This window comes from Lycium barbarum, chromosome 3 (assembly GCF_019175385.1).
Source record: "Lycium barbarum isolate Lr01 chromosome 3, ASM1917538v2, whole genome shotgun sequence".
NCBI classification, from domain to species: Eukaryota; Viridiplantae; Streptophyta; class Magnoliopsida; order Solanales; family Solanaceae; genus Lycium; species Lycium barbarum.
This window is the reverse complement of record NC_083339.1, coordinates 133,155,780-133,299,958: the sequence shown is the minus strand read 5'-3', so window position 1 is coordinate 133,299,958 and position 144,179 is coordinate 133,155,780. Positions and strand designations below refer to the sequence as shown.

Below are 144,179 nucleotides of genomic sequence, written 5' to 3'. Positions count from 1 at the left end.
CTAATTTTCTTCTTTGTCCCTACTAACATTATCTTAATGATGCAAGCCTAATTGATGATAGAATGATGATCCTTAAAAACACTTAAGCGAAGTTTATCGTTATTTCACAGAACCAAGTAAAATTGGTCGAGAAAATAAGACAGATGCACATGAATATATGAAAATGACGATTCAAGGAAGCAAACCCATACAAAGAATAAGTATTTGGTATATTGACAAAAAATTCCTTTGTGACTATTGATTTGCCCAGGGTTTTGGTTCAAGTCAAATTATCCCCAAATATTCCTCCATCATCCAAGAAACAAAGAAGAAGAGAAAACAGCTATTTCTATTCCTATGTGTGAAGAAAAACATACCCCAATCAAAGAAAAAAATACTCCGTCCCAAGCTTTTCCAATGATTTTTGACAGCACAATCGCAAATAATACATGGCTTTGAAAGTTTCTCAGCTATGATTTGTGGAATTTCATGAAAATCAGTAGTGAATTTTTGTGTTTACCGTGATATTGTTTCAGGTGTGGGTTGAGAACGGGGGTTTTTAGGGTTAACGTCAATTGTGATAAGTGTTTACCGTGGTATTGTTGTTTTTAACTGTATATAATACATATGGGCTAGAGTAAAAGGTATGCGACATCGCTTTAAAAGGGGGGAAATTACTAACTCTGTGTCGGATTACGTATTAGTCATAATACGTTACCCATGGTAGCGTATTATCTTTTAACGCTGTTAACCCCCTAGCTTTTTTGCCCGTTGGTTTTTTTAATAAAATAATACCTAATACGTTACTCAGGAATATATTTATTCTAGTTTTGTAATTTAAAAAAAAAAACGTATTATTTTGGTGAATTGGCTTAAATAATGGCTTACTTCGGTTAAAAACTCTATTTAAAGCTAAGATGTTATGTATTCCTTTTTTTCCTCTACATATTAAGTGTAGAGGTATGGAAGAATTCAGTGTTGACATCTCCTTTACTGTAATTAATCCGATATTTGATTCTTTAGAACTCCTCTTCACTTATAAGAATAGCATCATATTTATAAATATGAATATTATATTGATCATAACTAGAGGATATATGGATAATTGTTATATTCTGGTAGGAGCCTCTCTTTCTTCTTTTTAATGGAAAATACTAGAAGACTTCCTTGTTCCATGCTTGAGCCATGATTGAAAAAATTTGGTGATTATGAACAAATTATCTGGAGGACAAAAAATTGAGAAGGTAGGGTGACCACACCACATAGTGACATAGATTCAAACCTGAAGGGTTTTATCTTATGATTTATTTATTTATGACCAGGTATACTAAAATAGGGTAGTAGTTCAAGTGTGTGTGGTAGATGAGTAACAATAACATGCATGGGTAGAGGTCCATCCAAGAGTTGTTTGCAAAACATTTATCTTTGTTTGCAAAACATTTATCTAACATCTCAAGAATTAAGTCTTGTCTCCTCCTATAGTGCTTTCTAGTCCACGTAAATTTACTCCCGGCCCCTTAAATCCTAGATCAACTAGCGTGCATTGGTTTAAACAGTTCCAAAAGTGTTTTGTTCTGTTGAGGTTAATACTATTGCTGCCAAACTTATCCCTACCCTTTAGAACTTCATTAAAATCTCCCGCAACATATATATCAACTCCCTTTAAAAGCATTAGATATGCTAATAAGATTTTCCCATAGCATTTTCACAAGAGAAATCATTGGTACAAAAATGGCATAGAACAACTAAGATGAACTTTAGGGAGCTTAGCCTTACTTATAACGGGACTTGGAACTGGGCATTAGTCCAGAAACTTGGTACTAGTATATAATTATCTTACGACACCGTAGTATGGCATGTTATATCAATGATTAATTAGTCAGTAAGTATACCTTAACCATGATAAAAATTACTATATAATTAGGAAGTTGCAATTTTCATAATCCCAACTTGTTGGTTATTTTATGCTTGACTCATTGATAATTCTCCATTGAGATTGGATTTCCCTAATCTCGTATTTAAATAGAATTTTTCAATGTTTAAACAAAAACCCTCTGGACTAATTGTTTTCTGCATGCCTCATACGTGGAAACACTTTCTTCTTTTACAACCTTAACCCAGGGACGATTCCTTAATCCAACACACTCGCAATGACACAAATAAATAATATATACAGTCATGCAATTTGTTTTAGATTATTCAGAAAACCCTGATTATTATTATATTAACAAAGTAATTAGAAGCAAGTTGAGGTGTTTGTTTCGACAAATACCTGTTTTTCCAGTTGACGATTGAGGAAGTTGAAGTACTAATCGTGCCAGGATATTTGATATTTGATTTAATATGTAGATTCTCTTTGCTAACCACAGTGTGCAACTTGAATGCAAATTTAGTAGTAGTATTTATTCATTTGTTCATTTAAGAAGAAAATTAAAAATCAAACGATAGTAGTACTTGTCGAACTGTTTGAGCTTTTATTACTATTACATATTATTCCCACCACATCAACTTAGGTGTGGGCCTGATTCCCTTTGAGGCACCATATACGTGAAAATTATTTTTGATAATGAGTGATAGAGACTCCAACTTAGGACCCTCTTGACAGTATATTAAAGCGTGCGACTATCTCATCTAGCTAAAATCTTAAGATCACATTTTTATTTACTTAATTAATTATATTCTTAACGGTATATATTTGTAAAGAAACGGATCTTGCGCCTAACTCAACCCCAAAAGTTAGCTCATGAGGGGAGGATTGTCCAAGACCATATAAGGTCATAAGGAGACCACCCATTCCATTAAACATTGGTGCAGGACTCTTCAACACTCCACCTCACGCCCATGGCTGGACATCCAGAGCGTGAATAACTTCCCATGAAGGCCCAACATAGAGTGGAATGGGTCCTGCTCTGATACCATCTAAAAAAATGGATCTTTACCACCGATGTGGACTACGTATGGATCTTTACCACCACTGTGGACTACGTATACTCTTCAACAATATTACCCAATATAATTAAGCCAAACATAAAAAGTGCACTAAGTTTATGAACACAATCACAATTTCACATTTATATATATTCTCTCCTCTTCTCATTTGGTCAAGTAGGATAACTTGGATCCTAAGAAGTGAACAAGAATTTTGCCACAATATAACGTGCATTGTATTAATATTACTACTTACTAATCAATATATAATATAAAGCTAGCAATAGGCAATCTTACGTGGCACTTCTCTATGGCCTCCATTGGCATTTACCTTTTTTCCTCCTTTTTTTGGGCATTTTCTCTATTTTATTTTTTTTATTTTTTTATTATTATCTTCTTTTTTTTTTTTGCATTTTTTAGGTTAATTTTTGCTACTAATTAATGTATATTATCAACAACAGCCTAACTAAATGTAGAAATCAAATGCAATAAAACCCATTATATCAGAACCAGCCCACGTAGCATCCCAATAAAATCTGAACCAAGCCCACATAGCATCCCCCTACTGCTAAATTAAGTTTGTTTGTATTTTGTAATAAAATCCAATTAATTAATACAATAAATTCACTTAAATACTCTAATTATCAAATATACGTTAGTTTTCATTTCATAATATGCTGCTAATTCTTTTGGTACTATAAATACTAAAGCAAATGTTACGTTTGTCGATGGAAATCATTCACATGAAAGGACAAGATAATGAGATATGGCCATTGACCACTTTGGATTTCTGCTGAAGACACTGAACCACTTGGATGATTAATCTTCCTAATTTCCTTTAATTATACAGGTTCTATTCTGGTCCATGTCTATTATATATAATCCAATTTGTTTGCAATTTTTAAAAAAGATTGCGAATCATTGACTAAATTAACTCATATATTTTTTTGTATAGTTTCAAATGTGTAAATTTATTTTAAATTTTTTATTAGTTATTCCCGAATTCATGCCAAAAATTGGGTGTTTTGAATTTCCTACTCCAAATCCCTTCACATAAATTGAAATAGAGAAAGTACCATTTTTATGAAAAATGAAAAATATGTTTTACGCAATATTTTCATTCTGCTTTTGAATCTCTAGAACTAATTAAGAAGTGTTGGCATCTCATTTTAATTTACTAAATTTCTTAATTGGCGAATTTCTGTGTATGTATTTAGTTCATTTCAATAGTTCAGGTTTCTTATAACCGCGCAAAGTGCGGATAAGTTTACTAGTTAAATAGAAAAGTAGACACCACTGGCTAACTGATTACCTCTTAAAATAATCAGATGGAAAAGCAGTTTTGCCCTTAGTTAGTTTGTACTTACAAATTTTGCATATTTATTCATTTTCTGTTATAGATTATTCACTGAAAGTACTAACCATTTTTTGGAAATTGTCCTTGAACATGATTATGTTTGGAGTGAAAAGAAGGGAAGCGGCGCCCAGTCCATCACGTTAGCTTCTTATAAAGAGCCTTCTCTTTTCTTAGAACCCAAAAGTTAGGACTTTAGGGTCAATCAAAAATGTTCTTTGAGACTTTTGACCAATAACAATCTAAATTAACGGTAGGTAATTAAGAAAAATTAATACAAAATAATCTCCACAGTATCTGTAACAAAAATAACTAATCCAGCAACAGATCTCTCATGGAAAATTGCTTTTGGATGTTTTTAAATTTAATTTTCAAAAATTAAATCTAAGTACCACAAGTTACTTTAGTAAATTGGGTAAATTTTAGGAATCGTGAATACTTTCTTCTTTTTTGAGTCGAGATCACAATTCTTTAATCCTAATTTATATATAATATAAAGCTAGGCAATAAAAAGATAATGTGCACCTCTCTTTGGCTAAGAATTCTATTTATCTTTTTTCTTATTTTGCTTTTTCTCTATTACTTTCTCATTTATGTGCTATGTTAAAAAAACTCAAAAGTCTTAACTCCCTTAATTATGTAAAATATAATATGTTAACAAACTAAAATATCATTTGCTTAACTCTCTGATGAAGAGCTCAAAAGTCCCTCATTAAAGCCTCTTAATAGTTTACATCTACGTTAAGAGTGCTGAATAAAGGAATACATAAACTATTTATTTTTCTGATAAATTAAAAATTTAAATGTGGTGTAAATAAGGACAACAAAGAGTCATATTCCTTTCCCAAAAACAACTCTTATTCGGTAATGCTTTGTGATTTCAATGTAGAATTTGAATAGACTTTAGCAAAATAAATTACTCTACCGTTACTCACTAATTTATACATTATAGCTCCATTCCAATAACCAATAACAACTTTAATAGCCAGTCTGATACGTTAACCAACCATTTTTTATTTTTGTAGCGTACAAATTAAATTTGAGAAGTTGCCATTACTTAAACATATATAAACCAGAAACATTTCTGGGAATGACGAATGTAATGAATGGTCATTCCATTCGTTTGCTTAATGGTGAATGGAAAAGAGAGATATCTTGAAAGTTGAAAGACTTAAAACTTTAATATATGAGGTTATGAGGTGAACATTATGTTGTGTGACTAATTCTTTTCAACACTAGATTCTTCTTCGAGTTTTTTCCTCTTTGTACAACATAATTATTCAAAAATTAACTTTCGTTTTGAACTAATTCTTCACACAGTGCAGTTTCTGACCATTTCTTATCGTTTATCAATATCAAATTATGCGCTAAGATTAGCGATGGAAAACAGAGGTTGGTAATATTTGAAGCTTCCTGCTGCAAGGTGGATTCTTTATTTATTATTAAATTATAATGTTCTGTTTTTACTCGCTAAATTTGTTAAATTTCATTGCTATCATTTTTTTCCTAATTGTTGCCTTTGGACTTAGATTTTATGCATTTTATGTTTTTATGCATGTTTTATGTGCGTTTAATAGTTTATTAGTACGATATTTACTGCGAGTAATAGAAGAAGGTAAATGAAACGTGGAGAAATATTACTATCAAAATGGCTCAATCATTTCAAGAAATTTGGGGACGACCTAGAGACAATTAAAGATAAAGAGATAAAGTCAAACCTCTCTATAATTGTTATTCGTTATAACAACATTTCATTATAACGGCCTGATTTTCTCCGGAACCGATTTCATGTTATATTTTACTTCTCTATAACAGCATTCTACCTATAACAGTAGTGATATTTTTTTATAGCGATACACTCTTTATAAAATTACCTCTCTATGACAATCATACTTAAATAATGTCTAATAATATTCTGTAAGAAATATATTATGTATAAAAAGAAATATTAAAATATTTATGGTAATCATCATTAATGTCATGCGCATAATAAATAACAACAACTTCAACTTACGATGAGCAATTAACAATCTTGTAGAAGCATGGAATGATGTTAAGACCTCTACCATGCTCCATTGTTGGAGAAATACCGGAATTCTAACTACATATGACAACCCCAAAGTGAGTAGTGAAAATTTAGAACTTGTGGAGGATGTTGATGGTGTGTCATCACTTATAGCCCAAATCCCATATCATAACACCAATTTAGCAATGCATGGTACCACTTATATGGAGTTTGACGCAACACTTCCAGTCCTTGAAATTTACAATGCAACACTTCCAGTCCTTGAAATTTACACTGATGAAGAGATTATTGTATAAGTGATTGGAGTGGAAGAACAAGAGACAGCGGATGCAGAAAGATACAACAAAAGTGTTGATGAAGAGTCTGGGGTGAGATAGAAGAGGCAATTGTTAAGCTCTTTGATAACCTTCAAGGGAAAGCTATTGAATTCCCTGAAAGTTTGGACAAAATTCTTTGTGAATTCAAAGCGATATCTATCACTAAGACACTGAAATTTACAACACAGCCAACAATTATATAATTCTTACGTCAAACTTGAAATATTTAATTCTCAATCAATTTTAAATTCATATGTTCCTTAGATTTTAAATCTTTATCGGTATCTTACAACTAGTTATGGATTTATTAGTAATTTATTAGTTTTTTCAATTTTAATTAATGAGATATGAAAATCAATTGAGATTTTAAAATAAACAAGTATAGTTTTTTCATTTATGACATAAAAATAATTGTTTGTGTACTTTTGTTTATAACAGCTAAATGATATCTAAACATCAAATGTTAGTATACGTATATAACAGCACCTCACTATAACAGCCATAAAATTTTTGGACAAACGCTGCCATTATAGAGAAGTTTGACTGTATTATCACCGGATAATGTTGAAACAGACAAGGAGTGGTCCAAACATCTTGCAAGTCAAGAAAGTCTTCAATTTTTTACTAAGTGATTAATTATAATTTTTCCTTCAAATAGACATTATTCACTCTGAAAATGCTTGTGAAAATTATCTAATAACAATATATTCAAACCCTAGGTTAATGAAAAAAAAAAATAATGTTCTATTGAATTACTATTTAAAAGTTTGAAATTAAGTTTTTATATCACTCTATATGATGATATGAATTTACAATATTAGATATGTATTCATTGTTATAATATTTTGATTTATAGAAAATTAAGGTTGGTTAAGGGAAGGGGTATGGGGCTAACGACCATGTGCTATGTTCTTATGTCCTTTTTTCCTTTTCTTTTCAGTATATCATTTTATGCTTATTAGGATGTTAGTTCACATTTATATTGTAAAGTTTTCTTTTCTCGGTAGAAATAAATGTATTAAATTAAATGTGGACATTAATGTGTATATCTTTATTTACTAATTATCTACAGTATTCCTTTTAGTATATTTTTCATAATTAAAAAAAACATAATTATAGGAGAAATATATTTTATAACTGCGCGAAGCGCGGGCCTTTTCACTAGTTATATCTACATTATTATAAAAGCATGAATATAAATGTTGGTTGACCAAAATATTCTTTAAATAATGAACGACTTTTATACCCGTAAAAAGTAAATAATGTCTTAATTAAAATAATTTCATATTGGATATAATTCTAATATCTACTAATGTGAATTCGTGAACTTCTAATTTTTGTCAAACTTGCAACCTTTTAGCTGTTTTAGAATTAGTGTCGAAGTTTTAAAGCAGCCATACCAATTCAACGTGTTTGATATTTTTAATTCTTCGAAAATGTATTATATTTCCTCTAATATCATATTTGTATACGGTAAAAATCGGATATATGTTGAATCGGTAAGACCGGAGACCGAGGGAAGAAAAGGATAAGCATGTGCACGAAGGCTTTCTTTCTGAACCGGAGGAGTGCTTGAACCGAGGCAAAGGAAGGGCATCATTTGGCCCGGCTTCTCCATAGCCGAGTTGGTTGTGGCCGTTGGTCCGTTTGATCGTGGCCGTTGGTCCGGGAGATCCGTTACGCGATTGCCACGCGTCGATACCGTCCTGCCATGTTTAACTGCCAATCGTACGGGTGTCAGACTGTACGACCAACCTAATCTATTTCAGAGTTTTTCTTTATTTTTAGAAACACTTGTTGTGTGAAGCCCATGGGGCAATACTATAAATAGGGGTCATTGCCCCACTTTTGAGGGGTTGGCTTCCTCATATCAAGAACATTTTGTACTAGAAAATATATACAAATCTCTCTCTCAATATCGAATTTTGGTCCGGATTCATTGTGTTCATCTCTTAGATTTGTTCAATATATAAGTAATACTCATATATTAATAGATACATAGATCTATAGCGAATCTCTGATCATTATTACTCTCTTCATATCATATCCATACATATCTTTTTCCACCAAATAGATTGAGGCTTAACCACATATCCTATACCTACTCACAAATTTAATTGATTATCCAAATTTGGGGTAAATAATATTATTCAATATTTTCATTCCTTGAGCAAGACCATTGGCCACGTGTACGAATGCTTCAACAATGTATTAAGCTTTTGATATTTTTAAATCTTTGAAAATATATTATATTTCGTAAAATGTTGTAGTAATCATCATAGAACTAATTTTGGGAATTTGAAATCAATTAAAAATGTAATATCTTTTTTTTGGATGAACTAATAGTTAGGACTCGAAATTCTACTACTACGAGTTTTTCACTCGGAGTACCCTACATTTTTTTTACCTTATACAATCAACGAAAAAGAATTTTATTTCCTTTTATAAAAAAAATAGTGGAATTAATTCATCACGTCGGGGAGATATAGTAAGAAAAGAACGCTTACACAATAAATTTTTTCTTGAAGAGACAAATGAACTTACCCCCAAAATGACTAAAAATTTTGAGGCTCGAGGTCTGCGAAAGACAGAGGGGTGCAGGGATGGGACTGATAACAGTTAGAAGTCTAGGGTTCTATTGTTCATATGAAATTGCTTTTTGCCATAACTTGTTATAGCGATATGTAAAAGTAGTCACATTCCAAAGATATTGTAACAAAATATCTGATTTCCTAACAACATGATGACTTATTTTATTATGTATAATACATATTTCCTTTTAACCAAAAATAGAATAAAATTAACCAGATGGTAAAAAGATATGATCATCCTTCACTAAAGTGTAAATATATGGAAAAATACCAAGGCTTGATTATGTAAAATAGATACGTGTGTAAAAATCAGATAAACACAGGAAAAATAATAATTTAGAACTAGAAAAGATCTAGCTTTGCCATTTTATTCTACATGAAATTATCTTAAAAGAGATAATTTAATTTCCGAAGGATATAAGATCGATCGAACTTGATGTCTTTATTAAATCTAGAAATCTATGAAAATTCACAAAACTAGGCCTGACTTTATAATTTTATCTTACATGGAATAGACTTTTGAAGAAATAATTTTAACTTTTAAAGGGTTTAAAAGTCAGTAAATATTTTTGTTACCATCTTCTTTTTTGTATAACGTAACTCTCAAAATAATTTTATGCGGTACATGTGACTTTAGTTTGGTTTAATTCTTTTTGCATTCATGAGTACTTAATATATTTGTTCCTTCTCTTTCTTTCTTGATATTCTCAAATAATATTTTGTTTGTCAATTAGGTTTTCTTTTAATTTCTCAATTCTGTTATAATATTCAAGTTGCAAAATTGAAGTACACCATATGATGAACTATTTATAATTTGTATTTGGTGCATCAACTGCATTTAGGGTTGAAATCAGTAGGATTGAGACGCTATAATGCATAATAATTTTAAAGACCCAAACTTCCAATAATGGATTTGTTGGTTAATATACAAATTACTTTAGTAACCTATAATTCTGATACTTACAAATCGTCTTGTGGTTCAATGCACTTGCTAATAATTAACACGGTATTAACGTGCGAAGCACATTCGTAGATACTAGTATATATAAATAAAAAGGTAAATGCGGTGGTTGGCCAGGAGTTAAATTTGACATTTATGCAACTATATATTAGTGGTTGGCATTTATTGTATCTTTGTTATGTATTTTCTTGATTGTTTATTTGTCAGCTCACTTGGTAATTCCGTATGATTTCTTATTTGGGAAAAGAGCATAAAGGGCCATCCGGAACAAACTATTCCCACCGGATGGCCCGTGTTTCTCCAAACTCAAAGTGTAGCCAGCGCGACCTAAAGTCGCCACTAAAGATCATTTTATTTCTTTTTTCGTAAAAGCCACTAAAGATCAACTATGATAGAAAATGTATCGAAAATGTATCATACGTATAAAAAATAGAATATGTATCCCTACCGTATATCTATAGAAAATGTATCATAGGTTTGTATCATTGTTGTGTAATTTGTGTATAATAAATGTATCATCAACGTATACTCACTAATCATACATATATTATACATTAGTTATATATTGATTATTTACTCATGATTCACATAATATACATATTCCATACACAAGTATAGAATATGTATCATTGTTGTATAATTTATGTATAAACCATATCATTCTTATATATATCATACGTCTAGATAATGTATCATACATATACAATATATAAACTATATCATTCTTGTATAGAAAGTGTATATATAATTCCAGCATGTGTATATAAACTGTATCATTCTTGTATAGAAAGTGTATATAAACTGTATCATTCTTGTATAGAAAGTGTATATAAACTGTATCATTCTTGTATAGAAAGTGTATATAATTCCAGCATATGTATATAAGTTGTATAGAAAGTGTATCATACGTATAAAAAATATGTCATACATATATGTATAGAAACCTTAACATTGTTGTATAGAATATGTATCACTACTATATATGTATAGAAAATGTATCATACGTATAGAAACTGTATCATTACTGTATAATATGTGTATAATAAATGTATAATTAACGTATAATTTATGTTTAATAAATGTATAATTAACTTATAGTTTATGTTTAATAAATGTATACTTACTAATTTTATTAGTTTGTAGTTGATATATTTTAGTTTGTTAAGTTTTCGATGATGGTTACTTTAGGGGCCGGGCCATTTGTTTTCATTAATATTAAGATGTCTGAATCTGAATATTAAGATATTGCATCTAGATCTGAACACTGAATGATTAAGACTGTTTGATTTTTCCTTGTATCTGAATGTGCATAGTTTATATATATTTAAACATAATAAATATAAAATGGAAATAAAATAGTAATTAAATATCATATCAATGAAATATACAGAAAATCATAATTTGAACGATCATATAGTTATGTCATAAAAAACATAGTATAAAATTACTTGTATATCAATAAAAACAAATTGTTGTTATAGCATGTAATCACAATTTTTATTTAAGAAATTGCAACAGAAGATGGTTACAACTCATTCTATTTCTTCTCCTTCAATGAAAGGGGTCATGTCACTTTCACATCCCCCATTAGATTGTGTCGTTCTAGTGTCCCTTCTTTGCATCCTCTTACCGGTCAAACTGCTCATTCATCAATTTCATCATCTTTTAGGCCTCAATTAGGATTTCGATGTCTCACAGATTCAATAGATTTTTTTTTTTAAAATAAGGGCTTCATCTTTTGAAAAGGAAAACTCTGAACCTTTAGCTGCTATTAAAATCTCATAATATTTCTCAATGTAAAAGATTACTGGAATGAAGTTTAAAGAAAAACGACCAAACTGTATCTAAAGAAAAAGATTACTGGAGAAGTATCGCAGAAGTCAATTGTTGAAAATCAAGAGATGGGTGGAAGAAGATTTGAAGATAAGTATTGAAGAAAACGTGAAATTCTTTTCCTGAAAGAAGCGATGTGCGAGAAAAGAGAAGGCAGATTTTTAAAGTCTGAATGCTGTTCAGACTCTTCCCCCACATCTGAGCGAATCAGACACATTCACATCTATTAAGAGGTTTTAAAATTAAAAAAAAAAAAATACATTTAATGGGCTAGGTCTTAGGCCTCATTTGTTTTCATTAAGATTAAGACGTTTGAATCTGAATACATATCTGAATGATTAAGATATTGTTTTTAGATCTGAACACTGAATGATTTAGACTGTTTGTTTTCTCAGCATCTGAATGTGCATAATGTATTTATTTAAACACAATAAATATACAATTCAAATAAAATCGGAACTAAAAATTATAAAATAAATATAAATTTAATAAAATAAGAATATTATTTGATAAAAATATGAAACATTTATGTTTGCTAGTAATGATGGAGATGCTTATAATAATGGTGGTTGATTTTTTTATTTTTTTTTTGGAAAAAGGGGGGGGGGGGGGGGAGTGGAGGGGTTGGTAGGTGGGATGGGGTACGGTAGTGGTGGGTGGGTGGTGGTGAGGGGGTGGTTGGGGGTAAGGTAGGTGGGGTGGTGGTGATGGGTGGGTTTATGGAGTGGGGGTGGAGGTTGGGGTGATATTGGTGGTAAGTGGGGGGAAGGCTGGGGTGTGGGTGGTGGGTAGTGGAGGGTGGGTTGTGGGGTAGGTAGTGGTGGGCATGGGTAGGTGGGTGGTTGGGGGGTTAAGTAGGGGGTGGGTGGTGGGAGTGAGGGGATGGGGGAAGATGGAGTCAGTGATAAAAATTATCTATACAAAATACCTCTTAATAATATTAAGACTTTATTTAAGATCTTCATGATTAAGACCTATTCAGACCAAATAAGTGCTTAGATCTTAATGTAAACAAATGCACTTAATAGTCTAAAGTCTGAACCATTCAGATTCAGACCTTCATTAAGTGCAAACAAATGAGGCCTTAGTATATAAAGTGTATCATTGTTGTATAGAATATGTATCCTTACTGTATATGTATAGAAAATGTATCATAAGTATTATTATACACGTTTTGAAATATTTCTTGAAGGCTCAATCAACATATAAATATACACATATTATACATGTTTTGAAATATTTTTTGAAAGTTCAATCACTGTATAAGTATACACATATTATATATGTTTTGAAATATTTGTTGAAGGCTCAATATGAATTTTAACCTTTAGTGGAGACTTTTTAATTGCCACTAATAAAAAAAAAAGTTGAGCTTTCCTTTTTTTTTTTTTTTTTTTTTTTTTTTGCAGCTGACTTTAGTGGCGACTATAGTCTCCACTGAAAGTCTTTTTTTTTTGTTAAAGGCATTTGGGCTGTTGAGCCAGCCAGCGCTTGAGAATAGTTTAGACCGGCCGGCCAGCTCACCGTATTAGATCCAAATGTAAGATTACTTTGGCCTGTTAGCCATTGTATGTCTTTTTCCCATCTTATTTTCACATCGTGAAAAAGTTGAAAAGACTAGCTCGAGGTATACATATGAGCCATAGTATTCCAGTTTTTGGGATGGTATCTTTGATTGAATGTACGACAAATTCCAAGTACCTATTCTGCTTTCGTGGGTTTGGCCCAAGCTACAGCGGCTAAGTCTAGAGAAGGCCTGTAATTACTACTATATAGAAAGCTTGGGTTAAATTAAACCCATGCTTTCTCGTCGTCCTTCCCAAATAAAAAAAACATTATGGGTCCTATATATATTAAAATAACAATTAATATTAAAAAAAAATTGGGCTCCATATTTATAATAAATCCGTTTCAATTTAATAAAAAAATAATCGTGGGCCCCATATATATTAAATAACAACTAATATTAAAAAAATAGTGCAAATTAATAATGTAAAAAAAAAGTGCACCCCGTATTGAAAAATCAAACAATATTCATGTAATTTCTAAAGTATCTCATTAAGTCAATAATGATGGATTCATTGTCACGTGCGTATTCGTAGCAAACACTAATATAATAAAGTTTTAAATACGGAGCACAAACTACAATATTATATTAATCGTGTTTTGAACATAGTATCCCATATTGACAAAATCAAGCAATATATATAAAAAAAAAAAAAAATGAACCCCATATTAAAAAAAATGTTGGCTTTGTATTCGTAGCAAACACTAATATAATAAAGTTTTAGATACGGAACACAAACTACAATGTTATATTAATCGTGTTTTGAACATAGTATATGTATATATATTATATGCATAAAAACAGTATAAACTAATAATGTCCAAAAAAAAAAAAAGTGCACCCCATAAAGGGTGGACCTCATACTAAACAACATCAAGCAATAAAAAAAAATGGAACCCACCATCTCCAAACTCACTGTAAAAAAAGTGGACTCCATATTAATAAAATCAAGCAATATCAAAAAAATAAAACTGAACCCCATATTAAAAAAAAAAATGTCAAAAAAAAGTGGAGACTTTGTATTCGTAGTAAACACCAATATACTAAAGTTTTAGATACGGAGTACAAACTACAATGTTATATTAATCGTGTTTTGAACATAGTATATATATATATATATATATATATATATATATATATATATATATATATATATATATATATATATATATATATATATATATGCATAAAAATAGTGCAAATTAATAATGTCAAAAAAAAGTGCGCTCCATATTAAAAAATAAAACAATATTCATGTAATTTCCAAAGTATCTCATTAAGTCAATAATGATGGATTTATTACCACGTGCGTATCAATCCATTAGTGGGAGCAAATGAAATTACTTTTTTTCAAAAAGTTAAGTAGTCAAACCATACAGTTTTTTTTTTTTTTATATTAGCATGAGATCTAATCTAGATATTAAACTGTTGTATTTGTTATTCCTCCATGTCATTTATTTGTTATGTTCACTAAAATAAATATACTTAAAATATTTATATTTTAAAATAAGATAGAATTTAATTACTTTTTTATTTTTATTCTTACTCTAATAAATGTGAAAAGAGATTAATGTCGTAAAAAAATATATCAAATGGAGATCAAATAATGAATAAGGTAAATTAGTCAAATTATAATTCTAATCGACGTTCTCTTAAAAAACCATGCAAAAGACAACATGACAAGTAAAATGAGCTAAACCGAGAATATTTACCAAAAATTAAAAAATAGTATTTATTCGTTTAAATAGAAAATCAATTTCTACTTTGTTTCGTTTTAAACATGTAAAATTAATTTAATGATTTGAATTAGAATTATCCAAATCAAATTTTGATAAAAAAAATAATAAGTATTTTACACCTTTAAATTAATCGAATTAAAATTGAAAGTATCAACTGATGCTTAAATATTGCTATTGTTTTATCTCAAAGAGAGAAAAATAGTTTCCTTTTAAACAAGTCTTCTCTTTTAAAAAATATTAATGAATTTGCCGATTTTGTATTCAGAGCAAACATTAATATAATAAAATTTTAGATACGGAGCACAAACTATATATATATATATATATATATATAATCACTATTCAAAGATAACTACATACACATAGATGCACTATAATCTAAAGTGTTGGGCCCGTGCGCAGCACGGGCATAGGCCGTCTAGTCTTGATAGAAGCCCAGAACCATTATTCAATCTGTTTCAATTTGGATCATTTGCACGATTGTCCCTTATTCGGGGTGATCTTTAATTTTTGTTCTTCGCCTAAAATTTTTTGGGTTTTGATTCAAATTCCCGCTCAGTCAAAAATTTAAAAAAGATCGCAAGACAGGCAAACTCTCCTTATAAGGCAGTGTTTGCCTTAAGGTAGCAGCTCTACCCTTAAGGTTGCTACCTTAAGGCAGAAGTTGCATGAAACTCTACTTTATAAGGCTCAAGCAAACTCTGCTTTGCGAATCCAATATTTGCCTTGTGATTTTTTTTTTTTTAATTTTGATCGGGCGGGTTTTCGAACTCGGAATCTCAAGATATTTTCTGTCACTTTTTTAAGCGAAGGACAAAAATTAAAGATCAACAATTTGTGGGGCAAAAATTAAAGACCGATGCCTTTGAAGAACAATCCACACAAAAAAAATGTTTGCACTTTTGCTCCTGTTTTGTTCCGGTCTTTAATTTTGGCCCCCAAGACATACAACTTTTTCGCTGGGCATAAGTTTATATTTTCGCAATCATAATTTCCCTCAAGTTATGCCCCGCACTTTTAAATATCTTATGCCCCGTTAGACATAAGTTCAATTTTGAAGGATTAAAATTAAAGACCATCCCATTTGAAGGGAAAACCATGGAATTAAATATTTTAATTTATGTGACGTAATTTGAGTGCATACTGCACTTTAGAAAGAAAAAATGCTTTTGGAATTTTAAATATTCCATGAGATTTTTGTGTATAAACACGTCACTAATGGTAAATATAAAGTTTAAAGGTAAATTATATCCTAATATAAAAATGAATCTATTTTTTTAAAGAATAAATAAGAAAATAATGTTACATAACTTAGAACCGAAGAATACTTGTTAAGCTATTAACATAAAGCACGAGTTTCTTCCCATTTCTTCTGCCTACAATGCTTCCAAGTGAAACCCTAAGTATGTGGTATTGTAGACATTGGTACAGCAGTGCTACTTTTATTTAAACTTTAGAAAATTCAATTCCAGCTGTAGATTAAACGGATTTTAATTGGTGTAAGATGCTACACGAAAGTCATAAGTGAAATTATCAATTAAATCAAATCAATTGCACGCTATGTCTGGCCTCTCCTATCAGAAGATAGAGTTAATCCTCCTACAATGAGATCTCGTGCATTGAATTTTTTGAAGTACAAAATTGATTCCATTATTATTGGGTCCTTCAAGCAAATGGACAAAATTGATATAGTTATGGCAACTTACTTTTATATTTTCCAGCTTTATTGCTTCAACTGGTCTCTGAGAGTAATAGGTACGTATTTCTGTTTGGTCATTTCACATTTGAAGACTTCTCTCCGATTTAATGGGGCTATAAATGTGCACGTGATTAACTTGCAGTTTATTTTTGTCCCTATCTGCAAAACCATTTTGTGCTTTTAAATATCCTAAGGGCTTCGTTCTTCACATAAGAAGCGGATCGTGAATTTAACAACTAAATTTTTTTAGTATTAAACATTGTACTGTCAAAATTTATGGGTTCAAATTTACTATTTGCTAAAATTTAAGTAAATTTTTATATATATATATATATATATATATATATATATATAACATGTGTCGAAAGTTATGGGTTCAGATGAATCCGCAGTAGAAGGGCTACATCTGCCCCTGTATTGATGAAAACTTAAAATCTTATAGGCGTGGACGTACGATATTACATTTACCTCTCATATTTTGATTTATTTGTAACAATTCTCTTAACCTATTTAATTTAATATAATAAGCTTATAACTAACTAAATTACCCTTAATAATAGCATACTCTTTCAATTAATTAACTTTATGAATATTTTATTTGTAAATAAATTCCTTGAGAATAAAGAAACCTAAATCAATAGGGTTAAAAGTTCTCCTTCTATGCAAAGTGCAAACACTCCTCCTAATGATTTAGCACTTGTGGCGGTGTGTGTCCACTTAGCCGAATTTCATTTCCACTTAGCGAATAGCGGCGGTAGGGGCAAGAGGTTCATCTGAATCTCTTTCGACGAAAAATTACACTAAATATAAGACTAAAATTATTTTTTATGTATATATAGTAGATGATGAATTTCTATTACTTCCTTTATGTTTATTTTTTCATATTTTGAACCCTCTTATCGAAAATTCCAACTTACTCACCGTTGGACGATTGATTTGCCTTTTCCGGCAGCAATAATCAAGATTATAAGGTGTAAGGTTTCAGAATCCTAAAAGTAGCTAGATAAGTCACTAATAAGAGCCATTGTTCAGTTCGGTGATATTCAACCAATAAGTGAGTGGTGTGACGATGTTATATTCCTCACGTATCCGTCTTTTTAGGTGTTCACTGGACACCATTCATTAAAGAACAATAGTGAGCTAGTGACAGAAGTGTCAGAAACGGGTAATACTCCATAAAGAACTATTTTTGTATTAATTAAATTAATCAGATTTGTATCCCTCAGATTAACATATCTAAGATGAGGACAACTTTTTGGCTGAGAAAGATTTCTAGTGAATTAGCGATCTGCTTTTTTGCATAACCACAAGGATAACTTATTAAATTACCACTCTAAAGCACTTTAGAATGCACGTTTAAGTGCCGTTAAAAACTTTGAAATCTTTATTTCTCCTTTTAAGAAGAGTAAAAGAACATCGTTTATTTATTTAGCATATTATCTAGAAAGAATATATCTCCTGATTCCACTTAAAAAGATGTACTATAACTTTTTTCAAATACATTGTGTAATGATGCTCGATAAAGACAAATGCATCTTGCCACTATATAGGCTACAATAATGACTTATATCAGAGCTTTTATTCTTTTCGTAAATGGCATAAATTCATCTACCTAAATACCAGAATGGAAAAAAGGGTTTTACTACTTCCTCTATTAGGAAAAAAAAGAGAGTATATACTTAGAAAAATTCTAAATTATCAGGTCATCCAAAGGATTCAACGGATAGACCCTCTTAAAATATGAGATTTACAATTTTGAAAATAAAACAGGGTATCTTTTACAACATGTAAAAGGACATTGATGGAAAATACACAATCTACAAAAACACATAGTTCTCCAACATTCTCCAATATTTAATCCACTAGTCGTCAATGTACTCACATGTTTGTAGAACATGAACTACATGAAATATTCACAGTCTATGACGTACCTGAACCTGAGTTACAGAGAAGAAAATTGCTTCATAAACAAAGTAGGAATCTTCTACATAAATTCTTCAACTAACGAGAAGAGAGTATTTTCTTCAAGAGAGGTTTTTCTATCTATTGTCAAGGGAGAAAAACGCAGAAGTGAAGAAGAAGTTCACATTAGGACTTCTTTTCTATTTTCTGAAGTGACACAACTAGGGACTTTTTTCTCATTAGTTGTGTCATTTCTCCTTTTTCTTTTATTATTACTCCCTCTGTTTCAATTTATGTGAACCTTTTTTTTTTAGTCCGTGCCAAAATGAATGACCTCTTTCCTAATTTAGAAACAAATTCACTTTATGAAATGATTTACAGCCACATAAATATTCAACACTTATTTTGAACCACAAGTTTCAAAGGTTTTCACTTTTTCTTAAATGTCGTGCCCAGTCAAATGGGTTCACATAAACGGAGGGAGTATTATTTCAATAAATATATTGCACATAGATATTTATTTATTTGGTTATGAATATGGGTTGACCCAAATTCAATTTCCAACATTTTTCATTGTGGGTCAACTCTCATTCCTATTCTGTAACTTTCATACATAACGACTAGATCGTGTAACCAGTGCATACTTCAAGAGCTTCGTTGCTATACATCTGTTAGGAATATATAGCATCTCGATTATTGGAGCTTGGAGTAGATTAAAGTATGCAGTATCCTAGATCATTCATCACATTCACATCTCAACATCTCTTTTGTCATAACTTGAGTTCATCATTATGTTCTTGTCTCGAAGAGAAACATAAATGGTTGACCAATGAACACAATTAATGTGATAATACTCAATGATCTGTCTCATCTCATGAATTCAATCTCAATCTGATATGTTTTTCTAGAAATATTCCGCCAAACTGAATCATTCATGATCTCTTGGCAACACCCTAAGATAGCAAACATCAAATTGAATCTCAAGAAACTGTTCAAAGTCATGAGGGTACAAAGAGAAGTTACTCATAATTTTCAGGGCTTCACGTGATAACAAGTATATATTAAACTTGTTTCACCCTTATAGGTCACTAATGCATACGTGGTATGAATCACGTACCACAGTATTTACTCCTTCCTCATGGAGCGTATGTCTTTTGGCAAATTAAAATATTGTGCAGATGATATTTCAGACAAATCATGTCTAACTTTGTGTTCACAAATCTACTCATACATTTTATCTATTAGAACTCCCATCTGGCATAAAGACAGACTTTCACATTTAATTAGACACGATAAATCATTAAAAAAACGACATTCGTATCATGTTCACTACCAAGTGGTGGGTAAAAATGTACTTCATGCTCACTTCTCTATGTACAACTATGTCTCTAACAAAAAAATTACACTTAATATCAATACATTTATATTCTCAATAGCAAGAAGGGCATACTCAAATTTAGATCTTCTCTCATCTAAATCTCCTTTTCAATTCCTTGACAAGACAAGAAATGTCCTATCGTGCCTTTAAATACCCCTGTATCATCTTAACTGCTTTTCAGTATTATTGTTTGGTAGAGTCAAAGGACACATCCTCCCACTTAAAAGTTCACCTCTAAAAATAGAAGTATTTATGAATCAGGAATATATGACGGTTCAAGCCTCATGCTTGAGTTTGAGAACCCTTTGTTCCCAATAGCTTTAAGATCCAAAACCTCAATCAACTCTCACTTGGTTTGATTTCACAGACTCCATTTCAATTTCCATTGTTGTAACTATTTATCCTTAGTACGGTATGTAATAGCCTACATTACAATATGTAGCTCTTTTCATCAAGTGGAGTAACTATATATGCTTCCCCTTCAATCTCAAATCGATGAGGGAGAATGCAAGGACTACTCATACGTTGAGGTTGAGATTGACAAACTGATTATCAATTAATTAGTTACTCCTATTGAGACTAACAATATTAAATGGATTCTCTTTTGATGGTATATTGGTGTGATAGAAACATATCCATTACTCAATTTCCAGTGAACGTTGGAGGATTCCATCAACTCATTGGATGGTCTTCTCATCTATAAATCAAGACAAGTCTTCCTCTTTTGTGAGTAGAGAAATATATCAATACAAATTTCTTCTATACCATTGTGCTGGATTTTATATTAAAGTAAATCTTTGTTAGATTTTGGCTCCTAGTTTATACTAGAAGAACTTGTTGAATCCTGGGGGATACACCCTTAGCGGGTGAAAGATCTTTAAGGACAACGTTGGAGGATTTCAACAACTCATTGGATGGTCTTCTCATCTATAAATCAAGACAAGTCTTCCTCTTTTGTGAGTAGAGAAATATATCAATACAAATTTCTTCTATATCATCGTGCTAGGTTTTATATTAAAGTAAATTTTTGTTAGATTCTGACTCTTAGTTTATACTAGAAGAGCTTGTTGAATCCTGAGGGATACACTCTTACCGGGTGAAATATCTTTTAGGACAGTGTCTTCGGACATGCCTCAAGCTATGAAGAATTCCGTACAGTGTTCGTGATCAAGGATTTTCCGTAATATTTCCAACAATCTTAAGAATAGTTCACACTCTAATTTTACGGAAAATCAAGTTGATGTTGTTCAAGTTACTGGTCTAATTCCACCCAATGGTATAGAGGTACTCACTCATTTTTCGTTTTAAAGAAGGTAAAAATTATTTGATTATTTCGCATCTTATGCCATCAGCAACTACATGTGCGCATTTTTTTAATCGCTTAAACCGCACAAGTTTACCACGGAAAGTTGAGATTAAGAAACGAGAAAAGGCTGTTTGCTTGTTATGACTGCCTTGAATTTGTGCATGTACACCATTTGATTCTGAGTAACAGTAGGATTTATAACATCCAAAAGATGATTTTATTCTTACATCTAGTAAGTACTTGCTAATGTAATTTGACTCCTTCAATTTGATGAGATTATTAGCTTATTTAACTTGTATCCAGATTGATTTATATAGATTAACATGTAATGGATGCTAATGAGTTGCAAAGTGTTTTCAACTGGAATGGATGTGTTTTTTTAGATCATATGTTCACATGATAGAATATATTTTGAGTACTCTACTTGCGTTTCAATATGTCAAATCTGTCCAAGTGTAAACACTGCTACTTCAGGAGAGTTTCTCTATAATAGTAACACTAATGTGATCTAAAATTGATGCATACGGATTTTTTCAAAGAATTGTAATGAAGTCTTTTCTGCGAGTGGATTAGTAATGAGTGAGAAAATTCTTAAAGACCCTTTTGAGGATTTATTTGATTCTTGCAAAAAGGTTTTATTGGACGATCTCTTTTTTGTATGAATTTGTGTTGTTGTAGTATTATTTCAGGTAGCTCCTAATAAGTTTCAAATCGTTCTAGTATTTGTGAATAATTCACATTTGAGGTGTTAAATTGGATGTAGATGCATATGTTTTAATATATAGCTATTGTGGTGAAAATCTTGAAAAGATATTTTGAGTGTGGCAAACTAAGCCATCATACACCTCAATGTAGTAGGGGATTCAGAGAAATGATAATCCCGCTAAGCGAAAATAAATTTGAGTAAGCGGATGACATAATTATTTAAGTCATTTCTTAAGCGAATCTTGTGGCTAATGTGTGAGATTAGGTGTTAGACGTTGGTGCTGCTAAGCATATTTGTGCTGGCAAAATTATCTTTGTGTTTTACACCCTTGTTGAAGAAGAAGAATGAATTATTTGTCTTGGACTTAAGTTTTTGGAAATGAAAAATTCTTCTTAAACTCACATCTGAAAAACATCAGCGTTAATTGAAGTGGTATATGTTCCTAATATATGAACCAATTTGATTTTTATGGGATTATTAGAAAAAGTTGGGTACTGATTATATTTGAGTTTGATAAGGGGTTATGAAAGTGAGGTTGAGTTAAACTCTTAATCTAATTCATATCCATTATAGGTGGTGTATTGCTCTGCAGAATACACTTGATGATTGGAACTATATGAGTGTGGAGTGGTGCCGCTCCTATGAAATTGTGACGGATTTCTAGAGCACTCATGAATACCAGGACATGCGCATGGCCTCTTAGCGCAAAACCGCTATAACGACAAAGATTGTGCGAGTATAATGTGATAGAATAAGACTCTAAGCTTACAAAAGAATTATTGGTTCATAGAAGGTCTAAACTTCACCAATTGTTCTGTAAGTTTAAACTTATTTTATCTAGGTCAGGTTCATAGTCTATGGGATACCAGATTCGACGCATTGTACTCATATGAAAAAACCCAGCAAAACTTCTTGTTTCTTTATATTCCTTAATATTCTTTTGAGATATGTGGGGATTGTTGAGAAAATGATTCTAATATCTCAAAAGAATTCTTATTTCCTAAAGTTGGCTTTTGGTCAATTGGTAACTGACCATTGAATTCCTAGAACAGGCTTTCATTACGTGATAATGTTATCAGTTACAAAACACTAACTCTTGGTCCTCCTTATTCTAATTCTAAGCGTGCTTTACAGACCCTTTAATTGGGTCTTCATTAGTAATTAAACCTCACTCTTTATGGCTATTAATTTCCCATCAATTTCCAGTGAACGTTGGAGGATTCCATCAACTCATTGGATGGTCTTGTCATCTATAAATCAAGTCTTCCTCTTTTGTGAGTAAAGAAATATATCAATACAAATTTCTTCTATATCATTGTGCTGGGTTTTATATTAAAGTAAATCTTTGTTAGATTCTGGCTTCTAGTTTATAATAGAAGAGCTTGTTGAATCCTGGGGAATACACACTTACCGGATGAAATATCCTTAAGGATAGTGTCTTCGGACATGCCTCAAGCTCTGAAGAATTCCGTACAGTGTTCGTGATCAAGCATTTTCCGTAAGATTTCCAATAGAGAGTAACTTTAATTACTTTTCTTAATCATATCCATTAGCATCCGAATTTACTAAGCATGGCACTCTAAAATATTAGTATAACATTCTCCATGAAAAGTTAAACACATCAATTTACTCCATATGGCCATGCAAGGTGAAAACCAACAGAACCACCATTTGTTTTTTTTAAATTAAGATATGCGGCAAACAAGCCAAAAGAACAAAAGCTTTTGGTTGCTTAATAAAAAATGGCAATATTCCACAACCCTCGTTTTCTATGCAGGGCAAGGAAAAAATCATTCAAATTTTGATATGCACATGGGTACTTTTAAACTTTTCACCGTAAATAACACTTCAACATAGAAAACAAACAAAACTTCAGTTCGTTTGAGCATACAGCTTTCACTCACGACATGGCAAAAATTGTAGCAAACAACAAATAGGACTCTCCCGTACACTGTTTTCACAGTAAGATGATTGAAACTGGACAAATAAAACCCTAGGCTCTGATGCCTATGATGGAAAATACACAATAATCTACAAGAACACATAGTTCTCTCAGGGCTCTCCAATATTTGTTTCACTAATCGTTAATGTAATCACATGTTTATGAACACGAACTACATTGAAATATTCACAAGTGTATGATAGACCTTCTTAAAATATGAGATTTACAATTTTAAAAATAAGATAGGATATCTGCTACAACATGTAAAAATGACCTGGTGGTGTAGTTTTTTATTATATAACTTCAACTCAAAAGATAAAATAAGAAGTTAGTTACTTTACAATCAGCATATCACCATGTCATTCAGTCAATGTCCGTTTCAATTTACTTTTTGTGACCTCTAATTTCTCTTTTGGCAAATATTAAAGACAAAATGATCAAAGATCATATCACAAAACACAAGTTTATAGTAATCTTCTTGAGAACTCATATCTCTTAAATTGGTACCCGATAATGGAAAGACGACAAAATAATAGACATTTGATGAGTTTGTTAGAAGGTAGAATTATATGGAAGAAGGGTGGGGAACAACTGTTAATTGCAGAGAAATGAGGACATTTCCAAGTTTAGAACAATCCCAAAAATAGTAGAACTCTTTTCATGAAATTGGCAGACGTTACAGCTGCTGCCTATATCGGTAAACTGTTGTGTCAGCTAACATGTCGAATCAGGCCCCAAGCCCCCAATCATTTACTTGTCATGTGCAGTTGTGCTAATGTAATTTCGCATGCATATTTTATAATACTACAAAACTGTCTCCAACATTTTTTTCTCTTTTATTTCTAAAATGAAAATTATTATATCATATGAAATATAACGACTGGAGTAAATCATAAAAAATAGTATTTTCCAAGATCGGCACCTTTAATTTGCACATTACACCAATTGTACAAGCTAGTTTGGTTTCCCCCTTTTTCATCATAAAAAGAAACTTTATAATTTTCATTTCTAAAATATAATAAATATTTATTTGTCAATGTTTGCGAATACTGTATAGACTATTGTTAGTTCAATGATATCGATATTAAAGACTTAGGGGTAGTTTGGTTTAAGGTATAAGTTGGGTTATGCCAGCGCTAATTTTTATACCATGTTTGGTATAAGGTATAAATTAGTGCTGGGATAAATTTATACCTTATACCAAACATGGTATAAAAATTAGTGCTGGAATAACCCAACTTATACCTTCTTATCTCACTTATACTGGAATTATTTTATACCATCTTTTAGATGGTATAAAATAATCCCATCTATTGGGATAAATTAGTCCCGGAATTATAATCCCGGGACTAATGAGTCCTTAAACCAAACGACCCCTTAGTTTGTAAATTTAAGAGCTTTTACCCAAAGTCATCCCCATTGTTTCAACCCAACTTTTATTACAACTTTATAATATTTCATCAAACAGTAAACGTCCTTTAAGTTTTTCCAAATTAACCAAAACTGTCCCTCTGTTAAAATTTCATCCACTTTCAACTGATTTTTTATTTCTCATATGACTTTACCTTGTCTTTTTATTTTTCAAAAGCGAGTCTTCAACTCCATCGAGTTTGTTGTGTCTTTCGCCATCGAGTTTTTCTGATCTCTTTCCGGCGAATCAATTATAAGTTGCTTTTTCGAATTTGTTACTATTTTTATCTCCATTCAGATCGAGTATAGCCATAAGAATTATATGATTAAGTATTCAGAAAAGAATTATTTGTACACAATATACATTTACACTAAATGAATCATGATCAATATATGACAAAATCTTGTCTATATCTCATTACTATACTAGGAAAAAAAAGTTAATACAAGTGTTTTTTTCTTAAAAATTGACTCATTGCTAAGTACTCCTTAATAGAAGAGTTAGTAGAAAAACAAAAGCGCTAGATAACGGAGTAACACACGTAGAGAAACGTGAACTCCCTTTTATAGAAAAAGCCCTAAAAAGGGCAAAGTGCGTTACCACTTACACGTGTACAAACGGCCGTTATCAATTGTAAACCCCGTCACTTTCTTGGTCCGCCGTTTCTGGTCCCACCCACCGCCACTACCCTATTTTCCGTTGAATGTCGTCCAAATTTTTATTATATTCAATTTATGTGATATAATTTAATTAGACGTAAAATTATCATTTTTTTAGACAAACTAAAAAGAAAAGTATACAAAATAAATTAGAGACAGAGCGACTATTCCCTCCATCTCAAGTTATTTATATTGGTTATTAAAAATAGTTATCTCATTATTTGTTGTTTTAAAAATTGAAAGCATAATTAATTATTTTTTATCATTTTATTTTTAGTAGAAGTTTATCACTAACGGAGATGACATACAAATAGAGTGAATATTAAATGAATAAAGATTATAATTAGATATAAATAAGTGTAAAGTTAACCTTCCTAATTAATACTTCTTTTGTTTCAATTTGTTTGAACCTATTTCCTTTTTAGTTCGTGCCAAAATAAATGACTCCTTTCCTAATTTGGAAATAAATTCACTTTATGAATGATTTACAGCCACAAAAATTGTCAAGGCTTATTTTGAATCACAAATTTCAAAAATCTTCTCTCTTTTTTAAATATCGTGCCCAATTAAATGAGTTCATATAAATTGAAACAGAGGGAGAGAGTAACATTTGTCAAAGGGCGGAGTATTATTTAGGCAATAATGAATCCAAGAGGAAAAAGAAATTGTCAATCCATGTATATTTCTCTGAGAGACATGAGAATAAACACTGAAAAGAGTGACTGAGAGGAAAAGAGAACAGCTGTCTGTCAGCCTCAGAGATTCGAAGGGGGCCTCAAATGTAGATACACAGAAAAAAAAAAGTCCTCATCAACACTAGTCTATAACATTTCGCATTAATGGGTTGGTAACAAACTCATTCCACTGGATTTTTCCTTTTCCAAAAATCAGTAAGTTCTTTTATCTTCTTCTTCTTCATTTTTAATATGTTAAAGTTTTTGGGTTCTGATTTTTGCTGCTCTTAAGTTTGTTTCCAATCAATTTTTATCTGCAAGTTTTCAGTTTTACGATTGGCATTGAGTAAGAGCTTTATGTTCATTGAGATTTCATTTATGATTATTGTTATATGTCTCACTTGAAAGTAAGACTTGATTTTTCCGTTTCATGAGATTTGCTATTTTGTGAATCAAAGATGATTCTTTTTTTTTTCTGTTTTAACTTTTAACTGTGAACCTTCTATCAGGATAAGGATAATCATTCTTCTTCCACAAGTTAATAGAATTTGTCATCTTTAGATAACACAAGAGAGGATTTTTACCTTGCTGATGCCTCTTTAAAGCCTTCTTTTTCAGAGAGCTTCAAGTTAAATTTATTCAAAAATCTAGTTTTCTTTTCTAAATTGAAGAATAAAACTTCTTAGGTTATCAGCTGTTCAAGCTAAATTTATGGATGATATAGTCAAATGTTCACAATCTTCAAAGTTACGATTTTTACAAGTTTGTTAGGAATCTTTGATTCTAACAGTTATTGCTTTAGTGGTGATCTTTCTAAATTGGTGGGTGGTGGCTAATATATTGGCTTGAATAAGGTATTTGCAACAAAATAATATGAAGTTTATCGTCTATTTGGATGTTTCATAAGTTGTTTGAACTTTCAAATACTTGTACAAACTACATGAAGGGGAACTGCATTAACCAGAGCATGTCTTAATTCATAATTTTATGTTACTAATAGATACATCACCTTTTCTGTGTTATATGCTTGCATTGTGAACTGTTGAGTTAATTAGCTCTATGTCAACATGGAGGAACTATGTTGCCTGAATTGTTGAAAATCCAATGCAAGATATTTGTTACACCGAGAAAAAAGAGGCAAATGGGAAGGAGAACAAATTATGTGGTTGAGTTTGTTCGGTGAGGAATATTTTTGCAACAGTAGTGAAAAGCTTCCGATGTAAGCGTCCGGCGTCACATGTTTGGGAAGTTTAAAAACTTCCCATAGAAAACTGGTTATAGCAGTTACAAATGTTTGCGCAATAACACTACCTAATAAAAGGTGGTTACTGTTTTATGTTCTTTGTTTCCTAATGAATCCAAACATATCAATGGTGGTGATCCTTTTACCCTTTTCTCTTCCCACAGAATCCCCCTAATTAGATGTCCTAAAGGAGTAAAAACTTGCTGTTTCTCTGCCCTTCCTTTTTGTAGTGCCATTGCTTTCAGTTATACTTAGATTGTAAATTACCAGGTACTACAATACTGATTTCTTAGCTCATTAACAATCGGTTTGGTTAACAATTTTGCATCGACTTTCACCTATTTATCTTTGTTAGAAGGACCATAAATATTTTGATTCAACTCCATGCTTTTATGTTCATCCCTTATTATAGATCTGTAGGAATATTATATGCTTGCTTCATCTAGTGCTTGGAGACAACAAAGTCTTGCTGTTATGTTAATTAATGTTTGCATTTTATTGAAAGCTGTTGTGCTTGTAGATGTGGTATTCTTACTGGAATATCTATAAAATCAAAATCCTGATTTGATTATATTTGGCATGATTTTTTTAAGGCATTGGCTTTGGGTTTGGTTTTGCAGGTTAGGTGTGGTTTTCTGACCCCTCTGCATAGCAAGCGTCATGTTGGAGGGATCATATGTTGTTTCAAGTGACTTTCCTTGTGCGTGCGAGCAAGAGAGCAAGTGGATATACTATGCTTTCCATGTTATTGAACACTCAAAGGGAAAGCGTCCATTGGAGGATGTAATAGACATCGGTTTCAGAAAGTCATCCAAACTGTTTGATGCCCTAGAGAAGAAGGAAACCGTGCAGTGTCTTTATGATCTTTCTCTCTCTCAAGAGGAACAATCAGATAAACAGCATGATAGTGGCACTCATTCTGATTCAACTTCTTTAATCCCCCAAATTGGGCGAGACCTTTCAATAAATTGCCTGCTTCATTGCTCAAGGTCAGATTATGGGTCAATTGCTTCATTGAACCAGAGCTTTAGGTCTTTAATTCAGAGTGGAGAAATGTATAGGCTCAGGAGACGAATGGGTATCGTAGAACATTGGGTTTATTTCGCTTGCAGCCTCCTTGAATGGGAGGCCTTTGATCCCATTCGCTGTAGGTGGATGCATTTGCCAACAATGACATCAAATGAATGCTTCATGTGTTCCGACAAGGAATCACTGGCAGTTGGTACTGAACTTCTTGTCTTTGGAAAGGAAATAGAGTCCCATGTCATCTACAAATACAGCATCCTGACCAACTCATGGTCATCGGGTATGAAGACAAAGACACCTAGGTGCCTCTTTGGCTCGGCAAGCCTTGGGGAAATTGCAATTATAGCAGGCGGTTGTGACTCAAGGGGCAATATACTAAGCTCTGCTGAGCTTTATAATGCAGAGAAAGGAACATGGGAGACTCTCCCAAGCATGAATAAACCAAGAAAATTGTGTTCAGGAGTATTCATGGATGGGAAGTTCTATGTAATTGGTGGGGTTGGTGTTGGCAATTCAAATGTACTTACTTGTGGCGAAGTGTATGATTTCAAAGCAAAGTCTTGGATTGAGGTACCTGATATGTTCCCAACACGTAATAGGGGGGCTGGAGCTAATGATCCTCCTGCGGTAGCTAAGGCACCTCCACTCTTAGCAGTTGTGAAGAATGAGTTATATGCTGCTTATTATGCTGAAAATGAAGTCTTGAAATATGATAAGGGAAGAAACTTATGGATTACTATAGGAAGATTGCCTGAGCAGGCAACCTCTATGAACGGTTGGGGGCTAGCATTTAGGGCATGTGGAGATCAGCTCATAGTTATTGGAGGACCAAGGGTGTTGAATGGCCGATTCATTGAGATCAATTCTTGGGAACCTACGGAAGGCGCACCAAATTGGAATTTGTTGGGCAGAAAACATTCAGGAAATTTTGTCTATAATTGTGCGGTGATGGGTTGCTGAGGTGTCTTATTTTGGATATGAGTACCAAAATCTGTATGATCTACTCAAACTCACCTGTTTGCTCTTTGATCTTTTGCTGCCAATCTGTATCATTATCAATTGGTTAACGTGAAAAACTCATCATGTGTACAAGTGACATACACCAATAAGTTGAAGCAGTCTTAAGGTTCGAAGATTTGAAAATATTACTGAAAACATTGTCGAAACAGTGTTGTAAATTGATAATTCGGGTTTCATTTTTATTTCAGTTTTTGTTCTTCCATGAAACTGTTCAGTTTGAGCTTATGTATTCTATTTTCTGTCTTTCTAGCAAATATGGTTTTTGGTAGAGGTGTCTATCATGTATTCTTATTGTTTGCCTTACGACTATGCCATAGCGGTTTGTCTCTTCTGTCCCAAAAAGGTATCTCTACGAGCAGTGCCAGAGTTGTTAGTGGACTGCATTATTGTCCTAGAATGTGACCTGCACCCTTGAGTTCTTACCCTGCTTTCTTGTCCACAGAGTGTAAATACTTCTATGTTTTTGGCATGTCAAACTTGAGAAAGAATCCAAGTACCCGCATTGTCTTGCATTTGTTCTGAAAGCTCTATTTGCATTCTCATATTGGAATTAAAAACTGAATCACCATGTTTCTTATGTAGTTTTGTGTGCTTCTATAGTAGGTCGATTATTTCTGTGCTTCTCTGTTTTGTTAAGTTATAAGAGGAAGTTCACATTCAACTTCTTTATCCAGAAATCGCAGCGTCAAATAATTGCTTAAACTATTCCCTAGAGTGTCATAAATGTGGGATAATGAGTATATTAACCTGCTGCTGATGTAACACTAGCTGTCATCTCCAACTTCTTCTGTGTGTCGTGATATTTACATACATGTCAGTGGTTTGTAAAACACCCTCTGCAAATTCACGTCCTCCTCTATAACACAGAAGACAGTGAAGCATGCTGGATACAGATTTTTGTCGTTCAAAGTAGGACCATTCTGTTAACTAGCACAGATCCCATTTTGTTTCTTAGAGTAACTTTTTTTCATTTTTGGTGTCTCCTAAACAAGTGTCCCTATTCATAAACAGTCTTTTTCCAAGCAGGGAAATGTTGAAATCTTTGTCCACTAGTTTAGATTCTTGAAATCCATTGTGCAGAGTCAGTTCTAACAGTGAAGTTGAAAAAGTTTTCAGAAACAAATCTCGCAGAATCAAGACCCACAAGAATAAGTGCAAAGTTGAACACTATGCTTGGTTCATGGACGAATTCAGTTTTACTAATGGAAATTCAGCGTTCAAAATTTTAGCTTTATGCTAAACGTCCTGCTACTTTTAAGGATCATCAAATTATCAAATGTCATCAGCGTTAGTTCTCATTTAAATATATGAATCCCGAGCCATTGTAGATTTTCTGCCTTTGACCAAAATTCACTGATTAAACGGAAAAAGGGAAATTTACTATGAAGTGTTAGCTTTCGTAAAGCAAATTTTTAGAGGTTTCAATACAATTTCTCTTTATGTTAAAAGAAGTAGGCAACTCTATAAAAAGAGGATAGTAAAGAGGAAAAACATATAAGTGATATACCAGGCAAGGGTGACCTTTTGAAATAATCAATGTTACATGAAAAATAAAAGGATATCATCGTGAGAACTGAGAAGAAGTGAAAAATTACCAAAATGCAAAAGATATTACCTCCCTTATTCCATAGCTCTCCTGCCAACGTTCTTCCGCAATCCACTATGTTTTACAAAATAACTAAGGAATGTGATAGCAACAGAGACTGACCTAAGAACATTCATACAGCAAGAACACATAGTTTCACATAGTATAATGATCGGAGAAATTAAGTCATTACTGTGCATCAGATACACTTGCAAGTTGCAACTATTATCATGATATTAAAATATTATTCTACCTTTAATACCACAACATTTAAAAGATATTTTAGTACATTACACGCAGTTTCAGATTGAGTACTCTTCCTTATTTTCTTATCTAGTCAAATTAAGACACTTAAACTGAAACGTTTTAGACGAATTATTGAATAATTTTATATTGAAATCTTGGTATAATTTTACACCACATCCAAACGAGAGATATTAATTCAAGAATTAGCTATACGCGAACAACAAAATATAATGACAAAGTTGCCCTTCTGTTAAAAGCCCATTTCGGCATCCAAATTAAGATGGGCAATTTGAAGGATTGCCCTTCGCTGGGGGGGGGGGGGGGGGGGCGCCTTTAATTTTTGTCCCTCAAATCTTTTAACTTTTGCCCTTAAGGCCCAAATTCTGCCTTGCAAGAATTTAGGCCTTAAGGCAGAATTCTGCCTCTGTCCATGCAAATTCTGCATTTGCATGGGCATATTTGCAAATTCTACCTTTGCATGGACAGATTTGCAAATTCTGCCTTGTGAATTTTTTTTTTTTTTTACTGAGCTGGGGTTCGAACCCACAACCTCGGGATATTAGGCGAAGGGTAAAACTTAAAGACCACCAATTTGAAGGGCAAAATTAAAGACCACCCCAAATGAAGGCCAATCCGCGCAAAAAAAAAAATAAATAAATTAAGATTCATTCTGCAAAGGGAAAATATCAATCTTGGTTCTGAATCATCTGCGTTAACAGTTTTGATCCTTGCGCTATTCAACTAAGATCTCTTTATTTTCAACTAGTATACGTACACGCGCGATGCGCGGTGAGTATTAACTATTTGAGTTTATACTCAATATTTTTATATGTACATAAGTCTTATTTCTCTATATTTCTACATTAAAGTTTTGACGTTTGTATTCTTTGTTTATCGTTATAGGTGTTATATTCATTACTTGGTATCATTACATTACCAAGGCTTGAAATTCTTTTGTTGTTCAATATTTCTTATCTTTAACTTTGTCTGTTATGATTTGAGTTTGAATAATCTTATCCAAATATATCTACACTATAAAAAATAATTTTAGAAATATTCTCTTTTCTACGATTTTGTCTATTGTCATTGCATTATCCATTACTTAATATCGTTTCATTGACATGTGACTTCATATTAAATTTTCTTTTGTTCACTTCTGTCTATTTAATTTAAAAAAAATGATTTTTCGTAAGCTTGGGTTAACAGGCTAAATTATCAAGTCCTCAATCTTCTTTTCTATGGGTAATCCATCCATATTTCTCTCAAATTTAGATTAATAGATTAATTATCACCATCATTAAACAACAATAAAAACACATACAATCAACCAAAAGATCAAATAATGGCTTGAAATTACGATAACAATTAAGTACTGTCAAATAACTAAACATGATGGATAGCAGAAAAATACATGTAACATGAAATAAATTACATTCATTCTTCAATCAGATCACACAAAAAAATTACTATATCTTTATCATTTCCTATACATTTGTAGCACTATAAACACAGTGAAATAAAAAAAGATTGAAATAAATGGAGATTCTTTTAACCAATGTATATACATAATGATAGATCCCTCTTTTGAAACGGAAAAAAGGAAGAAAATCTAATTTAACTTATGTGTTACTGGAAAGGTATATATAAGAGGTGCCTAGAACTATCGAGTCTCATTTTAAATTTGAAAGTAAATCATGGTCACATAATTTTTTCCATACATATAATTACCTAATTATTTAATGTAGCATTTAGTGAGAAAATAATATGGTAGCCAATTTTCCTTTAATAGCCCAAAAGTAAATCTTTTTTTCCCAACACATTTTTTATTTTATTTATATATAAAGAAATAGAAATTTTATATCCATATAAAATATTAAAGTAAATCATAACTACATACTTTTTCCCTTACATCTATTGTAGCATTTAGTGAAGAAAACATATGGATCGCCAATTTTCCTTTAATAGCCCAAGACTATTATTTTTCTTACCTTATATATAATAGATATACATATTGTTTTGTTAAAAATTTGTAGAATTTTCTCTAATTTTTATTTTTTGTATTATATGCAATAAAGCAAATAAATTTTTCCCTCTGTTAAATTATCTCTATCCTCCTTTACCTATATTATTTCCACAATCATGATATTTTATTTTTCATTTAGTGTTTAATTAAAATGAAAGGAAAGAATTTATTTTACTTTGTATGTTAAATTAGAAAAATCATTACCATACTTTCGGAAGCCTTGAACAATCAAGTCTCATCTTAAATTTGAAAAGCAAATCATACCGTATTTTTTTTTCCCTTACATCTAATAACCTTATTATTAAATGTTGCATTTAGTGAGGAGATTATATGGGTTGTCAATTTTCCTTTAATAGGTCAAACCTAAAAAAAAATTGTCGAGACTAATTTTGTTTCTTACTTATATTATAATAAAGTTATTTTATTTAAGATCCTATTTTGCTGCCTGGAATGTTTTAAATTTTTAAAGTCATCAAATCGTGCAATTGATATATAATATGCAGTATTCGAATATTTTCTGTAGATTATATTTTGTATTAAGAATTTTCTGTATGGTGTTAAAGTTTTTTTTGTTTTTTTAAATTCTATCATGTAATATTATATCTTATCTTTTTTAAAGAAGTATTCTTGATTATAAATTAGATCCAAGAATATCAATTAATTATATTTCTCCAATCAAATCCAACAAGTTACGTTTGGAAGCTTTGAACAATAACGTCTCATTTTTAATTTGAAAAGTAGATCATACTACATCTTTTTTCGTCATATCTAATAACCTAATTATTAATGTAAATGTGGGAAATCGTATGGGTCCTTTAATTGCCCAAATCTAAAGCTTTCTTTCCTAGCATAATTCAAAGTCATCAAATCTTTAAAATCTTAAGTAAATTATATTAAATATTATATTGCTTTTTGTATGTAATATACTAAAGAACAAAAAAACTTAAAAAAGCAACGTGGCCAATGCATAATATTGGAGTGGCCAAAAATATCACAAGAACACTTCTACGTTTAACACTTCTATAAATGTGAAATGAGTGTCTCAAATGAAGTATTAGGGTTATTTTTCAAATATACAATTATTTTTCATAGAGGAGTTGTTGTTGTTGATGTAATATTATCTTAACATTTAAAGGAGTATTCTTGACTATAATTAGATCCAAGAATATCAATTAATTATATCTCTCCAATCAAATCCACCAAATTAGGTGAGTACATTTAATAATGTCAATTACAAATAGAATTTGTTGCAAGTGACTTGTTCATATTACGCCACTTGACTTAATATCAAGCTAGACTACCCTCCTTTTATTATAATATAGATATAGATTAAATTAATGCCTAAAATTAAACAAAGTTACTAATATTTAACAGATTCTTTATAAACAGTAGAGGGGAAAGTTATATAAGAGGAAATATTTCTTATTAACGGAACTTAAATATCCTTTTTTTTTTTTTCACAAAAGTATCTTTAAATGATAGATTATGTTACATATTTAACTTAGATCGTGTCAAACATGTTTTTCTTCCATTAGGGCCTATTTGGAAAGCCACCCTGTAATTGGATTTGAGTGTAATTGAGTGTAATTACACAATTTTGACACGTATGTCTAACAAAGTAATTACTTGGTCAGCATGTAATTGGGTGTAATTAAACTCTCCAATTCTCAGGGTGGGCGTGAGAACTGCAGGTAATTACACGGTGTAATAATAAGTTTTTTTTTTTTTGGGTTTTATTTTAATTTCTATTATTTTAGATTTATTCTTTATTTCTATTCTTTTTTTCTTTTTTAATTTTTTTATTTAAACTTTTTAAATTCTTTTTTAATATTAATTCTTTTTACATTATTCATCTTTAATTTCTCATTTCGCAACGTTTACTTCACGTGCCTCTACACAATCTCTCACTTTTGTTTCTTTCTTATCTATTTTTATTTTATTTTATTTCACTTAGCTATGTTATTATTCTAATTTTTTTTAAAAAATTGTACCTCCTAATCTTAGAAAGAATGAGTTGTCCACGAACTTGACTTATACGGAGATGTAATTATATTTGGATTTCGTTATTGAACGACTTTACAGACAAACTTAACTATGTGAAGTGATGTTAGGATTGATAAATTACCTTTTATTAAACATTTGAAATTACGCCCATAAATATTAATTTTTTGTCAAACATATTGTACGAGACGTTGTAAAATGTATGTTTAGTTAGAATTTTTGGCAATAAAGGATGGGCTGTTGCCCGTCTAGTAAGCAATGGGGTGTTGCGGAAGCCCCGGCTGGGCCCGCCCTAAGGCTGGAAAGGAAGTTGCCCTTTCTGGCCCCTGGGCGAGGGACCCGGCAAAATTGGAAGCATTAAATCGCTAAACAATGCGTCGACTCCTTCCTTTATTCCTTTTGAAGCTAACCAAATCAATTTCCAATATCCTTCGCCCCTTATCTTCTCGTCTACCTTCTATTTTCCTTAATTGATTTAATTGAAGTATTAATTATTTGAAATATATATCAATTTTTTTACAATATTAGTTGCAGTTTTATAATTATTTAATTTTATAGTTTCAATAAATAATATGTATCTCGATACAATTGATAGATTTTTTTTAATCAAATTGAATAATGTTATGCCGTTATATTTATAAATGTTAATGTTTTTGTCAAACATCCAGTCCATGATGTTCTTATAAAATGTGTGGTTTTAGTTTTTATAGTTAATAAATTAAAATATTATTAATTTGAAGAATATATATCAATTATGTTTTGCAATATTAGTTACAAATATATAATTGATTAGTATATTTTCAAGAAATAAAATGTATATTAAATACCTAATTTAATATCATTCATAAAGGCACATATTTATCAAAAAATAATTTTTAAATCTTGATAATTAAATTAATCTAATTACACTTGTGCAACCAAACAATAAGCGTGTAATTACGTAATGACAAATAAACAAGTCTCATCGTAAATTCGTAATTATACTAGGCTGTAGTACCTAGTAATTAGACCAATTTCCAATTACCAGATGGCTTTCCAAACAGACCCTTAGTTTAATGGACTAAAATTGTACATTTAGTTTCATCGAAAGGTTAAATGTGATTAGCTGAACAACACAAAGTACTAAAACTAGAGTAGCGCGATAATTCAGGGACCAAAATCATTAATTTCCCTTCTGGCAAAAGGCCAAAACTCCTTTCCAAAGAAAAGAGGGACATTCTCGCCGCTCTCCGACGACTAACGTGCCGGAAACTCCTTGATGCTCTTTCACATTTCAATTCAATGTATTCCAAGTCTCAAAAAAGCCATTAACTTCACTTCATATGCGATCCGAATGCATCAACGATGGACCCGATAACCCGAACTCTACCTCCACCATCATCTCTATCCACGTCAGTCGTTTCTTTCCTCAACGGTAAACTCAACGCAAAAGAAGACCTTGAACAGGCTCCGGCTCTACTTTCGGAGCTCCGAACTCAGTGTCATGCTCTGGATCAAAGCCTTTCGGATCTAAATACACAGCTCCGTAGCTATCTCTTCAACCACGCTTCACATGCGGATCGAACTGGTGTTCTTCTCCGAGATATAGATGCCAAATTAGCAGATCTTCACTTAGCTTCTTCCTCTTCTTCATCAGGTACAAAAAAAACTGCATTTGTTTTTTCATATACTTGCCAATCTTTTATTCATTGATTTCCTTAGTTAGTATTAGCATTATTCTCGTCATTCGATCTCTACTACTTTCTGTTGTTTGTGAATGCTATGTTATGCTTTCTCTATTACTTCCCTCTGTTACGGAGTTTAAGAAATAAATGAAGACTTTTGAAATGTGTAAGTCTTAGATATTTGTGTGGTTGTAAATAATCTCATAAAATTAAATTGTTTTTAAATATAGAAATGTGCCAATCTTTTTGGGACAAAATAAAAAGGAAAGTAAGACAATCTTTTTGGGATGGAGGGAGTATTTCGTACTTCCTTGTTAAATGTTACTCGAGCCGAGGGTCTTTTGGAAATAGCCTCTCTATCTCCACGAGGTAGGGGTAAAAGTCTGTGTACGCTCTACCCTCCCCAGACCCCACTTGTGGGACTATACTGGGTATGTTGTTGTTGTTGATTTCCTAATGTGTGATTACTTGTAAAAATCTGTACTTTGTTTGTGTAGATGGAGGATCAGGGAAGGTACTGGGAGAGGAGCTACCGGCATTGGCTAAGGAGGTTGCTAGGGTTGATACTGTGCGAACATATGCAGGTGAGTTGACATGAGATAATATGTTATCTTGCCTATTGTGTATGTTTTCTTTGGTTGCTCAATTAGAATGAGGGAAAAAGATAGATGAACATATATTCAGAAGATACATTGAATAAGTAAAGTCAGAGTACAATAAGGAAGAAATGTATTGTAAATCTATTGGGGAATGAAGCAATAATCTTTAAGTACATCTGTGTGAGAAGATATATCAGATGTCAGTTTTAGTTCTTTTATCTAGCTATGTTTACATGTTGGCAAATTTTGCCACGTTATTGGATGACTGATTGAAGACCTTGTTGCAATCTTCTATTTTTAAGCTATGAGCAGATCAAGCCAGCTTATGTTACCAACTCTCTAGGCATTATACCATGACAAGACATTGAGACACATTTATGATAGCTGAGTATACAAAAACATAGTTGGCTATCTTAAGGTTATGTGTATAGTGACCGGATGTCAATTTTTTTTAATCCTAAAGAAAAATACTAAGATAGCTTAGATTCGATTTAGGTTACTCATTTAGTTTTGCAAAATATTAGGTGTTAGGGTTACCTATATTCAAAAGGTTATTGTTAGTAGATGCACTGGTTTTGACCTCTTAAAGAACTTGATGATTTGTGTGCATGAATCAATTCAGTTGCTCATTGACATATGAAGATGAAGACTTGGATAAAGTACCAAAGTAAGAAACTGTGGTAACAATATTGGTATGGTACAATTGCTAGCAGAAGTAATATCTTTTCGCTGGAGTACCTTATCAAAAAAATAAATCTTTTTGGTGGATTAAATGCTAAATTTAATGCTCAGGTAGCAGGGAAAATTAGACGCTCCAGGCTACCTCTATTTGATATTCTTTTTCACGTTTAATCAAGTACTAGGATACTGATGAAGAGTAACTAGTTATTTTCTCCCCTTGATTGGCCTTGAATGAGCTGATGACTAGGATCATGACTTGTGAGTAAATAGTTCAAACAGACTAATCCTGAGATCTACAATCTCTTGGTATCCATGTAGACTTAGTGAATAAATAGGAAAAAATGGAAGAAAAGGAAATATTACTAGTTTAAAAAAAAGAAGGTTGAAATAGATTGTATAGGCGATACTAAATTGGGGTATATCTTAGAATCATGTTAGTACATCTACTTTAGTCCTACCCGCAAGGGTGGCTCAGTTGGCTGAGCATGGGGCTTTCATAATGGAGGTCTCAGGTTCGAAACCCCCCGCCAACGACAACAGGGGATTTGCCTTCTGGGTCGAGCTCGTCGCACGGGGCTTGCCTAGTGCGGGTTACCTCTCCTATGTGGTTTGCGAGCTATTGCACAGGAGTTGGGTTTACCCTGTGCGCACCCAAAGGGTAGCGGCTCGGGTTCCCATGTCATCAAAAAAAAAAAAACATCTACTTTAGTCCTATGCTCTTTAGGAGTCTTTTAGTCATGTTAGAGATTTATATGCCAGTAGAAATGATAGAGAAATATTTAGTACTTTTTATTTTTAATTTTTATTTAGTAAAATACTGGAGTTAGATGTGCTTAAATAAAGCAACATGGTCAATGATGATTCATATACCCTATCTCAAATTGTTTAGGATCGAGCTTAGTTGTTATGGTTGTAGACTAATAGTGAGATAAATATTGTAAGATAGTCAAAATTTTGTTCCTTAAAATCCTGAAGGACACAAAAGTTGGAAACATCTATTACGAGAATTAGTTACTGCCTTTAAGCTAAAATATTTTCATTAGAAGTTGGCTCTAGGATCTACACAAACTTCTCACGTTGTCCATTTAAACACTATCGTTCTTGTCTGTGGCTCTTTCCTGTCAAATTTCAGCAGTACAACTTCTCAGCTTTATGAACCCTACTTATTGACATGTTATATTACGGTTTGACTCCAATTGCTATAAAAATTGCATAAGGCACTCCACATTCCTAATATCTTGTTGTCAGGCACTGTCACTTATCGGTGTACCTCTTTGAAGTCCGACGTTGAGAATAGAAACCATTCAGCACCGCATTGAACACAGAAATGTAGGTCTTGGAAATTGAAATTGAGGTTATGTTAGCATGGTTCATAGAGAGAGGGACTGAGAGAGAGACTACTCTTGTGTGGTTTGGGGTGGTGTATTTATCCTAATGTTAACAGAGGAGGTTCATTTTTCTACCTTGATATTATCTGCTTGGTAGTAGTGAGATAAGCTTAATGGCAAAGAGAGTGTCATATACCATTTTAATAACTAGATTGAGTAACAAAGAAACAAATAGGTTTCATTCCGAAGATCATTATTCAAATCGAGCAAAAAGCTACCATTCTGAAGGTCTTCAGTCCTGAAGGCATTGTTTGTTTAGAAATTGTTTGTCATGGAGAGATGAGATTGATAGGTATTCAATTGTTTGAAGATGATTAGAAGGCATTACAACATGGCGTTGGAAGAAGGAAGGTAGGGAAATGGTTCTGATGAGAAGATTTCATTATAGACAAGGATGTTTGCATCTGATATGTTTGGAAGTCATGTCTTAGAAGTTGAATTCGTGGATATTTTTTGCGTTGCAGTAGGACATGCTTGAGCCTAAAGTGAATGTTAAAGTTGGTAGAGTGCCTTTGTCCTTTTCTTTTTGTTTAAAAATTTTAAGCCACATATTCTTTTGTTCTAATAGTATATTTAAAATATTGTTAACCTGAGGGTAAGTTGGTCAATTTAGGTAAAACGTTGTGGACCAAGGATACCGACTTAGCCCGTGCTTGAAGTTTATGATAAAAGGAGGTAATCGCTGCTCTAGCTGAATATAGATTATTGTTTGACACAGTTCTCATAGTGGAAAGATGCCTACATTAGAATGAAATGGATCTGCATAGAGAGGAATGAATAGAGCGGATTCATATATGCAATCTCAACTAATTTGATGTTGAGGCATAGTTGATATATATAGTTTACTCTCTCTTTTAACTCCCACCAACTTCTGGTTGGCCTTGTCATTGAGGGGATAAAAGGAGCACCTCTAACATCAATGCAAATACTTGGACATGGCTCTGTTAAAAGCTAAACGCTAATAACTTTTTGCACTGGAGAAAATCTATAAAGAAGCTACTTTCTCATGTTTGTTTCAACTTTCAACATTGTCCTCCCTAAAGGAGATATAGCAGTGCTTCTTTGGAATATTCGAGTTTTTTTTCCCTTCTACACTAGGAGAGTTTTCTGCTGACAAAAATAGAGGATTTTGTTTAAAAGGTAACATTTTCTTATCGAGTTTCTGCGAACCTAGTTGCTTATGGAAGTTTTCGCTGGGCTGCATTCGTGGTTCCATGATGAAAAACGTTACATTCAATACGAAATGGAGGGCATCTTCAACTTTTTACTTTATTATAAATTAGTAAAAGGTAATGAGGGCATCTTCACGTTTAACACATACCTTTTCAGTTAATTATGTTTTGCTCATATCTTAAATTAAACAATATATAGCAAAGCTCGCGCATTTAAACTCTAGTGCCATGGATGTACAATGTCATTGGGGGCTTGACATATGTGTAGTGGCACTTTGAACAACTAGCAGTTTCTTGAGGACTCAATAAATATTGTGACCTCCTTGTATAGACGATTGGGTGGAGTTTGTAGAGAATCATATCGTTTTGTAAATTCTCTACTTTTTGGTATATCTCTTGTATACGGCCGTTGTGGCCGTGTTTATGAATGAAAATGCATTTGATCAAAAGAGAATAATGTGCCGGACCAACAAGATATTTTCTCATTTTTATTTCACGTTTCAAGGTTGTCCCCCAAAGGAGATATAACACCGCTTCTTTGGAAAATTTGAGTTAGTATTTTCCTTCTACAGTTTCTACCGTCAAATATAGAGGATTTTGGTTAAAAGGTAACGGTCTGCAAGTGATGTAATCTCTTAATTCAGTTCTTGCAAATCTTGTTGCTTATGCAAGTTCTTGTTGGGCTGCGTTCGTGGTCCCAAGATGAAAGCTTTACATTCAATATGAGATGAAGGGCATCTTCAACCTATGTTTTAAAATCATTAAAAGGAATGAGGCCTTCAAGTTTATGACATATCCTATTGGTCTGTCAAGTTTTGCTCATATCTTAAATTGAACAATATTTAGAAAGCTCATGCATTTAAAGTCTAGTGCCATTGATGTACAATGTCAGTGAGTTTGACATATATTTAGTGGCACTTTGAACAAGTAACATTTTCTTGAGGAGGCATAAGTATTGTGACATGGTTGCTATATGCTGGATGGGCCATGGATTCCTTGTAAGCTTTTCTTGCTTTTCTAATTTGTTGAGTTTGTTTTCAGTAAACTTGACCAATCTTTTCCTTCATAAAGGTGGGAATCTGAATTATATGGATGTAAATAATTTTACTAAATGTAGCATGATGGAAGAACCTTTTGTATTAGATAACCTAAATGATTAAATGTTTGAATGAACGGGCCAAAATGTGAGATATGGATAGTGAGGATTCTTATACCGATCCCAGCTAGTTTGAGGCGTAGTTATTGTTGATCTGAGGTATACTTTCCTTGTAGAGACATGGTTACTTACAGGTCATGGTGCCAACCCATCCTTGTTGTCTTGTCTCTTAGCTGTGTTGCTTATCATAAATATCAGCTGTGTTGTGCCTTACACATGGTGATCTTTTACTCATTTTGGTTTGGAAGTATTTCATTCTAGCCACCGCTTTTATTGTAATTTCCAGAGACGGCATTGAAGCTTGATACTTTGGTTGGTGACATCGAAGATGCTGTCTCGTCCACCGTGAAGAGAACTCTGAGGAGAGAACCATCGACAAAAAGTTCAGAAGTTAGTGCCCTTTTGGATCGGAAGTAATATTTTGTAACAATTTTGCGCATATCCTTCTCTAATTTCTTGTTTTTCAGGAGATACGGGTTGTTGCCATCAGAACACTAAAGTTAACTGAAGACACACTAAGATTAGTGGCAAAAACACATCCTCAGTGGACACGGCTTGTGTCAGCAGTTGATCATAGAGTTGATCGATCTCTAGCCATTTTAAGACCTCAGGCTATTGCAGATCACAGATCCCTTCTGACTTCCCTTGGCTGGCCTCCACCTCTGTCCACTTTAAATTCCTTAGGCCCAGAGTCAAAGGGGTCAACTGATGTCCAGAATCCACTTTTCACAATGAAAGGGAACCTTAAACAACAATATTGTGAAAGTTTTCTAGCATTGTGCAGTCTGCAGGAACTGCAGCGGCAAAGAAAATCTCGTCAACTTGAGGGACAGAATAGAGAAATTGTGTTGAACCAGCCACTTTGGGCCATTGAAGAGCTTGTCAATCCTATATCAATTGCATCTCAGCGCCACTTCTCCAAGTGGGTTGATAAACCAGAGTACATATTTGCCCTTGTATACAAGGTGACTCGGGATTATGTTGATTCCATGGACGAGTTACTTCAGCCACTGGTGGATGAGGCGATGCTGTCAGGTTACAGTTGCAGAGAAGAATGGATCTCAGCTATGGGTACTTCTCTATCAACGTACTTGGCAAAAGAAATATTTCCCATGTATGCTAGTCAGCTGGTGGATGAAGAGAGCACAAGTGGAATGCACTCGCAGGCTAGGATATCCTGGCTCCATCTTATTGATCAGATGATAGCATTTGATAAGCGAGTCCAAACTCTTGCTTCACACTCGGGTATCTTGTTTTCTTTGCAGGAAGATGGAAAACTAGAGAAACTTTCATCATTTTCTGTATTTATTGACAGGCCTGATTGGCTTGACTTGTGGGCTGATATAGAGCTTACTGATGCATTTGATAAATTGAAACCTGAGATTGAGAATGAAAGAAGTTGGTCGACGCATGGAGTTTCTGTTCTATCAGCCCAAGAAGACAGCAAGTCTCCAGCGATTGCCAGTGCCTTTCATCAGCGTTTTTCGTCTGTTATTGATCGCTGTCGATCACTGCCTAGCATACAGTTGCGTTCAAGATTTTTGAAATTGAGTGGGGCACCAATAATACACAGGTTTTTGGGCTGTTTGCTTTTCAGGTGCCAAGAAGCTGAAGGGTTAACTGCCTTGACAGATAATGATGCTTTGATGAAAGTTGCTAAGTCTGTAAATGCTGCACGTTATTTTGAGTCTCTTTTAAAGGAATGGTGCGAAGATATCTTTTTTCTTGAGTTGGGGCTGGACCAGGTTACTCAGTTGGACACATCTACGGATGGAAATGGTTTTGGTTCAGAGGAATCATCTGGAAATGGAATTCTTTATGAAGAAACAAAGAAGTTGGAAGAATTTAGAACAAGGTGGGTTGAGAAGCTGTCTACGGTTGTTTTGAGGGGATTCGATGTTTGCTGCAGAGATTATCTAAAGAACAAGAAGCAGTGGCAGGAAAAAGGTGAAGAAGGGTGGATGGTATCCCAGTCTTTTGTTGGGGCATTAGATTATCTGCAAGGAAAGATGTCAGTACTTGAAGAAGGTTTGAACAGAATGGACTTTGTTGGGGTCTGGAGAAGTTTGGCCCCTGGGCTAGACAAGTTAATTTTTAATGGTATTTTGATGACCAATGCTAAGTTTTCTGACGGCGGAGTTGAGAGGCTTAGCAATGATTTGGCAGTTTTATTCGGGGTGTTTGGAGCTTGGTGTTTAAGACCTGAGGGTTTCTTCCCCAAATTGAGTGAAGGTCTGAAGCTATTGAAAATGGGAAAGAAGCAGCTCCAGAATTGTTTGGTAGGAGGTGAAATATGGTTAAAAGAGAACAAGGTAAGGCATTTGACAGCAGCCGAGACAGAAAAAGTAGCAAAGAATAGGATATAAATCTTGTCCCATGTATAAGTTTTAGTTTTGGAATATTCCGGTAGAGTTTTACCAAAGTCAGTATAGAAACATGGAGTATTCGGTTTTGATTCTCATAGTTTTAATTATGCTCACATTTTCTTCAGTGAACTGTATTTTAGAGGATGAAGTATGTTTCACCAGCAAATCGCTGGGGAATAAAACTGTATATTGCAATAGGCTTAGTATCATCCTGATTTATCTTTCTTTGGAAAATATGATTCTTTTTCGTTTCATTTAGAAGTGACTCTGAAAGGCCGTTTTTACATCGGTATAAAGATTGGAATTTAAGATAAATCAGTAACTATTTTGCGTTCTGTTGGTATGTTGAATTTGCAGGATAGCAAGAAATAAACTGGTTTTGGTCGACTGCAAGCCTTTGTTTCACTCTAGTCCTACTTATTTCTCATGAGTAGAACTCAAATCTATCGGTTGATGATAAAAGTACTTCTAAGAAAATTGTTGAGAGGTTAACTAATAATACTCAGAGCGCTCTTTTCACTCTTTCTTCCTTTTGTTCTCTCTTTTGGCCTGTTTATATTGCTGTTGGATTTGATAACAACTTCTTCATGAAAAAGACATATTTTGACTTAGAATAATATCCTTTTCTGTGTGTTGTTTAAACAAAACGAAGCCAGATGACTTTTCTCAAAGCACAGCACAACCATCTTAACCCCACGCCACCCCCCTCACCCCCTTGATATTTGGCGATTCCTTTTTAGTTTCAGTCTATTATTAACTCTTTCTTTTTAAAGAAAGACTTTTTCTGTTATTTAACTATTTTCAGACCCAATAAACAAAAGCCAACCTCAAATACAAATATATTCGTTATTTTAAAGTTTCCTTTTGTAAACGGCTAAAAAGTTCACAATATGCAAGTATTGGCTGCAGCAGAGATGAAGCACTTGCTCAAAACCAAGGTTACAATAGACTCTTTGGTATGAACACAATGAGGCAGCCCTGAAGAACTAATGATTGCGCTCCTTGAATTAAGCTGTTTGTGAATTTTAAAAATTTAAACCATTATTAGAGAAAAGAAGAAGCTGAGTGAATATCCTCACAGATTCTTCGGCTGAATTAAACTGTTTGTTAATTTTTTTAAAATTTAAACCATCATTATATTTTTTAGTTGGCATAGAAAATGATTATAATTATTTTCCAGACTTAGCTTATGCTTACAGAAAATAATATTTCACCTGTATCAATTTAACTGTCTTGCTTTCTTTTATAGAAAATGATTAATTATTTTTTAAGACAACCAAAAACATATTAGAAAAGAGTTATAATCATTTTCCAAGTCAACAAAAATATAATACTTAAATTATGCTTAGAAAAAATAATATCCCTTTTATATCAATTTAACTGTATCCCTTTTCTTTTTATAATTAATCATTTTTTTTTTAAAACAATCGAAGATATAAGATTCAGAAAATAATTATAATCATTATCTATGACAACAAAAAATATAACACTTAGCTTATGCTTAGAAAAAATAATATCCCTTCCCTATCAATTTAACTGTCTTACTTTCTTTATAGAAAATAATTCTAATTATTTTTTAAGACAATAAAAAATATAAGATTTAATTATTTTCTTTTGAGCCGAGGGTCTTTCGGAAACAGCTTCCCTACCAAGGTGGGGTAAGGTCTGCGTACATTTAACCCTCTCCAGACCCCCACTGTGGGATTCAACTGGATATGTTGTTGTTGTTGTTGTTGTTGTTGTTGTATTATAAAGATTTCTGAAACTAATTAACATGAATATTAAACGCTAACTGTTGACCAGAAAAAATATCCTCAAAATATTGATCGACTTTTATGCCCTTTGAAAATAAAAAATTACTTTGAAAAATTATTTCACTGTTGGATAAAACTATAATAATTAAACTTTAACTAATATTCAAAATATTACAGATAACTAAAATTCTATAGGATATTAGAAGTCAACTAAAAAAGTGATACAGAGTGGTTTGAATAGGAATACACATGTTTGCCTAATTATTACTATCATAACACGAGCATTTTGACAACAAAAAGGCAACACAAGCTTAACCGTATTGTTTAAGGTTTAGAAAATTTTGAGTGCTGTGCATAGCGCACTTTTTTGCTGCATTACGCAAGTGTTTTTTTTTTTTTTTTTAAAAAAAAAGCTCGGATAACAGATGTTAGAGGTTAACTCATTTTTATATAACGCACAAAAAAGTACGCTGAAGGTACTTTGATGTTACTTTTTTTTTCCTTGTAATATTTTGATTCAATGTGTCTTTTATCGGGTCATATAGGTTCCGGACTCTACCACTAGCCACTAGGTGGTCTGTCTTAGTTAGTTGGTGAGGTGGAAATTGCACATAGTGCTCAGTGCCGGCTTTAGGTGTAGGCCCCAACCATATTAAGGCCCCAAAATCACTCATATTATATGTATAATTTATTGTAACTATATACTCAGAGTATATGTATAAATTATGGTACATCTGATTGGGTTCTCTAGTTAGTCATAAAAGAAATCTTTTTAATTATTTGTTTTCACTATTTTATCATTGTTACACACATATATTTCAAAGTTATGCTACTTTTAGAAAATATAATTGCTGCAATTACAATTGAAAGGTGTAGATAATATTTTTTTTACTTCTTAATGTAATCTAATTCACCTTAAATTTAATCAATCTTGTTTATAACTTTGGCTTTATAAGATCTTTTTCAAAATTTTGAGTGTTTTTCAGACATTTTTCAAGCTCAAGCTAAGCAATTATTAAACGATTAGATAACCTTGAATGTCATTTAAAGCATAGTAAAGGGGCAGCCCGTTGCAGAAATCGTCCTGTGTTAGCAGGGTCCGGAAAAGGGTTGCAACCCAATAGCCACTGTAATATTGATAATTTTAATCTACTTTTAAAATTATCGTAATAGAAAAAAATATATAAGCAAAAGATGATACTCTTATTGGTATATTCTGTATTTAAAATGTTACTATTGCTTGTAGAATTTTTTAAATGTTTTTGTAAGAATTTCCTAAGTTTTCAAAATTAAACCAATGAGCTAGATCTTACTTAAGATCAATAATATCTCACGAATAGACTATATTGTAAATTGAGAAAAATGACATCGTCAAAATATAATTAACCATCTTTCAATTTAAAAATCTATTAAAGTAAACATCAAATAAAATATATAAAATTTATTGTAGCCTCTTTTGTATTTTGGCTTTAGGCCACCCAGTGTATTAAGCTGCCCCTCATAGTACTGATAGCAAAGTCAAAATCATAAGATTGGAATTCTGAACTAGAATCTAGAATTTGCTAGTACGTTTCGGAGTTGTAACATCAGTCATATCATCGACTCTTCGATAGTGGAAAGCAGATTTATGATTTGGAATTCTGAATTAGAATCTAGAATTTGCTAGTACGCTTGGGAGTTGTAACATCAGTCATATCACCGACTCTTCGACAGTGGAAAGCAGATGCTATGTAGTATAGGATAACTATACCAACTAGGAGTGTGATAGAATGAGTAATATTTCTCCGTTCTTAACCAGAAGTTTTAAAAAGGCAAAAGTCATAGACAGCTCCCTAAACTTTATCACATTTTCTTCGTGGCTATCTAAATCTAAGCTTATTCCAATTAGATACATAAACTAGTACACATTTGAACCACTTAGATACTTTTTGCTAAGGTCGCCAAAAACGTATTCTTCACCCTCTTGAAGCGCGTGAAACGAATTCAAATAATATTTTTCCCCCATCTTATACACCTAATAATAGCCAACATAACCTAAATAATTAAAAAAAAACAATTAATTAAAAGATAAAGAGAGGAAGACAGTCCTCCTCAATCCTTCCCCTCATCTTTCTCTCTCCATCCAATTCTTTTCCACTTCTCTCTCCAATTATACTTTTAAACTCAACCCATTTTCCTTGTTTTCTCTCCAAGTAAAAGAAACATTAAATTTGGGTAATATAATTTTCCCTGGTGAAATTTTATTTTTTCCGGCGTGACTCCATCTTCTACTGGGTTGCAAAAGGACTATTTAAGCAAAGTTCAGCTGGCAATGCTCAATGCAAATGTCATTTCTGATTCGTAATTATTACCCATCAAGTGCCCAAACTAAGTTTGGCATTCAGAATTATTTGCAATGCAATGTTAGACATCTATTGTAAGCCATCGTCAATCTGGATAACCACTTGATATTTAATCTGCTTGAGAAAGATCAAAAAAAAAAAAAAAATGGAAGGAGGAAGGTTGGTTCCTACAGTGGGATTGCTACAGTTGATGGTAAAGGGAGAGGGAGGGGTTTGGGTGGGGTGGGTTTGATGGAATAGTAGGGGAAGCGTTTGGGTGGGTGGCGGCCACTGTGGCTGGTTAGGTTAGAATAAGGTATTTTTTTATTTTTTAACTCAATTCTTTTTTTAATAATTTTTTGGACAATCTGCCACATGTCGTCATTTAATTGGTCATTTTGCCACGTCATCGCGAGTGTGGTACAAACATATTATATTTTTTGCTGATTGTAAAAAAGGTGCCTATATGGTACAAATTCGGAGTAGTTTAGGTATTAAATTGAAACAAACTTAGGTTTAGATAGCCATGAGGAAATGTGATAAAGTTTAGGGGGCTATCTAGAATCTTTTTGTAATGAACGTTTTACTAATTACCTGATGCAAATCTGAATTAATTAATGTGACAATACATCTAAGAAATTATTTCCCCACAAACATACTCCTCTGGATATAGGAATGACAATATGGATTAAATACCCTGTCCAAGTCAAATAATTTAAATAAAAAAATTCTGATAAATAAAGAGATTTGAAATTTCGAAGCCAGAAAACGTCCGATTTCTATTCCGACCAATGAATTTCGAAGACTAAATGCCAATTTTTTTTTTAAATGGGCCACATAGTCGGTACATGTTCTGAACATTTTTAAGTTCCCTGCCGTGCCCACAAAAGATAGAAAAAAGCCAAGGAAACATTGGTAAATTAAAATTGAGAGCTGATGTGGTGTCCACATCAGAACCAAAACAGTTTTAGCTACCCCACGTGGCAATCCAATCTTTTCTAATCACCAATGGTCCACTGTTGCTCCTAGTACAATTCATGCATGAAGAAACAGAAACACATTTGCCGAAAATTTGGTGGTTGAAGAAAAAAGTAGTTCTAGGAAATTGGTTGTTTGGTAAATAAGGCCAAGAGCTGAAACAACCAATCAGAAAAATTTTGCAGGGAAAAAATGAGTCACGGGTCAGCGATTGCCTTAAATGGCGCATTCATACGGAACTTATGTTGCATGCGTTGCTTAAGGTTGTCATTCATCCTCTCTTCTCATGTTTTGTCACATCAGCGTAACTCTCTTCTTTGTTTTGTTTTGTTTTGTGTACCTAGTATCAAAATAACGCCTATTATACTCTAGAAAAGTTAATTTAATCACGACAATTAAGTAGTAAAATGACCTTGTCCCTCTATATTTCAATTCTTATACGACTTAGTTTAACTAGATACGAAATTTAAGGAAATTCAAAATATTTTTGGACCTTATAATCTTAAACACACCATGAGCGCCTATTATACTCTAGAAAAGTTAATTTAATCACGACAATTAAGTAGTAAAATGACCTTGTCCCTCTATATTTCAATTCTTATACGACTTAGTTTAACTATATACGAAATTTAAGGAAATTCAAAATATTTTTGGACCTTATAATCTTAAACACGCCATGAGATTTATGTGGTTACATCACCTAATTAAGGGTGTGACCTAATAGTCAATGATGTGAATTGAGAATCATGAGGTCTCAAGTTCAAATCCAAATGAAGGCAACAACACTAAAGAGAAATCTCTGACCATAAAAGCACATGACAGGCAACATGAAAAGTTTAAAGTTAAATTGGAGTCAATTTCTTATATAGTCACTCAACTTAAGGAAATTACCTACTAAAGTCATTTATCTTTTCTTTATTCCTCATATGGTCATTGAAGTTTATGCATTTGCCTTATAAAGTAACAAGGGTCAAAAGTCACTTTAAAAACAAAAGAAAAAGGGTCAAAGTAGTCCCTTAAGTTTGGACTTTGAGTTAAAACATCCCTTATTTTTTAACACCAAACAGTAATAGTCCTCCAACTATTTTTCACTTTCTTACTTTATAAATTAGATTGCGTTCTTCATATAGGTAAGTTCATAATATAGATTAAAAAAGAAAAGAAACAAATCATAATGTTTAAAAGTAAAAAAGAAATGAAGAGTGTTAACGTAGAGGGTAAAATAGGTACTAAAATTTTTAAATGAGACAAAGGGAGGAACAACTATTGCCCGAAGTTGTGAGAGCTATTTAATTTTTTTAGCAGGGTTGTAGGGGGGAAATAATTTTCACCCAAATGATATTACAAGATTGACAAAAATAATATTTGAAAACTTCAAAAAAGTTTAGTACACAATGATGATATACAATCTCCTTATTTTATGTGATGTCGAATGATTTATATTACTATGATGATTTCTTTCTAGATGCATCTATGTTTTTTTTTTCTTTACGAAAACTCTTTATGATTAATCTTTACATATGTTTTTTTTTTTTCGATTAGGACCTAGTTTTTTTTTGTTTGAAGGAGTTCATCGTCTTCCTTATTAATATGAATGTCCTGATAATAATTTCTACTGTAGAAGAAACTAACAACTAATTTAAAATATTTTATCAAAATAAAGATTACTCATAAAATGAATAAGTAGAAAACATTATTTTATTGTTGAACTCCTAAGTTTTCAAGCAAATAGAGTACATATATGCTATTTTATATTCTTTTTTTTTTAGTCATAATTTTTTTATGTGTTTCGTTACTTAATACCACAATTAGAGTTGAACTAAAATTGTACTATTTTGTATCATTAAAATGTTCTTAGTTTTTTGGGAAAATTTCATAAATGACTACATTTTAAGGGTTAAAAATCTGGCATAGCAACATTTTGCTTATTTACAACTCTTAGCTACTTTTTTGTTTGCTGTATTCATTTTTTTCGCTGTATTCAATTTTTATTTTCGTTGTATTCATGACTAAAATAATTTTTTTCCCACTGTATTCATGAAATATTTACCTGTATTCATAAATTGGCTTATTTTATTCATGAATACAACAAGTAAAAAGTTGAATACATATACACCAATAATTACACAAATGCATCATATTTTTCGATATGTATACAACAGATACAGGCGAAAAATACTGTATACAACATAGATACACCAAAAAATTAACAAATACAAGCGAAAAAAATTGTATACATGACAAATATACAACAAATACAGCGAAAAAATTAATGAATACAATGAATTGTATGCTAAAAATTAATGAATACTCTGAAAAAGAAATGTGATTTTTCAGATTAGATACCGGAAAAGCTACCGGCGGCCAGACTCCGACAAAGCAATACTTGTTGACGGTGAAGATCTGATGTATATCCGGTCAGATCCGGCAAAGATTTGACCAAATCTGACCGTCAAAGTTTGCCGGATAAGGATGGAAGGCCCCAAAGATGAAAGAACGAACTATGGTTGAACTTTGTTTATGGGACGACGGAAGATGTTTTGTAACTCGCCCAAGAAAAGAGGACTACAGAGTAAAACAATCAGCATATGTATACGAAGTATTAGTCATACAATGTCTAAACAAGAAAAGAGATAAAAAGAAGTAATGGGGAAAAAGAAAAAGGAGCTATTGAAGAGTTAGACCATAGAACTTGAACATAACTGAAGGAACAAAAATGGCGCCCAATTGTAAGGCCATAGTGTACCAAATGGTACTTCTCTGATTGATTTCCGGTCAGATCTGCCCATAAAAGTTCGCCAGAGAAAGATCGTGGTGGCCGGCGGCAGAGCAAGGGTGGAAGAGAGGGGAGAGAGAGATGGGAGGATTGGGTTGGAGGATGGGGTATTTTACTTTTATATATATATAGCTATAAGTTGTATTTAACATATAATTATTAGCTATGAAATGTAATTATTTTAAACTATAGCTACTAAATATTAGTTAAGCTATATAGTTATCCCTAGTTTTTTATGTTAAAGAAAAGACTATTTTAGATAAAAATTCAAACTTAAGGGAGTACTTTGATCCTTTTTCTTTTTATTTGTAAAGTGACTTTTAGCCATTGTTACTTTGTAAGACGTGTATAAACTTCAATGATCATAGGTGGAACAAAGGATAGATAAATGACTTTACTAAATAATTTGCTTAAATTGAGTGACCATTTGAGGAATTGACTCGTTAAATTGTATTCACATATTAAAAAATATATCATTTTTTAAAACAAGATAAGGGTAAAGTTGCGTACACACTACCCTTCTTATACCTGACTTGAGATATTACACTCGATATGTTATTATTGTTGTTGTTGTTTTAAACAAATTATTAAGGAAATAGTTTCATGTAAAATGGAACGGAGGAAGTCATAAAACAAGAAAGCAGAGGTGATGATTAGGCATTAGGACACATCCAATCGGCCTCTTCACAGCTTTGTTCATAAATTTCCTTTTCCTCAATGTCAAGCCCTTCCGATTCTTGAGGAACTTGTCACCAGTTTATCATAGTCGTTTCTCTGAATGGCTTCCACATTTTTCATTTGGAGGAAAAAGACGTGAAAAGTAGGTAGGCAACAACTCAATAGGAAGAAACATACGTCTGCAAAGACCAGATTGCTTGAATATGTATTCATTTACCAGTGAGGAAAAAAATGAACAAATATGTCAACTCAATTGCTTGCAGATTGAGAACTTCACTACCCAAAATATTGATCAGTTTTTTCAATATGAAATTCTCACACCATCTGTCTAATTTAAATGGTTACAGAAGCTTATCTATTTTAGTTTTGTCCAAGTTAATATATCTTGTTTGTTATAAATAATTATCTATTATATCAGGTAACTTGACTAACCTAATGACATGAAAATATTATACACTGTCAGTGCAGAAAATTTAAACTTCTATAGTATTAGTTTCCAGCTTCAACTGTTATCCAAATCATCATAAGAAATAGGAATATGTGGCTTGGGTCACTGGTGTAGCCACATACAATGAAGGTGAACAGTTAAAGCCCTTCGTCGAAAAAGTATACTATATATACACAAAATCAAATTAAATATATAGATAAAAAATTACATTTGATACAGATATATTAAATTTTGAATATTCTTGGCCTAAATTCCTATCTTCGCCCAGATTCATTGTATTTCGCCCGATTTTATGAACTCTAGATTTTCAAACGTATAATGCACCTTCCCCTATAGCTATTATCTTCTTTCTGTTCCATGGTCAAAATTTAAAAATTCTAACTATGCAGAAGCAACAGTGAACAAAGACGTTCTCAACAGTTCAACTTTTGCCAGAACTTAACAGTTAACACAATCAGGAGTTTTGCAAACCTAACCTCAAATAGGTCGAACCAAATTATGTGAATCCTATTTTTCTCACTAGCCGTCTCAAACATAAACAATCCAGGAGATTTTCAATTTCCTAATTCAAGTTCCAGCTGTACTCCTAGCTAGATTAGACAGTTCAATGCCAAAATCAATGAACCACAGCAATTTCAAATCCCTTTTGGCCAAAGATCAGATTGTCTTAGACTCTTCAGTTGACAAACAATCATTCGCTTATACCTTGTTTTCCTCAAAAAAAATAAAAATCTGCTTTTGTACATTTTCCATCCATTAACTTTTGCCTAGCTAGTAGCTATAATTCGGTACTATCCCTTATCCCTGTTAAGGTAGTTTGTATATACTAATTTAATTAAAAAGAAGTAGTAAGATTGCAGGCAAAAGTTGTTGGGCAAAGCTACCAATCGAAGCCCTTTACAACCCATGATTAGGCAATCATAACGTCTTTAAAAACAGGGTAAAATATTGCGGATCTTTACATAAATAACTAGCCGGATTCACCGTTTACTTTTTCTAATCGGTATATATAAATTATACACCGATGCACCCGGTTATAATATATATATATATATATATATAACTGGCTATTTTTAATTATATGCGACTAAATGGGAGGCTAATTAGATTAACTTTTAAAAAACACATTAACCTGTCGTTGCTGGTCGAAAAATAAAGCTCTAGCTTTAATTTGTATATAGAGTGGTTATCAAAGGCTTTATATTCTAGTGATAATGGTAGAAGTCGTCTGTGAGTGTTAAGTTTTTATCGTGACCATTTTCCTTTCTAGTTCTGATCTGTAATAGAGGTTTATTTTTATTTTAAAAAAAAAAGATAGATTTAGGCTGATTACATACACGATCATTTCAACTTGTCAAAAATTTCATTTAGACACTTTAACTAGGTACTAGGCGTATGGCCTATTAACACCTGATGTGTCACGATCAAATTCGTGAATCGTATGGCACCTACACTGACCCCCCAGGTAGGCGAACCATTCCCAATTCATTTTAGTCATTTAAAATAATTATGCGGAAGTAAACAATTATTTAGCTAACATATTCCAATGATATAAATCATAAGTGCGGAAGTAATAGTTACCCCAAAATCTGGTCAGGACTAGTACAAGAGCTACTACTCAATACACAAGTCTAAATCAATTAAGTACAAAAGTTTGAATATTGCCATACAAAACTCATAACATAATAGGAAATACTGTCCGAAAATTACAGGATAGATACAATGAGGAACGAAAACTAGGGTTGCAGGTCTGGCAAGTCTCCAATGGAACTGCCTCGGAAATCACTCATGAGGGTCAGGCGTGAATCCTATCTCAAACTCTACACCCCGAAAAGGAGTGTAGCAAGGTAGAATTTGTATAAACAACAAGTACTAGTAGGTATTATAGGCCGACAACAATTAGTTCACATATATGAAGGAAATAAATCAACAAGTAGGAATATAAGCAGTCAAGCATATTCAAGAATTACATTATCATAATAACCAAGGACTTCCACCCACGCATACATCAATCAGAAACTCACTTTCCAAGTCATAAGCCTATGCGAAGCTTTAAGTCTCAATACTCTCAAGTCAATAACCACAATCCAACTCCTGAACCTAGGTAGAGTCACCACTCACGATCTTGTCCAGTCTATAATCAGAGCTATACCACAACAATAGTACAATAAACCATACCAGATCAGGAATACAGAGCCATATGGTAATGCAGGGTGAAATGTAATGATGTGCAATGCAATGCACTGGCCAAATAACTCAACCTTTACACACATGCTAAAGGCATTGTTCGCATAATAGTCATGACCCACGGGGGACCCATGGTGTACCACTCGCTCCGGAACAGACCTCGGATCACGAGTCCACAAATAGGTCACATCCTCACCCCCATCAAATGTGTATATATATATATATATATATACTGGCCACATTCTTACCCCCTGTCAGATGTGATTTTTATACATATACTATATGCAAGATGAGTATTCAAAATATGGTTCAAGTCTAGAACCCCAATATGAAGCACCAGCTCAAAAATAAGCATGATAAATCAATGAAATCAAATGCAAGTACAAGTCACAATGCCATAAGCCATATCAGGACTTAGATAAATTAGCTTAACAATGGAATGAATCATACAAACCTTCTCAATCAACATAAAAAGTTTATGACACCCTTCACTTCCAATATGACAACTATACCTCGTGATTTGGTCTCGTGTCACCAATCTATTCCATTTCCCTTATTTATCATCCTCACAAACAAGTTGCAATTCAATATCAATATACATGTGAAATGAGAATGTATGTCATGCATGATATCACCATCAACCGCAAATCATAATCAAGAATACAATTGTGCAATACTATAAGTATGCATCACGACTCAGGTCTAATCTCACTATCCTTCCTTTATCCGATGATAAATGACACAATAAGAGAGAAGTGAATGCAACACGTATCACAACACAATAAATAAGCCAACAAGCCTAATCACAATAGCAGGGCAACAAGCCACAATCAACAACAACCAACCTAATAGAATTCCATCCAAACTCTATACCCGAAGGCCTAACATGATTTTCCCGTCAAGATCTAACTCCTACTTATGCTTCACTAATTGGAGTCTAACCAAAAAGTAAGCCATAACCTATCTCGATGCCGACCTGGTGCCACGAACCGCTAACTCTGAGCCTTGCCCTTCCAAAGAGCCTTCGAATACTCAAAGTTTAACAATTACCGAATTCTAAGTTAGAATAGATTAACAATACTCAAATTGCTGCAAGTTTGTTCTAAGAGAAATTCACTCTTTAAAGTAAGGGGAAATCAGACCCACAAGGGAAAAATGGGCATTTTGAAGTGAACTAGGTAACTCAACGCTCTAGATAATCAAACTTATTATTCAATTGCTGGATTATCTTAAGATTAGGCCAATTTCATTAAACAAGTCAAAAACCCCGATTTGGGTATGAACCCTAACTTTCCCAAATCAAACTCTTAACATTAACGGAAGATTCAAGCTTGATGACTACTATTTCATCAATTCCATACTTAAAGAAGTTTAATCCATCAACAATACAAAATTTAATAGACTAAAGTTCAATTGGTGAAGAACCACCCAAAACCCCTCTTTCTCACTTAGGTTCTAATGATTTCTAGCATGGATTAAGGATTAGGAAAGGTAAATGAAAGGTAATTAATAAAGTCTAATTGTTAGGGGACTTACCACAAGAAGAACTAGCCAAGAATCACCTTGATTCGCCTCCAAAGTTCCTTAGAAAAGTGAATGAAGTAATGGAACGGAAAAGGGTTTTTACCTTAGAAATAAATAGGATTCTGCCCTGACATCCGCTGTAGTGGCCCTGTGTCCGCCATGGCGGGCCCGCTGCAGCGGTGCCTTTACCGCTATAGCACTTTCCGTTGTGGCGGCTAACTCCAAAAATTAATCAGCCCCTGCGGCGGCTGGTCTTCTGCCACAGCGGGACCACCATCGAGAGCCTGGTGCCGCTATAGCGGACACCAGACACCAGAAAATTCTGTTTTTTCACTAAGTCTTAACCCGAAATCCGACAATATTCCGAGACCTCTCAGATACAATTAGACATGCATACACACATAAAACGTGCTACGAACTCAGTCGTGGTCCCGGAATTCTCAACGGCAGTCCATTTGATCGGGTCAACACCCAATGGGCCAAAGACCAACTTTCCAACCAACAGTCCAAAACGTTCCTGAGTGCTTCGAGAACCGAACCGAACATCCCAACGAGTCATAAACGACCATCCGGACCTCTCGGATCGACGGATTTCCGAACAAGGTCCGTTTAACCAAAAGTCAACTAACAGTCGAAGATTTTTCACTTTAAAGTTCTAATTCTCATAAATCATCATAACACTCCCCGCGGGTCAAAATTGTACTAATAGGGCTCGGGAAAGGGTAAACGAAGGTAAAATGATCAAAAGTGCCATAACGACCGAATGGGTCGTTACATGATGCTAGTTGAAAAAGTGCCTATTAAACACAATATAAATCCAGCGGATCGGTGGCTTTTGATTTGTCTCGAAACCTCTAGTCAGTATCAACATTTATAAAATTGCTTTCGTTTTGTCCTTTAGAAGCAACCGTTTTGATTCCCAATCTGAAAAACAAAAACGTTAATATACGTACGTTATGTCTACAATACATATAAAGATAACATAAATGCACCCCCTTTTTGGTTCTGTGTCTATAGATAGTCCAAAATCATTACGAGAGTAGATGATAAACATGCTACTAACATATTCATCAGGCAGATAAAATATCGGTCGACAAGGTGATATCTGCAAAAGAATACTATACTTAATTTCTTAAACTAGAAATGCTGGTGGAATAAAGACGTGAATTCATATCTCAAACTTTCTAAAAGGGAAGGAAGAAGGCAATGCAGGGACAAGAGGGGGGCATAGTCCCCACAGCTTAAATAACTACTTATATGAAATAAAAAGGTATACAGAAAAGTGAGACAAAGAATCTTTCTGGTGGCATACAAATTACTGAATTAAGGTGTGTTTGGTGCCAAGGAAAAATGTTTTTCAATTTTTTCTTGTTTGTTCTTTTCTCTGGGAAAATAAATTCCTTAAAAATGAGGAAGTTAACTTTCTCGGTAAAATTTCATAATTGACATTCCACTCCTCCCATACTCCAACACACCCCAACAACCCTCAATCCGTAGCACCCACCCCCACCACAACAGTCTTTGCTTATATTATATATAAATGCTTTTGAGATAATATTTTCTGTTTACTTACCAAACATAAAAAATTAAGTAAGAAAATCGCTTATAGAAGAAAATATTTTCAGTGAAAACATTTTCTTTTGTACCAGGCACGCACACCCTTAGTGACTCTTTTTCAAGTACACTTCCCAATTAAGGGCGGGTGTGTTTGCAATTAATAACGATTATATGTGTTTAATATTAATCTAAATTAGGAAATTCCATCAAGAGTTTGAGCTTCTTTTAAAACATTCAATACTTGATAGTTTGTCCTTAGGCCGACATAACTGTGTCAAGATTAATAAAAATGGAACCAGTCAAATGTCTGTTTAGGTTTAGGTAGCTTCTACTGCTTACTTTTGTATTCATAACCTCATGTACCTTCCTCCAATACCGTTTTTTCTATATTTCTTTTTGAGGGAAAAATGTGTATGGATGGGAACCTCCTAGGCTATTTTTATTTTGTCTTACATATAGATTGTGTCCAAACCTCACCCTACATGGCTTTATAAAGCAAATCAAACCTCTTCCTTTCAACTTGTCACTTGGCTTATTCTTATCATTGCAGAAAAAAGAAGGCAGGCAAGTGAGAAGTTCTATAGCTAAAATAATTAAGTAGTGATGTCTAGTAGGAGAAGATCAAATAATTCAAGATTCACTCAAGATGAGATTAATGATCTTGTCTTGAAACTACAATCTCTCTTGCCAAATTCCTCTTCATCAAGGTGCAACTCTGGGGTAGGTCCTGTCATATATATATGATCCTCTTTTCTATATTTACTTTGTTTTTTCTTTTTTATCTTTTTCTGTAGCCTAGCTAGCTCCTTTGCCATCATAATGGTAGACACTCATGCAGCTAGAATTGACGAATGTCATTACTTTTTCTTAATTGAATCAATGCACAATCTATTTAATTATATTACCTATAGCGTCATCCGGTTTTGCAGTCGCCTAAGAGTACTCTTATTGGATGAGTGCCTTTAATGTTCTCTCTAAATCTACCCCTGCATGGGAAAACAATGCCGAGAGATAAGAAAGATTTATAGCGTCATGGGAAAAAAGCCTGACATTTTAGTGGAGAAGGGTACCGTTGGTCCTAAAGATTGAACCGGATGAATTTCTCAATTATCAAGAGATAAGTAGAATCTATTATTTTGTACATTGAAAAAACAAACTAAATAAAGATCTACTATTTTAAGGAAATGGATTGGCGTATCCTAATGTGATCTTGAGTAATGCCCAGCTCATAAGCTAGCTTTTGAGTTTGAGTTAGGCGTAAGGTCAATTCTCGTCATGATATATATATCAAAGAACTTAGATCTTTCCCTAACTTTTATATCTAATGTCGAGTCCCCATGTTATATTGTCCCCTCCAGATGCTTAGTTTAATTGGCCTTAGACGAGGCAATGGAATATTTATATCTCCTAATATGATTTTAAAAAATCTTCATCTCATGAGTTAACTTTTGAAATTGATCAGTTAGACCCAATATTGACCATTTATTCAGCAAAAAAGCGCAAAGGTGTTTTTTTTTTTAAAAAAAAATCCCTATAGAGATTAATTAGCTTTAATTAGCTACATCTTACGAGGAAAGACTGTCTCATGACTCAATCATTACGTAATACACTTCATTAAACTATTACTTCTAAGATCTTTTTCTCTTCTCCTTAATCAACTTTGATCACGTACAGGTACCAGCATCAAAGATACTGGAAGAAACGTGCAATTATATCAGAATGCTGCACAGTCAGGTGGATGATCTCAGTGAGAAACTCTCCCAAATACTGGCTTCACTGGACACCGTTACTGCTGATCTTGTAGACACTTTAATAAGTCTTCTTCAACAGTAAAAAAAAAAAAAGTCAATAAAACCCCAAGGATCTAGGCATCCCTGAGTGGTTGTTAAGTATTTTTATTAGCATATCCTAATCGATTATTCGTGCTTCACTAGTTACATTCTACCTAGAGTTTTGTATATATATATATTAATGTCGTAGACATATAAATATCGTGTCTTGTAATATTGTAGATACAGTATAAGTTATGTTTAATTGGTGTATTTGGTTCGGGTCGGTCATTCTAATATGAAAGCACCTGATAGTTGGTCCCACTAAGCTTTGAAATAATGTGCCTAACTAACCTTTGAATTTTCTGGTAAAGTGTGATGATCTAATAGTTGGGCATGTCGTATAGCTAGATAATAAGAAATCCAAGATAATACATAGATTAGGCAATGCCTAGCTAATCCCCTCCAATGGTGGTTCAAAAAAAATCCAAGATAACGATAAACATGCAAATTCAAAGGAATACATGCATCAATCATTCCTTATTATTGTGGTAAGAAGAGATCAATAAATCTCTCAACGTTCAATAAATCATTCCTTATTATTTCTCTGGATTTCTGTTCTTGTGTATGAAATGGATCTGAGGGACATGGCTTACACAAGATCTTTACGACACTCTCAATACAGAAGTTAATCACGTTGAACAAACAATCACATTCCTTGGCAAACGTGTATACGTTTGAGTAGGCTGATATAATTGATCGAGTATGTAAACAACGTCCGACATTGAACATTGACAACAATAAAAAGTTGTGGATTATCGAGCTGCAGGTGCACACTTAGCGGTCGTTTGGTAGCTGGTTAGGATTATGCAGGTATTAGTAATGTAGGTATTAATTATGCAGGTATGAGTGATGCAGGTACAGGTATTAGTTATGTACGGTTTAGTTCTGCATAAATAACATAAGATATTTGTTTAGAAAAGGAAATTATTTAAGTGGGAAGTAATGAGGGTAATATTGTCATTTCAACTTTTTATTCATGTATTAGTAATTTCATCTTCTACCTCGCAAAAAATAATACATAAATTCTCTCATAACTTATACATGTAGTACTCCTTCCGTCCCATAATAAGTATCACCTTAGCCAAAAACACGCATATTAAGGAATCAATAATGTAATGTGAAATTTACCAAATTACCCCTATATAATAAAAATAAATTATTTTTTCCTCTTAATTAGAGCATGCACAAGTAGTAAACCTTTTAACATTGCGAATCCAACAATACCAAGTTACTATATGACTTTTTCAATCATCATTAAATGTTACTATGACTTGTAAGTTCTTGTCTAAGGGTAGAATTGAAAAAAGCTAGCCTATTATGTCTTGATTTTCTAAAATAATACTTATTATGAGATAATTTTTTTTTTTTTATTAAAATGACACTTATTATGAGATGGCGGGAGTATTAGTTATGGGGGTGGCTAATTATGTTCTCTTCCCTTACAAGTAATTCTCATGTTGTGGTCCCTGAAAAACTAAAGAGCAAGCCCAATGGAGTGGTGGCGTGAAAGAGACTGATTTACTGCAGTGCCTTTATTTTCAATCAGATCAGAGCCTTTATTTTCAATCACATCAGAGTCTTTGTTTTAAAAGTAATTTTAGGCTAAATTAACCAGACATAATTTACAATTAATTAGTGATCAAATCATCAGCAGCATGCCAGTACGTTCTGGAGCTAGGAGAAGGAGGAGGAAGCGAAAGAAGTTAAAAAGTGGAATTGCCTACAAGGTGGTAACATTCACGTCACTTGTATCAAGTGTGGATCTGTGGTTACCTTGAGAAGAAGCTACATTAGCCAAGAAGTTATTTGGCCATGGAACACACATAATCCCAAAACCTAATTGCGTTTTGTACAAACACTACAAGAAAGTATAGAGATCGCAACAATTTTTTTTATATTTGACAACAACTTAGTTTTATTGTTGGCAAATGATTTTTTTGTTGTCAAAAAATTTAATTTTGTTGCCATAGTATTGATTATTATTGCAATAAAAAAAAATTGTTGCACGCTGTTGCAATAACAGCCTTTGGGAAAAGTTCATGCAACAATTTTTTTTTTTGGCCAAAGGTATTTTTGCAACAATAATCAATCTATAGCAATAAAAAAAAATTTGTTGCCAAATATAATTTTTCTTGTAGTGAAACTAAATACCAATGCTTTGCAATCACCGAGAGTCTTAAAGTATCTAACATACAAAAAAAAAAATCTACATTGTGGGGTGATCGATCGAAATACTCAAGAATATTAGAGACTATGGAGATAACTTGTGTAGTACTGTGTAAGTATTCAGTTTTGCTGCCGTAGCATGTCAATCTATCTGGAATAGATTCACCTCTAAATTCATATATCATATCTGTTATTAGCATACATTTTTGTTTGGTAACAATGATGTCCGGACTAGCCTATGTCATACATAATTCAAAATTTAAAGCGATAGGCAGAAAATCTGCTAACTACATCTTTGTCTGAATTTTAAAACGGATTTTGGATATTAGAATTTGTATAAATTACAGGCTGACCAAGGGTCCATCAACAAAGAGAAAGGAAAAAAAATTTATAAATTCTATGCTATAATTAAAGTTTCTTCAATATATATGGAACAACTTTTCTCTTTCTATACTTGCCGGTTTGAAATTCACCAAAAAAGGGAACTCAAAAATAAGATAAACCTGACGTGGTCGAAATGTTACATAGCTTCACCCCTATTATCACCCCCTCACTCCGACGGACCGACCCAAAGAAATGGACAAAATAGAAGCACAATCATATTCTTACCAGATTAGAACTATGAAAGTGTCCCACATCGGTGTTACAAGGGATGCAGGGGTGGAGCTACAACCTTCCAAGAGTGGTCAAATGAACACCTTTCGTCGAAAAATTATATCGTATATATAAGTCAAATATAACTCTATGACGATATAACTTATTTTGAACACACTTGACACAAGTAAGACCTGTAGCCCAGTGGTCTAGGGTGTACATATGGCCTTAGAGGCGCGGGTTTGACTCCAAGCAGCAACATTATGCTCTTTTTTGGATTATTTTGTCTGTAGTGGGGAAACTATCAACATTCTGTTCCTCTCTTTTTAACAATTAATAACCTAAAAGTTTCCTAATAAAGGAGTAACTCTTAAAACTTTAAAGTTGTTTAGCAAATCTTAAAGTTTAAGTTAAAGTTTTAGAAAAATTTCTTTACCAAAAAACTCTGTACTCTCTCTTCTTTGGTTCTAGGATTATAGAATTCTATTTTTCAGCCATAATAGTGATAAATTATTTAAATCGTACATTTATTAGTAGAATTTTTTTTGCTGTATTTTTTATGTTAATTTCGATTTATAAAATTGTAGTTCTATTAAAGTATTTGTATTGATTAGTTAAATATTGCATTGTTTGATTTAAATTTTTGGTGCCCATTCAACATAGAAAAGAAAAATATATCGACTTCTCTAAAGCTAAGTTTGAATACTCTTGACGAGATTTCTGGCTCTGCCATTGAAGGGATGAGTGGTTTCTCTATGTGACTTGGGTAATCCTCTCGTCATGAGCTAGCTTTTGAGGTTGAGTTAGGCCCAAGATCCATCTTTATCAGAACTTAGTGAAAATTAATCTTTTAGGAACAAAAAATCGTGTAAATTAAGAAGAAAAGTAATTGGAACGACTAAAAGTGGCTCAAATCAAGAAATTTATTAGGAGCAGCCTAGATACAACATCAAATATTGAGAAATTCCAATCTGATAAGTGACAACGAAAATTCGGAAGGATAGGTGCTTGAATTACTGATTTTGTTGGGCAGCCATTTTCACAACAGGAAAGGACCAACTAAATTAGGCCAATGAAATCATGACACTAAATAAAAGGTGAAAACAGAATAAGTCTAGTGTTGATACCAATTATCATCATCCATTAGAGATGGATGAGTTTGAGCGTACGAAGAAGAAAGAAGACAATTCATGTCACTAAGCAATGAGCTGTACAGTGAAAGAGACAGCCAGGTGGAGATAAATGAGCCATTGATCAAATGAAAATAGATTAATCTTGTGCGTACATCTGTGTACAGCTGTTGTACTAGATTTATTGCTTTTTTAATTAATTATTTTATTCATGCAATAGGAGATAGACGAGTGTAGAGAGTTTGTTAGAATTAGATGCTTTTCTTTCCTATATATGATCGTGTACAGTGAATAATGAATACACAGAAAATTCTGTAATTCTCATCATTCTCATTTCATTTCCTTTATGGTATCAGAGCAGGTCTTCTAAAAGATCCTGCTAATTCACTCTTTTCTTTCTTTCTGAAATTCATCTTCAATGGCTATTGAAGAAACAACTCACATCACAACCACACCTGTTGCTATGGATTCTAGCAACCCTCTTCATCTTCATTCGTCAGACTCTCCAGGAATGAACTTGGTTAACTCCACTTTCGATGGTAGAGGATATGGTGGTTCGCGCAGATCTGTTCTAATTACTCTTTCAGCAAAGAACAAAGTGGGGCTGATAGATGGAACCTGCAAGAAACCAAATGTAGATTCAACAGATTTCAAGCAATGGCATAGGAGCAATGACATGGTGCTATCTAGGCTACTAAATTCACTCTCAAAAGAGATCTCAGACAGTGTGATATTCTCAAAGACTACAAGGGACCTCTGGACTGATCTAGAGGATAGGTTCGGACAGTCGAATGGTGCACAACTATATCATCTACAAAAGGAGCTAAACGACTTGGTTCAAGGAGAAAATGATATAGCAGGTTATTTTACTAAACTCAAGAAACTTTGGGATGAACTTGACACTTTGAATGCTAATACAAAGTATGGATGTGACTGCTCTTGTGGTGGAAAGACCAAACTCACTAAATCTCTACAAGATGAGAGGTTAATTAAGTTCTTAATGGGTTTAAATGAGTCCTAGGCAGCAGCTAAAAGTAACATGTTAATGATTTCACCCTTACCTAGTGTCAATCATGCTTATGCACTGCTGATTTAGGACGAAAGGCAGAGAGAAGCCTTTGTGAGCAACCATTTTTCTACAGGGTCATCTTCTTTCCATGATTCAGCTTCAACTCAGTTTGTAGCAAATCAGAGGTATGAAAGGCCAAACCAGTTTGCTGCAAATCAAAGGTATTATGCTGGAATCAGTCTGTGGGAAACCAAAAATATGGGAATTATGAGTCAAGGACTGGAAAAGGAGAGATGGATGCAAGAAGGAATGACCAGTTCTGTTCATACTGTAAGAAACCTGGACACAGTATTGAAAAGTGTTACAGGATCATAGGTTCCCAGTAGATTTCAAATTCACCAAAATAAAGAAAGGTCAGTCAGTTCAGCCAAACATCAATAGTAACTCAACTATAGGAGAAGGAAGTTCTTGCTATTCAAGTAATCAGGGAAATGGAAATTTTGAACCTCAACTTTCACCAGATATGATTAACCAGCTCATTCAAATGCTCAACAACACAAAAGGAGGAAACCAGGAAACTACAAACACTGAAGCAAATGCTAACATTGTGGCTTGTGCTAGTAAAAATGATCCCATTAGACAGTGTTTAACTTGTCTTAATCATCCTTTTGTTTGTGCTAATCATGTTAAGTCTGATTCTTGGATTATAGATTCAGGGGCCTCAGAACAAATGGCCTTTGATCTAAATTCATTTTCTAATATCATCATGTTCCCAATTCCTGTAACAGTTACATTACCTAATTTACAAAAGGTAAAGGTGACACATATGGGGACTGTTTCTATCTCAGACAATCTTATGTTACAAAATGTCCTTTTCATTCCAGACTTCAATTATAATCTTCTTTCTGTTCACAAGATTTGCATTCAGTATCATTGCAATCTAGTTTTTTCTTCTCTAAACTGTGTCTTGCAGGCCCCTTCACTGAAGAGGCCACAGGTTCTTGGTAATTCAGAAAATGGGCTATATCTTTTGAAGACAAGTGATCAAACATCCAAGATAGAGTCTAGAAATGATGTTTCAGTTTCAGTCTGTAATAAGAACTCTAGTGTGTTTCCTTTTTCTACTTCAGCTTCAGTGTTGCCTAATAGTAATTTTAATGTAATGTTATGGCATACCAAACTGGGCTATCTTCTTTTTTCATCTATGAGAAATATCAATTCCTGTTTCAGAGATTCTTGTTCAAATTTAAAAGTTCCTTGTGATGTTTGTGCTATTGCTAGATAGACCAAATTAGTTTTTCCAACTAGTGCTATTTCTACTAGTTCAATTTTTGAAATGATACATATTGATACATAGGGACCTTATAAATCCTCCACCTATGATGGATATAGATACTTCCTCACAATTGTTGATGATTTTAGTAGAGGAACTTGGACGCAACTTTTAAAAACAAAAAGTAATGCATTCCCAATTCTGAAAACTTTTCTTAGCATAGTGGAAAGACAGTTTTCAACAAAGGTCAAAATCATAAGGTCTGATAATGCAATGGAACTAGGAACTAGTTTGATTTCATCTGATTATTTTCATTCTCAAGGGATTATCCACCAAACCACTTGTGTGGCTACTCCACAACAAAATGGAGTGGTGGAAAGAAAGCATAGACATCTACTTGAAACTTGTAGAGCCTTGCTACATCAATCAAATGTGCCCATTTCGTTTTGGGGAGATTGTCTACTTACAACTACTTTTCTCATCAATAGGTTTCCATCTAGGGTCCTCAACTTCAAAACACCCTATGAAATTCTTTATAATAAGAAACCTTCCAACAATTTCATCAGAAACTTTGGTGTCTCTGTTATGTGTCAACCCTTTCCATTCACAGAAGCAAAATGGATCCTAGAGCTATGAAGTGTATATTTCTAGGATACCCTCCAGGAAAGAAAGGATACAAAGTTATGGACCTAAACACTAGGAAAATTTATGTTTCTAGAGATATCATATTTCATGAATCCACCTATCCTTTCAAATCCACATCAACTGATTCTACAACAGTTGTTTCACCACAAAATCCTGAAAAACATACTTTCCCATGTAATTCCTCTGATGATGAACCAGAACTAGCTTCACCTCTTCCTTCAACATCACCATCTGATGAACCAGAAAATACTCCTACACCTCCCACATCACCTTCGGCTCCACATTCAACTCCTATCACTCAACCACAACAAATTCCTACCATTCAACCTCAAGAAATTCCCACTTCTTCCAGACCAGTCAGAGTACACAACCAACCTAGATATTTGAAAGATTACATTTGCAACAGCCTTTATCTTACTGATCTGACCACTGCCTGTTTCACCACTCCTCTCTAACCCTCCATTTATTCTTTTTTAGTACTCACACATTCAAACCAACAACTTCTAAATTCCATTTCAAACATCACAGAGCCTTTAAGCTACTCTCAAGCTGCTGCACATCGGGGTTGGCATGAGGCCATGAAAACTGAATTTCAAGCTCTACTTTCTAATCAAACTTGGGATGCTTTGCATCCAAGTGGGTGTACAAAGTCAAGCATAAATCAGATGGCAGCATTGAAAGACTAAAGGCTCGTTTGGTTGTGAGAGGAGACATTCAAAGGGAAGGGATTGATTTCACAGAAACATTTTCCCCTGTGGTCAAGATGACCACAATCAGGTGCTTATTTGCTGTGGCAGTAAAGAAACAATGGTGTATCTCTCAATTGGATGCAAAAAAATGCTTTTCTACATGGTGATCTACAAGAAGAGGTTTATATGAAATTCTCACAAGGTATGGAACCATCAGATCCTAGGCTAGTTTGCAAGTTGAAGAAATCACTATATGGGCTTAAACAAGCCTCAAGACAGTGGTATGCAAGGTTGACTGGTGCTCTAAACTTCAAAGGATACATTTCATCTCTCAATGACTATTCCCTATTTTTTAAAAGAATTGGGGATCTAATTTCAATAATTGCGGTGTATATTGATGATATCATTTTGACAGGGAATGGTACTACTGAACTGCAGTTACTCAAGGTGTTTCTAGATCAAGAGTTCAAAATAAAGGATTTAGGAGATGTGAATTATTTTTTGGGTATGGAAGTTATACGAGAACCAACTGGAATGATCCTAAGTCAGAGGAAGTTTACCTTAGACTTACTTGCTGAGTTTGATTGTCCTGATTCTCCTACAGTTTCCTCTCCACTTGATTCTTCCCATAAGCTCAGAGCTGATGAAGGTGATCTCCTACCCAATCCTATCATTTATCGCAGACTTTTGGGGAAACTCAATTTTTAACCCACACACGCCCTGATTTATCTTTCACTGTTCAACACCTCAGTCAGTACATGCAAAGTCCTCGAATGAGCTGCACTTCGAGTCATTCGATATTTACATTCTTCTCCTGGACAAGGGATTTTCTTCTATGTTAATCCCTCTTTTCAGATCCTTGCTTTTTGTGATTTCGATTGGGGAACATGCCCTGAAACCAGCCGGTCGGTTAGTGGTTATTTCATCAACATTGGGGGTTCCCCAATTTCGTGGAAATCGAAGAAACAAACTTTAATTTCCTTATCATCTGCTGAAGCCGAGTATCGGTCTATGCGTAGAGTTGTTGCAGAATTAACTTGGCTTGCTCGTCTTCTCGAAGATCTTTCCATTTCCCCCTCTCTTCCCATTCCAATTCATTCTGATAGCCAATCCGCGATCAACATAGCTAAAAATCCCGTCTTTCATGAACGAACAAAACATGTAGAAATTGATTGTCATTTTGTTCGACAACAATTTCTCTCTGGTTTAATTTCTCTCAATTTTGTTTCCTCTTCATCTCAGCTAGCTGATTTATTCACTAAACCTTTAGCCGGGCTTCCTCATCTATCTATCCTTTGCAAGTTGGGTGTCTCGCCTTTCCCCTCCAACTTGAGGGGGTGTTGATACCAATTATCATCATCCATTAGAGATGGATGAGTTTGAGCGTACGAAGAAGAAAGAAGACAATTCATATCACTAAGCAATGAGCTGTACAATGAAAGAGACAACCAGGTGGAGATAAATGAGCCATTGATCAAATGAAAATAGATTAATCTTGGGCGTACATTTGTGTACAACTATTGTACTAGAATTAGATTTATTGCTTTTGTAATTATTTTATTCATGCAATAGGAGATAGACAAGCGTAGAGAGTTTGTTAGAATTAGATGCTTTTCTTTCCTATATATGATCGTGTACAGTGAATAATGAATACACAGAAAATTCTACAATTCTCATCATTCTCATTATTTCATTTCCTTTATCTAGCTCATTGGTCCCCTACTCGGTGCTATAACTTGGACGTTACCTTTGAAATTGCGCAATTAGAAGTACAGAGGTAATAATTATATATAAAAAAAAATTACTCCATCTGTTCCATAATAAGTTTCATCTTAGATAAAAATACGCATATTAAAAAATTAATAATTCAATATAAAGTTTATCAAATTATCCCTATATAATAAATTAAATTACTTTTTCCTCTCGATAGAACATGCACAAGTAGTAAACCTTTTGACTTTGAGAATCCAATAATACCAAGTTCCTATGTGGCTTCTCCAATCATCATTTAAATGTTACTTTAACTTGTCACTTTTTGTCCAAGAGTAAAATTGAAAAAAAAAAGCCAATTTGTGTCTAGTGACACTTATGGAAAAAATAACTTTGTGTACTGCAAAGTATAAATAAATTATTTATCTCTCCTCTTCAATTCCATTGAATGGCTGATTTAAATGGTCAGGTTAATGGTCATTAAGACCTCGTTAACGGCTAGATTAATGGCTCATCAATTCCTTCTTTGTCCCTTTAAATTTTCAGCCTATGTATTCTCTCTTCTTTGTGAATTGTATATACACAGAAAATCATCTCTTTTTTTTCTTAATAGTTCTTTTCCTTATAACTTTTGGGCCATTTAATTTGTGCAAACTCCAAAATTTCAGCTACTAGTGCAAGTATTTGGAAGTGCTGTGGAACTTTGGAGTGATCGAGCTAAACAATGCACCGTAGTCGGTCCGAAATCACTTTCAAGACAATGGCTTGCCACGATACAACAGTGATCCGATAAGTTAATTCTATCCTTCTATTTATTTTATTGATTAATATTGCTAATATTTCCAACAACTTATTATGGGACAATTTTTTTTTTGGATAAGGTGACATTTATTATCCGACGGAGGGAGTAATAATTACTAACACATAAAATCTTGTTCTGTTGCAGCCTTGCAAGTTGCAGGCATGAACCTCCTCACATACAAATTCCTCTAGATGGGTTGAACAATTCATGATCTCCTAAAAAGGCGAGTGTTCGCATAGCTGCGCAGTGCAGCATTTTTCCAAATTACTCCATCTTTCTCACTTTTAAGATATTAATTTAATTTATATACTATAGTATTAGTGATACGAAAAGAAAATCTTACATGAATGATCAAAATGTGATTTTAAAGAGCACACATCAACTCAAAATTTACAATTTAACTAGTTTGATGAATTTACACCAGCAATAATGTATAAGCCACAGTAAAAAGGGTAGTTACAATAATACAGAATGGACAAAAAAAATAAGGTAATAAGTTGTGAAAATGAAATGTTAAACTCACATACAGTAACAGCTTTGAAGCGTCAATGCATAGTGACGCCAAACTTTTGAAGAAGGTTAGGCATATTACTGAGAATAGCTAAGGTGTTACTCATATACTCCTTAGCATTCTGCACCCTCGCTTTCACTTCCCCAACCAACGGCGATCCCATCTCATCCAATCCCTCAAGACACGTGTCCTGATCAGTCATCGCCGCACTTATCCACGTCTGCATGTTATTCACCTTCATCACAGTCAACGCACTCTCACCGGGACCCACATTTAATAACTCAGCCGACTCGTTGAGTTGACTCAACGCGTCATCGAAAAGGCTAATACAGTCTTTCAACGCGGATACGGTTCCCGGGTCATTGACTTTCGAGATTAAAGCTTTTGGCAACAGAGTGACGTTCGTTAATTCCTTAACGATAGCTTGAAGAGAGAGGTTGAGGAAGTATTCCGGGTCGGGTTTGGGCTGGTTGGTGTTGAGGGAGGAAATGGAGTCAAAACATGACCCGGGATGCTGAGTCACTGCGCACACGATTTTGAGGGGGTCGGGTGATGACGGTGTGGACGCGTGGATGAACGCGCCGCCTAATGCGCAGATGAGTAAAGTTAGGAAGAGAGTGAGAGAGAGGGCGATGGTGAGGCGACGTTTGTGGGCGGCTCTGCGAGTGGGGATGGAAGATGGATCTTCAGAAGCGTTGACTTTGCCATAGCCTTTGACTAAATTCATAGATTCCATTGAATGCAAATGGCGAAAAATTGGGTTTGGGAATTGAGAGGTTTTTTGGAGAGGGAATGAAAAGTTGGAGGAGTTGATAAGAATTTGGGTGTGGGGTGGGCTGTTAGCACGTTCTGCTCTTTTTCCTTTTACGAGTATTAAGTTTGCTGACAAATCAAAAAAAAACAATTTGGATAATAGTATATGTTTAGAGATAAAATTAGAATTTGATTTTGAATTATATGAGTTTTAAATTCTAAAATAATCATATGAGATGATAGTGAATGATAAAACTATTGAATTCGATCGAGGAAATGATCAAAAAAATCCTTAAATGAGCTTTGATTATATTTGGTCCTTAATATATAAACATGATACAAATAATCCTTAGTGGTCGTTTGGTTCAAGGTATAAAATGGGTTATGTCAGTACTAATTTTTATACCACGCTTGGTATAAGGTATAGATTTATCCCGGGATTATTTTATACCTTGTACCAAACGTGGTATAAAAATTAGTGCTGGGATAACTCAACTTATACCTTCTTAACCCACTTATATTAGGATTATTTTATACCATCTTTTAAATGGTATAAAATAATCCCAATAGATGAGATAAATTAGTCCCGGGACTATTTTAACTAGCAACCAAACGACCACTTAATGTATTCCAAAAGTGATCAGTTTGATCCTAAACTATATAGTAGTAACTAAAAAGACTCGCTACTTTTGTTGTCAAAATAAATTGCTGCCCTCCATATCTTCCTCCATATACAATTTACTTAGCCTGATCAAAGATATCTCAGGCTTCCTTTCATACATCATTGAATATACTCACCATAAAATTGCAATATTCAATACTCCAACATTGAATTTTCCTGTGGCTCTTTCACTGTAGGGTTAGAAATTTTGATGTGGATTCTAAAATGGGATTGAATGATACAAAAATGTACCTTTATTTTGTAATTTGATAGCTCACGTGTAGTACACATGTCGATGGACTCCCTTTATTTTAACAACAAAATTAACTATTATCTTTATTTGTATGACTTAGGACCAAACTAATTACTATTTTTTAAAATATATTACAAACAACTTTTATCATGTGTATACATTAAAGGGACCATTTTGATCATTTTCTCCGAGTTTGATAAACTTGTACATAATTTTCTAGCTTTTGTCCCTATTTATGCACATTGAACTCGTACTAAACCTTTTAACCACGCCCCCAGCATATGTTATCTTCCCTAAATAACTTGAAATTTACTTTACTTTACTTTGTGAGAATTTACAAAGGAAGCAACAACATAACAATAAGTACCCATCTAATTTTATTCATATTCATCAAAGGTCTAGAGAACTCAAAAGAGTGACGAACCACATACAACATCAAAATTGAATAATCAGCGTATTTATCACCATACACGTAATAGGCAAAAAACTAAAAGCAGCAAGAAAATATACTGCACACCAAATACATATAGCATACCCACGAAATTCAAATCCGAGAAAAGTAAAGCCATAATACTTTTCCCCGAGCTTCGAAATGCACTAAAATTGAAAACACTATTAATCGATGGATTAAACATCTCATTAATAATGTTCATATTCGCCAGAATAATTAAGCAATTATTCACGTTTTCCGTATCCAGTCCCTTTTCATATTCTAACCAATGCAAACACCTTGCAATTTTTGGCCTTTCAATAACTAGCCAGTCAATCATTTCAGATCTCATAGTCAACGTTACTGTCTTGTTTTTCTCCTCATCTATCGCTAAATAACTGTTCAATTGACTCAATGTACTGTTAAAATACAAATACTCGCATTGACTTGGCGTTGACTGATCATCGCTAGGGGAATTGTACGATTTGAGTGAATATGTGATTTTTTTGAGCTCGTTTATTGTAGTATGAAGAGAAATGGAGAATATTTGAGATGACTTTATTTTTTTGTTTTTGTAGAGGGAATCAGACATGTACCTAAAGCATGTATCATAGTACGGAGTGGGATTGCAAATGGATTGGATTGCCTTTTCTGGATTATTGGCAGGTAACTCAGAGTCATAATCATGCTTAATGATCGTTAAAACAGAGATAATTGCAACGATTATGAGAATGAAAAAGATGATTAAAGTGATGAACAACTTGGGTAGCTTTCTTTTTCTTGAGTTGGTTTGATCATTCAGGTTAAGGCTAACTGATGGCTTTGAGATTTTGTTGGTAGAATCTGACTCCATGGCAACACTTGGAATGGAATTTGAAATCTTGAGATTTTTTTTTTCTTTTTTGGTTAGATGAAAATATTGTGTGAAGGCACTTAGTGCTAAATTGTGAGTGACCGAAGACTTGGTCAATATTTCCATCATGTCAATTTTTTCCAAAAAATCAAGCAGGAAATACTTCCTCCGTTTCAATTTATATGAATTTATTTAACTGGGCACGACATTTAAGAAAGATGGAAGACTTTTAAAACTTGTGGTTTAAAATAAACCTTGAAAATTTGTGTGGTTGTAAATCATTCATAAAGTGAATTTGTTTTCAAATTAGGAAGGAAGTCATTCATTTTGACAAGAATTAAAAAGAAAATAAGTTCAAATAAATTGAAAAAGAGGGAGCGTTACTTAGTGCTTTGATTATTGAGGAGTTGTTGATTAGTTGACTCTTGACTCTTTGAGAGGCAACTATTTTTGAGGTTGATCGGCATTGTTTAACCATGAGGACCCCACGGAAATTGGCTTATCGAGAAACAGAAGATTAAGGACGACACTTTTTATTTGAGGTAAATTCAAAATTGTTGGAATTGTTTAATCATCAATTAGTGAGATTGGTAACCGATCAAAAGCGATTTGATTATAATTTAATTCGTGATGATCATAAATAAAAGTTCATATTTTTCGATCATTGATAAACAATTTGTTAGGCAGTTCATATTCTTCGGTCATTGATTAAACAATTTTTAGACAACTCAATGCAATTACCACAAAATATATAGATTACAAAATCAGTACTGTATAAGCATTAGTTTAACCTGTAGTCCTGTAATAGTGTTTTCTTCATATTACTAATATATGTTTACCATAAAGATTTATTTATAATTATCTTTTAAGAAATCTAGTCGTGTACATATATTTACACACTCAGTACAAAGAACTTTAACCTGAAAGTTTTGTGTGATTACCTAGATAACAAAACTGTATTTTATTCTTTTCAATTGGAAGAACACTGTTTCATTTGCACTAAAATTGCATCCAAACTTCTAGGGAAGTTTTTGAGAATAATGCCTAACGAGTGTCTTATCTCAGATAATTCCTTGTAAAATTTCATAACCATGATCTTATCTTGTTATACTGTGGTTGATGCAGCAAACCTTATTTCAAGAGCGCCTCCAAAAACCAACCTTAATTTCCCCAATACTCCCAGCCTTCCCAAAAATAAATGTAATCAGTTAAACTTTCGACCAATTTAAACTTCCATGGATTAGGTAGAGGTGGACCTTATTTCGAGCATCTACAATTTGCTAACCTTCTGTTTGGATGGTTGTTTCCCGTGGTTCATTAATGTACAATATGGTATGATACAATATAGTGTTGTATTACATTGTATTGTATTAATGAACACAATGTTTGGCTAGACTGTATCATTTGTTGTGGCTTAATAACATTTGTATTGTTTGGTTTGACTGTATGGTACTGTATAATAACTTGTAAATTTACTAAAATACCTTTAACTCTTAATTAGAAATTAATTTATATATATATTAATAAAACTCAAGTAAAGAATAAAATAGAAACTTTAAAAAATAAGTAGATAGTGGGTGGGGGTGGTGGAGGGGTGAGTGGTGTGAGGTGGGTGGTTGTGGGATCTGGGTGGTAGGGTGGGGGTGAGTGGTTGTGGGAGTGGAGTTGGGTGGTGGTGAGTGGTTGTAGGGGTGGAGTTGGGTGGTGGTGAGGGATAGTGGGTGGGGGTGGTGGAGAGGTAGGCGGTGTGAGGTGGGTGGTTGTGGGATGAGGGTGGGGGTGAGTTGTTGTGGGGTGGGGTTGGGCAGTGGTGAAGGGTAGTGGGGGTGGGTGGCAGATGAGTGGGGTAGTTGGAGATAGGGGTGGGTGGTTGCGCGGGGTGGGGTGGGGTGAGTGGTAGGGTGCGGGTGGGGTGGGGTGGATGGTGGAGGGTGGAGGGTGGGGTATAATGGAGAAATGAAATACGTAATCGTGGAAAAACCATCAAATTCGTGGTTCCAAAAATTTAGACTTTTCATGATTATATAACCATAGAATGAACCATGGGTTTACAACACCATACTATATAATTTTAAGAACAATGAAAACAAACTTGGTTTCATAGAAAACCATACATTAATGAATCACGGGAAACCACCATCTAAAGAGGGATTGTCCAACCAAAAAAAGCAAATATTTTTTAAGTCCGAGGGAAGAAGGGTCAAAGAAAGAGAAACTTTTTTTGATTGTTATTCTCAATTCAAACAAGGTGAAATTGGCTAATATGAATCGTACCATGCTGTTACATATTGAATCATTCAATATATACGTAGTAGCAGGGCTAAAAGAAAAATTAAGAGCAAATACTCAAAGCAAAAGAGCCAAACAGGAAGCCCATATTCAAACTCCCAAACTAAAGAGCCTAATACCGATCCAATTGTGGGATAAAACAAGTCGAAAATGTCATCCACATTTCGCAATATTCCTCTGCTATTCCTCATGTTTTCCTGTGCTGCATAACTTCTCTCTCTTATTTCAACCGTAACCGTTGATGGAATCTCCTTCAATAAATAAATGCACCTTTGTACTTGACTCATAGCTTCACCAATCCAGCGTTGCAAATCCCAAACAACTCTGTTAATTGCCAATATTTTCTCATCTGGGTCAATACCCAAACTCATTTCTGATTCATTGAGTTTTTTTCAGAGAGAATTCAATCATTCCTTGACAATTTCTCAGTACCCCAATAGTCTCGGGCTTAGTGTGTACCTAATTGGAAAACAAAGATTAAAACACAATAATAAAATTATTTATCAATAAAATAATAGCACTGAAAAATTAAATATCTATGATAATATTTAATCAGCAAAACTAAATAATACCAGCAAATTTAGAAGAATGAAATAAAAGACAAGGCCTAAGAGAAGTCTCTGCACAAGACAAGCGTCATAAACACTTGTTTTTCTAAAAAATAATGCATTTGCCACCACATTCTATGTGTGAGACACTATTGTATATACCTCTGAGATTGTTTTTTCAAGTGAAAGCTCGATTCGTGCAGCAAAAAGCGAAAGGATAAAAACCTGTGATGGGTTAATTTTATTTCTGTTTGACCAAGATAAGATTGGGCTTTCGCCATCATAGGAATAATAAAGTGTGGCAATAGAGCCATAGCATGAGTTAACTAATGGATCTTCGCTGATGAGATCACAGACTGATGTATAGCGTTTGTTGGGTTAAAGGAAAGTGATTTGGACTCCGTATTTTGTTTAAGTATTATTGAAGCAGAGATGATAGCTGCAATTATGAGACTGAAGAGAGTCAACAGACAGATTATCAAACGTAATTTCCTTTTGGTTCTTGAAGAGGATTTATCTTGCAAAAGGCTTTCCTTATTACTGATTGATTCATCCATCTTTTTTTTTTTTATAACAGTTTTGGAAAATGTTCAAAGCTAAAATGGAAGTAATAGAAATGAATACCGATGTTATTTTTATTGCTGAGGTCAACGCCACGAAGCTGCTAAGAAAGAGGAAACAGATACTCATCGGTCCTATATTACTTAATCACTTTTTCTTTTGTACTATTTAATCACTTTTTCTTTTGCACGCTTCTTAAAAATTTATAAATAAAATATTTATTTTACTATTTTATTCATATCTCTCTCCAATGAATATATTCTAATCATTATTGACTATTTTCAAAAACATTTAATAAATGATAAAGATATAATTAATTTTATCTTGATTTTGTAAATAAACATGTAATTTAGAACATATATTCTTAGTAATATGACCAAATAATATGAAACTGAGGAAGTATATTTTTTGTTCTTTTGTTAATTATTTTCTTGATACTCCGAATCGTTTTAGAATCCTCACGTAGTTTAGTGGCGTCCTGCGAGATATATTTGGCTAAACTTAAACTATGACTACATTTCCATTTATTTATGTGTTTTAGTAAATAACTAAAGTGGTTATAATTCAATTTTTTTTGCGTGAGTGCCCTTCTTTTGGGGTGATCTTTATATTTTGCCCCTCATTTATGTCTTCTTTAAATTTTGCCCTTATCGCCTGTTTAATGAAAATTTTTTGACAAAATTATCCTTACCCCATTAAAATCCTTTTTATTTCGTCATTTGTCTTTTTCTTTTCTTTTTTGCTTCTTCTTTCCTCCTCTGTTTTGTGTTTGTCTCATCTGTTCTAAAACTTAGGTACGAATTTGAATCTTTTGCTCGTTTCAATATTTATTTTTATGTTAAATTGTTATTTGTTGAATTGACATCCTTGTCTTCATCGTTTTTTTATATTTAATTGATCCTTTTTTATTTAAAATTATAGTGTTTTGTTATAGTGTCTGTATGATTTTTTGAACTTTAGTTTCATTCCCCAGGTATATATTTTGGTTTTTTGAATGTCGTAATATGTTTTAGTTGATTTTGATATGCATTTTGGTTTTCTCTTTGTTGAATCATTGAAGTTTTGCCTGTGAACAACTGTTTTATGTTGTTGCTGCTGTTTTTATTTAATAATCTAATTTTTATGAAGAATGTTTTTGTCTGAGGCAACATATGTCGGGTCCAGTAGAGTTCTTGATTTTTGAAACTGAAGTTATGCCGGTTCCGGCATAAAGTTATGCTTGTTCCGGCATAACTTCATGAATTAAGTTAATTTATGTGTGCTTAGTTTTTTGGTGTTGCCTTGTTAATAATTTTGGTTTTTATGCAATCTTATGTGTTTTTGGTGTTTTGTTAATAATGTATTGTTTTGGTTATGAAAAATGAAAGTTTGCCTCTCACGGCATACTTTGTAATTTTGTAAACTGAAGTTATGCCGGTTCCGGCATAAAGTTATGCTTGTTCCGGCATAACTTCATGAATTAAGTTAATTTATGTGTGCTTGGTTTTTTGGTGTTGTCTTGTTAATAATTTTGGTTTTTATGCAATCTTATGTGTTTTTGGTGTTGTTTTGTTAATAATGTTTTTGTTTTGCTTATGAAAATGAAAGTTGCCTCAAACAGCATACTTTATTCTTTTGTAAAGTGAACTTCTGCCTCCTCCGGCATACTTTTCTAGTTCTTAACACTTGCGTAAATTTTTGTTTTGCTCATCAAAATAAAAGTTTGTCACTAACAGCATACTTTGTTCTTTTGTAACGTGAACTTCTGCCCCCTCCGGCAGACTTGTTTAATTCTTAACACTTATGTACGTTTTTATTTTGCTTATTAAATGAAAGTTGTCTCTAACAGCATACTTTGTTCTTTTGTAAAGTAAACTTCTGCCTCATCCGACATACTTTTCTATTCTTAACACTTGTATACTTGATGTTTTGCTTATGAAAATGAAAGTTTGCCTCTAACAGCATAATTTGTTCTTTTGTAAAGTGAACTTCTGCCTCCTCCGGCAGACTTGTCTAATTCTTAACACTTGTGTACTTTTTTATTTTGCTTATAAAAATGAAAGTTGCCTCTAACAGCATACTTTGTTCTTTTGTAAAGTAAACTTCTGCCTCCTCCGGCATACTTTTCTAGTTCTTAACACTTGCGTAAATTTTTGTTTTGCTCATGAAATAAAAATTGCCTCTAACAGCATACTTTGTTCTTTTGTAAAATAAACTTCTGCCTCCTCCGACATACTTTTCTAGTTCTTAACACTTGTATACTTGATGTTTTGCTTATGAAAATGAAAGTTTGACTCTAGCGGCATACTTTGTTCTTTTGCAAGGTGAACTTCTGCCTCTTCCGACATACTTGTTCAGAACTTTGCCTGATTATTTTTTGTCAATTGAAGTTACTATAATTTCAAGTAAAGTCATTGAGCATTGTATACTAATCAAATGGAACGTATAAACTAATCAAAATCAGAACAAAGCAATAAATTTGCAATTCTATGTTGTTGAGTAAAATTATGATTCGGAATGTTGAATCTTAACTGAATATCAGTTGTTTAGTTCATAGAAGATGATTTGTTGTTATTTTCAAATATTAACAAATCTAAACTTAATAAAGCATCACATTGAGTTGAATTACGTTCAATTGAAACGCTATATATTATGTATTTATCTTTTCCGATGTTGTAGCAGCAAAATCAATGGAGATTTCTCCGGTAAAATGTTAGAACGATGGAACGATTGAAAGGTTTGTTGTTGAAATGATGGATAGGTTTAATTGGATGTTTGGGGTTCGTTACAGACTTTTAGGTTTTTATATGTGATGAATAGGGGTAGTAACGTCTTTTCTTATTACTTTTTAGCTTAGAAGGGCAAATATTAAAGACCACATTACGGGGGCAAAAATTAAAGACCAACGCATTTGAAGGGCATTCGTGCGAATTGCCCCAAATTCAAAATCAATTAAAGCTAAATCGTTACTTGACCAAATTTCTTTTAGGAGGATTCCTAGGCTATTATATCTATCGCGCACAAATTTTACACAATAATCCTGTTGTAGATAGGTGTAAACATGTAAATACATATATAATCACGAGAAATTCTCTTATGATCAATCAATAAAAAAGGGATGATCATACAAAATCTCAGGTGAGCATGTATATGTACACGAAGAAAAAGGAAATAAATATATTCTAGTGTTTTTATGCTGAGAGTCGAATTTGTGGGAGGGCAAATAGAGGGAAAAGTATTTTTTTTTTTCAAAAAAGAGAAATAAACAACCTAGGTTATTGACAGGCATAAATTTGTTTTGATGCAAACGTGTGAAAAGAGTTTAATTCCTTCTTTATCATTTGAATGTGATAAATTGTAGATATACGGAGAAACGAACATGAAGCTGAAACTCATACAGATTAGAAGATATGACTGTTGTTGACATATTTACAGGACTCCTCTACACGAGGTCAGTCCATTACAGTGACACTAATTACACCCCATAACCTATGATCAACACAAGATTTACACTCACCAAGCTAAAAGGAAAAGGTGTCAAAAAAAAAAAAAAAGGAAAAGAACCCAAATTTTTTTAATCAGAGCTCTTACCGTTCGAACGCTCTCATAGCCAAGCTCCCCATCCAGGAAACATATGACACAAACGATCAGGATCAATGGCGTCATGTATGAGTTGTTGAACCTGCGAAAAAGGGGGCACTTATTACCTCTTTACTTTCTTTCATGCAAACATGAACCAACGGGAAACAAGTTTGAGTAAAAGGAAACTATGATTCTTTGAAGCACAGTACCCTGTCAGCCAATTCTACTGTTGTATATGCAAGTCAAAGAACTCTACTTCCATTTGCCTGGACTTGTACTCCAATATTATTTCAAGACACTGCCAGTTTTGTCAACTTTTCTTCTCTAACTTGCATTCAGGATAAGTTTAGTTTCATTACTCAAACCTCCCTTCTTCCAGAAAATAATGGAAGTAAAGGAGACCAATTTAAACCCGTATAGCTATTGGAAAGAATTTGCAGATCAAGTTCCTGCTTTCTGACTTGAATATTTGCTTTAGAACTGCAAAAATCTTTTTAACTGCAGTAATTTTAATAAGTTGTACTCACTTAACACGTTAGTCCCAGTATGTAGAGTTGGATGCTATTTGTTAGTTATACCCTTGACACTAGCTGATAATTAGGACCACAGTTAAATACTTTTCAGTTAGGATATTAGCCTTTAAATACATGTCTTTGATCAGTCAATCGAACACGGAAAAAAGTTTGCTGTTGCAGTCTCCTACACTTTTCCTTCTTACAATTTCGTTTCTTCTGTTTCTTCATTTCCGGAAACCAATACTGACAGACGCAAAAGCAACTGAAGATAACTAGAGTTGCCTGACCCCGAAAGCACAATTTCTGAGATGAATATCCATAAAGTCTAGTGTAGTTACTTGTGTTGTAGACTAGTAGGTAGAGTTTGATTCTCTCAAGTTCAATTAAACAAAAACCAATTAGACATCACTTGCTAGCAGGGATGGAATCAATAATCAGATCAATAATTTAAGCAGTTAGGATAGAAACACAAGGAAAGCTAGGACTGTTTACTAGTGTGTAGTGTGTGAATTGATGAATTTATTCCGATTTAACAGTTACCTGCCCATGAACGCTTCTCATTTCACCTTCTTCATATCCATCTAACTTTTGTTTAACACGCATCAAGGCTCTAGCAGCATCCTTGTTCCCCTCATAGTCATCTTGTTGAGAGCCTTCCAAACTGGTTTCCAGATCATCATCACTTTCCTATCAAGAAGAAGAAAAGTTCAATAAGCGTCCATGAATGCGAAGATGAACTTTATTATACCTTCTACAGATATCAATCCGTTCATAGATACACGTATAATAAGTTTAGCTTGTAAACTGAAACATGGCTAAAGACTCTTCTAATGGGGCTTGTGTAGTTAGTCAAATGCTTTACGATAGTAAGACGAGGATTTGCTTCTAGCTTAAACAAATTTCACCACCTATAGATCACCAAACTGAGTGTTTCACCACCTATAGACCACAAAACTGAGTGTACTTTGGGACAGAGCAGTATTAGATCATGACTTGTTCATACTCTTAAAATGTTCAATTAGTTTTATACGTCTGCGGCACCACATACTTCCTGACTTGTCTGTTCCAAACTAAAATTTTCAAATTGGGAGTGCTGTCAAGGACTAACGTTAAATTTGGGCATTAGGAAAGTTGATTTTGTCTACTTATTCGAGAAAAAAAAAGAGAGGGATTTTGTCACATCTCATTGAACTTCACAAGCAGAAAAATTTCTAGGATAAAAGCCAAAATCAGTGATATACCTTCTGACGTTGCAAAGCCTTTAGAGGGGATAAAGCCCACTTGTATAAGGGATCATGGATAAAGACCTGCAGTAAAGGTCCATAAGTATGACTGACAGACACACTTTAAAACTCCTAATGTGGTAGGAATAGGTATCTGAAATGCTGCACCTCGATAATGGTTAACAGTGCTTCTTTGTTTGTCCGCATAACAGACAGGGTTTCCTCACAGCATCTTCTAAAAACCCCTTCCACCCCAGTTATGCCCATGCCATCTATTATGTCCCTACTCAGCCTGAAGGGTACCTGCAACCGATCATTATGGATGACAATTGAGACATAGGTTGAAGAAATTTAAACAACGATATGATCTTAGAAAAACAAAAAAGTGGCATAGGATATGTGAGAACATGAGAAAAAATTAGCAATGCGCGAACAAGTGACTATGAGAAAAAATTAGGAATGCGCAAACAAGTGACTTGCACCTTAGTTCTTTTGTAGGTATTCTAAATCCCGTATATAAAAAATCCATCCAACATGGTACACTAATACATATTTACACATCTGATTAACTTTTCTTTATGAATATTTATATGAACAACTTAATATAACTAATCTAACAGAACAGAAGTACTCCAGATGGAAATAAACAAACCCTTTCAGGAGTTTTCAGCATAAGGCCCTGCTCAAATGCAACCCCAAGATCTATGTGAACAACTTCTGCAGTGGCTTGATCTACAAGGATATTCATGGAATGCCGATCTCCTAGCCCAACAATGTATCCAACCTGAGTGTAAAATAAGTATGAACATTCAGAATTACTAGATAAATCAAGATCTTGACATTTAAGTATCTCGAAAGAACTTAAGCCGAAACACAGTTCTCTAATTTATGTTTATGGAAAAAGGGCAGCCCGGTGTACAAAGCATTCCAGTTAGCAGGGTCCAAGGAAGGGCCGCACCCTGAAAGATGTGATGTAGACAGAATAACCTAATGCAAGCATTAGTAACTACTTCCGCAGCTCGAACCCGAGACCTATAGGTCACATGGAGACAACTTTACCGTTGCTCCAAGGCTCAAATTTATGTTATGATACACATTTTTTTTTTTTGGGGTGTACTAGGAAATATTTAAAGAGAGGGTACTGTTTCTGAAAGTTGCTAAATCACTGGAAGAATCACCATTGAACTCGCGGCCACACTTCTGGTATAAGCAAGTCTCTTTTGAAACCAGTCAGCTGGATGAAAAAATCTCTCCAAGAAAAAGTGATGCATGACAGGCCTGCAGCAAAAAAATAAATAAATTAGATAGTTCAAACAACGTGAGCTCAAGATCTAGGAGGGTTAGCAATACCTGAAGTTATCACAGACTTCCTGGAAGGCCTTCCGCTTGTCACTTTCCTACACAAGAAAGTGAACATTCTTGAAAGCAAGTCATATACAAAACTCCAGACTGCATACTGAATATTTGGCAAGGAGACCTTGTCTATGGGGAGCTTCCCATCAGAGGATCCAAATTTTTCTCACAAGCATATTTTATCAAGAGGAATATGCATAACTACATCGTTGGTTGAGTTGGCAAGACGACCATGCTGCATAGGCTAGTTTACCAGTGAATTCAATTGAGTTCATACAGACAGAAATTTCTTTAACAAACCTAGCTTCTTTTATTATTCAGTTTTACTATTGCAATCGATACAGTAACAAAGACAGCATCCTAACAAAGACAGCATCCCAACTAGATATGGCGTTTTGAGCTTCAAAGTGCTAAATTGATGCACTTTGAGCTTCAATTTTGAATTTTAGTAAAAGATGTCACACACTTTTATGCATGTCACATCCTTTTAGTGTCCAACTCACACAACCAACTTTAGATATGGTGGTTTATGTCGAACTCACTCTCATATAATACTGTTGGTCTTGCAATTGTTTTATAAGAATTCGCCTTTCACTCGGGTAAGTATCCTCCCATTGCACAACACTTCCATAGAACATCATGTTCGTCCATCGTTATTTTCTTAAAGACTGAGCCTAAATATTTGAATCGTTTAATCTCACCTCAATTCATTTTTCTTATGCTGGCTGAACAACAACAACAACATACCCAGTGAAATCCCACAGTGTGCGGTCTGGGGGGTAAAATGTACGCAGACCTTAACCCCCATCACGGAAGATAGAGAGACTGTTTCCGGAAGACCCTCGGCTCAAGAGAAAACATGATGAGAAAAGGTCAGATAAGCACAAGCAGTTCAAAGCAGTACGAAAATGAAACTAACGAAAGTGAAAAAGCCATGATAAAGCAGTATGAGAAAAAAGAAACAGTAGCTACCACAGATAAATACGATAATTGTGGTACAAGGACCAACTTATAGTTTCACGAATCAAAGGACAAGAAAATAAAGATCAAAACTGCAACTACTAGTACGACGGGATACGTGGGACTACCTAATAGCTTACTACCCTAATCTGAGTCCTCCATAGCCTCTTATCTAAGGTCATGTCCTCGATAAGCTGAAACTGCGCCATGTCCTGTCTAAGCACCTCTCCCCAATACTTCTTTGGCCTACCTCTACCTCTTCTAAAACCGTCCATAGCCAACGTCTCACACCTCTGCACTGGGGCATCTGTGTCTCTCCTCTTCACATGCCCAAACCATCTCAGCTGCGCTTCCCGCATCTTGTCCTCCACTGATGCCACTCCCACCTTATCTCAGATATATTCATTCCTACTCCTATCTCGCCTGGTGTGCCCACACATCCATCGCAACATTCTCATTTCCGAAACTTTCATCTTCTGGACGTGCGAGTTCTTGACTGCCCAGCACTCTGCCCCGTACAACAAAGTTGGTCTCACTACCACTTTGTAGAACTTGCCTTTAAGCTTTAGTGGCACCTTCTTATCCACCCTGCACCAATACGATGCGTGACATCATCGTCAATATCCCCATCTCCTTGTACAATACACCCAAGATACTTGAAACTTCCATTCTTTTGGATGGCCTGGGTACCCAGCCTCATGTGTCTCGTCACTAAACTTGCACTCCATGTACTCTGTCTTGGTCCTATTCAACTTGAACCCTTTAGACTCCAGAGTTTGCCTCCAAACCTCCAGCTTAGCATTCACTCCGTTGCGGGTCTCGTCAATCAGGACTATGTCATCCGCGAATAACATGCACCATGGCACCTCACTTAAATTTGCCGCGTCAAACCATCCATCACCAAGGCAAATAAAAAAAGGGCTAAGAGCTGATCCCCGATGCAACCTCATCTCCACTAGAAAGTGTTCTAAGTCTCCTACCACTGTTCTAACCCTGGTCTTGTCTCCCTCATACATGTCCTTGATCATCCTAATGTATGCCAAAAGGTACACCTCTAACCTCCAAGCATCTCCATAAAACCTCTATTGACACTTTATTGTAAGCCTTTTCTAGGTCGATAAAAACCATGAGTAAGTCTCTCTTCCTCTCCCTATACTGCTCTACCAGTGTCCTCACAAGATGAATGGCTTTTGTAGTCGAGCGCCCCGGCATGAATCCGAACTGGTTCTCTGAAATGGACACGCCTCTCCTCACCCTCATCTCCATCACCCTTTCCCACACTTTCATAGAGTGACTTAGCAACTTGATACCTCTATAATTGTTGCAACTTTGAATGTCGCCCTTGTTCTTGTACAAAGGAACCATCGTACTCCACCTCCATTCCTCGAGCATCTTCATCGTCTTAAAAATGACATTAAACAACCCAGTCAGCCACTCCAAACCTGCCCTACCTGCACTCTTCCAAAACTCCCCAAGAATCTCGTCAGGCCCGGTCGCTCTTCCTCTACGCATCCTACGAACAACTCCCTTAACCTCCTCTACTTTTATACTCCTACAATACCCAAAATCGCGACGCCTCTCAGAGTACTCCAAATCTCTCAACACAATGTCTCTGTCACCTTCTTAGTTCAAGAGTTTATGGAAGTATATCTGTCATCTCCGTCTAATGAGAGCATCCTCCACCAATACTTTGCCATCCTCGTCCTTGACGCACTTTACTCGATGCAGATCCCGTGCCTTCCTCTCCTTTACCTTGGCTAGCCTGTACCTCTTATCCCCGCCTTTGTCCTCTAGTTCTACATATAGGCGTTCAAAAGCTGCCATTTTTTCCGTCGAACCTGCCAACTTCGCTTCGTTTCTCGCAATTATACCTTTCGTTATTCGTCCACTTCTCCTCCTCGTTTTTGCTATCTACCAATTTCGCATACGCCACTTTCTTTGCTTCCACCTTCCCTTGGACTTCTCCATTCCACCACCAGTCACCTCGGTGCCCACCACGATGACCTCTCGAGACCCCCAGTTCATATCTAGCTGCTTCCCTTATACAGTTGGCCATCCTATCCCACATACTGCTCGCGCCCCCCATACTCTCCCAAGCCCCCATACCCATTAACTTCTCCTCCATCTCCTGGGCACTAGACGAAGTCAGACTCCCCCACCTGATCCTCTGTCGGTCATCCCCAACCCTCTTTTTCTTCTTCCTCTTAATCTCCAAATCCAACACTAAGAGCTTATGCTGGGTCAAAAGGTTCTCACTCGGAATGACCTTGCAGTCTTTACAAAGACCTTTATCATCTTTCCTAAGGAGCAAAAAGTCTACTTGCGTCGCAGCTATCGAACTACGTTTGGTTATGCAGGCTGAACCTGCAGTGCATATATTCCATCTTACTTTTTTACTTGTTCTAAGTCCCTTATTCTCTAGAATACTTCTCTTCGATTTATTTTCTCGCCAGTTCCATCAAGTAACAAAATATCATCTGTGAATAACATACCATAGAAACCCACCTTGAATGATATTTTACCAACCCCATACATTAGTAAACTAGTGCATGCTTGAAGCAGATCTCTAATGTTAAACCCACAGTTAACATATGTTTTCTATCCTGCTCAGATGTAAGGAGATATGTAAGTTGTCCTCTTGATTTAAAAGGGGCAATCGATCGAATAGCCTCTCTACACCTATTGATCTCTATCTCCTACCAAAACTTGTTGGAAAATCGTCCTTAGGATTCTAAATTTGATTTAAGTTTTTCTCCTTGTCTCTCAATCATGCAAGTTTACACATTTGTCCTCCTCTCTCACATTCCTACCTCTTGATAAAAGCTTATGAGTCTACTAAAGGAGTCCAGCTACCAAAATCCTTACCCATGCCTATTGTTACAAGAGAAGAGAAAATTGTCAAAATGTTTAGTAATCAATTTAGCAGGGCATTAAGGCTTCAAAACCTAAAAAGACTATTGGGGCACCAGCTGAATGTGCTAGCAAAAGAGTGCATGTACTTGTAAAAGGTTGGGAGATTTAGAACAGACTTGCAAAGTGGAAACAAACTAAGCAGATAACGTAGCACTTACCACATTCATGTGTTGCCGGCATTTCATAAATGTCCAGTCTCCTGCTCCATAGCGTCCATGGGCACCTCCATCTCTATTGCTGATTTTTTTTTTTTTTTTAAATAAAAGGTTCAATAAGCAAATCAATCCATGAAATATACAAGAACAATACAGAAGCTAGTTTTACTGACCTGCCTATAAGATATTCACCGAGTGGAAGAGTCCCATTCACCCATTCCAAAACACCCGCACTCGGAGTAAAAGGTACAACCTGTCTCACAAACACAATGGATACATCTAAAATGAGTGGCCAGAGGATTTTATGAGTTCAAATGTTGGTGCAAAGAAACATGGCTTAATGAACTAATTTGATTGTTAGAGCTGGGGAATTTATACGAGGTCATGTAACAACTCATTCCTGCCGAACCATGTGGAGTGCTAGCAAGCATATGATCGACAAAGTATCATAAGATCTTGAATCAATATTTATACAACTCCTAGGCAACACAGGCTTAAACAGTCTACTCAATAACATTAAGGTGACAAAGTTAATAGTCATATTTAGCAATAGAGAATAATAAATATACTTAGAGAGATTATCCTTAAGTAAAACAAATGTAATTAGAGCATGGAGATTTTAAAAAGTTCGACGAAAAGAGTTAAATACTTTGGCCAGCGCCCCTTCAAAAAGGAACTTAAGTCGAAGTTTGTTTGCTTCCCATTATAATTTGCATTTTAACAGAGGGTGCTTTATCCTTTTAAGATGTTACCTTGTAAGTGCGAATTCCCAGCCTTCTTTTCCAACTGTCCCGATGGTTCTGTAAGAAAGTATTAACTAAACCAAAGAACTGTTCCATCACCTGTGTATTAATTTCAAAACGTATATCAACTCACGGAAAATGAAAAACCATAGCAGGGAGTTCACAGTCCATGACATAACATTTCTTGAGCTCAATGCCTACAACACAAATTACAAGCAGAAAAGGGAAGACGTCTATAGAAATGAATAAACAAGAGGTCAACCACGTGACATTATAAAACAGCAACAACAACAAACCCAGTGTAATCCCATTAAAAAAATCAGTGTTATCAAAAGCGAAAAGCCCAAAAAAGCTCTAAGGTCAGCTGGGGCTTTAAGCGCGAAGCGCAAATAAAGCGTGGGCTTTAATGCAAAAAAGCGCAATGGTGCAAAAATACAAATATATATATGTTTAGTAACTATATGGTATCTGACACTCCCCCCACTCTTCCATAATTCTCAAAGAGATGTAAAGAAAAGAAATAAACAGAAGTCGTGTATTTTTGTACTAAATTTTGGTTTGTCCAAATATAGCAAGTGTAAGAAAAAATAGTTCAAACACGTACAGCATCTTGTCTCAGGTCATCATTGCCGGATTTAGCAAGTTGTCGGTATTTATTGCCGTCAGAGCCAAAACACTCAACAACTTTTGGAGCATTTATACCATTCATCACACTGCAAAGCACAATAGTTAAAACACCGAAAACCTATGAGGCTGTGACAACTGTATCTGAACAGTCTGTTGTATTGAACTACATCTGGAGCGCTTATACCAATCATTGCACTCCAAATCACAACAGTTAAGTCAGAGGAAAATTATAAGAAACTGCTACTGAGTGGAATGTATTCTTTGTTACTTACGTGACAGAATCTGCTAATCCTTTAAAGTGTGGAAAGGAGCCTTCAGTGTATTGACAACTCGGGTCAATTGGTATATTGGCTGTTACCACAGGAACCTGAAGACACATTATACCAAGAGGTGTTAGCTGTATCAGTAGACCTCCGCAACAAGAGAAAACTAAATTCAGAAGATTCAATAGCAAACACGACCAGTGTTGTCAAAGGTGAAAAGCGCTAGATTCTGTCGAAGCTTTAAGCACAATTAAAGTGTGGGCTTTAGTTTAGGAAGGCGCAATGAAGAAATAAATAAATATATATATATATGTATATGTAATGCAAGAAAACAGTAAAAACTTCATTTACAATGATTTCCTTAACAATTAAGTGCATTCCTCAGTGCCTTACCTGCAGTGAAGCGCAACCTAAGTGAGGCAAAGCGCCTACACTGAGCATCAGGGCTTAAGCGCGCCTAAAATGAGCTTTTTGACTATCTGTTCTTAATTCACTTTTTAGCTGATCGAAGCATTAAGCTAGCCTACATGAAGAAGTCAGTTGCAACAGTAAAGCCTGATACCAATATGCATGTTGAAATTCCCTAGCTTTACCATGAGCTTCACTAATTTAAATGAAGCAACAAATCTCGAAAGTCTTGATTCAATGGATTCATATTAAAAGAGAGAAAAACTGGACAAATGCAAAAAGTTAAAATCTATTCTTTCGAATGAAAGAGAATCAAGCAGGAAGGTAGAAGGTCCATTTGATTCAATCTGAAAATGAATTACTTCTTGGATCAACTTTCTACAGATGATGTGTGTGCACTGACAAATAAGGTACAGAGTTCAACTTACTAAATACGATGCTAAGTTACTAGATGATCTAGTTACAACGATTCCCAGGCCAATAACCAGGATTACCAACTGGGTAGGCTGATGCACCTTAAAAAGGCCTAGGATAATTATCAACCAGGACATCACTTGTCACTCATGGTGCAGTCCCAAAGAGTGGACGCCGAGAACCATAATATGGATTTGAATTACAGTTTGAAAGAAATTAATATTGAACTTACAAGTTCAAGCGCTCGGATGCTGCGAATTTCTCTCGGAAGATTAACCTTTTTGTTAGTATCCTGCTCAAAAATTCTAGTTGTTAGTTGTGAAATAACAAAAGATGCTGCAGTTCTACTAACAGTAAAACAACATGCAGAAGAAAAGTCTATACCGACATGATTGTCAATTACAAGAAAAGTTACTATCATATAAATCCTTACAGCCACCCCGATCCAACGAGAAAAATAAAGAAAAGAAGAATGGAACACAAAGCAGATAAATATCAAAATAAAAAGAACATGAAAACAGCTTCTTACCTCCCTCTTCATTTCTAGTTCAGCTAGTTTAATGTAGATCTCAACCATTTGTTTCATCTGATCACCAAAGAGATAACCACTTTATGGAGCACACAATATAAACATACACGAAGAGAACTTGCTGAATATAATCGACTATCTAACCAGAATGCTGATGAGTGAGTACCTGTCTGATGACAGCTCCATGATATGAAGATAACTCCTTCAGCAGATTTTCTGCAGCAATTTTTTTATCCATGTCAACCACAAAAGAACTTCTGCTACGTTGTTTGTCTTTGATCCTATCACCATTTGCCAAAGCTAGAAGCTGACACACACAACCACCACGAAAATAAAATCCAGATGTAGTATTTTGACAAACAAATTTATGAACTACTGGAAAGGAGAATCCTTCAAGTTAGGATATCTAATAATTTAGAGATCTTTCATATTAGAGATCTTTCTAATACGACCTGCCAGTAAACTTAGAAGAAAGTGAAGTTTGAAACAATATGGAACCTTCAACTTCACCTATAAGAATCTCTATCCGGCCTATTTACCTGAAATATCGTGTGATATGGATGGTCAATGGCCAGTCTTTTAATGAGAGAAACCAAAGCAACCTGCACAACATACAAAATCCATATCAGTCACCTAGAGACTCTTCTTTAAGAGAGAAAAAGGAAAGTATTACCTTAACCAACAGACAAAAATAAATCAAAGTGGAAGCGCAAAAAGCACAAGCACTGAAAGTCTCAAGTTATACCTGGAACTTTTGACCTCCCTGACCATCTTTTGTGCTTCCCATCCTTGAAGCAATTTGATATACTAGTGGTATAAACTTGTAAGACTGAACCTGAAAGTAAATGACAAATTGTATTCTGAATAATCTTCAGGCTAGAGCTAATATAAAATGCACAATACAAAACATATTATTTTGGGATATACAGCTTCATAAAGTTTCTGGTGTCAACTTATAACAATGATTGGAGTATACCTCACTTATCGTGCTGAGCAAGCTATCAACAACAATTGGTCTAATTGAGAGACCAAACCACAGCGAAATAAGTCGAAACACCTGAAAACAGATGGTAGCTCTAAAGAACTAGATAAAACAAGAGACAGCTTAATGAAATTTCTAATTACCACATAAAACGTTGATTTGCCAAAAGAAACTTTAAACATTTCTATTTCTCTACATTGAAGAACAGTAAAGCAGAAGCATTTCACCCATTAAATAAATCATGACTAACTAAATACTTAAAAAGTTAGTCATTCTAATAATCTATAATCATTCTTCCAGCTGATTTAGAAACAAAATGACTTCATCTCTTCTCCTCCCCCTGCCCTCCAAAAAGGAAAGATCCAGGGAACTTGGTCTCCGCAGAAAAAAAAAAAAAACATAAAATCAGAAAGCAACAAGCAGTACATACCACCCTGACATCATATTTAGCTCCAATGACTAAACAACGTTTATATTCATCAAGCGCAGTGCTTAGAAAGTTGTCCCTGTCTTCCTGAACAGTCAAGAGAAGAAAAGAGAGCGCATTATGACGATTAACAAAACACATAATCAGCTTCAGCTAATGCGCAACAGTTTTCACAAGAAAATAATTGCAACTGTTAAAAGTTATTCCAGCCGAACCTTAAAAGAGCGTTGGAATGTGTAAAAGCTTAAGCTGTTAAAGAGAGCACACTTTTATTTATTTAATTATGTCTTTGAAGTTTGAACAAGCCCTCTTACGTGCAGCCTGATTCTTTTTCATGGGCCAAGCATGTGGAAATTCTTTTTGATAATGCGTGGCGGTGAGACTCGAACTCAGGACCTCAGCCTGCTCCGATACCATATTGGAATGTATGATCGTCTCATCTAAAAGCTTGAGTTGTTAAAGAGAGCACAATTTTATTTATTTATTAAATTATATCTTTCAACAAAGAGGATAAGGAACAGTTCAATAACTTTCAACTGTAGTGAAGACTGGGGAAAAGGTTAAACAATATAACAATTTCTTTTCCTTTGAAAACTTCTAAGTTGTATTCCTCAGCATTAAGGGCATGCTGGAGACTAAATAGTAATTATAAAAGCTACTTTAACTTGAATTGTCTTTCCAAAGTGCTTCATTTGAAAGAAAATAAAAAGATATTATTTCAATAGTAATTTCCCACCGGTATAACCTACAAGATCATTATACAGCTCTTACGTACCTTGACACTACTAGTAAATTCAAAATGTTAACAGTTAGAAATGGAAACTAAGACTAAAGACATTGAAAGCTGCAATGTTACACGTGAACCAATGGGAAAAACCATTTGGAATACATTAGAGACACCCTAAAAATTAATACATTTTATTAAACAAAGATAAAGGGTTCTCCATGAAGCAGTGAAATCATGCTAAAGAGAGTAAGTATCATGTCACCTGCAACTTTTCAGCCTCTTTTTTGTCCATTGCCAGCTGCTTATGCAACTCTTGTATTTTTGCGGAACAGTCAGTCTTTTCAGTCTTTTCCCCCTAGTATTAGAGAAATGTCACATTTAAGTAGGGGCAAAATCAAAATCATCCCATCTCTATCACACCAAAAAGAAAGTATGAGCATCATTAAGCATACCTTTGTTGAACTTCTTAATCGTTTAATTAATGCTTCCAGCTCCTTTGTCTGAAAAATAAAAATTTACATGAGTAACCATGGGATTACTAATTTGCCACCATTGTTTCATGACTTCCAATTACTCATTGGTTTATTTCAGTTCTATTGAAAGGAATAAGGGTAGAAAATGAAAACCTTGTGCTTTCTTAAACGCATTGCTGCCTGCCATTCACTGGAATTAAGTCTCTCTTCGTAACTACGAAATAGAGCATCAGCATAGTGTGCAAGATGGAAATGCATTTGACTTCGTTTTGTGGTGGAAACATTTCCTCTTGCCATGGAATCCTCAGCAAGAGTGACTGCATGCTTCAAGTATTTCTCTAGTATAGTTCTTGAGCTGCAAAACCATACTATACAGTGAAAAAGAGATAATCCTTCTTTTTTTTTTGTACGGAAGGTGAAATGCAGTATCATCCTTTAAATCTATTATTGTCTGTAACTATTTCTGAAGATACTTTCATTAGGTCAGGTGAGGACGTGGATCACCTTCTACATTGCGGGCTTACCATGAGATTATGGTGGGATATGTTTAGGTGGTTTCACACACTTTGGGTAATGCCAAGAACTGTGAGTTGGAAGAGCCAGAGGAGGAGAAGACGAAGGGGCTAGGAATGTGGTACCGCTTGCGTTAATGTGGGCAATATCTAATGAGAGAAATAGGAGAGCTTTTGAAGGAGTAGAGTCGAGTTTTTCTCAGTTGAGGAGTAGTCTCCGCTCTCTTATTTACTTTTGGTGTAAACAGAAAGTTTCTAGTTGTATAGAGGATTGGGTGGAGTTTGTAGAAAATCATACTTTGTAGATTCTTGATCTTCTGGTATACCCTTTGTATACGGCCGTTGTGGCAATGTTTATGAATGAAAATACTTTTACTTAGATTAAAAAAAGAGGTCCGGTGTTCATCAAGAGCCCTAGTGACTACCGATTTGTATGTGAAGTTCCTTTTTCGCACTCCACCTCCCCCCCCCCCCCCCCCCCGCGCTCTCTCTCTCTCTCTTTCTTGTGGGTTTTGTGTTGGCCCTGTTGAGAGCCATTCTGATTATGGATGTTTCTATTGGGGATGGAGTGTTGTACTAGGCGATGAAATGGGTAACAGTAAAGCAAGAATAAATTGGATACGTCTGGACAGGAATCAATCCCTAAATTCACTAGTCAATTGGTGGGACATTCAAAGAACTTGTGAGAAAGAATACAGATGGAACATATTGGTCTTAAGGGGTTACATAAGATCAAGAAGCTGCAGAGACAGAGAGGCAAATAAGAAGTCAAAATATATCACACTTAAGCAGATTGAAAGCATCAAACTTGTATGGAAACTTAGTCCCATTGTTGGATTATTACTGACTTGCTTGTTCCTGTTTCAGCCAGCCACTTCCCAATTAACCGGAACACATCAGATGCATTTTCGTTCATCTGGTAGTTTTGTGAAATATACTTTGCAAGATTGATTGCCATCTGATGTTGGCCTTCAGCACGCAGAAGCTTAGCTTCTTCAAGCTGCACCACATGAAAAGAACCGTAGTAGTGTTAGCATAAAGTCTACCAATTCTTAGAAAGTGGATTTTCTTTTAGCTTATGGTTTCGTCAGAAAAATCAATAGAATATGAGAACTAAATTGCACAGCTGCCCACTTAAATGTTCAAGAAATAAAAAAAAACATGTTCATACCTAATAAGAAAATGGACTTCGGGCCTATCAACCCAAAAGGAACCTCATGTAGTTAGGATTTCCCAAGACCATTTTTTTAACCAAGAAACTGTAACTAAGAGAATTTCCCAATACCATATAAAGAGACCACATTACACCTATAACACAGATGTGATACTCAAAACCCCCCTCACGCCCAGGACTAGCGTGGACAATATAATATAGGGGCCCAACATCGGGTAAACAAAGAATTGGGATGGGTTTGGCTCTAATAGCTATAAGAAAATGGACCTTCGGTCTAACTCAACCCAAAAGCTAGCTCATTTGGCGAAATTTCCCCAGACAATATAAAGAGACCATATTACACTGCACACCCACCGATGTGGAATTTAACAATACCTTCCAAGCTACATAGATACTAAAGCACACAGAATAATCAAATTGGACAACTGTCCTGTTGCATCATTAATTAAGTAAATGAATGTGTTCATACCCGTCCAAGCCAGTAAAGGTTGGTATGTTCTCTAATTTCTGCACAGAGAAACTTGAATTCATGCAAAGCTGAAGCAGCCTGTGAAAACCTAGACACCTATACATAACAAAGAGTATATTTAGGAAAGAATATAGTGATCATTTCTACAGGAAGTACCAATTACAGCAGAATTACCTTGCGGAGAGTAGCTGCAGATTCTAGCAGATGTTGTACAGTATAATTCTGGCAATTTAAAATCTGAAGCAAAACTCTTCTAAATGCCACAAATGGTTCCAGTAAATTCATATGTAACTGTGCTTGCTTTAAAGTGCGCTTCCAGTCCATGTCTAGGCATGATAACTTCCTTGGCCAATTCCAATCAAAAGTACAATATTCAGTACATTAAAGATCAGGTCCATAATAAGCATCACAAATATTATACATGCAAAATGCTTCTTATACTGATGTTATCAGAGGCAAAGCGGGTACCAGAAAAATTCAATCTTATATGGAAAAAATAATTAAGACTATCTGCACGCTTTATGTCTAGAATGATTCAGTGTTATATTTTTAATATTGCACTAGTGATGAAACCAGCAAGAGTGTCAAATGTCAACCAAAACCTTGAACTGTAGAGATGCTCTCAAGAAAGAAGAGTTTTAAGGTAAGTAGAAGACTGAATATATGACTACAAGTTTAGCCAATATAAGAAGAATGAGGTTGAGGTGATATTACACGTGATTGTGGTGCCCAAATGCAATCAATTTACATATGTACGCTCGAGGTTCCGGGAGAATGGTATGATGAACATTCATGTTACACAGAAGATCAAAATAGGATGGTTAAGGATGCTGAATCACTAGTAGATTTTTTGGATGGTTACCCAGAAGATTTCTCTTTGGCTTTATTTCAGCATTGGTGGAATAAGGTTAAAACTGGTGTGATGGATTCCAAGGCCCATTTCTTTATCATTATTATTATTATTTTGTATATTATGGGTCTAAGAATAGCTTAAATAGAGTAGCATATTCGGCGAGAATTCATTCGGCCAACCCAAACTGCTTGGGATTAGGGTGTAATTATTGCTTTTTTGTTGTTTATCACAAAGAAACAGAAATTGTAGAATACCTGAGCACTTGATGGGAGTACAGGTTTAGATAAGACCTTTGGCATCTTCACAGAATCCAGCATTCTGAAAGATGGAGTCCAACGTGAATCCCATGCCATCCCGAGGTGATAAAGTATCTGCATAATAGTAATAAGTTACAAAGGATCTGAAATAATATATTTAGCTGTTCTTTTCATGGATAAGTTGGTTCATGAGAGGGAACTTAAGCATAATGTAATACATGCAAATGAAAAAACCAAAAATTGCCAGCCCGAAGATCAGGATACCTGAAGCTTCACTATAGATTGATAAATGTATTTGGTGCTCTCCTCACTTGCATGACAGATAGATAGCAAAAGCTCCTAAAGAGATCAAAATCAGCTACAAGGTATAAATTCCCGACACACAATTATGAGACGGATAAGTTGTTACCATCTCAAAGAAAAAAAAAAAAAAAAGACAACTATGAAAATATAAAGGCAACATTGGACTTTATTTACCTGCTTGGAATCTTTTAATTTTATCTGGAATTCATTGAAACCTCCCTCTTTTAATGCTCTCAAACAGCTGAATTACAGCAGGCACAATGCAGTGAGGAAAATGCCAACAGGTAGAGAGCAATATTTACATGTAACATGAGTATTAACTAGTGTGAAAGGATGCAGCAGAAATCTAATAAGTACATGTCATAAAAAAATAATGTTTACAAAATATGTACCATCTAACACTCGGAAGATATATCAGTCAGTAGTCTCTGTGGTTTATGGATCGCCCCTGTTTTAAGTTTTATTTCTTTCCTTTTTCGAAGAGATGGGAGTGATGCTGGAATTACAAGTTTCTATCTATGTGATGGGAGTGATGATGGAATTACAAGTTTCTATCTATGTGGAGGCACAAATTGAAATTAAAAAAGCTCTAAGGAGAACTGGCAAAGTACAAATCCCCGGAGATCTCCTCCAATTTTGGACATCTTCCATTAGGCCTTAAGATTATAGAAACCTCCATTAGTTTAAGATTTGAGTAACGTGATTAGTTTTGTGATGTAAAGTGAAAGTTACTTTCCTTTTATAAGTGATGTTTTCGAAAAGAACATTTAACCGGCGAGATATTCAAAGAGAACCATCCAAAACATTTGCTCTGAATAGGTTGTACAAAGAACTTAATGGGTTAAGAGTAACAGAAAATTTGATGACAACATTACTTTTTTGGTAGGAATTTACTATAACTTCTTGAGCGAGTAACTAAGCATACACAAGCATGTTATTGACTTTCCCAACCCATCCGTGATAAATCCTTTCAGAAAGTTCTCTTTAATTTCCAGAATTTTCACAGAGACATTTTGATTTTTAAGCTTGACTTTTAAAAAAAAAAAAACTGCCAACTCCTTTTCAGGGACATAAAAATAACTAGAAAATATGACAGAAGGATTAACATTACGTCATTATATTTAGGTAAGTTTCTTACATACAAAAAGATAGAAGGAAAAAACGAGAAAGAACTTTAAGAAATTTAATTAGAAAAAAGATACAGCAAGCTAAGTACGATCATAGAAGTCATAAATCATAGAGTATGGGAGGTTCTGTAATTCTGGATATACAAAGCGGGTATCTGTAGAAAGGGTAAACTTCAAGAAATGTTGAACAGAGGACATTCAATTTGAGAAAATGACTGGTATGAAAACCTGGAGGCCGAATTGCTTTTTGCACGAGGGAGCTAGCACGGGAAAAATCTTAACAGAGTCAACCTGAAGGAAGGCAGGAGGCTGAAATATGCAGACTGTTGTTTAATGTTCTTGAGTGCCAACAGAGCACAAGTCACCTATTCCTATACTTTAGATAGATTTTGAAAGGGATAAGGATCATTATATGAGAGAAGGAAGAGGGTAAGAACTTAGCAATTCATAGTAACTGCACTTTCAGGTGAACTTGGAGAGAGATAAAGAAGAGTTAGGAGCTGAATCCACTTCAGCAATTCAGTTAGGTCCTGCATTTGTGCACCATTTTGGCAGGGATTGAACCAGAATCTTTTTTTTCTTGGGGAATAAGTTGAACCAGACACATTTTTCTTTGCTGTTTTTTCATTTGAGCAGTACATAGTTAATTTCGACATTGCCCTTTGTATATCTCTGTATAGGGTGTAATCAAGATGTAAGCTCCCTAGCTTCAGGAGTACCCAGAAAATGATCCAAATATCTCTAAAAGAGATCCTATAAACTTAGTACTACTACTTTTTTCCATTATGTATTGTCTTGCTATGTTAAAGTAGATGACATGGCAAATACAAATTTAGAACTTCATTGAATGAAAGACCTGATCATACCTGTGGAGATTTTCATTGAAATGCTCACCTCCATGTTGAATTGAGAGGACATTAGATTCACCATAAAGTAGTGAGAAATCCCAGTTTCCAGAACGCCAGGCAGCTTCATACTAAATATAGCACAAGCAACACTTGATTAGGAACCAATCTATAACATGAAGCATGTAAAGAAAGTCGGTAGAAGCAGTGGGGTAGACAAGTTTCTGTCCACAGAGTACAGCATGCAGCTGCAGACAGGGAAGCAAGACTAGTTTATATACGAAAAATGCTATCGGCTTGATCATGGAAAACTCTTTTTCAGCTTAGTGCTTGAGTCATCTCATGTATGGCACTGAATAACCCAGACCGTAAACAAGAAGCAAGCTGATATTTTAAAGACAATTTTTTAAAATTTGATCACCAGCATCACGGTTTTACGGTTTTGCACACCAATGCGGCATTATTACCTAAGCATATAAGCCAGACACATGTTAGACAGAAAACTTATATTTATATTATTAAAACAATAAAATTGGTTACTGTTACCACACTACTGTACAGTGTACACCAATGGGACTCTATTACCTAGTTTTTTACATCCTTCTTGCTGGTATAAATAGAGTTTTTAAAAGATATAAATTAGGTCCTTGTCCAATAAAGAAACTTAAGAGCTAGTAAATCTTCAATCCATATTATTCGACCAAATCTTTATTAGGAACATTGATTAAAGGCAATAAGGCATCACAAAAGATTATAGGTAATATTGTCGCTGTTACACCTTTGTGTCGTACACGTGTAACGGCCCCCTATTCCAAAAATTGTGTCTACGTTCATCCTCCGTATTGATTAACAGAAAAGAAAAGACCTGAGGCAAACCTGTAGCTCCGTGAACTCTGAATCATGTTGAAACTTTCCTTTTTGAGAGGTCAATCCTTGGCAGTACACATCCAAAAGATGAGTAGAACCAATTTGCTGCAAGGATCTAATAAGGCCCTTATATGGTTTCTTTTCGATCATCTGATCTACTACGGAACCAGATGAATGAAGAAAATTTTCAGGAGAATAACTGCTTCCGTGAGCCACTGGATCAGATCTAATTTGTAAATCATAGTACTCAAGAGCTTTACTCCAATTTCCCTCATGTTCAAATGTGATAATTTGAGAGGCCAACTGCAAAGACCAGAATTAAAAGCAGAGCTGGTCACAATTGGTAATTTTCAAAATTCAATAATTCTTTGGGCAATGGCATAAGAAAAAGAGTAGAGAAATATGACAGACTTCCTAAAGTATGGCCTAAAGGCGACTAAAATAGTGTTTAGGTTTTGAACGTTTTGCAAAAAGAAGAATATCATATGCTTATTACTCTTCATCTTACATTAAATGTCCTACTGTTAACTGAGTATCGACTTGATGGGCATGGGTGTTGCACATGGTAGTAAAGAAAAATGAAAAAATATTATTACTCCTACCAAAATGTTAAATAAATGAAGACATTATATTAGGACAAGTTAGAAATATCCAAAAGGAAAGGAAAGCCTGTTTCTTTTTTCTTTTTCTGATAAGGTAATTCTATTGAGTCAAAACAGCATCGAGAGAGTGCTGGTAGTTACATCCAAAAGTATCAACCTAACTGTGGTTCTTCACAGATTGTGCAATGGGTTGAACAAGTAAAACATGGCTTCAGGATCATATACAACGGCCTTATCGCTCCAAAAGAAAAGTAAAAGAATACTTTTTAACTTAAGACTAAGTGTAAAATCCTTTTTGGCTTCAAGATCTCTGGAGTTTCTTTTTCTTCATATGACCCATCAGACTGCTGCATGTATGGAGTTCCATATTTCGCGGGGGAAGCTTTGTGGATTCCAGCCCATCTCCAGCTATTTTGAGAGAAAGCACATTTCAAAGTTTTTTTATCATAGAGTTTACTTTATTCACCTTCTATTAATATTCGTTTAATGAAAAGAATAAGAACATAAACTTTTAGGCTTTTTAAAATTTCTGGGCTAATAACCACAATATAATTGTTCATAGGATACATTAAAAGAGTTACACATGATATTCCAGGAAAGAAAGTACATCTTCTATTTTTTAGAACAATCAACATTGTCTCAAACTAAAATTAGTTGAGACCAGCTATAGGAATCACTTGTATCCATCTGCCCTTTTATAAGAAGAAAGAATATAATTCTATTGGTACTCTTCTTACGATTTACTTAGTACTTTCTAGGTCTCATTATATATGATAATAATGTTCGACCGAACTGCTCGTTTTTTGACAATTTTTTTTTTTTAAATTGTGACATAATAGTACCTTTATAAAGTTTAAAAGGTATGTAAATTTCATCTTAAAAACTTAAGGGGTTGACATCTGAAATGAGACCGAGGATTACATAAGTTGAATGCTATATAGTCTACTTTTATAAAATCAATAATCATCTAAATATAATTTCATGAGTTCGATAAGTTTTCTTATCAAAATTATATTTCATAACTTTTAGAAATATAAGTCAATAAAAATTTAAACAGTGAACTTAAATGAAACATATTACTAAATTAATTTTGTTGTCTTCTTTGAATGAGGAAAATCAACTTCTTTTTAGATTTCCAGGAAATTACATTAAAACAATGTAAATCTCATACATAAAACTAAAATCATGTTAGATCATTCAGATTTGTTAAGATCTGCAATGAAACACTACTATGCTTCTCATGTAAAAATTTGCTAGGTATCAGCATAAATAATTCCACTATTATTATCAAACAGACTAGTTTTCTAAACTTTGATCTCATCGTCCGGTTCTGGTGAAAGGCAAGTACAAACTTGATTTTAAGGTTAGGAACATTTTTAATATTCAAGAAATGTTACCAATCACTCTGAAGTCCTGATGTTATCAACTTTTTATTCCTAGGTATCGCTAATCAAAACAACAACACAAAGGACACTAGAACACTATATTATTGCAACTTTAATCAGAAGTGTGCTTAGAAACTACTATTAAAAAGCTCTGGTGAAAACTATTTTGATTTCAACTATTGAGAGAAAATTTCTAATATACTTCAATCCTGTACAAGATAGAAAAATATCACGATTCAGTCCAAGGACACTTGAACGTGCAAAGCTAGGATCCCTAGTAATAATTTGGTAGCTTCGCAGATTGCTGAAGGAAGTTCAAAGGGTTTATGAAAGGGAATAATGTACTCTTGATGTAAAAGAAAGCCAAGTTCTCCCGCCAAAAGTGCAGAAACAATAAAGCTCAGGGGGTCTGACACAAAAAGAGAGAAGTGAAGCACACACTTCGCTGAAATGAAGTGCACAATTTACGAAATTTTAATACAAAGGAATTTAGAGCTACAATAAACATATTGCAATTAACAACCTAATTTCAGCATCCAATATACAAAAATGTCAATATTAATCCAACTTCTCAAAGTTGAGATTCAAGAACCGTCCGTTTCACTTTGTGTGTCATTGTTTGAAGAAAACACTTCCCTGAAGCGCATGGATTCACTCATGAAGTTATAACCCTTCCTTTCGCATGGCTTCATCGCTTTAAGTGATGGCTTTTAAGACCACTGATTTCCATGATGTGGTTTAGGAAGCAACAATCTTCGACTCATCGCACATTAGTATTCTTTCTAATGTCTCCCAAGTCTACCACATACTCCTCTGTTTCAATTTGTTTGTCGTACTTTCCTTTTTAGTCAGTTTCAAAAAGAATGCTTCTTTCCTTTTTTTTTTTTTTTTTGGCAACTCTTTAATTCCAACGTTCCACATGGCATGTTAAGACCACAAGACTAAAAGTCATTTTGGTATATTCTACATATCTTTAATTTAAGATCACAAGATTCAAAAGTGTTCTTTACTGTGTTCTTTACTTTCTTAAACTTCGTGCCAAGTCAAAACCAGAGAAACAAATTGAAACAGAAGGAGTACTTTTTATCTCCTTCTTTTCCTTTTTGGATTACCATTTACCACAACAGGCTACCAAAGAAGCAATAAATTCAGGAACCATTGGTAAGATTAACCATAGCAGGCAAGAGATGATTGCAAAATGATTGCAAAATGAGAGGCCAGAGTGGATAATAAAAATGTATAAGCAGCAGCGATTGGTGTTTATGTGAACTGACCTTGTGGGATTGGATGATTCCATAGAGGCTGTCTGGTTCGTTTATTTGTGTTACTGCAGATAAAAGTATTTCAATGTGTTGTGGTAGCTGCAACATCAGAGAAAGTATGAGTCGTGCCTTCAAAATCTAGAATAACTTCATTGGATAAATCATAACTTTCTATATGCTAAGTGACGCAAGGGGAGTGTTAACAAATAAGAGACTCTAACAAATGATAACTTCAGATAAACAATTAAATGCATATATTAACTCACAATCTCAACATGAGAAAAGATAAATCATAACTTTCTACATGCTAAGTGACGCAAGGGGAGTGTTAACAAATAAGAAACTCTAACAAATGATAACTTCAGATAAACAATTAAATGCATATATTAACTCACAATCTCAACATGAGAAAAATCTGGAGTGCCCAATGTCAGGGAATTGAAATTCTCTTCACACCAGTGTTCCACATAAAGAACAGCAGTAAAGTAAGCACCAGAAGTCTGGCATTGAAGAGAGACAGAGAGATTAAAGTTAAGAAAGAAGAGACATCAAAGAGAATAAGGAAAGGAAAGGAAAGAGCATTGACAAAAAATGTTTGGCACTCACAATTGCAGACCTTGCAACAGCAAGATAATCCATAGGAATCCAATAAACCTAGCAAAACAACAGGAAACGGAAAGGGCATGAGTCAGTAATCCTAAGTAGAGAACTTCGGTCATAAACTTATTCTCTCAGTAATTCAATCTAACTTCCAGAAAACTAGAGGCCACGAGTAAGACATCAAGTTTAGAATTCTCACAGAATCTAGCTTACAACACTTTGAAATGTGAATGTGTTTAACATATCCTCAGACCGAAATTATACACATGGGCTACTGAATCCCTCAGCAAAGCCAATTAGATTTGGATCCTTCAGGATGAGACCAAATACATTTCACTATAAATAACTTTATGTAAATAACTTGACATGTGCACTCTTTACGAGGATAATAACTTGGCAAAGATGTTTCAACAAACATACAACAACAACAACAACAACAACATACCCAGTGTAATCCAACAAATGGGGTTTGGGGAGGATAGGGTGTATGCAGACCTTACCCCTACCTTTGTGGGGTAAAGAGGATGTTTCCAATAGACCCTCGTCTCAAAAGAAATGTATCCATGCACGATTGTAAGAAACATAAAACAGAAAAATATAAGACTACGCGCAGCAACAAATAATAATACACCTCGAAGATTAAGAAACTATGTGATACCAAAATAAAATTACAAAAAGAAGAAGAGGAGAGGAGGAGGCTAGCCCCTATATCTCGCACACAAAGTGTGACAACACTCAGCTAATCTTCCACCCTAATCCCTACCCTCAATACCTTCTTATTTCAGGTCATGTCCTCAGTCAGTTGAAGTTGTGCCATGTATTGTCTAATCACCTCCCCCAATTCTTCTTCGAACTACCTCCCTCTCCTAGCTCATGCCACAACCAACCTCTCACACCTCTTCCCTGGTGCATCTTTACACCTCCTCTTCACATGCCCGAACCATCTCAGCCTCACTTCTCTCATTTTGTCCGCCACGGAGGCCACTCGCACCTTGCCCCGTATAACTTCGTTCCTAATCCTATCTGTCCTAGTATGCCCACACATTCATCTAAGCATCCTCATCCACGCTACCTCCATCTTCTGAACGTGGGCATTCTTGACATGCCACTCAGCCCCATACAACAATGTATGTCTAACCACCACTCTGTGGAACTTACCTTTAAGCCTTGATCGCACATTCTGATCACACAGTACTCCGAAGGCGAGCCTCCATTCACTCACCTCGCTCCAATACGGTGTGCGACATCATCGTCAATTTCCCCATCTCAATTAGACTGTGGACCCAAGATACTTAAAGCTTCCTCTCTTGGGTATGATTTGTTCCTCGATCTTCACTTCCACCTCCTCTCATGCGCGTCACTGAACTTGAACTTCAGGTACTCTATTTCGTCTAGCTTAACCTGAAACCTTTAGACTTTAAGGCCTTTCTCCAAACTTCCAGCCTATCATTAACTCCACCGCGCCTCATCAACCAATATTGCCATCTGCAAATAACATACATCGCGGCACCTCCCCTTGAATATGCCATGCCAATTCGTCCCAACTTGCATCAAGCCCATCTAAGCCTTTAATCTGGTTAAATTAGTCAGGCCAGGTGATCCTTCATTCCTAAATTGGAACATGTGAATGTTCACCAAGTATAATGACCGGAAAGCAGGAGCAATATAAGGCCAAAAGACAAACTACAAAACTTAAGATTAACAAGTCACATAATCATAAAACAGCAACATGTATAGAATTCCATCCCAAAAGAAGATGCAGTCCAACGCATACAGAGGGTACAAGGTGAAGAAGTGCATCGGGGTTTGAGATTTAGGAAGAATTTGAAAGACTGGAGATCGTAGAGTTCCACAAGTTGATGGAGTTGCTCCACACACAAAATATTTCACAGTTTAGCCATGACGTTTGGTGGTGGGTGTTTTTTTTTTGGGGGGGGGGGGGGGGGGGGATGCTTTTCTGTTAGATCTTATCATGAGAAGCTACTAGGTAGGGACAACCTTTCTTTATCTTTCAACCATGCATTTCTAGGGTACCGAGAAAGGTGCGTTTCTTAACCTGGCTAGTTATGAGGGGGGTGATTCTAAATGCCGAGAATTTGAGGAAGAGGAGACAACAACAACAACCCAGTGAAATCCCACAACGTGGGGTCTGGGGAGGGTAGAGTGTACGCAGACCTTACTCCTACCAAGGTAGGATGGCTGTTTCCGAGAGACCCTCGACTCAATAAAAACATAAAAGGAGAATTATATGATTTTCGCTAAATGTTGAACGACAAAAATATCCTCTAAATGTTGATCGACCTTTATACCCTTAACTATTTCACATAAACTCAAAATAGAAGGACACGATTGGAAAAAGACACCTTGCCTCTTGGGATGAAGAGTTCTAGTTGAATAAGGGACTTTAACCATAAAAGAAGTAGGATGTGCAAAAGCTTGGGAGAAGATGTAGGTCACCTCTTTTTACATTGTATGATTGCATCTTAATTGTGGTGTGAAGTACTGGGATGATTTGGCCTTTAATGGGTGATGTCAAGCACAGTTACAGAAGCGACGTTTAGTTGAACTTTTAGAAGATGGGAAAGAAGACGCAGGGAATGGAATGTTGCTCCACTTTCACTTATGTGGATCATTTAGAGAGAGAAATAGGAGAGATTTTGATGGAATAGCGACAGAATTTGTACATTTAAGGAGTAGCCTCTTCCTCCTTATTGTTTTGTTGCACCCATGAAATTCCTTTCTAGAGAAACATTTATTTTTTTGAGGTTTCTCTATTTTTGGTATACTCCTTGTATACGGATATTTATGCCCTTCTTTAATAAAATCTTTGTTAAAAAAAATAGTTGAACAACCAACAAAAGCCGCATGGTCACACCACTAAGGTTTACTAGACGAGAACATTTAAAACAAGAAAACAAATAATATTGCATCCCGTTTGGACATGAGTTTTTCCTATTTAAAAAAAAAACGTTTGGCCATACATTGGACCGATTTTTGAAAAAATTCTGTAGATAGAGTTTCAAGTTTGAAAAAATGGTTTTGACCAGTTTTTCACGTGAACTATTTTTCCAACTCACAGAACTTCTACTTTCTTTTAAGTTAAATGCATGTCCAAACACAACTTCAACTTCCCAATACCCTTACTTTTTCAAATATCACATTTTTTATGTCCAAACGCTTACTTCAACTGCGAGCAGCCAAACAATAAAGAGTAGGGAATACTAGTTTATGACGTTATTCAACTGCATTACAACTTAATAGATATCAGAAACACTATCAAATGATAATCAAATACTGCAGAGTCGAAAACTATGTTTTATGTACAGGATGAAGAAGTTGTTGCCACAGAATAAAACATGCTAGGATTCATTTACCTTTTCCCATGACAATGTGGACATTGATACTACAGATGAAGTGGTTGTCTGATGCTTTGCCTTCAGAGGTGTGGTGCGTAACTTTGATCCATAGCTAGAAGGTCTTCCATATTGCTGAAAATATTAGCAGATATTACTGATATCATCTCAATTGAGTGAGCTTAATATCTTTCTAAATGCAAATTAGTAACTTAGGTATCATTCTACGAAAAAGATTAGCTAATTTGCATATCATGTAAACCTTTGAATTTTCTCGCTTAGAGGAATTAGAGGATGTGCCTCTTTCCATCACGTGACACAATCGAAGCTCATTAAGAGCATCTAAGATAACTTGAATTGATTTGGTCACCTTATTGTCCTCGGTAAGAATGTTCTCTTGCACCTACATACAAAAGCAAATAGTATTGATATTTTGTTCTCACTAAAACGATGAAATAGTATCTATTGGCACTGATATCCACACGCATGTTTTAAACGTTTCGTCCATATACTCCAGATTGGTTCACTAGAAAAGGGTACTTATTACAATGTTTAACAATAGCTTAAAGTAAACGGGCATTCAATAACACATGCAAAAAAGGAAAACTTGAAATAATATTAACTGCGATAAAGAAAGAGAAATATATAGTCTGTAAGCACAGGTTATCAAAAGGGAGCTACATACTTTCCCACATATTGTTACATCTATTTGGAATTAAGATCCTTTAATGGTAAATACTTTAGATCATAAGGCATTGACTATTTTGATGTTCTTGACCTATTGTGAGCTACAATTACTGACCTTCATCTATCCATTTAGTAAAGTCATGTGCAATAAACAGCCTAATGAAGTACAACAACAACAACAAAGCGTAATCCCACGAGTGGGGTCTAGGGAGGGTAGTATGTATGCAGACCTTACCCCTACCTTGGGAAGTAGAGAGGTTGTTTCCTATAGACCCTCGGCTCAAGAAAAAGCATATTAAAGCAGTATGGAAAAGGAAGTGAAGAAGCCACGACAAAATACTACAGCTAGCATGATAAAGCATTCTTACAAAAGGAACAGTAACAACAACAAATAACACTATAGTCAAGGTACAAGACACAATAGATAGTAACAGAAATCGAAGAACAAGAAACTACAAGACTAATACTACAACTACTGGTATGGAGCCTAATGATGTATGCAATTGAATCTTCTAATTTTGAACAATTTAAATAAAGAAAGAAAAGGCATAATTGACTCATTTAATCAAAGAGATCCGGATAATATCAAAAGAAGTGGAAAACAAGGTTATATACAGATATTCTTGATGCTTTAACCAATAAAGGATGATGTAGATGTAGGTAAATAATGGAAATGGAGACTTTGCAACAACAAAATAAGAGGAGGATCGTCGCAAGAATCCAGTGCATACGTATTGAATATGCAGCTACGCATACTCCAGTGAGTTTCATGACTAATTAAAACCAGTTTGAACTGCTAATTACTTGATAAGAGAGACTGTACACGATAACCACATAGGACCTAATCATGTTAGTCACCCAAACAGTTAAATGGCTTAGGGTGTTTAACTGAAAAGAAGTACTTAATTCATTTGCTTTTGTTTATATGCTCATGCCACATCACAAGATGGTGAAAGTTGTGAGGAGGTAACCAAGCTGGAACAAATAACAAAATGTTACAATAACCTGTGAGGAGATAAGTTGACAAAGATCAACATCCACGTCTCTTCTACACGATAAATTGACCATCACATGAGGGAACAAGAGTTCTGCAACTTCAGATTTCACCAACACAATATCTTGACACAATCTGAAAGGACCGTGGGCCTTTACTAAAACAAAAGCAAAAAAGTTGATAGTCCTAAATAAAGGGATAGATGATCTGGGAAGAAATTACCTCAGGATCATATCATCACAATATTTAATCAGCGCACAAACAAGAGGACAAATCCATGTCTCGAACGTTTTTCCATCGGTCTTCCATAAAGAAGAATTCTTTAGGGAAAGTGCCTCAGCTGCAAGGATATTAAGCAAGGAGATACATGAATAGATGGCAACTGATGAAGCCTTTTGTTAATATAAGTAACAAGTACCATCATGTTTATGGTCTAATTGAGCACAAAATCAATGGTACACCTATCAGTATGCTGAAGATATAGAACATCTATGTCTCTAGACGTTTAGATTAATCCGGGTACAAAAACACTTTCAGTTTTCCAATGCAAGTTTCACTAGCAGACACTCATTGTTAGCACCATTTTCCGTAGGCATCTAGATTTCTCTTTACTGCCAAAGGTACCCCATATTTCCTATTGGAGCGCCTATACTTCAAAATGCACTAGATTGAAACTCTAAGCGTGTTGATTCAGTTTTCACTCCTTTGTTCATGAAGGAAGGAAAGGCAAGGCCCTGATGTTCCTCAGAATAACCGCAGGCCAGAAACAAAGCAATATAGGGGCAAAATCAACATTTCCGATCCCTCATAATTTTGCCTTAGCAATGGCGCATAAGTATAGCCTATAGCTTTAAGCAGACTGAATAAATCATTTCTCTTTTCTAGGCTTGGCCTCCAAGCATAAATATTTTTAAAGCAATTAATCCTTGCTGTAAGCTATTAAAATCACTTGAACTAGTGTTTAGAGTACACCTGCGCTCTTTAGAACGAGAGCAAGTACTCCTGTGATTCAGAATCCCATGACTAAAGATCTTCGGGGTAGATGAATCATGAATCAAGAACATAGAGTAAAAATGATAGACAGGAACCAATCCTCGTCATATCGTTAATTATTGTACATTGAATTGGATCAAAGCGTGATGTTTATGTAAAGAATGGATCTTGGGCCTAACTCAACCCCAAAAGCTAGCTTTTAGGGTGAGGATTGTTCAAGTCCGTCTATGGAGACCAATTACCCATCCCATATCCGATGTGAGACTCTTAACACTCCCCTGCACGCCCAGACCTAGTTAACTGGAGTGTGGACAATATAATATGGGGGTCAACAGTTTAGAAAGCTAGGTTTTAAGATTTGAAAATTCCTGCACGTTTAATTTAATGACCACAACATTCACATCCCTATTGTGTGATAAGAATGTGCCACCAAGATTTAAAAGGTAAGTGTTATAAAATGGTTGTTAGACCAGCTATGTTCTATGGGTGAAGTGTTGGCCGGTCAAAAACTCGAACATCCAGAAGATGAAAGTAGCGGAAATGAGGATGTTGAGATAGATGTTTAGGCATAATGGGAGAGATAGGATTAGGAATGAAGATATTCAGGACAAGGTGGGAGTGGCCTTCATGGTGGACAAGATGAGGTAAGCGAGGCTGAGATGGTTCCGGCAAGTGAAGAGGAGATGCACCAGTGAGGAGGTGTGAGAGGTTGGCTATGGTGGGTCTGAGGAGAGGTAGAGGTAAGCCGAAGAAGTATTGGGAGAGGTGATTAGAGGACATGATCTTAGATAGGAGATTACGAAGGTCGAGGATTAGGGTAGAAGGTTAGTTAGTAGTCGAGGGTTGTCTAGTTTCCCTTATCAATATCATTATTATTACTCTCCTATTATCTTATTCTTCGATTTTATTATTACTTGTTGTTTCCTTTGCTTCGGTTATCGTATTATTTTTTGTTGCTGCTGTTGTTTTCTCCATTGTTTCCGACATGGCTTCTTCTTATAGGCTATGGTAAGTGATGCCTATACTGAACTGTTTAACTAATAGGAGGAGAACTGAATCCCAGAACAGTACACAAGAGGACAAGGAATTTAATGATTTGTCAACTGAGATTCCAAATATAGTACCCAATAAGAAAGCATCTGAAATAACCAAAAAAAAAAATATATACAGTAAAGTTATTGGACCAAGTACTTCAAAAGCATAACGTTTGTGAAAAAATTCAAGTATTAAGATTCTGAGATCAAAAGTTGAAGTTATGAAAAGTACTTAAAATTTGAAAATGTAATGGGCAGCCCGGTGCACAGAGCATCCCGCATTAGCAGGGTCCAGGGAAGGGACGCACCCCAAGGGGTGTGATGTAGACAGCCTACCCTAATGCAAGCATTAGTGGCTGCTTCCACGGCTCGAACCCGTGACCTATAAGTCACACGGAGATAACTTTTATCATTGCTCCTAGGCTCCCCTTCAACTTTGAAAATGTAATATTTGGAGAAAAAACAAAGGATCGAGATTCTGGTATAAAGAACCAAAGATGTGAAATAAACTAACTAAAAGCAATATTGAGACAGTTCTACATAGCCTACATTGCAACTTCCCACTACTTAGTTGCTTTATAGTGGTGGTGTTTCACGATTACAGTGAAAAAGGGAAGGAACAAACTTTGATGTAAAATGATGATAGGCAACATCACAACACTATAGTCTTCCATGAGGAGAAGAAACATGAATCAAATGAAACACAAGGAAAAGAAGGTAAATGCTGGATGAGACAGCAAGGAACTGATGGCAACTTTGAGGTGACAGCGTTTGCTGCTGCCTAATTTTTTTTTTTTTTTTTGATAACATTGGTATGTATTGACTTAATCAGTGCATAGGTTGCACTGAAACCATATTTACAGCAAGCGTGAGAAAACTGATCCAGAAATCTGAAAATCTAACAAGAGCCTAGGATTTCACTTATGGATTCAGTCTCCTCTAGGTAAATCTGTTTGTACCAAAAACAAAAAAGTTTGATGCAATTCAGCTTGATCCTTTGTACAATCACTACTACTGTCTTCAAAGCACCTTGAATTTCTCTCTTTCCATATTGTCCACCAAATGCAAGCTGGTACAATCATCCATCTATCTCTGTCTGAGGCTCCTATTCCTGCCTCCTCCCAACTATGGAGTAGATCAGTAATCCTATTTGGCATTACCTAGACAATGCCCCTAAGATTCACAAAGATCCTCCAAAGCTGCATTGTGATCCTACAATGTAAAAATAGATGACTGTCTCACCCTCTTAACTCTAGTAGTCAGATCACATGGTATAACCTCATACTTCAAGAGAGGATACAGAATCAAATACTCAAAGAGAAGATACTTCTTTTTACACGAAACCATGATGTCATTCTGAAGAGAGTGTAACATATGTGCCAAAGAACCTAATTTTAACCATGATACCTAGTATCACCAAACATGTAATTAGAACCTTGCTGGAAAAACTAGTGCACTCAGAACGCTGGAAAGACATTCATTATAGAGGAAATCCTAATGTTATTCCAAAGACAAGTGGGACGTTGACATTAAAGGAAACGCTAATAGTTTTACATCAGACCTAATGCCCTCAAAACGCAAGTGAGACATTCATTTTAAAGGATGAAGAACTCTCTCTATCTTCCATTTTATTGAGACGTCTCTCCTATCATCTTCATGTGTCATCATCATTAAGAGGGAAGAAATCGATGGAACTTGTCTCGTACTCCTGACTCTTGAATCAATTGTCCCTATCGTTGAACACTAAGCACTATACGAAATAACACTTGTAATTATAGATTCAAGAGCTTACAACAACAACAACATACCCAGTGTAATCCCACAACGTGGGTTCTGCGGAGGGTAGGGTGTTCGCAGACCTTACCCCTACCTTTGTGGGGAAGGAATTTCAAGAGCTTACGGTAAGGAATTTCATTTGGAGGAATAGGTTAGTACACAACAAGTTGAGGAAAGACATCAAAATAACACATTTTCCATCCATAGAAGTATACATGATATCCAGAACGAAGTGCCAAATTCTCAACGCATTTGCTGACATACCCGTCTCACAAGCCCAACAGTAACTTATGTGCAAATCTTTTGAGAAAGATAAGTTTTCTCAAAAAAAAAAAATGGAAGTAGTGTATATAAAAACTAGTGTAAGCAGTGTCTATACTCAAGGATGGGAATGCTTGAATAACGGTCACTTCCCAGGCAAAAGAGGACCTAGTAGAAATAAAAACAAAAGCAATTTCACAACTTTTAGAGGAGCAAGGGAAAGCGTTTTTTCTCTCATTATTCAACATACAATAACATTCAGTGCAAGCAAAAGAAAGCACGAGCCCTATAGGATAGCAAGCATAAATTAAACTTAATGACTGAACTGAATCCTACCGTTAAGCTTCCTTTCTAGATCTGCCAGGAGTTTCTGAACCAGGTTAACATTGACACCCTTGGAATGAACCTACAAACACACCAAGAGCAGCTTAACTGCCAATATTGGGAAACAAAAAAGTAATTCCGGAAAACCCCGGTCTTATCAAACTGTTTGAACATTTTTTGACACAATCATATAACTAATATTGTTGAATGTCAAGCAAGATAAAAGGCATATAATTATATCCAAGGTACATTCCAAGAAAAAAGGCCGCTGACTTAAAAGATTTGATACTTTAAAATGTTCCATGCAACTTCTGCAGACATTAGGTTAGAATTAATCAGATATATGGTTTAACTAACAGCAAGGATTACAACAGAAGATTTTCAGTTACCTCAATAAGGGATCTCTGATAAGAATCAAATGATAGCAAAGCCCTCTGACCATTTTCAGTTGAAAGTATCCCCTGCTTGAACAGACTAGCTTTAGAGAACAACACAATTACTTATCTTTTGAGCTTTATCCTCACAAAACCATGACTATTAGAGAAACCATTCAGTTGACGCACAGAATAATTGGGAATGACACAAAAGGAACAACCACTGAAAGAATGAAAGTGAGAAGATGTAGACACAGGTGTTACAATATGTGAGCTCCCAAGATCAAATGGCTAAGAATGTAGTAAAACTGAATCTTTAATTAAGCGCCTTTAATGTTTTAATTAATCAAATACACTTAGCTCTTGGTACTCTACGAAGACTGCATCAGGCATCTTCACACTCAGATAGGGTTAAAAATGCACCAATTTTAAGAACTCAAAACTGATTTGCACCACATGAAGCTGGGTTTCACTCATGAATGTGAAAACAGCAATAAGAGTTCCAAGATCCTCATGAATGACCTCGGTTTTATTAGAAATGGAAAGGGCCATTATCAAAAATGAATACACAGTGTAAAATTTACAAGACCAACACTTGAAATATGTATTTCAAAGGTTTCAAGGGGTATGCAACATTAGAGTATCGACCTGAAATTAACATCTCAAACATGGACAAAGTTAATCTCCTAACAAAGATGATGGGACATAAGCACAACTGGATACTGGACATATATCTAATGAAGACTAAGGAATCATAAGAAGGATCTAAGGAACTTGTCCTTGGAGGGCAATGAACATCATGAAATAGTCATAAGATCCCTCCAATGACACAGATATTCTGTTCACTAACTTCACTTGGACAGACTCACCTAGTTCAAGCATTAATACATCAGTTAAAAGTGTAGCTTCAGGACACAGGAGATAACCATATAGCATTTATCCGACCAGTGGAGGAGCGCTGAAAATAGATAACCTAACACCTTATCTAACCCTCAGTAATCATTTCGAATCTTTTCTTTTCCTTTTGATCATCCATTCTCTTTCATCCGAGCATTCCTTTTTTTCTCTTCCTTTTTTTTTTTTTTTTTTTTTTTTGGTTCCCAAGTCGGGAGGCAGGGTGGTTTGATTGGTTGGTTTGGTTGGTTAGCACGTAAGTTCAGGTCACCAGATATGAAGCCTAAGAACCTCCCTAGTGACCAGCCTTATTAACAAGTACAACATAGACTAGCGATGCTGATCCAATATTCATGCATTATGAGATCTTATGAAATAACAGTGCCGGATGGAAATATGGGGTTTGGCAGAGATCTGCTTGAAATAATATTACACAATTTATCATAGGTTGACTCACCCGCAAAGCTTGAGATGCTATGTCAATTATCTTAACAGAGTCATCCATCAAATATTTCTTTAAAAGTCTCATAATTGCCACCAAAAGTTCATCTGATATGCCCGTACCAAGGTGGAAGTTATGATCATGTACAGATTTAGACTCAATAGGAAGATGGAACACAACACCATGGGGATCGCCAATACCAACCTGCACTTGCAGATAAGAAAGCAGACGGCTGAGATACATGAAGAGAAAAAAAAAAAAAAAATAGACAGCCAAGATAAATGAAATTAACAGCAAAAGGAACAACTCAATAGCATAGAAATACTAAAAATAATACCCGAGATAAAAAATCAGAGACCAGCAAGCCAAAATTGCCAGCACCACTCAAACTACATGTCTGCACCAGGTTCCAGACTGTATGGACAATTTTGTGGTCAGAATCCAGATATGCATCTTCAAAAATGTTTTCCTCATTCTTTTGTGATGGGTATGCTTCATGTTCAAACAATTTCTTGTGCAATGCTTTTAGACTGCCACAAAAGGAGAAGACCTTTAACTGCTTAAGTCACTTGCAACAGAGAAAAATAGATACCGTTGGAAAAAATATCAAGCAGATTGGTACACTCATCTATGACTTCAGCCTAGTTGTAAGGATAGTAAATTAGAAATACTGAGAAACGGACATTAAACTGCACCAGAATGAATGCTCAAAGAACTATCAACTTGACCAGAAATATTCAATATAACATTTGGCTGAAAATGTGCCCTATAAATCAATTAGATAACTGCAAGCAAAATCAATCAGAGAAAGCAAACTACAACAGGATAGAAATTATTATCCACCCAACTTCACAGAAAGATGCCACTCACATTGGCAGCCCGGTGCACTAAGCTCCCGCAATGCGCGGGGTCCGGGGAAGGGCCGGACCACAAGGGTCAATTGTAGTCCGATCCTTCCCCGGACCCCGCGCACAGCGGGAGCTTAGTGCACCGGGCTGCCAATGTGAGTGGCATCTTTCTGTGAAGTTGGAAGATGCCACTCACATTACCCTCCAAAATCAGCTTTCCTAATTTCCTTCTAATATTTATTTGAAGCCTCTTGTACCCATTAAAAGATTGCACCTCGAGATGGTGAGGCCATAATTCAAATTTCAAAATAAAGCATATGCAAAAATCATATGGAAATAGATTTGATTCCCATGACATTGTAATCAAATAAATGCTCGTACATTTGAACTTAAGTCATGAAAAAAAAAAAAAAAAAGAGCCTACACCAAAATATGGTTCACACTTCTCAATAAGAGCTTAAGTTGTTAGAGAGAACACTTCTATTCACTTAATTATGTCTTCAACCACGCACCTTCACATGTGGAACTGATTCTTTTTCATGGGCCAAAACACATGGAAATTCTTTTTTTATAATGGGTGGCAGTGAGACTTCAACCTAAGACCTCTGCCTCCTCCGATGCAATGTCTAATTTTATGACAATCTCAACTAAAAATTTAAGCTATTAGAGAGAACACTTTTATCACTTAATGACTTTTAAAGATTAAATCCACCAAGAGCGTAATATATAAACAGATTAAATCCTAGTTTATGTGGTGACTTGCCCCCTCTAAGTCAAGGGAAATAATTTCGCACTGCCATTTTTTAATAAGGGAAATAATTTTATTGGAAAAGAGCCTAATTTGCCCTTGAACTGTCGTTTTTGTACAATAATACCCTCCATCCACCTATCGAGCCAAAAATGCCCCCGCCGTCAACCTTTTGGCTCTAAAATACCCTTATTTTTAACGGCGCCCACTAAAATCAATATTAACGAATTTATTTATTACGTGGCGCGATTCTATTGGCTAATTTTATAATGATCCTAATTAATTTTTTAATGACATGATCCAAATTAATTAAAACCCCAACCCAAACCCGGATCCAACTAAGAGTCATACCCGCCCGCCTAAAAGCTCCATTTAACTAAGGAAAACACCCTCAATTCTTATGGATTCACAACAGACCCATTTGGGTATTCTTCAAGCTTTTTCAAACCCTCAAGTGGTGATTATAATTTTCCTTTAATGCATCCCCAAATTAGTAAGTAAATCTAAACCTATGTACAACAAATGATTTCCCAAATGATTTTAACAATGGGTAACCTACAAACTTTAGTTCTCAAATTTTGAATCGAGATCTGAAATCCTTCAGCTTCAAAAATGGAGTTTTAATGGTTTCCTTCAAATTTTTCTTCCATCTTATTCAGCAAAACAACAACTAAATCAAATTAGGTCAAACCAAAACGACCTCAAAGATGGTTATACTCAAAGATTCAGCAACTTACAACTTTAAACAGAACCCCAAACAGACTCGAAATCCTTGAGCCTCCAAATCAGTAGATAAATTTGATTTTAGTAAACGTGCGATTTTGAGCTTAAATCTGATTGGTGGTGTACTTTAAACTTAGAACTCATAGTAAGAGAGCTGAATATTGATAAGAAAAAAAAAATATGGTTTTAAAATCTGTTGAACACTATTGAAGCTCGGATGAACCTCTAATGGAGATTTTGAATTTCGATCTATAACTTGTTGCTCATTTTGAAGTGGGTGATTCAGATTATTGTTCTTAGCATCATTGTGAAGTTGTATTTTAATTTTGGAGTGCTTTGAAGCTGGATTAAGGTGGATCGGATCGATTTTGAAGTTGAGTTCAACGAAGAAGATGATGAACATTTTGAAGACCAAATACAACAACAACATACCCAGTGAAATCCCACAATGTGGGGTCTGGGAAGGGTAGTGTGTACACAGACCTTACCTCTACCTTGGAAGATAGAGAGTCTGTTTCCGAAAGACCCTCGGCTCAAGAGAAAACTTGATAAAAAGGTTAGATAAAAACAAATAGATCAAAGCAGTTTGAAAATGAAAATAAGGAAAGCGAAAAAGCCATTATAAAGCAAGCATGAAAAAGAGGCAGTAAATACATAAGGTAAAAAGCATGATATAGCATGATGAAAAGGCAGTAACTACAGTCGATATACAAATGGACTAATTGCAGTCCAAGAAATAACAGAATGTAACAGAAGTCAAAGGTCAAGAAAATAACACTACGACTCCCACTATGGGCCTACTAAGTAGTGCAGCGCACGGCTACCTACTAACCTTTTACCCTAATCCGTGACCTTCATAGCCTCCTATCGAAGGTCAGGTCCTCAGTAAGTTGTACCTTCGCCATGTCCTGCTAATCACCTCCCCCCAATACTTCTTCGGCCTACCCCTCCCTCTCCTGAAACCGTCCATAGCCAACCTCTCACACCTCCGGACTGGACATCCATGCATCTCCTCTATACATGACCAACCCATCTCAGCCTCGTTTCCTACATCTTATCATCCACCGAGGCCACTCCCACTTTGTCCCAAATATCTTCATTCTAATCCTATCTCTCCTAGTATGCCCGCACATCCATCACAACATCCTCATTTTCGCAACTTTAATCTTCTGAACATGAGAGTTCTTGACTGGCCAACACTCCGCTCCATACAACATAGTTGGTCTAACCACCGCTCAATAGAACTTGCCTTTAAGTTTTGGAGGCACCTTCTTGTCACACAACACTCCGGATGCTAGCCTCCATTTCATCCACCCTGCCCCGATACAGTGTGTGACGTCATCATCAATCTCGCCAGTCCCTTGGTTAATAGACCCAAGACACTTGAAAAGTAACATGTGAAGGGCTTTTGTAAAATTACTAGTCTTATAAAAATGAAGGGACTCACATGCAAAGAAGCTGAAGAAAGCAATTTACTGGGTTAAACGATACCACAAAGAATTAAAAAACAATCACAAAGTAATTGTTTTCCAGTTAAAGTGATGTCTTTTGTAGTATAAGAAAAAATCAAATACCAATATATTCAATGAAGTTGCTAGTCAAAATTGATCCGCTTTTGCCTTTAGGAAACGATAAGCAGATGAAAAGCTGAAGCTAAAATATTTAGGCTACCTCACGGGTTGATAATTGACCCATTGAGCAGCCCAAACTGACCCGCCTAAAAGATGGGTCAGCTTGGGTTATGACCCAAATTGACCCGTTTAGAAAATAAAATTGACCCAACCCGTCAGGTCGGGCGGATTACACATTTATGGGTCAAATTTGCCACCTCGTAATAGAACATGGCTAGCCATTGAATTTCAACCGGTGTTTCTGTCGTGGGAGGTGGAAGGGCAAGGGTTTAGTTAGGAGGGGGAGAGGAAAAGGAGGTGGGTGGGAAGAAGAGTGGCTGCAAAACGTGGACATAGGTTGCCGGAAGTACTGTAACAGACTGGGCAAAGAAAGCAACATGAAACTACTGTAGATTACTGAACCGAGTTGGAGGGATAGGAAGAACTGAGTTCGCTAATCATAATGGTTTGAAACAACAGGAAACAAAAGAGCCGACTGACTTTTTTTTTTTTTTTGGGATAAGGTAAATAATTTTATTGACAATTAGGGGAAAACCCCGTACACAAGCCGTATACCAAAAGAGCCGACCGACTCTCAACTCACAGAAAGAGGAGACCAGTCGGAACCTTCTTGTCCTGGCGCCAAAAATTGAGCGAAATTTGAAGTAGACAAGCAGCCCCCAAGGCTCGGAACTGAGTCGTGATCCATATGCAAGTCCCCCACTTTGGTTGTGGTGGGTGGGCGGGTGTGTGTGTGTTTGGGGGGGGGGGGGGGGGAGCTGGGCTCACAGAAGGCTGGATCTGGAGACCCAACAGCGGTCGATGGCTGCTTTTCCCCCTAAACCATTAATAAAATTATTTACCTTATCACGGAAAACATTCGCACCTTCCTGGTCTTAAAACCAATCAATCAAAACCACAGTTATCAAATCAAAGTTTTAAAGAATACAGTTATCAAACCGAACTTCTAAGGGGTAAAAGGTACTCTGCAAGGGGATAAGAGTTTAAATGGAGAAACATGGTTTGTGAGGATTCATACAGCCGACCCCCACTTGTTTGAGATCGAGACATACTTATTGTTGTTGTGTGTGAGAGAGAGAGGGGGGGGGGGGGGGGGGGGGGAGCAGGAGGCAGTATGTGGATGTAGGTGTTGCCTATTGGAATTTCACATCGTTTGTGGGATGGGAACACAGACTCCTTATATGGTCTTGGGCAATCCCCTACTCGTGAGCTAGCTTTTGGGGTTGAGTTAGGTCCAAGGTCCGTTTCTTTATCATGATATCAAAGCCAGACCCGTCCCAATTCATGTTTTCGATGTTGGGTCCCCACTCTTATACTGTGTAGGCTCCAGATGTCCAGTCCTGGGCATGCGGGGAGGTGTTGGAATCCCACATTGTTTGGGAGATGGGAAAACGGACTCCTTATATGGTTTTGGGCATGTTGAAGTCTGATACCATGTTGAAGTCTATGACCATCTCATCTAAAGGCTTAAGTTTTTAGAGACAACACACTTTTAAATACTTAATTACATTCACAACACACTGAAAGCACATTGAAACTTTTATCAACAGTATAGATACATCAATATGCCCCATTGAGTTCACTTTATTACTTCTAATTTAAAACTAAGTTCTTTATTAGCAAGCGATCGATGCTCTATTCACCTACTTAGACGTGCAGAAAAAAAAAAAGAATACAGAACTCAAACTTAGTCCACATAACCAAGTCCTGTTTAAAAGGATCGCAATTGATGAGACAAGCAAGGAAATTATATGAAAAGTAGAGGCTGTAAAAGAAAAATTACCTCCAGAGAAGTAATCTTGGAGGAAGGTAGCGAGATCGTTTCCCTAACTGAACAGCCAAATTTGGTAAATGAAACTAAGCATTATGAATAACAAAATCAAAGGTCATCAGACTGGTCATTGAAGTTCCGAGTGGCTACTTACGATTAACAAGTGCTCCATAGGCGAGTAATTTTGGCATAGTTCCTCATGAAACATCCGTATATCATGAAATAAGTCGAGGTTAGGGAAGGGCTCTAGTTCCTGAAGTAACACACAGTAATTAGTACGGCCAATGAGTATTGCACGGGCTATTCAGGCACTATGATGGTCCAAACTTTACAGGTAATAAGAATACCATAAATGCATACTTTAATGTACTCATGTAGAGACGGGTCAGAGTCCAAGGTAAGTTGGCGGAGCAGTGACAGAACTTCAGATGATGTGGCGGCTGACAGTTTGGAACTAGACTCAGAAGGAATGCAACACACTACCAACTTGGAGATTAAGAACTGTACGGATGAAATGGCAAAAGGTTAAAAAAGGTGTAAATAATCTAGATAAATAGCAGAATAAGAGCCTCAGTGACATCAACCTGAAGCTGTTCTCCTAGGACAATAGTGGTTCCTTCCAATTGCTTGATTTTGAAAATTTTTAGCAATGAAGAAATCATTCGGCAACACTGGTCCAGCAAAGCTTCAAGGTCCAAGCATTGACCAATCAAGTTGAGGAGATAACTGGAAAAACAATAATGTTAGATGCGAAATCCTCTAAGCATGGAATAAATTTTTTATAAAAATCAAGCAAACGTAGCACTACCTATGCAATGCAGGGAAGCACACAACTATAACATACAAATACCACCTCGGATCAGCCATGTGTTGTAAATAAAATTGAGGACAAACAAAAGCTCAGACAATTTCACTCAGTCCATAATGAAAATGCATCGTATTTTAATTCAAAGTACGAAACAAGTTTAAGTTTGGATAGATTCCTAACATTAACGATCCATATGTCTCAATTAAACAAACAGCTCTACCGAACAAAACATAAGAAGAAAACGGGGAACTCCATAATCAAGATTTGAAATTCCAGTCTAACACCAAGAAATAAAAGGCTATTGCATTTCTCAGATGACCGTCTCAGCTTGTTCACAGCTTACAAGAGAAAGGGACACGAATTTGTCCTCACCATGAAACACTGTCCCCCTAAGCAGAGGCGTAATCCACCAATTTAAACTTACCTGGCAGTACTAGGAACTGCAACTCGATGCCCTAATACATCAATAAGCACTTCAATCCCAGCAAGCCTATCAGATTTGTGCCTGAAATGACCAGCTGCAGCAACTTTGTAATGCATCTCTATTATAAACTGCATAGCAATATGAAATATTTAGAAACTGCCCACCAGTAGTTATTAGGTAAGACTTAATAGTCAAAAAAAAAGTTCGCATAAGAAATATATATATATATATAAAGTGCAAGCAGTACCGTAAATACTCGATCAGGTCGGAAGATGTTAATCTTGTCAACAAGGCCAAAACATTTACAAGAGTCATCTCTGCAAGAAGGCAGTAAAAGAAAATTTAGAGAAAACATGCCAACAACAACATAAGATTAAAAAAATGACCGAGAGAAGAGACTGCACATCTCCAAGAATCCATCCACAACGGTCATAATTGCACGTGCAATTGTCTCCTTGGAGAATAAAGGAAGAACAGGGTCTGCAGCTGTTGAAGCAAGAGAGAAAATAGTATTGACGATTGAAACCTGCATAAACATATGGTGGAATTATTTAGAAAAAACTTGGGAAAGAAGATTGATTTTTTCGGTGAAAGAGAAAGACTCCTTATGAGCCACTGCTATATAGATAAAAAGATATTATGCCGAACTTATGCAGTCAGAAGTGAGGTTCATGTGAGCAAGTCTCTACACAAGAAGATAAATTCCAGCAACTTCCTCGTAGTACAGACCTCATTTCAGATAAATCATGGTAATGTCAAATCGAATGTATGTTAAGGAGATCTATACCATGTGTGTCTTTATAAGCTTGTCTCTTTCAATTTCAGATATTTTGGCAACATCCAGAATTGAACTTTCAAGTATAACTGATCCCTTCTCCCAACCAACCTTCTTACTGCAATGTAACGCAATACAAACAGAGAAAATATCCACAAAGTGTTTCTTAATCATTTCAGCAAGAGGCTCACAAGTAACCTGCGAAAGATGAAAATATAGAAATTTCAGGTATGGAACAGAACAGTAACTAAAAGCTGAGAATATTCGACAGAGGAAGCATTTAACTTTTAGCGTAAGCACCATGAGGAAGCATGTAACTTTTAGCGTAAGCACCATACAAATATTTGAGAAATCATACAAGTATATCACTAACTTAAAATTTGTAGCTGAATGAAAAATGACTAAAGAAACTCCAACCTTCGCAATCCAATTCATGTTAGAGATGTCACCATGCAAGATTAAAGATGGAAGAAGCCAACGGCAGCAGGACTGAATGAAATTGATAGGCTCTACATTGAAGACAAACAGATCTCTTGCCTGGCGTGACATATAATTAATATGTCAGCTATTCAGGTCACAACAGATTGTTGATATGGTTTAGAAAGAACCCACACATTACCTCGAGAAGAGCAGCTAAACTTACACCAGTAGCAACCCAACTAAAGAGGATTGACGCCATAAATTCTTCCATATACTGCAAACAGTCAAGATTGTGCCAGAGAGAAAAATGATTTAAAGACAAAGCAAGTTGACAATCTCACACTTCTTGATCAGGTATTATAAGGCGGATTGCCTACGCACTTTAACCAACATAGGCAAAGACTATCAGAGATTTATTCATACCTTTGACCTAGAAGTATACTTTAACTCCCTTGATAGATTATCAAGGGCAGCAATAACAAGTTTCCTGAAAAGATGATGATATAAGAAACAAGTGATCTCCCAGGAAAGCATGACCAAGTAATGACAATTGATTACCTCAAACAAGGGTTAATTGCAGCAATAGCACATACCATAAAAACAGCCTGCAAAACAACAAATTAGACAGATATAATTTGGTTAATTCAAGAAAAAACAGCCTCGAGAATACCTCCAATTCAATCTTTTCACTGTGCAGCGCAAGGTGAGCCAGGGTTACAATTGTTGTTTCTAATATGGTACGAGGCTGAGGACCAGCAGCTAAAACCTCCTTCGCCATCACCAGTTTCTCTCTGGAGCAAGTCACAAGCTTTGTGCCAAAATTTGAACTGGACAGAAAAATTTCAGGTGCATAATTGAAATGCTAAACTTTCAAGAACTTAAATGCTAACAGAAGAGGAAAAAAGATCAACAATTGTAAAAAGACAATGGTATAAAGAAAATATAAACCTAAAAACTGAAACGTTGTAAAAGAGGTAGTGGATGTTTTCGTGGTAAATGCTCACAATGCAACTCCAAAGACCAGATTATTAGAGGCAAAATAGGATGAAAGATGTTGGGAAGGGAAATTGCTGAAAGTAAATTAGAATGATCAAGAATTACCAGTATGCTAATGAAACAGAAAAAAAAAAAAAAAAAAAAAAAAAAAAAAAAAAAAGGGTCCTCCACTGCTTCTCTAGTACCCTTTTCATTCATTGAATTGCTCATTCTTCTTCCGGTTTTCACAAATTTCAGACCACAATATCACCTCCAGAGCACTTGTTAAAGACATAAAATAGTGCGTAAGGGTTTCCAGAAAGGAATTTATTGGGCTTGGGCAACTCCACACATTGTCTTAAAGTTTTCAACTGGATGCTCATATTCTTTTACATGATATCAGAGTCAAACTTCTGTATACCCATTTTTCTACTAGTAAGGCCATCATTACAACTCTTCTCTCTCTAGGCATCACTCTCAACTCAACCCTGAATCACTAACTTTGCATCAAGCCCACTTCTAAGTGTTACTATCTCAACTCCAAACCCCCTCTTCAGCCTCTTGACTGTTCTTTACACCAGTCCTACCCACAAGTTTACTGAACTCTCTTAAAAATTACACTCAACATTGCAACAACATACCCAGTGTGTAAACCCTACAACCAAGTCGGATGACGTTAAATTAGGGTAACAATGACCAAAATTGACCCATATTTTTATATCCTACAAAAAATGACCCAGCACTCTCTCGGTTAGGGTTCCCATCTCGGCCCGAAACTCCTTGGAAAGCATCGGCGGAGAGCTTTTTAACAGCGACGAGATGCCGGAGTTGAGCTTCGCTTTGTACACCATCCCGAAACTTCCATCGCCCATGATGAGTTCTAGAAAGATATCTAGGGTCACGTCGGCTAGTTCCTTCATGGAGATCCGACTTAGAGACGGGTCAAATGTCTGCATTTTCAGTTATTGTGATGGAAGACAGCTCCGTATTGGCGGTGGCAGAGATGAAGTTACCGGCGGTGGGGAAGTCGCCGGAGGTGGAGAAACTGGTAGGTGCAGGGGTAGTGAGTGAATAATAGTATATAATATTGTATAATAGTGTATATGGGTGTATACACCCCTCTTATACACTATTACACATTTTTATACACCTATATACATAATGTATCTGTCTTGTATAAAAGGACAATTCTTATTCAAAGCCAGTTCAGATTTATGTTTATACCCACTCATACAATATTATATAATTGTGTATAAATGTGTATAAGTGCGTATTTTCGTGTATCATATTGTATAATAATATCTTTTAGTGTATATACCTACACAATATATGCTTTCATACACCTATATACATAATGTACCTGTCTTTTGTATAAAAGTGTTTTTGGGCTATATTTTTGCAATGTAAGTCGGCGAATTCTACATTTCTGAAATTTCCCCATTGTCTTAAAGTTTTCAATTGGATGCTCATATTCTTCTATATGATATCAAAGTCAAACTTTTGTAAACCCATTTTTCTACTAGTAAGGCCATTATTACAACTCTTCTCTCTCTAGGCATCACTCTCAACTCAACACTGAATCACTAAATTTGCGTCAAGCCCACTTCTAAGTGTACCATCTTGACTCCAAACCCCCTCTTCAGCCTATTGACTGTTCTTTACACCAGTAACTGAACTCTCTTAAAAATTACACTCAACATTGTAAGAACAACACCAACATACCCAGTGTGTAATCCCTACAACCAAGTCGGGTGGTGTTAAAATATATAACATCTAGAATTACTTGTGTCAGAAATTTCCAATGAGTTTATAAGGTCTTGGGCTACTCCACCTATTTGATTAAAGTTTTGGGTTGGATCTATGACCCTTTCACAACACTTACAATTGAAAGAAAGTGCAACTTCAACTTCTATACATGGATATTCCGTGTTTTTTCGGTTAAAAAAAGTGTAACTTCAACTTCTAAATATGCATATTCAACTTTTGAGTAAATTTCAAAGAATTCTACGTAAAAATATGATTAACTGTGTGATGATCATGCTATTTCACTTTGGATTTATTAGGATAATTATCTCTGGCCAAGCAGTTAGTTTTGACAGACTTAAAAAGGTAATAATGCACCAAAAAGCAAAAGAAAAACTAAGCATCGTACCATATGTCCTGGAACAGTTCAAAATGACCATCCCAGGTTTGGAAAAGCACACCAACCCGTTGAGCAAAGCATAACCTAACTCGATAATCAGGATCACGAAGCATCAGCAACAGCTTCTCAATCATAGACTGTTCAAATTTGAAGCAGGTGTCATGAAAGAGAATGATGTTTTTGTCGATCAGAAATCCAAAAGAAACCAGATAAAAAGGAAAAGTGATCTCGTTCCAATCTTTCTTTATCAAAAATTTTAGAAGGTGATACCTGACCAATTTGAGGATCCACTAAAATGAAATTGCAAATGCAATCAATAAGCTTAGTCCGGCCAACCCAATCAAAGAGGTCGTTGTCTGCAATTTTGTTCACCAGGTCTCCAAGAGAAATCAAGCCCTACAACCGCATTTCACAGGACATGCAAATTGGGAAAGTTGTGTTAAGAACAAGAAAAGAGATTCTTTTGTTCAAGAAAGGAGAGAAATGCAACCAACATTAAGGAAACAGCTTTCCTCCCGATTGAAAAAGAATTATACTAAGACTATACATGAGTAAGGAGTTAAGCTGCATCACAGATCTAGTGATGTTGGTGGAAAATATATAACCCTTGGACCATAAAAGAGCAAATATTTCAGAAGAACAAAAAAAATATATATATTAAAATAACAACAGCATTTTGTCAGGAGGAAGTTTTGGCAGGTTATCTTTGATAGATATTCCTCCACTTCATGCTGACCAATGTTTAAATTGCATTGACTAGAGCACTATCCTTCAGCTTTTTCTTTTACTGGACTGGGATTTTCTTTTCTTCTACTTTTATGCTCCCGTGCCCGATTATACTTTTGAATCAATAATTGAGACCCAATTCCAGACAGAGCTTAAAATAGAGGAAGCCCTTCGTTCGGACAGGGTTCCAGAGGATTCCATTCTCGATAAACCAGATTAGGGGGTATAAATTGCAGTGAGAATCCTGACACAAATATACTCTATAATGATTTAATAGGAATACATATCGCTCCAATTTTATCGGATGTCCCATAAGGGAGAGATTTAATGGGAAATGATTAGTAAGATGTATCAAGTAAGCTTCTCTCAACAAAATCCTGGTTCAGCAACACAGAAATTTGTTAAAGCTTTAAGTTTATCAAGTCAGTAACTAACTATAAAAATCTTAGGGAACTTAAAAGCAATTTAACCGTGTAACAGCAGAGCTAGTTCCAGAATCCTTGTTGTGACCGATTGTAAGTTTGTGAACTATTTGCTAAAGATGTCCATCTTCCTATAAAAGATACCCGGATTGACTATTTCACTTTATCCTGTGGACTCGATACGAAGTACACGATTATTCAGATTGGAGTTCTGACATACTATACAATCTGAAAAAGCCTTAAGACGATAAAAGCTTACAACGGGATAAGCACTACCAGTGTACACTGCAGGAAAGAACTCTAAGAACCATGTTATATAAATGGAACTTCCTTTCGAGTACATAGCTTGGTTTAACTAGAACTACATTTAGCAATTAGCACCATGTAGTACGCAGATAAACCAATTATACCTCTTCAGACAATTTTTCCCATGACAGAGTCCTCTTTTTGTACTTAGCAGCACCATCACAGGATAAAAGACTCTCCAACAAACTGCAGATGGCAGCTAGCACATTCAGAGACTGGGCCTTAAGATTTGCCTGTATGTCTAGGAAATCATTTAAGGATGTAACCTGTAGAGAGAAGAAGAATTAAGTAATTATCAGAGTTTACAAAGCATTAATAACTTCTAGTAACAAAGACAAAGTAACATCAGAGGACCACATTACCAAGTTTAAGAACTTTCTGCTAGAAGACCAATGAGGATGTTGACAAAGACCGTGTATGATTAATTGCAGGACCTAATAAAAAATAAGAAGTCAGCAAAATATTCAACAAATGCAGTATCATCAAGAAACAATTCCAGAACAGATGGCTCCAATAGGATTATTACCCTTGGATCACTTTCTTTCTCCATGAACGCAAACATGACATCCCATGTATGAAATGGTAAAGCTGAAAAGAATTTTGTGATGATCGATATGACTTCCATTCTCTGATTTAGAGATGAAGCCAATATATTGGCAGTAGCTTTTCCCCCAATGTTCACAGCATCAGTATCCTTAGAACCAGTGTTCACATCCAACTCCATGTCCATGATCATACTAGTACGGCTATTTACTGGACGAGAATCTTGACTAGAAATAGAAGCAGAAGAGTCAAGGTCGCCCCTATTTGAATGAATATTACTGCCACAACTTAATGATCCTTCATACAGTTTAGCAAGAACGTTCAGAAGCCTCTCCACAGATTGAATTACTGCAGCTAGTACATCTATGCTGTTGTCAGTTTGCATTTCCTTAAACAATGGGGAGCATAGAAAACTTTCAAAGGACACATGAATGGTGCCAATTGCGTCAAATATTGACCTTGAACCCAACAAAGCACAAACTAGGTCGTCATAACTCTTCTCTAAGATAGAAGAAGCTCGATCCAACAACTTCGACACGTATTGACTCAGAGCGGCAAGGCAACGCACAGTTTCTTCTCCTATCCTAAGAGTGAACAGCACATGAAGTGTAACACAAACAAAGGGATTAATGAAGGCATTCCATTGCAAGCAGGAGATGAAACTTAAAAGCAGAGGGCAAAAAAAGCATGCCAATGATATACCAGTATGGAAATCAATGTATTCACAGATGAACATTAAATCGAAAAGGACAGACCTCGTACTATATGAACAATACATGAAGTTCGATAAAATAGCACAGAGGAAGATGACATCAGATAGAAGCATCCTTTCGTGTTCTTCATCTTTAATAATTTCAAGAATGTGATTTTCGACTTCGTGACAAAGTGGATCTCTGATCTGTCGGGGAAGACGTATACTTTGGCAACGAGGTGATTGAATGTCCTGAAACAAGTTAAAAGTCGATTAAGATGAAGTACTTTGACCACAAAGAGAAGAAAACACGATAAAAAAGTGTAACACCTCCAGATCAGATTCCTGGCCAATCTTTGCAAGAACTTCAACAGAGCATTCATAAAGGTCATGCACACTTTCATGTGTGTGATCTTCGACCTATAACAATAAGTATTTCAACATCTTAGTCAACTTAACAATATTCATGAGAACCAGTATAGGTTTTAGCATAAAGTTATCTCAAAACAACAATATATACCTTCACGTCATTCACTGTTTCAGGAACATAGTGTGATGGGGAAAGTCCTTTATCCAATGGAGTACCACCAGTACAGAGAGCATAAACAGCTGTTGGCAATATAGCAACCAGCTGTTTATTCAACATTGAACATTCCTACATGAGAAACCACCACACCTCAATTAAACAAAATACCTTATGCTTTTGCAAAGAACATGCAACATCATTGTGCAATAATTTCTTGAGACTCTTAGAGCAATATCTTGATGGCCCGTTGATTTTCAATGAGTGGATTGACTTCAGATTGGAAGGAGAGGATCCTGGAATTTCAAGTACACTTGATTTTGAGGGAGCATATTACCATTTTAACTAGGGCTTTCTGGAGTTTATTATGAGAAAGAAGGGTTTTGTTGCCAAGTGGACAGCATGATAAATTTTTGCATGTTTTCAGTCAGGTTCTAGGGATTAATAAATGGCTCTCCAACCGAATTCCTTAACAATAAAGAGGGTTAAGCGCAGGGATATCTAGTTTTACCCATGTTTTTTCTCTGTTTTGGGCAAGAGGACAGGGCTGTCGAAGGAGGTTGCAAGAACCCAAGTGAAAAGCAACAGAGTATGGGCAAAAGAGAGATCAGAGAGGGATACCCATTTGGCTCCAAGAATTCAGGCAGCAGAAGGTTATCTCAAAAGCAGTGAATCCCCTCAGAGAGAGAAGTGCCATAAGATCTCAACCTTTCTATTTGTATAGATGATTAGTTGTCTTTTCTAGAAACTGGAGAACAATATTTTTATATAGGTTCCTTACCATTGGTATACTACTTGTAAACATCAATAAATTATTACTATATCCAAAAAAATTGATAATCACATACAACAGTATATCATAAACAAACCTTCCAGAAAGGAAAAGCCAAAACAGCTCTCAAAAGATTTTGCCTCAAATATAAAGTGTCTCTAAGATCACCCTGCATAAAAAGGAGAAAATAAGATAATATTTTAAAAGTCGGAAATAAAAGAAGATGCATAAGCAAGTTACTTTCCAAATACATCACCAAAGCACAATAAAGCAGAACTATACAAACCACCGACCATGGAAAAAGATCAGTAAAAATTGTCAGAATGTTAAAAGTTGGAGTTAGAGAAAAAGGAAAGCTGCTATTCCATCTTTACTAGTTTCATCATGGCTGTTATCATTTTGTTAGCCTAAAATGAGAGACTTCAAGGATAAGCTTATCATTTTGTTAGCCTAAAATGAGAGACTTCAAGGATAAGCAAAATTTGGTATAGCATATAACAAGTCATCTTTCACAATTAGTATTAAAAGGTTTCTGCAGATATATCAAACTCTTGATTTGTTTTTGTTTTTTGATAAGGAACATATAAATCAAACTTTTGTCATCTATTCTTTCCCATTAGATGGTTCATCTTTTGGAAGTTTCATCTGCAAATGTAGTTTTACCTTGTATAAAACCCTTCGTGCTAACTTATCAAAAGTAGAATTAAAATCCTCGGTGCTAAAGTATCAGAAATTATAAAATCCTTGGCGCTGATACAATAAATAGACTAATTTGTTTTTAGATGTTGACTTTTCAAAAAAGAAGCCATCATCGTATAACTTTTTAGAGAATATAAAACTAGTAAAGATGGAATAGCAGCTTTCCTTTTTCTCTAAATCAGTGAGGAGACAACTCTTAGATGCACTTTGAAGAGTGGATAAAGAAAGGAATGTCCACCATCAAAACATTTAAGAAATGCCAGTAATCCAGAAACTAAAAGATATATCTGCAGAGTTAAAACATCATCTTAGTGCATCCACCAAAAGAGCAAGATGAATAATCTCAAGAATTGTGTTTACCAACATGCTTTTATCAAACGCTTTGGATGTAGTTCTTTCCCAACCCTTGTTGGAAAACCATAAAGGAATATAAAGCAAAATCAGAATGAACTTATTAAAGGAGTACTTACTTGGTAGCCTTTCCTGGAAAAGTAACATGAAATGAAGCACAAAACAGATCTGAAGATCAAAGAGGAAAGATGAGGAGATATCAAAACCAGTGCAGATCTAAAAGTGTAACAAGTAAAATATTTCAAGTAAGAAGTTTCGTAAGTGATCAAACTACTTAAAACACATATCATAGAATAATCATATAATCTCTGAGGGTGGGATATGTTTAGGTGGTTTGGCACTTCATGGGCAATGCCAAAAACTGTGAAAGAGCTGATGTTCAGTTGGAAGAGCCGGAGAAGGAGGAGAAAACGAAGGGCTTGGAGTGTGTTTCCTCTTGCGTTAATGTGGGTTGTCTGGAGAGAGAGAAATAGGAGAGCTTTTGAAGGAGTAGAGTCGAGTTTCTCTCAGTTGGGTAGTAGTTTCCGATCCCTTATTTTCCTTTGGTGTAAACAGAAAGTTCCCTGTTATATAGATGATTGGGTGGAGTTCGTAGAGAATCATATTTTTGTAGATTCTTTACTTTTTGGTATACCCCTGTTATATGGCCAGTTTGGCCATGTTTATGAATGAAAATACGTTTACTTAATCAAAAAAAAAAAATCTCAGAGGACATAAAAGAAGAGAGACTAGTCTATTGAATACTAAGAATGAATAACTTTTTTTTGACAATGTAAAAAAATTATTAAAAAAGAATGGGCAGAGCCCGTATACACATACAAGAGGTATACCAAAAAGGAAAAAATCTACAAAAAGTGATGGTTTTCTACGAAAGACACCCAATCTTCTATACAACAAGGAACCTCATTGGTGCACCAAAACGAAATAATGAATGTCAAGAAAAAGAAATAATAAATCCTCTATACAACAGGCTCATATACTAATTCACATGTAATTATGAAAAGCAAAAAATACTTACATTGACGGCACGCGTTTAACTAATCGAAGATCCCACAGGTCCTGGGGCACAAGATATGCATTCGCTGTATCCTAAAAGAAACAATGACGCAAAGACATTAACGTACTGATAAAGCTACTTACTACAAGAGGAAGAACTCCGAAAAATTTCCAGCAGAAATAAGTCAATAAAATATCAAGTCTGCAAAAGAATAGTGCTCACAGTGAGTATTAAGTTTCTAAGTAGCATTAATGCAGCATCCACCTGCACATACACGGAAACAAGAAAGTAAACAAGTAGCCTAATAACTTGTCTTACACTTATTTCTATTCCCAAGAAAAAACTGCTTGCAGTCAAATTAAAAATCAGATATAGTTTTAACAGAAAACATTTTACTTGCTTGTTTTTCTCCCACCAGTTGTTCAGACTGAAGATCTGTTGAAGCCAGTCTGTTCTGATACCTGTTATTTGCATCACTTTTCCTTTCTTTTTTCTCTTGTTGAGAACTTGCATCCAAATGCCCGGGTGGCAGCAGTTCAATTTTTCTTAAACGAAACTTTGAAGGGTTCATTAACGAAACACATGTTCATAATTAAAGTACTTTTGGATAGAAATGTCGCATAAGGTTACGTCATCAAAACAATTAAGTTCCGCAAATGAGATGCATATCAGGCTGAACCAAAAAATTTTGACCTCCATCATAGTTATGATTTCATACTCTTTTTTGAGAAGCTTTTAGTGAGGGGAGAGGTTGTGATTCCATATCAATATATTTGAGTAAAGATGACTTGGTAAAGTGAGCCACGCTACTTCTATTATATAACACCTCGATACTAGATAAAGAAACAGGATTCCATCTTCAGAAGATCCATAAAGTCACAACTTACAACTGCTGTAAAAGTACTGAATGTCGGCAGACCACCAATGACACAGTTCCATATCATACGCCAACCTGTTTCAACCTACAAATATAGTCAAGACCTAAATTTAGCGACCACATTCGAAAGACCTTGTCGTCATAAGTTGTTAGTAAATATATACCTACAATCTTGAATGTTATAATACTCATAAGTTGTTAGTAAATATATAAACTTAAGTTATAATACATATAACTTAAAATATATATATATATATATATATATATACATACACACATTTGGAATATATACATAACATATATAAATATACTTAAGTTAAAAATATACTTGAAAATAAAAAGTATACTATCTATATTACATATACTACACTTATAATATACAATCTTCAGTTTCTTAATACTTATAACCATAGGTATATATAAAACTTATATATATATATATATACAAACTAATAAACTATAGTGTTAATTTATGTGTAAAATCCGGATTCAAGCAAAAAAATTTAAAAAAATATATTTTACACTGTGGAGCACCGGTGCTCCACAGTTTAATAATTTATTTAAAAAAATAACAATAATAATAATATAGCCGTTGAACCGGCTAACCGGTTTTTTGAAATCAAACTGGTTACGGGTTGTAAAAACCCAACCGGCTAACCGGCCCCGGTTAATCGGTAACCGTTGGCCATAGACGGTTTTTTACCTGGCAACCGGCCGGTTGGGCAAGTAGGTTCCAGGCCGGTTCAACCCGTTTGACAGGTTTAACTGTAGGGCAACAAAAAATTCTCCATACTTAACAGCAAAAGACCAAACAGGTCTATGAAATTACTTGCACAAGAGAACATCAAAGTGTCAAAACTTGAATATGTCAACATATTTGGAAAGAAAAGAGTATTACCCCATTCACTGTGGATGACAACTCCGAAGATGTTTGCAGTGCTGGAACAGGAAACAGCAGCATCAAAGAAAGTCCTTGAAGACTCCTAGATAGGTTGAGAGTAGAGTTGAGAAGAAAATGTGAAAAATGAAATAAATTACTCCTAAATATTAGCATTCTAGTGCAGAATCTATGGAGCAGTATCATCAAAGTTAGAAATCACCAACTGTAAATGGAAGTAACACAATATAGTAGAAGACTAGTCAGTGCCACATGTCCAGTGCAATGCAATAAAGCTAATATATCGACTAACATCAGGCAGAACACACCTCAATGTCCACAGGAGACCTCCATAACTATGTTCCATGTTTGCATCATTTATTATCCTGAAAAGAAAACAAAGATTGCCAGAGCCGCAGTTTAAACTGACTCATCTATGGGATTGAAAAGCAAAGAGCTCTAAAATTATTACAGGAGTTAGCCACGACAATATTACTAAATGCCTTACAGGACACTAGATCCATTAGGTACAACACACATAACCCCCCAAAAAAAAAAAATTCAAAGCATCTGCAACATGGACCCAAAAACTAACCTCTCAAAACTTGCACATATACCTTCAAACCAATAGATCATCAGATCCTTCTTTATGCGACCATAATAATTGTGGATGAGGTAACAGAAAGCTGCATGCCTGTTGCCCAAACATTACGAGAAATAACTTTACAAATTTAAGGAATGTCTCAAGAATTAAGTTGATCGTGCTACCAATAAATTGCATACATATTTATAGCGAACAGGTCAATTGGAATATCCATGACCTCAAAAGTTGATGCTACCAGACATGTCTGAATGCATTCTTTGGGCAGTGCTCAACAGTGTACAAAATAGCAAGGGCATAACAAGAATAATAAGCTTCCTTCCCCCTATCAATGTGAAGACTCTTTCAACAATTGTACTTTTCTTCTCTCTACCCACCACCTCAGCATGAGAGGAGAATGACACAGACCAGAAACAAAGTTATGGAAATTATGAAGTATTCGAGAGGCTTTCTCCAAAAATATCTTGAGGAAATAGCAGAATAGATGTCAGATAATGCATAGACATAAATAAATAAATAAATAATGCATATAAACAACAGATAAAAGAGGAAAAATCATAAGGTATGTTTTACTAACAAACTTGTCTCATTAAATGCTCTTCCGTAACTGATATGACGAATCATGGAACAAAGAATTAACTTTCTACTTTGATTATTAAACTATCAATAGACCACAAAACCTCATGTAGCAATTACAGGAAGGTCTCCTTCCAAGTACTACACTTGCAAAGTTGCAATACCGATACTTTATGTCACTCACTATATAGATAGCTAGAGGCAAAGACTAGGAAAGCACACAAGAGAACATACCACGGCCACTTTCCCCTTGAGAGTCTTTCCCTTATCTGGACTACAACATGCTCCCTTCTAAGTCGTTTCTCAGATGATGAAGCTATAGGTGTGCTGACACATGCCTGATAATCATAATCACAAAGTTAGTAGGCCATCCTATTTACCTCGACTGCTTACAGTTGTTAAGAATTGATAATGATATAGATTCCTGTTTAAGTTAACAAAAAAAATGTGCAGATCCACAAGCGCAGAATCTGATATAGAGATATCAACCTTGCAAAAATCTATGATAATGCCAGTATTATAGAAGCACCAAGAGATATCTGACTCAATTTCACAAGAAATAAGATTGAGAGAACAGTTAAAAGTGAGTGTCATTATTGATCACAATATTGAAACAAAAATAAATTAACGAACAACTACCCGGCAAAAGACAAGTGCTGCAAGCTCCATAAGACCACACTGAGAGCTTGTCAAGCTTCCACATTTGTCATCCCTGGTTGTGTCTTTCCTGTACAGAAGGGCACATCATCAAGACAACAAGAAGAAAATCATAAGATCTGATAATTTAACAAATTCAAATATGGCAACTTGTCACAATGTAAATTTATGGAGCCGAGCTGAGTTATCGGTATTCAACTCAGCAATTATCGTCTGAACCCAAGATGCCATGACGAGCAAGCTCATAACTCAAATAGAAGTTCATCTATGAGGTCCTTCAGAATAAGAGGTAATCATAATATCAAAGCAAAGGAGCTCATTCTTCATATTAGAAAAATTGAACAAAAATCAGACATCAAAAATGAATAAAGACGAGAAACAAATGATCATAATGAGTTGGTGAGTTTGCAGATTCAGATCGGTTGGTGGATTTGCAGAAACAGATTTCAGATGGAAATAATAGCAAAAGAAAAAAGAACTTGAGAGCTTCATAAAAAGAAAAAGAACTTGAGAGCTGAAGATGAAATGCACTCTAGCTTTTGATTATCACTTCACCGTTATTGAGATGGCCTCAGATTTGGGAACGTTTGAAGATTTGAAGGAATCTCGGAATGGAGGACCATTAGATGAGTGCTAAGACAAGAATGTGGAGATTGGACAGAAGAAGGTGAGCTATGAACATTTGGGGGGGTACAACTTTTTGTCCATGAATATTTGAAAACCCACCAAGCATGTTTACCGATCATCTATGACACCAAAAATAGATTGATGACCTCAAGTTGAGCTTTCTACACAGGCAGCTTGGTACAGTTACACTACACATTTGGAACAGTACTAACCAGGGTAAATTGATGGTGCAACTGCTTATTTGATCTAATTCCTTCCCTAGTACATCCTGAAGTTGTTCTAGTAAAGAGCTCCCATCAGCAAGATCTCTCGTCAAATTTAGTTGTAGCTTCGCATAAAGAACAAGTGAATCCTATAAAAGAAGAGGTGGGCATTAGAAATCCATGTCCGATGCATAGGTATAGGCATGAAGTACTGCATCTCATAAAATTGTAAACCTTTAAGCCACGATCATGAGTTGTCAACCAACATCGGAAGACAAAATGCTGCAGAGCATCATGAATTTCGAGAGATTTAGAACCCAAATTTGGGCCATCCTTCAGCAAATATATGTTAATGCACTCGATTAGCTTGCGTGAAATTTTCCCTTCATCCCTAAACCACAATAAGTAAAGAGATAAGTGGAATGTGAACCAAAAAAAAAAACTAAGGCCAGCAGTGGGCAAAAATAGAGGAAAAGAACAAAAGGCATGAGGACCTGAATATTTCTCACCTTACATAAGAAAAAATTCCAATAAAACCCTTGACAATATCCTCTTGAAGGGTATCAGGAAAATCTCCAGGGGGATTTTCAAGAAGAGAATGAAGTGTCGTGATGCAGCGAAAGACCTCCTCCCTTGGATTTATTTGCCCATCACTTTTTTCCTTTAAACTTGTTTCTACCTTTTCTATGTATAGAAGCACCAAACCTGCAGATTATCACGAAAACTGTAATTAAGAGAGAAATTGGAATATCAGATTATAGGCACCTCTATCTTGAACCAGAAAAACTAAAAGATACTTGCTTACTTACAACAGTAAACCCGCTTCCTCATGTGAAAACGGTAAGATCTCACTGCCAAAAGATGCCGTAAAATAGTTCCATACTCGGATTGAAAACTAGGAGTATCCTTTAAGACATCCCAGACATGATTGAAAAGCAATTTTGCCACAGGTAGAAGAGGCATATCTTTGCCTGCCAGACATAACAAACATATGAAACAATTTCATCATTTTGGTGTATGAATAATACCACAAAAGGTATGTTTTTTGCTTGGTTAGTGGTTGTGCAATTCTGGTGGTTGAAAACTTGAGAAAGAAGACGATTACATATGTTAGTTGCCGCTTCATGTGTAAACAGTCAGGAGACGACGTGAATCATATCTTACTACATTGTCAGGTAGCTTCACAACTGAAGTGGGAGCTTTGAAGATGGTCGAGGATAAAATGGACCATATCGGATACTATGACGGATGCACTATTTAGCTGGGCCTTCAGAGGACGAATGAGAAGGCGTTGGGCGTGAATAGGACAGGATGTAGGGAGAGAAATAGGAGAGCTTTTGAAAGGAAAGAGCTTGATCATTATACATTTGAGGAATAGCCTCCAGCTTTTAATGTCATTTTGGTGCACGCATGAGGTTCGTATTTGTACAGAAAATTGGGAATCTTTTCTTAGGTAATCATACCTTTTAACAGATTCCCTACTTTTTCTTGTCTACCTCTTGTATACAGAAGCTTACCCTTTTTCAATATAATTACACTTTACTTGAAAAAACTTAACATCACAAGACAATATTGACCTTTCATCTTAACAGTAAAAAAGCATATAGAACAAACTCCTCTAGGTTCCACCAAGTCTACGTTGAAGGAATGGTAGTTTGAGATTTTAGGTTCATGCAACTTCAAAGATTCCATTGTGATATGAAACTTTCCACAGTGCAATCTTATTTTGCTGGCATACATGCAAGGATGTGGGTGAGTTACCTTCCAAAGTTAACAAAATGAACAAAGAGCTTGAGTGCCACCAAAAGTAACCAAAGACAAGCATGAACGTTTATCAAAGAGAATGCGGTGCACACATTGCAATATTCTAATACTCATAACACTTACCGAGAAACTATCTATTCTAATAGTTACACCAGTGCACACATGTCTGGGATAGTTAGAGACGAGAAGATAGTGGTTTCTCATGCTTATTACTCATGCCTTGAAAATTCAGAGACATGAACTAACAGTTTGAGCTGTTGGGGTGGCTGGGGCAGAAGGCAGACTAATCTATGTGTTGCTTCATTTCTTTATTCGAGTTTATATCGGCAGACAAATACAATCTATGTGGAAAATGCAGTTCCCATTTGAAAATCTCTCCACGGGAACAAAGCAAACACATATATTCTGTGTATTCACTTTCACAAGAAATAAAACAGAAACAACCTTCAAGTTACCGGTTATAAAATAAAAAAAATAAAAAAACAGAAACAGCCTAAAGATTCTACAGAGACTAGCAGGCAGAATTGACAATGAGAACAAATATATAATTATAGTACATAGTACCTGAAAATTTAGCATCTTCTGCTCGTTGGACAACAGTCCGAAGAGTTTTTGCAAAATTCAACTTTGGCAAACGCTTTTTGCTCCCAGATATCTCCAGGGACACACATTTAGTAAGCAATGTAACAAGAAACGGCCATGTCTCCGCTGCATAAAATTAAGGGAAAATTACAGCCAAATACCATTCAGCCATCTAGTTTACAAAATATGTACATAGTGTATATGTAGGGTATAGTTTATATTAACTATACATATAATATACATACCTATACACTACCTATACAGCCGAAGTTTATAAGTAGTGTATATTCCAGCCATGTTTGGTAAACTAGATGGCCAAAGGGTATATTTATGTAAGTTTCCCTCTAATTAAAACACCCTCTCAAATATATGTATCAAGTACCCGTACATAGCAAAGAACATGTTAAATTTATACTCACAATGAGGAATTTCACCTGGTTTAAGCTTCGCGGTCTTCTCTCCAATGTATCTACAGAACTCAACAGACCTTTGGCCTTCTTCTAACCACGCATTTAACAACTTAATCCCTTCCTGTTTTGACAAAAAAAAAAATCAAAACCAATTAGTCAATTTAATAACGTTGTTCACTCATATTCAGATTCTTTAGTCAATTTTCAAGTCAAAATTACTTCAGCTTTAGTGCTTGAATTCAGTTGTTTAATTCGATTTCTTGAACGTTAAATTCCGAAAAAATCTATACAAATAGATAAAAAATAAATATTAAGTGTGTTATACTTCTCGCGATTTTGCTTTATCTGATGAGAGTTTGGTGACGATGTCCTGAATATCTCTGGACGTCACAATATTAGCCATATCAGTGATCGTATTCGTCTATAGTGATAATAACACCATTCCAGGAACAAAGAAAGAAAACTAGGGTTTTATCGCCAATTTTATTGAGGGATTGATGAAGAAACAGTAGGCGGGAAGAGAAGGAAGTTGAAGTAGAGAGAATGAGGCAAGTGGTGAGTGAGAGGAGCGGAATATAACCTGAGATTCTAAAAAGGCCGTTTTAATAGACGGGTCGACGCCAAACCCGTGTTTTCTGGAATTTAGTCTCGCTCTTTGTCGTATCGTGTTTTGATTGATAGAGAGAAAATAGAACTTTTAATGCGAATTATTTCACGTTTCACCTCAATTTATATTTATTTTTTTTATATCAAACGTATTAGCTGATTATTTTTAGTTAAATATTATTTGTTGTTATGATATGTGATTATTATTTTTTTAGTTATATAACATTCATGAATTCGGTTACAAAATTTAAAAAAAGTAATTTTTAGCATTTGATGTTTATCGATCGGAACAACCTCCTAATTGAAAATATTTTGTTGGAAAATGACTTCTATCATTAATTATTTTATTTATTTTTTGAGATGAGTAATTTCCAATGAACGTTGACCGGTTCTTTTTTGTCTTTTATTTTATCAATTTTGTCCAAACACTTTATGTCATCGGTCAATCTTCGTCCCTTCACCAAAACTAGCGTCACCGAGCGCTTTTTTTCCTTTTAAAATTCCTTTTTTTTTTGTCACTCTATTTTGTAATAAATAGAAGTCTTTGTCCTCTTTCTTTTTTGGGTGCTCATAATTAAGTGTCATTACCTCTTCAAACTTACTTACTTTTCTTTTTATTATAACTAGTTAATTTGTCCGCGAGAATCTTTTTTAATATAAATTTAGTTGTAAAGATGTAAAATACTTTTAATACCAAAAAAAAAATGTGAGACATGCAGAAGAACAAAAAAAAAACAAATTTATAAGGAAAAGTACATTATACATATAAAAAAAGTAATAGAAAAACAAATCCGAATAAAATGTTGCATACCTTTTCACATGAAAAAGTAAGATAATTACATAAGTCGAAAGATATTGAGAGAATAACAATACTACAAATCGATAGTTAATTATCTAATAATCATGTTTAAATTTATCATCAAGTAGCAAACGTTCAAGAAAATTTAGTGCTCCCTATGGTTGGTGTCTCTCTTTTCTCTAATGAAATCTTTATTATTTGGGTCTGAGGATTTCTTGGATGCAATAAATTACTACCCACGGATTGTTATATAGCAGCCTTCATAATTCACAACTTTTCATTTCCATAACTTATTATTAATATATTGGTTTATTACAATTAAAAACTTGTACCGTAATTCATTAATTCCTTTGTAAGCATGGGTTTATGGATATTGAAATTGGTGCTCTGAATATGGCTAATTATTGGAAAGACTTAAATATTGTTTTCGTTTTCCTATACTCACCAGGTTATGCAATGTTTCATTCATCGTTGGAGGGGAAAATGTTAAGCACTGACGAGATCAATGTGCATAGGTATTTTCTACTCGTACTCTGTTAAATTATAATAAAGTTTAAGATATCGTCCCACAGAGATTGTAACCACCTAGGCTACAGATTTGTATTATTTTTGTTACTATTTGAGAAGATCAAATTGATGAAAAGAGAGTTGTTCAAAAGTCTTGAAAGTGTAGTTAACTAATTAAAGTAATTAGTGTAGTTAACTAATTAAAGTAATGGCTTCAAACAAGAATTATCTTAGATGATTACAACAAATAAACAAAAGCCTCTTTCGATTAGCTTTTGCTAAATCAATAAACTTATTTGAGTCAATCCCTCCGTGAGAATTAGGAATGAAAGATAAGACAAAGAACCCTTAAATCAATAAACTTATTTGAGTCAATCCCCCCGTGAGAATTAGGACTGAAAGAAATAAGATAATTAAAGATCATTTCAATCAATAACCTTATTTGAGTTAATCCCTCTACGAGAATTAGGACTAAAAGAAATAAGATAAAGATCATTTAAATCAATAAACTTGTTTAAATCGTTCTCTTCTCCCGAATAAGAAATAAATTAACAAGATAAGGATTTTTGTAAAGAGATATAATTAAATCCAATAATAGATATAATTAATATCAAATACCTTGGTGTATAAAGATGATAAATAGAAAATCCCAACATAAGAAGATAATAAAATAAAGATGTATAATAACTCCATCAAGTTTCATCTAGTATCCCAACCAACGAAACTTACCCATTATGGAGTAGAAAACTAAATAGAAATAAAGACTAAGATAATATTTTTTACTACAAGAAAGAGCCAAGAGAGACACCAAGACTAGCTCTTGTGTCCTCTTCACTATTGGATGCAAATATGATGAAAGATGGGTTCTTTTTCTTCTATAAACTGTGCCTATTTATAGGAGAATTCCTACAAAGATTTGGTGAGAAATTGCAAGAGAATATCAATATAATAGTATATCCTTGATGAGAATTTGACATGGCAATTTATCATGCAATCTTGGTGAGAAATTGACATGAAAATTTGTCATGAAATCTTGGTAACAATTTGCCATAACTTTGTATCTCTTGACTTTGTGTAGTTTTTTGTGAAGTTGTCATGGATACATCCTCCTTCCTGGACTTTTATTTCTTGTTTCTTCTCTTTTTCCATGTATTTTTTTTCCTGCAAATTTTGTTAGAAAAGTGCGAGAAGATGATATAAATTATCCATATTTTTATTTTAAAATATTATACTTTTATACTGAAATTACATGAATAATTTATATCCATCAAGCACATTTAACATAATTAAGAGAGTTATATGATTATTTTTACTTAGCATATAAATGAGGAAAATAGAGAAACGGACAAAAAAGGGAGAAAAAGGATAGTTGTGTTTTTGGCTAAAGAGATATTTCACATCACTCTTAGACACTTAGTCTTTCATTTGCACTAACTTGAATATTGATGAAAAACTCATTTGAGAGATTGTTTGCATAGCTTTATACTATATATAGATATAGATATATAAGTAATTCTTCTTAACTTTTGATATATTTTTGTTCTTCATCATACAATGCAAGATTGTCATTCTGAAGAATCTCTCCTCACGTCACGTGACACATTTTCATTTTTGCAAGTGCAATCGAGTCGCATGTAACCCAAATGATGTTTCTAACAACATATTAACTACTGAGTATTATTTTAATCAAAATTATCATATAATTAAATAAATCAAAATTCTCAAACAAATACTTAAAAATAATACATCACAAAAGAGGTACCAAAATGAAAAATAGTTGAAATCAATACCTATGAAATTTTATTCTTTTGCCAAGATTAAAGACTTCAAATGATTCTTTTGGTTTTGTACAATACATTGTAACTAAAAGCTCTATAAAAAGATCATCAGAAATTAAAAATAAAGAACACCATAAAAAGAATCAAACCAAAATATGACACCCACATTTTAATTAATTAAATAACGTAAAATGGGTAAGAAAAAATTAAGAGAAAAGAATTGAGAGAGAGAGAGTATAGTCGAAGGAGATGTTACCTAGACGAAATTGCTTTTAACATTGCTA

At 34.8% G+C, this 144,179-nt stretch overlaps 5 protein-coding genes and 1 long non-coding RNA gene across 13 annotated transcripts; 3 read left to right on the top strand and 3 right to left on the bottom strand.

The window, feature by feature from the left end:
- The first annotated feature begins 26,930 nt into the window (after positions 1-26,930).
- LOC132632657 (F-box/kelch-repeat protein At1g74510-like) lies at positions 26,931-30,529 on the top strand. 2 transcript variants are annotated; one of them, XM_060348679.1, is made up of 2 exons: positions 26,931-27,188; positions 28,836-30,529. In XM_060348679.1, the coding sequence occupies exon 2, from the start codon at positions 28,876-28,878 to the stop codon at positions 30,199-30,201; it is 1,326 nt and encodes a 441-aa protein (XP_060204662.1). In that variant the 5' UTR covers positions 26,931-27,188; positions 28,836-28,875; the 3' UTR covers positions 30,202-30,529. The 2 variants fall into 2 exon arrangements, with proteins under 2 accessions (XP_060204662.1, XP_060204663.1); XM_060348680.1 differs by lacking the exon at positions 26,931-27,188 and adding an exon at positions 27,301-27,318.
- Positions 30,530-37,256: 6,727 nt separating this feature from the next.
- On the top strand, positions 37,257-45,529 carry LOC132632656 (RINT1-like protein MAG2). Of its 2 annotated transcripts, XM_060348677.1 has the most exons (4): positions 37,257-37,752; positions 38,278-38,364; positions 43,063-43,166; positions 43,244-45,529. In XM_060348677.1, exons 1-4 carry the CDS (start codon positions 37,461-37,463, stop codon positions 45,140-45,142), a joined length of 2,382 nt encoding a protein of 793 aa, XP_060204660.1. In that variant the 5' UTR covers positions 37,257-37,460; the 3' UTR covers positions 45,143-45,529. The 2 variants fall into 2 exon arrangements, with proteins under 2 accessions (XP_060204660.1, XP_060204661.1); XM_060348678.1 differs by lacking the exons at positions 37,257-37,752; positions 38,278-38,364 and adding an exon at positions 41,095-41,123.
- A 14,391-nt stretch (positions 45,530-59,920) lies between these two features.
- On the top strand, positions 59,921-61,574 carry LOC132634211 (transcription factor PRE3-like). The gene is made up of 2 exons (XM_060350498.1): positions 59,921-60,085; positions 61,040-61,574. The coding sequence occupies exons 1-2, from the start codon at positions 59,969-59,971 to the stop codon at positions 61,196-61,198; spliced, it is 276 nt and encodes a 91-aa protein (XP_060206481.1). The 5' UTR covers positions 59,921-59,968; the 3' UTR covers positions 61,199-61,574.
- Positions 61,575-71,760: 10,186 nt separating this feature from the next.
- Positions 71,761-72,462, bottom strand: LOC132631396 (putative pectinesterase/pectinesterase inhibitor 26). Its single transcript, XM_060346972.1, has one exon. It carries the CDS (start codon positions 72,460-72,462, stop codon positions 71,761-71,763), a length of 702 nt encoding a protein of 233 aa, XP_060202955.1.
- Positions 72,463-76,882: 4,420 nt separating this feature from the next.
- On the bottom strand, positions 76,883-78,128 carry LOC132634210 (uncharacterized). Its single transcript, XR_009580078.1, has 2 exons — positions 77,676-78,128; positions 76,883-77,424 (listed from the first exon to the last, which is right to left on the bottom strand). It is a non-coding gene; the product is annotated as an uncharacterized LOC132634210 (long non-coding RNA).
- A 3,305-nt stretch (positions 78,129-81,433) lies between these two features.
- LOC132632655 (serine/threonine-protein kinase ATM) lies at positions 81,434-140,826 on the bottom strand. 6 transcript variants are annotated; one of them, XM_060348671.1, is made up of 79 exons: positions 140,531-140,813; positions 140,215-140,326; positions 139,778-139,921; positions 138,259-138,420; positions 137,959-138,154; positions 137,684-137,840; positions 137,459-137,598; positions 136,602-136,689; positions 136,197-136,300; positions 135,381-135,479; positions 135,115-135,171; positions 134,807-134,891; positions 133,919-133,993; positions 133,254-133,295; positions 133,053-133,123; positions 132,154-132,202; positions 131,082-131,153; positions 130,210-130,344; positions 130,020-130,109; positions 129,754-129,941; positions 128,982-129,582; positions 128,818-128,889; positions 128,560-128,721; positions 127,272-127,397; positions 127,011-127,138; positions 124,554-124,710; positions 124,442-124,488; positions 124,307-124,370; positions 124,083-124,157; positions 123,881-124,000; positions 123,476-123,661; positions 123,093-123,214; positions 122,936-123,005; positions 122,689-122,816; positions 122,041-122,182; positions 121,817-121,957; positions 121,611-121,709; positions 121,469-121,515; positions 116,073-116,265; positions 115,751-115,939; positions 114,415-114,486; positions 114,038-114,107; positions 109,860-109,977; positions 109,649-109,772; positions 108,219-108,359; positions 107,978-108,091; positions 104,610-104,657; positions 104,399-104,503; positions 104,016-104,102; positions 100,764-101,057; positions 99,909-100,018; positions 98,090-98,156; positions 97,877-97,951; positions 97,610-97,726; positions 96,677-96,841; positions 96,503-96,598; positions 95,708-95,859; positions 94,501-94,702; positions 94,327-94,374; positions 94,137-94,220; positions 93,151-93,234; positions 92,715-92,795; positions 92,484-92,573; positions 92,278-92,340; positions 91,905-92,045; positions 91,739-91,795; positions 91,442-91,501; positions 90,397-90,491; positions 90,102-90,210; positions 89,507-89,596; positions 88,928-89,007; positions 88,758-88,836; positions 84,724-84,770; positions 84,552-84,651; positions 84,026-84,157; positions 83,542-83,676; positions 83,392-83,457; positions 82,691-82,837; positions 81,434-81,735 (listed from the first exon to the last, which is right to left on the bottom strand). In XM_060348671.1, the coding sequence occupies exons 1-79, from the start codon at positions 140,606-140,608 to the stop codon at positions 81,658-81,660; spliced, it is 9,036 nt and encodes a 3,011-aa protein (XP_060204654.1). In that variant the 5' UTR covers positions 140,609-140,813; the 3' UTR covers positions 81,434-81,657. The 6 variants fall into 6 exon arrangements, with proteins under 6 accessions (XP_060204654.1, XP_060204653.1, XP_060204656.1 ...); XM_060348670.1 differs by having other exon boundaries at positions 94,137-94,229; positions 140,531-140,812; XM_060348673.1 differs by having other exon boundaries at positions 94,137-94,229; positions 140,230-140,326; positions 140,531-140,812.
- Between the last annotated feature and the right edge of the window lie 3,353 nt (positions 140,827-144,179).

Coding starts and splice junctions, on each gene's coding strand:
- LOC132632657 (XM_060348679.1), top strand. CDS start 28,876: ATGTTGGAGGGATCATATGTTGTTTCAAGTGACTTTCCTTGTGCGTGC.
- LOC132632656 (XM_060348677.1), top strand. CDS start 37,461: ATGGACCCGATAACCCGAACTCTACCTCCACCATCATCTCTATCCACG. Junction 38,365..43,062: donor TACTGTGCGAACATATGCAG/GTGAGTTGACAT, acceptor TGTAATTTCCAG/AGACGGCATTGAAGCTTGAT. Junction 43,167..43,243: donor CATCGACAAAAAGTTCAGAA/GTTAGTGCCCTT, acceptor CTTGTTTTTCAG/GAGATACGGGTTGTTGCCAT.
- LOC132634211 (XM_060350498.1), top strand. CDS start 59,969: ATGTCTAGTAGGAGAAGATCAAATAATTCAAGATTCACTCAAGATGAG. Junction 60,086..61,039: donor CATCAAGGTGCAACTCTGGG/GTAGGTCCTGTC, acceptor GATCACGTACAG/GTACCAGCATCAAAGATACT.
- LOC132631396 (XM_060346972.1), bottom strand. CDS start 72,462: ATGGAATCTATGAATTTAGTCAAAGGCTATGGCAAAGTCAACGCTTCT.
- LOC132632655 (XM_060348670.1), bottom strand. CDS start 140,608: ATGGCTAATATTGTGACGTCCAGAGATATTCAGGACATCGTCACCAAA. Junction 135,480..136,196: donor TCAAGGGGAAAGTGGCCGTG/GTATGTTCTCTT, acceptor TTTGGGCAACAG/GCATGCAGCTTTCTGTTACC. Junction 83,677..84,025: donor TGCTGAAAACTCCTGAAAGG/GTTTGTTTATTT, acceptor GATCGGTTGCAG/GTACCCTTCAGGCTGAGTAG.